Raw genomic sequence first — 112,424 nt, 5'->3', positions numbered from 1 at the left:
CAGGGTCCTCTGTCCTTAGACTCTCCTTCTCGGCCAGGAAAAACTACAAAAAAAACCTCTTTGGGAAAAAAGCGTAGAAACCTGGAGGAGTTCCAGTGAAGGAGAGATCCGACTCTCACAGACGGACAGACGGACACGAGGAGACTGGAGCTGGACCCACTCTTCAGGCAGAAGAGGGACCGTCTGAGTCGAGCTGGACCCACTCTTCAGGCAGAAGAGGGACCGTCTGAGTCGAGCTGGACCCACTCTTCAGGCAGATGAGGGACTGATATTTGTTAAACCACTGGGCAATTTTCTTTCTATGCAACCCATGTTCTGAGCACAGAAACATTCAAATATTTCTCCATTTGTCCTCATTGAGACTCATAGTTATGATACACCCTAAATCCAAAAATGGATCTAGTGTCACAGAAGATGCGTTCCCTCAGAGAGTCTAAAGATGGGCCCAATGTCCGAAGCAGACGCTGCAGTTCAGCACTGCCCTGAGGCTGACGAAAGACGTTTTTCTATTAATGCCTACTCGGCTCTGCTCTTCTCTACTCTCCTCTCCTCGCTCTGTGCTCGTGGCCCCACTCTGCTCTGTAAAACTGGACCTGGAATCAGCGCAAATGATTTGTGACTCAAAAGGATGTTTGCTGGACAAACACCAAAACAACTGCTACAAACACTGCAATAACGTAACAATAAAACATCAGCGAGACGGAATTATGGACACAGAGGAAGGATACAAACATGGAGAATAGCAAACGGGACAAATAAACTTTATAATAATTCATCTTTCATGAAGCTTAGTAAATGAAGCCTAGCTCACTCTTTATACTTTATATTTTATTACGTATGCCGTTCAGTATTCATTGTTCAATGTTTTTTCGTTTGTATTGCACTGAATCATCAGGACAAGTTCCTATGTCTGTGAATTTTGTTCATCGACAAATGGCAATAAACCTAGCGCTAGCTCTAGCACACATTTGGTTTACTATAAAGTGTGCAGTCTTTTTCTTCAGGATTGTCTAGTCTTTGCTCTCAACTCTCAATTTACCTGTCATGACTGTGGAGCAAAATAAAAAATTAGGAGCTGAAATGACAGTTTTGGAAATACAAGGTGCAAGTCTCCGGGAGTGATGGGTTCACTTCAGAGTGTTTTAAAGCTTTAAAAGAAACACCTATTGCATCTGCTTTTATCAACATTCAACTGGGCAATTAAAAAAGCTCAGATTCCTCTGAGCTAGAGTCATCATATCTTAATATCTAGGGTAAGGGAAGGATCGACTACAGTAACTACATTAAATCAAAGTGGACATCAAAGTGCAAAACTGGGTGGTTTTAAACAGCTGTCAGCGTTTAGACTCACTGACAGATATATTGGTATATTGTTGATGAAATCTCCATGGAACAATAACGGTCGATATCATTATTTTAAATGTATGTAAACTGTAAACCAAAGACGTTTAGTGTCTGGTGCAACCAATAACACCTTTTGTCAGAAGGTCCCGCCCGGTGGGCAGGTCCTACTCAGAGTAGGATAAATATCTGAGTTCCTGGTCTTGATTCGCAGATTGAGAATGACTCTTGGATGAGAGTCGAAACGTTTTGTTTTTCCTTAAAAACAGAGTCCAGATGACTAGAACTGAATCTTTTTCTACAATCAATTATGTTCTTTAACAATATCCCAGTGCCCCAGCTCCACACAAGGCTTATTTCCAGGAGGGGTTTCAAACATAGATTTTTTATTTCATGTATGTCCAATATTAGCCTTTTAAAAACTATTTATTTCACTGAGGAACAAGAATTGGGGAAATACAGTCTAATTCTCTAATTATGTAAAACATAATTCTCTAATTATGTAAAACATAAATGCTAAGTGAATATACATTGGCAGCCAGTGAATATATATCAGCACCCAGATCAGAGCACTGAGGTGTACAAAATAAAACCTAAATGCCAGATTAATGTTGACTAGGACTGTCTAGGTCCGACTGAACCAAAGTCCTCTGATGACCATTCCCCGGTCAATCATTAACAATACTTTATTGCATTATGTTACTGTTTATGGCGGTTTATGCACCTGCTAACATAATGGATATGAAATCTAATAATAATACTGCCCTAGTAAAACATGGAGTGAACCAGGCAATAGGTCCCTCAATCCCCACCCCCACCCCCCACCGCTGTGTGTGCATGCGCTGTCTTTCTAGTACAAACAGACTGTATAGTGTATACACTCAGGGAAAGATCAGAGATGGCAGTTCTTGTAGACAGTTACATGCTTCCAATGATATTGGTGAGTACTTTCATCCTGGCTCTAACTCATCTCACATACAAACTGCTCGGCGACTATGTGTCCAAGTATATTGCTATGAAGCCAATTCCGGAGCCTGGGTCAGCATTTCCCATCATTGGAAACGCACACCAGCTGAAAACCAATCCACGAGGTAAGACAATGTTTAATACATGTAATAGCTCAGGAGAGGACGTTTATGTTTATGTGAATCATTAGTACAAATACTCATTATTACTTCTCTCCTCATTGCTGCTCATTATCATGACATATTGTTTGCAGAGTTTTTTAACCAGATTGCCGAGCTCACAAAGGAGTTCTATGAATTACCACTGTTAAAACTCTGGATCGGCCCTGTCCCATTTGTCATCTTGTACCATCAGGAAAACGTTGAGGTAGGAGTGCAGAATAAACGTCCAGGTTTGCGTCACAAGTGGGGGAAATGAGGCTCCAGAGCAGCAGAACTGGTGTTTAACAGCCACAAAACACAAGAAATGATTGAACAGTATCTACTTGAGAAAAACACTATATTCATACATTTTAACAGTAGTATTTAGATATCGTACCAGTGTGAAATCATGGTTATGTGCAGTAATGTAAGTCTGTCTACTTTATGGTGATTGTTTTTCTTTTTTTACAGTAAAAAAAAAAAAATGCAGCCTTAGCAGCCGTCAAACAGATAGTTGCTACTGTATTCCTATATATATATATATATATATATATATATATATATATATATATATATATATATATATATATACATATATATACATATATATATATGTATATATGTTACCATTCAGGGTGTTTATTGTAACCACCAGCACATGAACTCTATTCACCTTGTTTACTCATTGACATTCCAAACTCAGTTGAACTCCAACCCTTGGTTACACTCCCCGTTTCTCATTCTCTGCACAACGTAGAGCAGCAACCACTCCATTTTATGATTTTTACATGATGCCTATTGCATGAGTTCTCTGTTTATCTGTCATGTTATGTAACCACATTTCCCCCTCATGACTGCATTTGTTTCCCCACAGTCCATTTTGAACAACAGCGTCAACATTGACAAGGCCGACTCGTATAGATTCTTGCACCCGTGGCTTGGCACTGGTCTGCTCACAAGGTACAAGCTCTGGATCAAGCTAGAAACACAAGCCTTTTTGCAAGCCAAAAGGCATTACTGTGTACTGGAAAAGTCCTAACCCTGCAATCTGGAAAGCAGTGTACTCTCTGGCAGTAGGGTCAAGCGGGACCTGCCAGTATCCATTACAGAGGTCCAAGGTGGTGATATATTTTGCTTTGCCAAATCTTTCCAAGAGCTCATCAATACGAGGCATAAGACACGAGTCAAAACATGAAATACTATTGAGCTTTCTCATGTCCGAACGGAATCGCAGCCGTCTTGGGCACTAAAACAATTGGGTTAGACCACTCACTTTTCGATGGCTCTTTGACCCCCATCTCTAGCACTGCTTGTACCGCTTGCTTCAGTGGTTCCACCAGCCGCTCTGGAATCCTGTAGGGCCTCAAATGCACAGGTTTATTTTATTTGAGCACAATCTTTTGAGTGATGAGATCAGTTCTACCCGGTCTTTATTGGAATAGTGAAGACAATTAATGCTTTACCTCTGCCACCTGAATTTGTTGCTCTGGGCTCAAGTGCAGTGGGAACTCTTGAGGGTTACCTCCTTCCCTCTGGCATGTCAGCTCAGCCTCTGCCTCAGTTTCTGGGATGTTTCTGATGAACAGAATTTGCGAGCTTTGAAACTCTTGCTCTTTCTCCAAATACAGCTTTAGCAGATTTACATGAAGAATCTGCTTCTTCTTCTGTTTATCAGGACAAAAAAAAATCTCATACGTTACAGGTCCTATATTCCTAGCCACAGTGTATGGCCCCTGCCACTTAGCAAGCAGTTTGTTTGGTCCTGTAGGAAGCAATATCAACACTTTCTGTCCAGGTTGCAAGTCTCTCTCTCTGGCATGTTTATCGTACCATACCTTTTGCTTACTCTGACTCTCCTTCATGTGCTTCTTTGCCATCTCTCTGAAGTTCTCCAACTTGTCTCTCATCTGAAGGATGTAGGAAATTATGTTGTGTGTTGTTGCCTCTCCAGCCACCCAGTTCTCCTTAAGCATGTTAAGGGGTCCAGGGACCTGCCTACCATAAAGGAGAAAACTCAAAAGGAGAAAAAACAGTTGAGGCCTGTGGCACTTCTCGGTAAGCAAACAACAGGAAAGGCAACCATTTATCCCAATATTTACCTGTCTCATGACTGAACTTCCTCAACATTTGTTTAAAAGGACCATTGAATCTTTCAACCAAACCATTGGTTTCAGGATGGTAGGGAGTGGTTCTTATACCTTTAACTCCAAGCTCGGTATACAGGGTTTTCATCAGGTGAGACATGAAGTTTGTGCCCTGGTTCGTCAAGATCTCTTTCGGAATCCTGACTCTGGAAAACAACTCAACCAAGCACCGAACCGCATGTTTCACCTGGATAGAACGGAGAGGATAAACATCAGAATATCTGGTTGCATAATCACAGATTACAAGAGCATACTTGCATCCTGAGCTACTCTTTGGTAATGGACCAATAATGTCCATGGCTATCCTCTCGTAGGGAACACTCATAATGAGTAATGGTTGTAAATAACCCCTGTCAGACTTTCGGGCTGGAGCAACAAGTTGGCAAGCATCACACATTTTACAGTATTCTTGTACACATGTACAGACCTGGCCAATAGAATCGTTGACTGACTCTGTCAAAGGTCTTTGCCTGTCCTAGATGTCCTGCCCATGGAATAGTGTGTCCTAAATGGAGAATGAGCTTCCGGTACACTGTAGGAATAATTGACCTAGGTGTTGCTGATTCAGTGAGATACAACAGGTAATCTTTTAGCATAAATGGATCTCCAGTAACTCCTGACACAGAGTTCTTACCTTCCACTGGCACACCATCAACCTCAAAGACGTTCTCAAACAGTGACCTCAAGATTGGATCATTTCTTTGATGCTCTGAAATTGTCAGGAATCTGCCAATTGTTATCAATCACTGGGCACTCAAGATCATCAGATGGTCTGCATTGGGAGTTTGACACTAACAGTCACCTTGTTCTTATCCTGTCTATGCTGACGTCAATTTTTCTTTACCTTGCCTCCATCCTGGACTAACTCGTCATCAAGATCAGGTAAAGACTCTAAACCTCTGGTGTTGGATCTGGTAATTACCATACATGTACAATATTTTGATGGTTTTTGGATAACATGATCTAGAATAGGCAAATCATCCCCTAAAATGACATCATAAGCTAGATTCTCCAGTACCCCAACATTTAGCATGAGAACTTGGCCCTCAATCTCAAGAGTCACATTAGCAGTAGGATAATCCTGACTGTCACCATGAACACAAGTGATATTCACAACCTTCTCATAACTGGGCAAAGTATTGCTGATCAAACTAGCTTCGACTAGTGTTTGTTTGCTACCTGTGTCGGCCAATCCTTTCACAATTTACCATTAACAGTTACATTGGTTGTATGTCCACGTCTACACTGAAGCTTATCAGGAACGGTTTCCTGTTCTGCTCTAGGTACCGAACACATTTCCACAGCTTTGGTTTTGCGTAAAGGGCACATGGAAGCCTTATGTCCAGGTTGTTCGCAATAAAAACAAATACATTCACCCTTTGGTCTAAACATTACCGCCTTTCTCCCAGCCCCAATGTCAACATCACCCAAGTCTGCTGGATTAGATTGTCTGTGTCCCTCATAATTGGGCTTCATCATAGACATCTTTTTCCTGGCAGGGTCCTGGTGTGCTGCCATGTATCGCTCTGCCAACCCTGCTGCTTCCTCTCCAGTCCTAGGATAGTGCCCTTTTACCGAGGTGCGGACCTCAGGCTGAAGAACTCCCAGATACTGTTCCAAAACGATGACCTCCCTGATCTGGTCCTTACTGCGGTTGTCTGGACGGATCCACCTCTTGCACAGCCCCTTCAGTCGATTATAACTAACCCGGACAGTCTCCTTTGCTGGAACAATGGTGTTGTGAAACCTCTGACGATACGTTTCTTCTGTAACATTGTATTTGATTAGCACTGCTGCTTTAATAGCTTCATAGGACTCTGCCTGCTCTTCATCCATTCATGCCAGCACATGCTTCAAGGGCCCTTCCAGTCAGCAAAGTTACTACTCGGGCAGCCCAATCTTCATGCCTCCATCATCAGGTTTTAGCTATACTCTCAAACCTCACAAAGAAACTTTCTGCATCCTCACAATCACATATTCTGGGTTCTGATACCCTGGAGATTGAAGCTTGATTAATTGCATTGGGAAGCTGAAGTGATTGAGTATAGGGCTGATAAACCTGACTCTGAGTCTCCTGCCTTAATGGAAGGTCTGCAGGCATGAAGGTGATATTGTATATTGGTTGGACTCTAGAACGAGCAGGTGTTGGCAGAGGATAATTTTGACTTAATTGTCCTTCCAACATCCAGTCTTGTTCAGTCTTTGTGTGCATCTGGTCCTTCAACTCATTAATCTGTTCCATCAACATTTCTTCTGTATGCTTAGAATGTTGCATGAAGTCTCCAATTTCTTTTACAAAACCAGATCAGCAAGTGGAGCTCTTGGTGTACTCACTGTTTCTGTCTTAGGACGAACCACCGGTTCTCTGTCTGTTGGTTCAGCTCCTCTCATCACCTGGCAGCTGTCTGGTGGGTCTTGCAAGGAGGCAGCAGCCCCATCTTGTGGTGACTCGAGCTCCATGCTCCTCTCATCACCTTGACTTTCATCGCTCTCTTGTTGAGCAGGGTTTTGCCGTGTTGCACGGCCTCTTCCACGTCCCACACGTTTCATCACAATAGTTTCTTTTTCTCTCTCACCAAGGCGTACTATCCCACCGCTGCCACCAAATGCCATAATGTGGGACGCAGCCGGAAAAACGTTCCAAAAACCAGGTTACGTTTTTGTGCTTAGTTCAGTATTTTTTAACCAAGCTACATACACAGGAGACAAAAGTCAGGTCACTAGTCCCCTGGAAAAAAAACTTTAATAGAAATTAAGACTCTCCTCCTAGCCTACAATGCAAAGTCCACCAGCCAGACATGCTGGGAATCCAAGCCTTATGTAGCAGGCTGCCTGATTACTGACCAACAGGCAGGCTCTGCAATCACTGCCACCTCAACTCAGGGGGGCTTCGTCAGCTCACCTGAAACAAAGAGTCAACAAAGAGTCAACACTGAGGGAGAGAATGCCAAGAACTGAACATTTCAGAAAGAGAGGAATGAACCCCTTCCTCTCCATCCAAACACCAACACCGATAAACAAACAAACGACAGCATGACATTAGACTTCATGACTCATATACAAAATATAATATGATTAAACAAAGTATACACACTCAAAAAAGGACTTCTACTTCAAAAGAAGGCGAACTAGATTTATGTTATTTTTACTTGAATAAATAATAGCAGGAATAATTTTAACAAGGAAGGGATGAGTTTACTTTATCTATGTTCCTTCTTAATAACATTCACTTACTTCATTACTAACTTCATTACTAAAATACTACTCTAGTAAAAGTACTTTGTAACCACTTACTTTAGGTGTGATTAACAAATATCAACAGGTTCCACACTTCTACACAATATTTATTGACATACACATTGGGATAATAAACATATTATTTGTTCACGCATTATCATGTGTAATATCTAGTCTTGTCAGAGGAGGGCACTATAGGATAGCATTTGGTCAGTGCCTCAGTCATTGAAGACCTCCCGTGACAGATTTTGATGATGGTTCAACAGTATTTGCTTCCATCCCCACAGCACTGGTACAAAGTGGCGGCAGCGGAGGAAGATGCTGACCCCCACCTTCCACTTCCACATCCTGACCGACTTCCTGGAGGTGATGAACGAGCAGGCTGAGATACTGGTGGAGAAGCTGCAGGAGAAGGCGGGCAAGGGAGTGTTTAACTGCTTCGCCCACGTCACCCTGTGCGCCCTGGACATCATCTGTGGTCAGCGACACACTTCTGCCACATATACTGTTCATTGTGTACAAAGCATGGTGCTGTATTAGCTTTGTTTTTGTACTGCAATTTATCTAAACACAAAAACATGTTTGATGTCATAGAAACGGCCATGGGAAAGAAAATCTATGCCCAGAGCAATTCTGAGTCTGAGTATGTCAAGTGTGTATACAAGTATGTACATAGTTTGACAGAATAAATGTTAGACATAATAGTATTAATATTTGTATAAGTTATCACTCCTTTCTTCCTCAGAATGAGTGATATCATCAGCCGGAGACAGAGGATGCCGTGGTTCTGGCCGGACTTTTTGTACTATTCTATAGGAGACGGGAAAGAGCATGACAAGATGCTCAAGGTTCTGCATTCATTTACATACAAAGTGAGATGTCACAAGCACACGCTCACATCAATAGAGAGAAATAAGAGATTAAAATGGTATGATCGCATTTGAGTAAATATAGCCATGTCAAAATATACAAAATATTCATGAACATGTCATGAATGTCAATTTATACATGTGTAAATAATATTTATCATTTGGAAGATCACTATCCCATAATGATCCATTATGCTAAGTAAACCAAAACCTTAAACCCACTGATACATATCATATTTGTGATATTAGCAAATTATTGTGGTGTTTCTTTATTATAAATGTCAGAGGTGTGGAAAGTGTGAGACAAAACAACCTAAACTAAAACTGAATCTTGACTAAATCTAACATCATAACAGAATAACAAATAGTGATTTGAATACTTAGACACTCTACAAACTAACATGTAACTTCCACCACTGGTCACAAGGTAATACATGAGAGAGCTGAGAACATTTGCCACATTGACTCAGACAGTGAGTCAGACAAAAAGAAGAGGAGGGCCTTCCTGGACATGCTCCTCAAGACCACAGATGATGAGGGCAACAGCATGAGCCACCAGGACATCCAGGAGGAGGTGGACACCTTCATGTTTGAGGTGGGAGTGGCTACAGAGTGCTATAAACAATCACAACTCAATTATTCGTCTAATATGTAACATTACCGCTCTGGAACACAGCTCTAATCTTCACCTCTTTCCTCAGGGTCATGACACCACGGCTGCTGCCATGAACTGGGCTCTACACCTGGTGGGCTCGCACCCCGAGGTGCAGCGCAGAGTGCACCAGGAGCTGGACCAGGTGTTTGGTAAGAGCAGCGTGGCCACTCATACACATGGCTTATTTCTCCACCAGCACAATTTAAGACCCTGCTTTGTTTAAACATGTGGCAGACCACGGCAGAAAGGTCCAGAACAAATAGAAATCAATTCAGTGTGTTGTGGATGTAGAGCAGGTTTCCATAAGGAACGTCCCAATCCGATGCTGGTATTGGCATCTGTCCTTGATTTAGGCATATTGAGTATCAGGATTGGATTTAGTGAATAGATCGAACGGTTACACGGAATACTAATGCCACCGTTAAAACACAGAGCAGCTGAAACACTGCTGAGGAGGCTCTACGCAGCAAACATGATTCATGACACGAGATAGTGTTCTACCTCTGTGATGTCTTCACTCAACAGTCAAATGAAAAGTTCAACCACATCTGGCAGTGGCGCAGGGCTTAATATGCAAACTTGTCTTTTCACAGGCCTCAAACAAATAATATTGAGAAACAATACAGCCTTAAACAGAAGGCTGAAACGTCACACAATGTCTCTGTTACAGTGAGAGTTTAAAACACAACTCATTTTAAACTGGTGGTAATCAAAACATACAAAATAAGATTGTATCAGATTGGAGATCGGTATGGGAAATTATTGTAAATATTGGTAATTGTATTGAATCTGGAGCCCAAACAAAAACATGTATTATGACACTTGTAGTTTCCATGACGTCATGTAACAACAAAGGGCAGATCTATTACAGAGCTGCTTTTGTTCATCTTTTCAAACAAATGTCAGTCACTTTAAGAACTACAATACATTATCTTAAAAAGCATACATTAAAACATGATCAATATAATACATGAACCCTTGAACTTACAACATTTAAAGTAACAGAGCCTTAGAAAAGTATGAAGTAAGGGGCAGACACTTTAGAGTGTTTATATGTTGTAAAGAGAATCGCACAGATGATTTATCCTCAGGGTGTGTTTCAGGTCAATGTTATAAACACAAGATACAGAGATAAAAAGGAGAAATGTCACTATGCAGTACAGAGATGGTATACTACTACTCCCAGTAGTAGCAAAAATATTCTACATGCACTTTAGTACTTAAATAACTACTTCTGAGACTTTCATTCATTCTTTGACTTTTTTTTAAGTTTGATTTCTTTGGACAAACATATTAAAAGTACAATCCTTACGATACTGCAGTACAACAAAGTATTGCCTTCATGGGTATTTGTGTGGTGTGTTCAGGGACATCAGAGAGGCCCATCAACACAGAGGACCTGAAGAAGCTGCGCTACCTTGAGTGTGTGATCAAAGAAGGGCTGCGGCTCTACCCTTCAGTCCCATTCTTTGCACGGAACATCTGCCAGGACACCACCATCAGTGAGCACCACCGGGGGGCACATTGTCCCTTCTACACTGTTCACTGCACAATAAATGGAGCGTTGAAATCCAATGATCGTATTCACAGGGGGCTTCAAGGTGGTCAAAGGCTCGACTGCAATCATCGTGACATACGCTCTACATCGCGACCCGAGGTACTTCCCTGAGCCTGAGGAGTTCAGACCTGAGCGTTTCCTGCCCGAGAACACCGCCGGTCGACCTACCTACGCCTACGTCCCCTTCTCTGCCGGACTACGCAACTGCATTGGTAATTCTGACGCTCGACCTTCTTACGTCTTGATGAGACACTTTTTATTTGATTGCTTCCAGGCCAGCGTTTTGCCATGATGGAGGAGAAGGTCGTATTGGCGTCCGTCTTGCGGCGCTTCACCGTGGAGGCGTGTCAGGAACGCGAGGACCTGCACCCAGTCGGAGAACTCATCCTACGTCCAGAGAAGGGCATCTTGATCAAGTTGGAGAAGAGGACTCCAGGGGCCTCCGTACAATAACTGTATTTTTGCTTTAATTCCTTATTCAGTATTTGTAGCTGTTTTGATTTCACGTGGATTTAAAGCTGTGTTTGTCACCTTATTGAAGTCACAAACACAAGCAGAAAACAAATAGAGCAGAGACAATCACCTCGAAAAACAAATAACCTAACGATATTTGTTCTGATATTTGTTAAACCACTGGGCAATTTTCTTTCTATGCAACCCATGTTCTGAGCACAGAAACATTCAAATATTTCTCCATTTGTCCTCATTGAGACTCATAGTTATGATACACCCTAAATCCAAAAATGGATCTAGTGTCACAGAAGATGCGTTCCCTCAGAGAGTCTAAAGATGGGCCCAATGTCCGAAGCAGACGCTGCAGTTCAGCACTGCCCTGAGGCTGACGAAAGACGTTTTTCTATTAATGCCTACTCGGCTCTGCTCTTCTCTACTCTCCTCTCCTCGCTCTGTGCTCGTGGCCCCACTCTGCTCTGTAAAACTGGACCTGGAATCAGCGCAAATGATTTGTGACTCAAAAGGATGTTTGCTGGACAAACACCAAAACAACTGCTACAAACACTGCAATAACGTAACGATAAAACATCAGACGAAATTATGGACACAAACATGGAGAATAGCAAATGGGACGAATAAACTTTAGAATTCATATCTCATGAAGCTCAGCAAATGAAGCCCAGTTCACAAAACATTGCTGAAAATCCAGTTTGAAGCGTTCTTTACAAAAATAAAACACTGAGCAAATGTAAATCCTCACCAGAGCCAGTGAAGCTGTAGCAGATTATAGCTACTGGAAACTCACTGTGCAGTTTATTGTCAACTTTCTGTGCATTAAAAGCATTTATCTGCCCTACTACCCTGCAGTTTGGAAGTGCTTCTAAACCATTTTCTTTGTCGTCTCGAAGCGAATCGCTTTACTCTGGACAGGAAAGGTGCGCTAGCTTTAGGACAACTTTGTTTGCAGTCTTTTTTCTTCAGGATTGTCTAGTCTTTGCTCCCGGGAACTTTCAATTTACCTGTCATGACTGAAGAGCACTATAAAAAAAGTTTTGGAAATACAAGGTGCAAGTCTCTGGGAGTGATGTGTTCACTTCAGAGTGTTTTAAAGCTTTAAAAGAAACACCTATTGCATCTGCTTTTATCAACATTCAACTGGGCAATTAAAAAAGCTCAGATTCCTCTGGAGTCATCATATCTTAATATCTAAAGAAGGGAACGATCGACTTGACTGTGCCTCATGTAGACCTCAATCCTGAATGTGGACTACTGTAGATATGCTGTACCTCAATTTAAGAATGAAATAGAACCTCTTACTACATTTAATTTGACTAAATTCAATTCACAACAATCAAACAGGATCAAACAATAAATCCAAGACAACATTAGGCGATCTTTACACATAGTAAATCATAAACAAAAGCAGCAAAACAAAGCTATGATAACAAGTTTAGTTAGTCAGCCATATTTATTTAAAGTGTTCAATGGACTAAATTAATCTAACCTTTGTCTCCTTTTTTGTTTTCTTTATACTTGGAACCCTTGGCCCAGTATATTAGACAATCAAAAACAATCAATGGCATTACAATAGATGGGATGGAACTTAAAATTGCCGGCTACACGGATAATGTTCTATTATTTTTGACCAAACTAGAAACTACCATACCTAAATTGACACCCATTTACTTCATAATATATTGGTCCAACGCCAACTAGATATACCAAACATATGAATTCTCTCTTACTCGTTTACTATCCTTGACCCTAAGAATTACCTACCCTTTAAATAGTAAGCTCTCGATAAAGATTTGTCGTCATTTTTACAGAAAAAGCTATACCCTTCTTTTTGCCACAATAAAGACCTTGGAAAATTGAAGTCTATGTATAGAATGAGATTCCATTGAATATTCTGCCCTGATTTCTCTGGCTATTCCAGACTCTCTCAATTTCCATCCCCAATTGATTTTATTTGCTGGGCGGGCTAAAACAATCTCAAGATTTATATGGCATAGAAAAAAAACGAAAAAAAAAACCCCTTGTATTCGATTCAGAACAAAAAATAAAAAGGTGTTTGGGGTTTACCTTTCTTAAAAAAATACTTTATTTCAGCTCAAATCTGAACATTGCTCTACTGGTGACCCAGAATATGAAGCTCAATGGAAAAAATATTCAGTGTAACGCAGCGCCAGAGGTCCCTGCACAGGCCTTAGAGGGAGATGACAAACGGTTGAAATCTGTGCTTACTACATGGAAAGAGCTAATCAAAACATAAAAACATACAAACTAAAAAAATATGTGTTATACCAAACAGCAATGACCTAGTTTATTTGTATTTGTTTTTTTAGCAGATTCCATTAAGTAATGCTTTGACTTAGAGAAACAGGTCTTTTATAGGTGTTTACAAATAATACTGAATTCCTCTGACTAAATCATTATTAATGCATATACATCATAACTTTCAAGGGTAATAATATCTGAACGATATATTGACTATGCTATGGCCATTCTCAAATACATTAGAAAGTGTTGAGGTCCTGTAACGACAGCTTAGTCCTAACCAGAGGCGGAGCCAGACATTCTAAACATCCGGGGCATAGCCCAAAAAGAAAGGGAGGGGTTCATTCTGGCCAATATGATGTGGTTTTAGTGCAGTTACAGACAGTAACACTCCAAAGGCAAAGACAGCCTTTTTGCCTTCTGAGAGACTCCAAAAAAACGTTGAACAGAACAGCAGAAGTGACATTTAGTTATTCAAGAAGTTGTACATCTTGGTCAGTGACAAAACAAATATGAAAAACATGCCCCTGACAGGGCTCGAACTCACAACACTAATGTCCACAGACTGATGCTCTGCTGTCTAAGGCTCGTCAGCCTGGAAAACAGAAGTTGGTCTCACCTATAGCAGACACCTGCCTCATGAGCTGTTTGTCCTGTAGTTTCTCTGCTTTAGCTTTGTAGATGAATCAAACCTGAGCCACTGCTGCACCGACAACCAAATTAATCCATGGTTTGGACGATCATGTGCTGTTGTTGTCTATTCTACGTTAGATAAACTTTGTTTTTCAGCACATGTTCTGAATGTCTCTTTTTTCCAGTCGATCTGCTCTTGTGTCCTTCACTTTTTGCAAAACCTCAGTTAAATGATATGGAAAAGGCCAAATTGGTCATTGCATGACGTGCTGTAAACACCGCCCACTTTCTACGCTCCCGCCCACTTTCTACATGCAGCCAATCATACATCAGTTCAACAAAACTAACCAATGAAACGGGTAAAGACGCTCTACCTGTTGCGCTAACCACTTAGTGACATTATGCATTTTCAAATCCGGGGCTTCTGGACAAAGATCCGGGGCTCAAGCCCCAAAGCCAGGGCCTGGCTCCGCCCATGGTCCTAACCTCTGTCATGGTTGCTGGGTAATGGGGGATCCAGGCTTAACACGCTTCAGTGTTCAGATTGTAATCCCTAATAGTCCAACTTTGATTGAAATCTTGATTATATAAACAGTTCAAGTAGATGCTCCCAGATCAAATAAAGCATATGAAAAGGTGAAAAATGGATGGATGGCACAAGTGAAGAATACTGGAGAAAAGTAGAGGATCGCCCACTCAGTTCCACAGAAGTGGTAAAACCCAGCCCCCTGACACCTGTGCATTAATATAGACTTTTCTCCACACTGCACCCTGGTGGCTACATTAAATATAGGTCACATACTTTCCAAATGTAACCCCCAGTGTGACCCAAATGAACCCCCAATCAATAGTGACAAAATGGCTCCTACAGGTCATAAGCATGTGCATAAACATTGGACTGCACTGCTTACTGTTGTCAGCATTGGCGTCCCACTTGACTTCAGAACTGTGCACTGTATCTTGGCCTCAGAACTCCTGCCAATGAATGGATACCTTTGGAGCGTACTCTTGGCAGCAGTGGTCAATCCCAGAGGCCATCCCCAAAAACTTGAGCTGAGCCGACGATCAAGGAACAGAAATTATAATGGACATTCGCAAAACAAAAAAATAATTATTACCACATGACCATTTTGATAGACTGCATATTTAGGACTATTTAAATGTGTGTATGTTTTCTCTCTGTGGCTCAATGCTGTTCTATGTTTGGTTTGAAAAGTGAAAAAAAATAAAATAAATAATAACATTTTTTTTTACTGTTCAGTACATTTTTATTTATATGTTAAAACTGTTCCCCAACAAGTTATTCCTGAGAGAGTATATTTTGTTAATAGTGAGGTTTGTCTTCTACACGTTTACACAGCCACAAGGCATTCGCAAGAAATTCACAATCAATTACATTCATTTGCGAGGTGTAACGTTTTAACTTCGCACAGCAAACCTAACCAAGCAAGAATGACTTTGAGGATAGGTCACTCGAGCCCATCATTCATTCCTGCAGCTCAAAAATAATGAATGGGGAGTTTTAATGTATTCCGCATCCCCACAAAGACTCTTCCCCAGTGCGCCGCGTACAGTTATGCAGATGATCGTGTGCCGTGAGGATTGTGCGTGCGCGAGGATGTGGAGATCACTGACCCCAATAATCCTCTTTCCACCAGCATACACATCTCTTTTCCTGGGTGGAGTGGAGCTGTTGTCAAGGCAACTGGCACAAGTGGGCAGGGCGTTGGCAGATAAAAGCGAGTGGTCTTGTTCCTCAGTGGAACTCGGGGATGAGCAGCGGCGCAGCAGAGACATTAGCCCTGACACTTCTCGCCGGGCTTCAAGTTAAAGGCCTTAATACAGTGATTACAGTAGGGCCACGATAACCACGCTTCTTTGCCATCGGTTGTTGTAAATGTTAATGTTACGTTCCATAAAATGTTGAGTTAAACCTACATTGTACCCTTGAGATCTTTGTAAAAGGGCCAGAACAACTTCCAAGTCTTAAATGCAAACACACGTTCACAGTCATTTGTGTTCCCTGGTCAATGTTAAACTAACTAGCAACTCTATCACTATGTAACGAGCCATTATAGCACAGGCTAATATACTGTATGTGACATAAATGGGCTAATGTCTTCTTCAAACCTACGCCATTATTCTTCATCTGGCCTTTCCCTCCTCCGCACGAACCTCTTCTCTCCCACAATACCCTTTCCTTCCCCTATTCCTGGCCAGCTCCCCCTCAAAACTCTGCACTGCACACGGCATGTGTTACTCGAGCTACACGCCACAACTCTCTTGCAGTCATGTGTTTTTCATCCATAACATTTAAAGAATACGTATTATGCCAAATTGACATTTTTGAGCTTTTAATCACGTTCTAACTTTGTTCCTTTATCAAAAACATTCCTTTATAACAGATTCAGGGGATTTCTGCCATCAAATCACGATCATTGTGGGCTAAGACCAGGACGTCTGAGGCCACCTTAAACTCTGTGTAATTGATGCTCATTTGTCTTGTGTTAGTTCCATTGACCACTTAAAGGTGGAATGGACGATTTTTTTCAGCAATTTTTTTTATCATATTTCCTTGTGGCGTGGATAAATCATTTGTTCTGCCACGTATCAATCATAAAACGCACCTATCGCTCACCTGCAGCCGCGTGCGGTTCCTGCCCACGTTTCCGCGTGCCTAAGCGCATGGATCTATCATAATATAGTTCCCTCAGTGTACGGGGCAAAATGAAGACGGAGAAAGACAGTTCGAGCTGACGCAGAAGTGGACAGAAATCTACAGGAGACGAGCGATGTGATGCGATCCGTTGCGCTAATAAACAAACGTGTGTGTTGTATCAGTCCACACGGGGGAGTGGCATGCGCACTTCCGCCTGCGTTCTCAAATCGCCAAAAAATCGTCCATACTGCCTTTAAAATGAGAAACATAAAACAGTGGTGTTTGTTTTCTTTTGATTATGCAAGATTGATATTTTTTTTTGCTGATACTATACGTCACACAATTCTCTTTAGTCCTAAGACTATGGTGGTAGCAGAGTTGGAGGGGTTCAACAATATTTAGTGGAAAACAATTGCACGCAAAGTGAAAAAAACGAACATGTAAGGGTGAGTTTTGAATCCCAGTCTCCTGCGGGAGCAAACGCCTATCTTTTATCATTTCATTACACAAACTAGCGCTCTTTGCTTTTAAAATACTACCTGTGCCCTGTAATTCGAACTAATGTCTAATAATTAGAAATGTGAACAGAGTGTTAGCTACAAATGCTTGTTGAAACTTGGCACTGCTGTTTCGGAACAACCCGCAAACGTCCCTGATTCTCACAGGTTTATTCAGTGTGGTTTGAGCTCAGATCCATGTGTTTGAGGCTGTGTGGTCCTCAGAGCATGTGCAGAGCTCTAAAAGATGCTGCTGTCCGCTCTGGTTCTAAAAGCTCATGTTAGAGGGCGGAGCATGAACGAGCCTCTGAACACGCCCACAGACTGAGCAGCTGCAGGAGAAGAAGAACCAAGCTTCCTGCAGTAATGCCCAGCTGCCTGTAGAGGCACCATCATTTCCAGCTAAGCTTCAGCAGCAGAAGTGAGGTCGAAAACAAGCGTATTTGGATTATTCCGGACCAATGTAAATTATAGATTTTATTGGTGAATCACTGCTTGCCTTGATTGCCCTGACCGCACTCCACACCATGCATTTTGTGTAATATGTGTAAAAGCTTTGGATTATGATTTGAAGATAAAAACAATCATATCATAATTGCAATTGCTAATACATTCATAAAATGTGTATTGTGAGTCCCTGTAATCAATAATACATGACTACAGTGCTCATCTTTAGCAGATCATTCCAAGGGATTTGCGTTTTGTCTTTTCCTATGACGTGCTTCCTCTTAAAAAACAACATTGAGGCATAAACCTTCATACAAACCTGCCATTAGACGTCATGCTTGGCAAAAAGCACAAACAACAAGGCACAATATCCCCCGCAGATCCAGCCCTGCTTCTTACTCGTCACCGTGGGTTGGCACTGTGTTCTCTGCGCTGCTTCACCACTGGAATAACTGATTCTTAAAGCCTTCAATTATCCAACAGATAAGAGCTTGCCTGCTTGGGATGATGATCATCATTATGCTCAGATGGGTTTTCTATCATGCGCTGCAAGAGGAAAGGGATCCTCATTCACCATGACAATTATTGTTACCAAAACATCCAAACAGCTCCACAGACAGTTATCTATGTTCCACAATATTCCCGCCCCCACGATTTCTATAATAATTAAGGCTGTGTAATATTTGTGCTTGATTATGCACATATACAACTACTCATCAATGATAGCTAACTGTATTCCAGTACAGTTACTCTTTCTTTTGGTGGTAATCAGTATTGAATTACTTTCCTGAAATCAAAAGAATACAATCACACAATTTAAAGAAGAAAACAGTGCTCAAGGTTAATGATTTAATGCATTCAACTGAAAGTTTAATAACACATACTTTGCATTAAATGACACACATTACCTGGTGTAGAATTGTGTTTCATTCTCCCCTCCGTCTGTCAAACCACGATAACTGTTATTTTCTCGATCTGTGAAGTGGCTCTGAGAATCTTCTCTGCTGGTTTTAAGTCCGTAATTCATCACCAGACTCCTTTTGTGAACATCTGCAGCCTCTGGCAGTGTTTTGTGAAGTGAAGGATGAAATACCAACAAACTTTCAGATCCATGTTATCTGAGGATAAGAACAGCGTACAGCACAGACTGTAAACCTTAATCCAGTCTTTATTCTGACAGAACAGACTGTAAACTTTAAATCCAGTCTTTATTCAGACAGCACAGACTGTAAACTTTAATCCAGTCTTTATTCTGACAGAACAGACTGTAAACTTTAAATCCAGTCTTTATTCAGACAGCACAGACTGTAAACTTTAATCCAGTCTTTATTCTGACAGAACAGACTGTAAACTTTAATCCAGTCTTTATTCTGACAGAACAGACTGTAAACCTTAATCCAGTCTTTATTCTGACAGAACAGACTGTAAACTTTAATCCAGTCTTTATTCAGACAGCACAGACTGTAAACTTTAATCCAGTCTTTATTCTGACAGAACAGACTGTAAACTTTAAATCCAGTCTTTATTCAGACAGCACAGACTGTAAACTTTAATCCAGTCTTTATTCTGACAGAACAGACTGTAAACTTTAAATCCAGTCTTTATTCAGACAGCACAGACTGTAAACTTTAATCCAGTTTTTATTCTGACAGAACAGACTGTAAACCTTAATCCAGTCTTTATTCTGACAGAACAGACTGTAAACTTTAATCCAGTCTTTATTCTGACAGAACAGACTGTAAACTTTAATCCAGTCTTTATTCTGACAGAACAGACTGTAAACTTTAATCCAGTCTTTATTCTGACAGAACAGACTGTAAACTTTAATCCAGTCTTTATTCTGAATATTATTATTATTGGCACCACTACTTTCCACCTTCTACAATCATCCAAAAGTGCCTCTGGAGATGTTTGTGAGAAATAAACTTCATAATAAAACCATGTATGTACAGCATTTACTGATATTGACAATTAAAATGATATATCAATATGTCATATTGATAAAACTGTGTGGGCTAATTGACTCATGCCAATGTAATAAACAACTCAATTATGCAACAGTATTTTTGAAACGCATTTATGACCATTTCTCTATAAATTACTGTCTGTCTCTCTCGCTAATTTCATAGATTATTTATTTATTTATTATTACAATGACCAACACACATCTAAATAAAGATTTTGAATCGTTAAGAGCTGATGGTTAAATTATTCCCCAAATGAAATCCTAGATCATTGCAGAAATACATTTGTAACTGTATTAATGTGAGGCTTAACTCACTACAGTCTGTTTAGTGTCAGAATCACACGTTTCTGCTCAATCTAAAGCTTTGTCAATCCAGTCAAACGCTCAGGGTTTCTTTGAGCAAAACAAATCCATAAAGTACGATCACACGCAATGAGAATGGGAGTTTGGTGGTGCATGCTGGGACAGTGTGATGACATATGCAGGAGCTCTATAAGAAGAAGAAACAATGAAGAATCACAGTCAATAAAACAAGTTTCTTAAGCTTGACTTTACTTTATTTACCTTTACTTGATTCATCTTGCTGAATTCACAACTTCACCATCGGAATGATTTAAATTGCTAGTCCAATAATGCGCTTCATAACCTTTATTTACACACATATCGCGGGTATAGCACATGGATGTATTCTATTATAGCAGGCTTAACCACCCTCCACACATGTTCTCCTTAAGCCCCGCGCACGTGCCGAGATTTCCACCGAACTGACTCAAAACGTGAATGATTCTTGCAAATAATAATGAATGGGAAAGTGAACCCGAGCTAAGCCATGAATGAGAGAGAGAGAGAGAGAGAGAGAGAGGGGGGAGAAAGTAGGACGCGCTCCGGAGCTTATCATGCAATTCCCGCTCACCGCCGGCACGGGGCCGTGTTTCTCCCCGTAAATAAAAACGCGCTCCTGCCCGGGCCGCGCGGTCACACGCCGGGGAACGGGGTTTGGGGAAGTTGTCGCGCACACGCAGAAGAACACGCGCGCGTCTGGAGGAGGAGAAGAGGGGGAAAGTGAATGGCACAGCGGAGCGGGGGCGACACCGAGCAGCAGCAGCAGCAGCAGCAGCAGCACCGGGCATCGACGCGGCGGCGGTGCGGGCGGAGCGAGCGAAACACGCGCGCACCGGGGACGAGGAGGACGACGCGCGGCGAGAGGATGAGAGCCGTGGGGGGCAGCAGCGTCTCTCCGCCGGCGTCGACGTCCCACCCGAGGCTCCGCTGATCTATTTCTTGAAAAGTTCCGGGCGGTGGTGTACAATGGTTATAAATGGGTCTCACCTGAACAGCTCCGCGACTCCGCCAGACGCCGCCGACGCCGTCCTCAACCGGCCGCCTTGGGTTATCACAACTTTGGGCTGCTTTCTCATATTCACCATAGTTGTGGACATCCTGGGCAACCTGCTCGTCATCTTCTCCGTGTATCGCAACAAGAAGCTGAGGAACGCAGGTGAGCGCGAAAGATAAAACCTCGTCAGGGAAAACAAAACAAAACAAAAAACGCCAAAACTAGCGCGAAGTTTGTTAAAAGATGTGTTTTTTTACTCACAGCGGTTGGTTACGCTTGAAGAAATGGCTTTATCGGTGTTGTAGATGCGTTTTTAGACCTTTTTCTGCTCTAGCTCGACGCTCACTTTCCCGCGTCTGGAGGTTGTCAAAAGCGCGCGTGCCACTGTACTGTAAAAAAAACACGCACCAAAAAACAATAACATCAAAGGGAGTGCTAAAACCGCGCGAAAGGATATCATTGAGCTTATTTCTTCATTTGCACGTTTAATCTCTAGTTTTTCTCACACTCTGCTCGACGAGTGGACTTTACCCGCGTAAGTAGCGCTTGTAAACGGGTTTAAATCGACCTCGGCGGACTGGCCATAGCCTACTTTCCAAGCGGATATAATTTCCCTGACCCACAGCAAGTGCACGGGCAGCGAGGCTCATGGAGGAGGGAAAGCTGGAGCCAGGAGAGAGAGAACCACTATAGCAGTTATTGACGGGGAAAGCCCTCGCTCGGCTCTACTTATCCTAATGCTTCCCAGGCTTTTCCGCGATCCGCGCTACCCTCGCCGGGAGCTTAAATGCAGTCATCGTAATCACAACATATTACATTATTATTGCCAATTCAGTGATGGACGTTTGGATGACATGGGAGTTATGTGTGCGGTCTTTTTATTTATTATTATTGTTCCATCGAGCACTTCAGTGAATTGACAGTAGGTGAAAAAGTGCACTCCGGAGTATGACACGGTTTGATTAGTAATGAGATTGTGAAACGCGTGCGCCGTAAGTATAACGATGAAGATGGCGGATGAAGAACACCGGTTGAACTCAGGATGGTCAATGTCAAAAAATGTAAAAAGAAAACAAAAAACAACTTCAAATTCGATGACTTATTAGACTTTATTAGAATCAAAGAAGACGTCTTTCAAACTTTCCTGAACCAAAACAAACACGTTGACACTAATTGTTGCCATTCAACGCAAAAAAAAAAAGTTAACTCAAGTGTGAATTCAGCTGAAAGTTTACTGACAAAGGAGTAACAGTTGACCTCTCGCTTAAAAAGACTCCGCTGCATGAAAGAAAGCGTATCATTGACGATTAGAAGTCACTTAATCTTGATCGCGATTAGAATGCGAGTTATTCCTGCAGCAGAAGCAATCTTGATACCAACTCGTCTTCTCCGTGCCTGCACAAAGTTGCTGGACATGTTTTTAGATGCAGTCAAGTCGAATATGAAGTCAAACTGTTGTGTCGACACTAACAATTAGGAATTGTGTAAAATTATCGGGCATCGTTCATTGTCAAAAAGGAAATGATTATGTATATAGCCTAGTCAATATTTTTGTTTTAATGGTAAAGTTTGGAATTGGCTGTCGACATCGGTTGTTCGTGGATGTTTTAACGCTACAAAATGTATCCAGCTCACGTTCAGTGTGTTTATTTGCGCTGCAGGCAAGACAAATAACTTGTGTGCAAAGCATTTCCTGACGTCCAAAAAGATTATTCGCTTAAAGTAAATGAATTGTCTTTTATCGTCGTTGTCGTAAATGAGAATTGGTTCTCAATCACAAATAAAGGTTACATTACCACATCTAATTAAAAAAAAGTAATTATTCTTGTGCAAAAGTGTGATTGAATGGCAGAAGCTTTTTTGTTAGCAATTATAAGTACAACTCTTTAGGGCTATTACTACATTCCTTGATGTCCCTGATCCTTTCTTTGTCCCATGAGTGATCAGAATGGTTCGAGGTTATGCTGCGTTTATACCAAATGCAAGTCGGATGCGGTTTCGGGTTGAGTGCGCTTGTCACGCTGACCCCGAAGTGCGGGTCTGCGGAAAGAAGCGGCAAGGGAGTCCATTTTTCTCTGACACCGCAGCGATCTGGAGCGGTTTCCGGTTATTAGACGAGTACATCGCCGCGTTGTCGCATGAACCTGAGCTGGTTCTACTCAAACAGCATTGAGGCGTGAAAGCACACTCGCAGTGCGTTTAGAATAGTGGTCGTGCAATGAATACGTGATGAAATTAACTTGAACTTGCATCTTTTGAGTAAAAGCATAGACATTATCATAAACATCATAGGCATTATCTTAGACATCATAGGCATTATCATAGACATTATCATAAACATTACCATAAACATTATCATAAACATTATCATAGACATTATCATAAACATTATCATAAACATCATAGGCATTATCATAAACATGATCATAGGCATTATCATATACATTATCATAAACATTATCATATACATTATCATAAACATTATCATAGACATTATCATATACATCATAAGCATTATCATAGACATTATCATAGACATTATCATAAACATCATAAGCATTATCATAGACATTATCATAGACATTATCATAAACATCATAAGCATTATCATAGACATTATCATAGACATTATCATAAACATCATAAGCATTATCATAGACATTATCATAGACATTATCATAGACATTATCATAGACATTATCATAGACATTGTCATAAACATCATAAGCATTATCATAGACATTATCATAGACATTATCATAGACATTATCATATACATTATCATAAACATTATCATATACATTATCATAAACATTATCATAGACATTATCATATACATCATAAGCATTATCATAGACATTATCATAGACATTATCATAAACATCATAAGCATTATCATAGACATTATCATAGACATTATCATAAACATCATAAGCATTATCATAGACATTATCATAGACATTATCATAAACATCATAAGCATTATCATAAACATTATCATAGACATTATCATATACATCATAAGCATTATCATAGACATTATCATAGACATTATCATAAACATCATAAGCATTATCATAGACATTATCATAGACATTATCATAAACATCATAAGCATTATCATAGACATTATCATAGACATTATCATAAACATCATAAGCATTATCATAGACATTATCATAGACATTATCATAAACATCATAAGCATTATCATAGACATTATCATAGACATTATCATAGACATTATCATAAACATTATCATAGACATACAGGGATTTCTTTCCTTTTTCCTAGTCCACATCTGAGAGAAAATGGGGCGACATGACTGGCCAAGTTGGACAATTTTTTTTCAAAATGCATGATTTGATGGAAAATAGACTTTAAAACCCCTGCGACGAGCTGGCCCCTGTCCAGAGTGTGCCCCGCCTAAGGCCCAAAGTCACTGGGATAGGCTCCAGTCACCCGCGACCCCTAACAGGAACAAGAAGTAGAAAATTAATAATTAGTAGACTTTAAAAACACACGATAAAGCTCTTTATGTCATTCAATTCCTTCAGTGGAATAGATCCGAACAAGACAAGAGGCGAGATAAATTAAGGAAATCTTTGAAGTTGTTCCATTAATTACGACTAATTACATGGAAGCAGGTCAGAAAACAGCGTAGAATTCATCTAGTGTGTATTTAACATATACTCAAGGCTGCATTGTTTGGATATGCTTGAGAAGTGCTTAATGGGAGTTCTGTCGGACCACGCCACGCTATTTCTAACAAGCCTATTTCCATTATCCGAGCCGGTTTGAGGATCAATACTTGTGACGTTTCGACTCGGATCCATGACTTTTGGACACTTCTTTCCATTCAAGCGCCGAAGCGGTACGTGCGTAACTCGAAGCTGTTTCAATAAACCCAATGAAAGATTGTAAATTGGCAGACGTATTGATTGACATCGTTCGTATTTGGTCGGAATGCGATGCCCTTTGGTCGGTTTGTTTTAGCAGACTTGCTGAGTGGGAATTTGACACGTGTTTAAAAGTTGAAATTTTGCTCGGAATCCGTAGACGGTTAACGATTCAGGAGTGTATTTCAGCAAGAACATTTGGATTGTCGGCTAGATCGGGTGACTATAATAACACGACTCGCAGTTGTTTCGGCATCCCAAAGGTACAAAGTTGTATCGCTGGAATCATTTCTCAATAAAAAAAGAGTGCCAGGCTTGATGATGAAACATATTGCGATGTTATTTTGTACAACGTATAAGCCAGTGCAATAACATGAAGCAGGTTGTGAAGCGTGCACCACATGGTCGGCGGTCAGAGCAGCAAGTCAATGTAATTACACTTTATAACATTGAATTGATGTCTTCGGTCACAGTGGCATTTTATGAAGATTGACCGGGTCAGATTAAAAGTACATTATGTACGTAACATGAAATAATATTGTTGGTTTGCTTCTTTGTATTGATAATCTTTGTCAAATATGTAGAATGGACAAAAGAAGATGTAGAATGGACGAAAGAATGTAGGTCTTGTATCAAGGCAACTACAGGGGAATTTATAGTTTCAAACTTCTCCAGTTGTTTACTCACATAAATGTAAGAAAAAATAGTATTACAAGTTTTTCATCATGTGAGGTTTTCATATAGACATAAGGCATTTCATGTGTAAAAATTGACAAAATGGAATCTATCTTCTGAATCTATTTATTTCAATCTGACAAATTGACAAAGACAGGTTTACATTTCTCGGTTTATTTTGTTGACATTAGATACAAAAAATGTACAGAGGAGATTTTGGAAATCTAAACTCGATACGACTGAAAATGTCTAAATTTGCCTAATTTTTGGACGTAGAATTAGATATCAACAAATCCTTCAGAGCTTTTCGTCAAAATCACGTTTAGTACAAGTTTTGAACGTTTGGTGTGTATAGGTGCTACTTTAAGGGCAGATTTTTATGCGTTTGAATTGGATTACATGAACTATTTAAAACAATGAAAAATGAAAATAATAATAACCTCTTAATAATTATATGTGGAATATTTTGATCTTATCACAGTCTCTTGGAAAAAAAATATATATATCGATACCTCTGGGAATTTACACTATCCTGTGATTAGTTAAAAACACCTGTCACTCAGACAAAGGGCTGAATAAGACTACAAGTGGGTGTGGCAAGAGTAGAGGTCTGAACCTTTTGGTCATCCTCAGTACATCGTTTAACCGTTTCGTCCAACTTTTTGCAGTACCGTCCTACAGAGGCGGAGCCAGACATTCTAAACATCCGGGGCTTAGCCCAAAAAGAAAGGGAGGGGTTCATTCTGGCCAATATGATGTGGTTTTAGTGCAGTTACAGACAGTAACACTCCAAAGGCAAATACAGCCTTTTGCCTTCTGAGAGAGCTCCTCCCTCCAAAAAACGTTGAACAGAACAGCACAGGTGACATTTAGTTATTCAAGAAATTGTACATCTTGGTGTTCTTTAAAACAATCAGTGACAAAACAAATATGAAAAACATGCCCCTGACAGGGCTCGAACTCACAGCACTAATGTCCACAGACTGATGCTCTGCTGTCAAGGCTCGTCAGCCTGGAAAATTGAGGCCAATCTTACCTTTACCAAACACCTTCCTCAGTGAGCTGTTTGTCCTGTAGTTTCTCTGCTTTAGTTTTGTAGATAAGATAATCCTTTAACGTCCACACAAGGGGAAATTTCGTTGTTACAACGCAGTAGAACAGGAGGAAAGGACAGATTATAGGAAGTTTAAAAAAACAAACACTCTTAATAGAACTCTTGGGAAATAAAATAAAATAGATAAATAAAAAAAAAGATAAAGATAAAAATAAGATAATAATAATAAAATAATGATAATAGAATAAAATAAATAAAACCTGAGCCACTGCTACACCGACAACCACAATGAATCCATGGTTTGAACGATCATGTGCTGTTGTTGTTTATATTTATTTCTACGTTAGATAAACTTTGTTTTTCAGCACATGTTCTGAATGTCTCTTTTTTCCAGTCGATCTGCTCTTGTGTCCTTCACTTTTTGCAAAACCTCAGTTAAATGATAGAAAAGGCCAAATTGGTCAGATTGCATGACGTACTGTAAACACCGCCCACTTTCTACGCTCCCGCCCACTTTCTACATGCAGCCAATCATACATCAGTTCAACAAAACTAACCAATGAAACGGGTAATGAGCATTGAAGCCACTGCTGCGGTCCCATGCGTCTCAACCCAACGCTCTACCTGTTACGCTAACCACTTAGTGATGTCATAGTGCAACGTTAAAAGATCCGGGGCTCAAGCCCCAAAGCCAGGGCCTGGCTCCACCCATGCCGTCCTATTACAGTCTCTTGGAAAATTAAAAAATATATCGATACCTCTGGGAGTTTACACTAACCTGTGATTGGTTAAAAACACCTGTCACTCAGTCAAGGGGCTGAATAAGACTACAAGTGGGTGGGGCAAGAGTAGAGGTCTGAATGTGGGAACCTTTTGGTCATCCTCAGTACATCGTTCAACAGTTTTGTCCATCTGTTTGCCCTCTGCTGGCGCATGGAATGGCCAATGAGCTCGCAAGCGTGAAGCTCCGCGCCACATGATGAGCGGTCGGGGGCTTGGCGGGGCCGCTGTGAAATCAGCCCCGGAGCCAATAAATCATCTCCAGTGTATCTGTTGGTTTGGAGATAAAAACCTTCGCCGAATTAACTCAGAAGAAGCGCGGGGATGGCCGTACCCGGTTAATTCAGACCCGCTCGCACTGATACGATTTGGACGGGCGGCCCTCGTCGCTCTCATCACGCACGGGGACAAGGAAGTGATTGGAAATGCCCGAAAAGTGGTTAACATTGAATTTTAAGTGCGGCAGCGGAGTGGGAAATGGGAGTTTGTTAAGTCGGCGATGGGTGTCAGCAGTCTTCATTGGCAAAGGCTGATCTGGCGCCGGCCCCCCCTCCCCCACTCATCATGGGCTGTCAGCTTCACTTGAAGAGCGTTCTTTGTCACAGGGATGTCCCCGTCCACTGTTTAGGCATAAATCATACTCTGGGCCTGTGCTATTCTTCTTAAACTACTTTATACTTAAACTTGGAATGAGAGCTGTCGGTGTAATCCCTCATTCGTCCAGGCGTGTTCCATAGTAGAAAAAGCTTCAGTTGTTACAACTGAAGCTTTTTCTACTATGGAATGAGAGAGTTTTACATTTATTTGAAAAATGTGGTGCAATCTGCATAAGTCTGTTTACATGTCTCAGCACGTAATTTTAACTTAAAGGAGACATATTATGTACTTAGTTTGAGTATTGAACTACAACATAGCACATACTCCTTTTATATTCTTCGTTAATATTGATCTAAAACAGCTTGATAATAGAAACAGGTCCATTGACAAAAGTGCACAACTGATCAGACTCATTTTGATCATTACGATGCATTTCAACAACTTTTTGGTTGTCATGTTTGAACTGCTTCAATCCACAGCTTTGCCTGCTCAGATATCAGTGCTTTAAAACAGGGCCGCTGGTAGCCATTTGGGTGCCCAAAGCAGAAGTGTTCTGTGGTGCCCCGAGGCCCCCAGCCCCCTTCAAACATGTTAAAAATATGTTGGGGTTTGACAACTTAAAGGTGACTATTTCTGAAGCATTTCCGCTTATCCGGGACCGGATCACCGGGGCAGCAGTGTAAAATATATATATTTATTTATTATGAGGGCCCTAAATGTTCCTGCTCCGCCCCTCCTCTTCTCCTGCTCCGCCCCTGCCCTTCTCCTTCTTCTGCTCTTCTACAGAACAGAATGAGGCTTTAAGAAACCACAACAGGCTGCAAACTATTGAATCTTTCTGTTGCAATTATAAAAACATGATTTAGACATTAAATGTCTTGTGAGAAGTTGAACTGCTTTGGCTTTGCTTGGTGCACCAGCTCGACACACATCATGTTTCATTCGCTCTTTTTACAGTTTGATTAAATTGAATATGAAGCCAGAGAGAGAGAGAGCACAAGTTACTCAAGTGCCAGAGTTAGATTTCCAGCGATAAAGAACTAAAGACAAAGCAGGCCTACTATAGGCTCCATGTTTATTTTAATGTGTAGCTTCTGCCCAATAAGCTATTGCCTTTCCACCCAAACTGCCTGGTGAAGCTGGTGGGGCCCCTTGGAGCACCTGATGCCCTACGCACTGCCCGATATGTGTGTAATGAAGTGGCGGCACTGTTTTATAACTTTTACTTGTTTTTCATTCATTTATTGTTTTTAAAGGCAGTGCGTCTGTTTAATACAGAACTACCGTATTTTCCGGAGTACAAGTCGCACCAGCCAAAAAATGCATAATAGAGAAGAAAAAAACATATATAAATTGCACTGGAGTATGAAATGCGGTTACAAGTGTGAAAATAACAAACAATATCACATATAAGTCGCTCCGGAGTATAAGTATAAGTATATATGTATAAATGTAAGTAAAAGTCGCACCCCGGCCAAAGCTACGCGACTTATAGTCCGGAAAATACGGTAGTTAATTTGACACTGTTTGTAGCTGTATTCTTCTCTCTCTCACGTAATTATTCAACGCAATGAGTTTATAAGCACTTGTCGCATTTTTCCGAGGCCAGTTGTCATGGCAAAGCTCACAACAACTAGCATGCTAAAAGTACACGTCCTGGTTTTCGGAGAAAATTTGTTGTTTTTTGCTCAGCTTCAAAAAAATCGGATACAGCCTCAAATAGTAGGTCAAAGTTATCATTGTTGCCACTTTGCCGTCTCTCCAAACCAAGCATTTATATGTCAGGCGAAAAGTACCAGGACCCCAGGAGTGGTCAGGTCCGCTATGTCGGAAAAGAGAGTGCACTTTGAAGGGCGATGACGGTAGCTCACCTCCTGCAGAAGCGACATGATAAGAGCGAGCGGGAGGATCTGACACATGCAAGAAGTCCCGCCTCTCCAGTCCTGGCCCCGCTCCAAGCACAGTGCTATTCCCCCATTGTCAGTGCTGCTGGTATAATGAACATTTTATAGCATTAGCGCAGATTAAGTGGCATTTGCGCGTGTCTTCAATTAAAGCGGATATTTTAGGTTTTCTAAGTATCGTGCAGCTTTGTCGTTCGAAGCGGAAATTGGCTCGGAAGCGCTAATAGCAAACATGAATGTGGAAAGAAAACAAACAGCGAGGGTTTTTCACAGTAATTGTTGATTTAACTGCTTCCTGTTTTAATTGTAATCGAGGAAAGCCCGGATAAAGACTGGTTTTGTGAGAAACTGTTATCTTCCTGGGCTTTTATTAAGTGGCTTATGAAAGTCCTGTATGGGGAATTGGAATAGACGAAGACTTCAGATACCAAAGTCAAACTCTGCATGCAGCAAAAAGTGATTTCCAACGAATAACTCGATTTTGATGGGCCGTAATCGTGGTTTGACTCATCGTTTCGCTTGAGTTGATTGTACTACAAAGACTTAGTGGCGGGAGTTAAGGCAAAAACAAAACATGGCTAAACACAGTAGCTGCCAGCATTCGATTTGTTTTGCGCTCTATAGTGATGGGAATGTCTTGAAACGATCGTATAAAAAAATCCCCTGAACGTGGTGATAAAGAGATGGTCCGGCTTGGAGTTGCATAATAACGATAAGGATAAGGCCAAACAAGAATTTATTCATTTTTTTGTATCCATTCATTTATGTAATTCAATATCATGCAACATATTAGATGCTCGTGTTGGGCGATGCTGACAAAAATGAGTAGACAGCCATCATCAGACAGCCGGAGCAGCCAATCAGCGCTCAGGGGAGGGCACAGAGCAGAGGGCGCGCTGCTGAACTACAGCGGCCGCCGCCCAAAAAGTCGTGCGGCCCAAAAGTCGTGCGGCCCACCTGGAAACGTCCCGACTCTCCCGATTAGCCAAGCGCGCCTTTGCTTCCGCCGTGGACAAAGAGTCGAATTGCAAGATGGCAACATTAGCCTCAAATTATCTTTGCAAACACAGACGAAAATTAGAACGCTACGTCCCCCAGTGTGAGGCCTTTGATTTAAAAATACACTAGCAAAACTTTTAGACCCCGGCAGGCGAGACGACGGCTTTGTTTTTTTTTCTTCTGAAGTCCATTAAACCTCAGCAGCAGCAGCAGCAGGGTTTGTTTGGTGCCTGAATAATGAATCGGCAGCCGCTGTATCTCGAGGCTGTGTCGGGTGATGCCAGTCAGGACCCCCGCTGCGGCCCTTTCGGCTCCCCCCCGACTAAACTCTCGCCCACTGCGACTAATGGTGTGCTGTTCCGAGCCTTATCTTCCCCCGACTCGCCTCTGCTCACCCAGCGCGCTCTGTGCTGCTGCCAGGTGGGCGCCGTCTGCATCTCGGCATGGCGAAAGGCAAAGCTGTGTGTGTGTGTGTGTGTGTTTGTGCGTCTGTGTGTGTGTCAACCGTCTTAGTTAGGCGTTTGCGGGGCAGATGTGAGCGGCGCCGTTTGGGAACTGTTTGCCCCAGTTTACTTTACAAAATCCAAATCAGTGATGTTGCTTCGAAGCCAAGATCACTAAAGACAATACCTGGATGGGAATGTAACTGTTAACTACTAGCAATTAGCTATAAAATATGTTTTTAAGACATATAATACACATATAAGACCATTTAGCCCTGGTTTAAAGCCGCAGTATCTACATTTCAAACTTTTTAAATCAGGCCTAACCGCGTACAAGCTCTCACAGACCCTTTGGCCCGTCGCTAGTATTCATACGCTTGATTTTCATGGCCACCAGCACCAATTTAGAACAGCTTCCTCTGAAGGGTGGACCACTCATGCACAGCCATCAGCTCTCAGCGACGCACACAGATCTTTTTCTTTTATGTTGATAAAATGATGAGTTGATTTTGATGACAGTGCTGCTTTTACACTACACTTCATGCACAGATTTGTTTTAACCAAATTACAATTTTCCAAACTATTCGCACCTTTTTCATAGTTTTGGCTGGGATGCGACTTATACTTATATTTATACTTATATACTTATACTCCGGTGCAACTTTAGATATTATTTGTTATTTTCACTCTTGCAACCGCATTTCATACTCCTGTGTGACTTATATATGTTTTTGTCTTCTCTATTATGCATTTTTTGGCTGGTGCGACTTATACTCCACACGTTTCCTACCCTGCAACTCTGGACTGGACGTGAAAACAAAGAGTATAATCCCTTTCCTTATGGCTTTTTATATTAAGGACGCACCAATAGCAACACTTGTATCTCATGTTGTATTTCATCCTGACCAGTTTTCTCCATCGGTTCCAGCTAGGGATGCAGACCTAAACCCACGTTCAGGTTCAAGTCCGGATTCGACTCCAGAGGTTTAGGTTCAGGTCGGGACCTAATGAGTCCGGACCTGAACCATGCCATATTTACATAATGTTACAACAGCGTAACACAAGCTACTTGGCTAAATTAAGTTGAAGACACTTGAACAAGGACGACTATCAAACACAAGGCTTAACTGCAGATTGAAATAAACTCAACTTGTCTGCTTTATTCACTGTTTTTAACAGAAGTTACAACTTACAAATCACAAGCTAAGACTCAACTCAACAACAAGAGCATGTTGAGTATTGTTGACAGGGTCAGTCGGGGTCAAGGGTCAAAGCAGCTGTTTCATCTGATACAATGTTTTGCCTTTAGACACATTTCCACTCTTTAATGTTCAGATCCATTGGCATCAAAAGTCAGGTAAAAACCTTCAAACAGACAAAACACCAGTGTAAATAATTAAGTCACAGTGTAAAATAACAGAGTTACAAAAACTAGCATGAAAGTCAACTTGAATAACTATAAAGCATCAACTTGAATATGAAAATATTTTACACAACACATCAAAATAATACATCATATTAGCAGCATTAAACACCAGACCATATTTAACAACTGTAGAATACAAATACAAAATACTATTACAAAATATAAACTCCAATTAATGAATGCAGCAATTAAGCAATATTACTTTGACTTTACTTTGTATTTACTTAATGCCAAATACATCACACCACAACATAACACTTAAGTTATTTCATTCATATTGACACCAGACCAAAGACCCAGACAAGAGCCCACGCTGACCCCGCCCCTTTAACACGCTGACCCCGCCCCTTTAACATGCGGCCACGCCCGCAGTATATTAACCATCACAACATCGCACAAAGGCCACAGCTTAAAACAGTTTAAATAAAGCCAGCAATCTTACCGGCTTCAATGTTCACATGTGGATACACGGTTCCGCGCAGCTCGACACGTACGAGGCGCTCCTGTCTCACACGTACGAGGCGCTCCTGTCTCACACGTACGAGGCGCTCCTGTCTCTCACACGTACGAGGCGCTCCCGTCTCACACGTACGAGGCGCTCCTGTCTCACACGTACGAGGCGCTCCTGTCTCACACGTACGAGGCGCTCCTGTCTCACACGTACGAGGCGCTCTTGTCTCACACGTACGAGGCGCTCCTGTCTCACACGTACGAGGCGCTCCTGTCTCACACGTACGAGGCGCTCCTGTCTCACACGTACGAGGCGCTCCTGTCTCACACGTACGAGGCGCTCCCGTCTCACACGTACGAGGCGCTCCTGTCTCACACGTACGAGGCGCTCCTGTCTCACACGTACGAGGCGCTCCTGTCTCACACGTACGAGGCGCTCCTGTCTCACACGTACGAGGCGCTCCTGTCTCACACGTACGAGGCGCTCCTGTCTCACACGTACGAGGCGCTCCTGTCTCACACGTACGAGGCGCTCCTGTCTCACACGTACGAGGCGCTCCTGTCTCACACACGTACGAGGCGCTCCTGTCTCACACGTACGAGGCGCTCCCGTCTCACATGTACGAGGCGCTCCTGTCTCACACGTACGAGGCGCTCCTGTCTCACACGTACGAGGCGCTCCTGTCTCACACGTACGAGGCGCTCCTGTCTCACACGTACGAGGCGCTCCTGTCTCACACGTACGAGGCGCTCCTGTCTCACACACGTACGAGGCGCTCCTGTCTCACACGTACGAGGCGCTCCCATCTCACATGTACGAGGCGCTCCTGTCTCACACGTACGAGGCGCTCCTGTCTCACACGTACGAGGCGCTCCTGTCTCACACACGTACGAGGCGCTCCTGTCTCACACGTACGAGGCGCTCCTGTCTCACACGTACGAGGCGCTCCCGTCTCACACGTACGAGGCGCTCCTGTCTCACACGTACGAGGCGCTCCCGTCTCACATGTACGAGGCGCTCCCGTCTCACACGTACGAGGCACTCCTGTCTCACACACGTACGAGGCGCTCCTGTCTCACACGTACGAGGCGCTCCCGTCTCACATGTACGAGGCGCTCCTGTCTCACACGTACGAGGCGCTCCTGTCTCACACGTACGAGGCGCTCCTGTCTCACTCGTACGAGGCGCTCCTGTCTCACACACGTACGAGGCGCTCCTGTCTCACACGTACGAGGCGCTCCCGTCTCACATGTACGAGGCGCTCCTGTCTCACACGTACGAGGCGCTCCTGTCTCACACGTACGAGGCGCTCCTGTCTCACACGTACGAGGCGCTCCTGTCTCACACATGTACGAGGCGCTCCTGTCTCACACGTACGAGGCGCTCCTGTCTCACACGTACGAGGCGCTCCTGTCTCACACGTACGAGGCGCTCCTGTCTCTCACACGTACGAGGCGCTCCTGTCTCACACGTACGAAGCGCTCCTGTCTCACACACGTACGAGGCGCTCCTGTCTCACACGTACGAGGCGCTCCCGTCTCACATGTACGAGGCGCTCCTGTCTCACACGTACGAGGCGCTCCTGTCTCACACGTACGAGGCGCTCCTGTCTCACACGTACGAGGCGCTCCTGTCTCACACGTACGAGGCGCTCCTGTCTCACACATGTACGAGGCGCTCCTGTCTCACACGTACGAGGCGCTCCTGTCTCACACGTACGAGGCGCTCCTGTCTCACACGTACGAGGTGCTCCTGTCTCTCACACGTACGAGGCGCTCCTGTCTCACACACGTACGAGGCGCTCCTGTCTCACACACGTACGAGGCGCTCCTGTCTCACACGTACGAGGCGCTCCTGTCTCTCACACGTACGAGGCGCTCCTGTCTCACACACTTACGAGGCGCTCCTGTCTCACACGTACGAGGCGCTCCTGTCTCACACATACGAGGCGCTCCTGTCTGACACGTACGAGGCGCTCCTGTCTCACATGTACGAGGCGCTCCTGTCTCACATGTACGAGGCGCTCCTGTCTGACACGTACGAGGCGCTCCTGTCTCTCACACGTACGAGGCGCTCCTGTCTCTCACACGTACGAGGCGCTCCTGTCTCTCACATGTACGAGGCGCTCCTGTCTCTCACATGTACGAGGCGCTCCTGTCTCACACGTAAGAGGCGCTCCTGTCTCACACGTACGAGGCGCTCCTGTCTCACACGTACGAGGCGCTCCTGTCTCTCACACGTACGAGGCGCTCCTGTCTCTCACACGTACGAGGCGCTCCTGTCTCACACGTACGAGGCGCTCCTGTCTCACACACGTACGAGGCGCTCCTGTCTCACACGTACGAGGCGCTCCTGTCTCACACGTACGAGGCGCTCCTGTCTCACACGTACGAGGCGCTCCCGTCTCACATGTACGAGGCGCTCCTGTCTCACACGTACGAGGCGCTCCTGTCTCACACGTACGAGGCGCTCCTGTCTCACACGTACGAGGCGCTCCTGTCTCACACGTACGAGGCGCTCCTGTCTCACACGTACGAGGCGCTCCTGTCTCACACAAGTACGAGGCGCTCCTGTCTCACACGTACGAGGCGCTCCCGTCTCACATGTACGAGGCGCTCCTGTCTCACACGTACGAGGCGCTCCTGTCTCACACGTACGAGGCGCTCCTGTCTCACACGTACGAGGCGCTCCTGTCTCACACATGTACGAGGCGCTCCTGTCTCACACGTACGAGGCGCTCCTGTCTCACACGTACGAGGCGCTCCTGTCTCACACGTACGAGGCGCTCCTGTCTCTCACACGTACGAGGCGCTCCTGTCTCACACGTACGCGGCGCTCCTGTCTCACACACGTACGAGGCGCTCCTGTCTCACACGTACGAGGCGCTCCCGTCTCACACGTACGAGGCGCTCCTGTCTCACACGTACGAGGCGCTCCTGTCTCACACGTACGAGGCGCTCCTGTCTCACACGTACGAGGCGCTCCTGTCTCACACGTACGAGGCGCTCCTGTCTCACACATGTACGAGGCGCTCCTGTCTCACACGTACGAGGCGCTCCTGTCTCACACGTACGAGGCGCTCCTGTCTCACACGTACGAGGCGCTCCTGTCTCTCACACGTACGAGGCGCTCCTGTCTCACACGTACGAGGCGCTCCTGTCTCACACACGTACGAGGCGCTCCTGTCTCACACGTACGAGGCGCTCCTGTCTCTCACACGTACGAGGCGCTCCTGTCTCACACACTTACGAGGCGCTCCTGTCTCACACGTACGAGGCGCTCCTGTCTCACACATGTACGAGGCGCTCCTGTCTCACACGTACGAGGCGCTCCTGTCTCACACGTACGAGGCGCTCCTGTCTCACACGTACGAGGCGCTCCTGTCACTCACACGTACGAGGCGCTCCTGTCTCACACACGTACGAGGCGCTCCTGTCTCACACGTACGAGGCGCTCCTGTCTCACACGTACGAGGCGCTCCTGTCTCACACATGTACGAGGCGCTCCTGTCTCACACGTACGAGGCGCTCCTGTCTCACACACGTACGAGTCGCTCCTGTCTCACAAGTACGAGGCGCTCCTGTCTCACACGTACGAGGCGCTCCTGTCTCACACGTACGAGGCGCTCCTGTCTCACACGTACGAGGCGCTCCTGTCTCACACGTACGAGGCGCTCCTGTCTCACACGTACGAGGCGCTCCTGTCTGACACGTACGAGGCGCTCCTGTCTCACATGTACGAGGCGCTCCTGTCTGACACGTACGAGGCGCTCCTGTCTCTCACACGTACGAGGCGCTCCTGTCTCTCACATGTACGAGGCGCTCCTGTCTCTCACATGTACGAGGCGCTCCTGTCTCACACGTAAGAGGCGCTCCTTTCTCACACGTACGAGGCGCTCCTGTCTCACACGTACGAGGCGCTCCTGTCTCTCACACGTACGAGGCGCTCCTGTCTCTCACACGTACGAGGCGCTCCTGTCTCACACGTACGAGGCGCTCCTGTCTCACACGTACGAGGCGCTCCTGTCTCACACACGTACGAGGCGCTCCTGTCTCACACGTACGAGGCGCTCCTGTCTCACACGTACGAGGCGCTCCTGTCTCACACGTACGAGGCGCTCCTGTCTCACACACGTACGAGGCGCTCCTGTCTCACACGTACGAGGCGCTCCTGTCTCTCACACGTACGAGGCGCTCCCGTCTCACACGTACGAGGCGCTCCTGTCTCACACGTACGAGGCGCTCCTGTCTCTCACACGTACGAGGCGCTCCTGCCTCACACGTACGAGGCGCTCCTGTCTCACACGTACGAGGCGCTCCTGTCTCACACGTACGAGGCGCTCCCGTCTCTCACACGTACGAGGCGCTCCTGTCTCTCACACGTACGATGCACTCCTGTCTCTCACACGTACGAGGCGCTCCTGTCTCACACGTACGAGGCGCTCCTGTCTCACACGTACGAGGCGCTCCTGTCTCACATGTACGAGGCGCTCCTGTCTCACACATGTACGAGGCGCTCCTGTCTCACACGTACGAGGCGCTCCTGTCTCTCACACGTACGAGGCGCTCCTGTCTCTCACATGTACGAGGCGCTCCTGTCTCTCACACGTACGATGCACTCCTGTCTCTCACACGTACGAGGCGCTCCTGTCTCTCACACGTACGAGGCGCTCCTGTCTCTCACACGTACGAGGCGCTCCTGTCTCACACGTACGAGGCGCTCCTGTCTCACACGTACGAGGCGCTCCTGTCTCACACGTACGAGGCGCTCCTGTCTCACACGTACGAGGCGCTCCTGTCTCTCACAGGTACGAGGCGCTCCTGTCTCACACGTACGAGGCGCTCCTGTCTCACACGTACGAGGCGCTCCCGTCTCACACGTACGAGGCGCTCCCGTCTCACACGTACGAGGCGCTCCTGTCTCTCACACGTACGAGGCGCTCCTGTCTCACGTACGAGGCGCTCCTGTCTCACACGTACGAGGCGCTCCCGTCTCTCACACGTACGAGGCGCTCCCGTCTCACACGTACGAGGCGCTCCCGTCTCACACGTACGAGGCGCTCCTGTCTCTCACACGTACGAGGCGCTCCTGTCTCTCACACGTACGAGGCGCTCCCGTCTCACACGTACGAGGCGCTCCCGTCTCACACGTACGAGGCGCTCCTGTCTCTCACACGAACGAGGCGCTCCTGTCTCTCGCATCTTTAAACTCATTTCGCGGGCTTCAACTTATGCCCTCCTGTCCAGAAGACGCGTGCGTCACTAATTAGGTTCCGTGTGCTCCATTGACAGCGGTGCATGGCAGTGTTTACGTCTTTTCCAGGGCAAATTTCGCAATCAATGGAAGGTTTAAGATGGTCTAGATTCTAGAACAAAAAGGATATAATACGTGAGTGCTATATTTTTTTATGAGTCCAGAACCGAATCACCGGGGTTTCGGTTTTTTTGGACCTGAATCAAAACGTTTTTACAAGTCCAGATCCGGTCCATCGTAGCGGTACGCATCCCTAGTTACAGCGTATCCATTGTCCTTGTTATTATCACGCTATATTCCCACATAACTGAACGTTTCGACCTCCAGCACGACCCGGCACTAATATGCTTGTCCCTGGAGCTGTGACCTCGAGATCCCTTCAGACTATGGAATGTAAGAATAACATGTTCCTGACAGTTTCCTTTCATATGAAGTTCACTTCAGGCCCTCGGTAGCTATCGATACCGCGGCAAAAGAGGCTCATCGTTGACGTCGAAGGAAAATACGCCGCCCGACATCCGATTTCTCGACTAATAAAACAAACATCCAGCCAGAACGACGATGGGAATATTGGTTTAAAATGTGACGCTGGAGGAAAGGAAAACATCAGGTATAATAGTGTGACGACGTAGCTTATTTGTACAAAGCTTATGGCGGCGTCGTGCTCTGTGGCGTGCAATTTTTCTTCAACGTGTAAATTCAGCGGCATTGTTCCGGCGGGACGGTGGTTTACGCACAGCACGAACTTTTCTATGTTGTTGCGGCGTCTGGTTTGTGTTTTCCTTCACGTGAAATCGATGCTAAGGCTTTCTTCCCGACTTGATGTTCTACAGTCACCCGAAGCAGAACAGACGCAGACTTAAGTGGATAAGGATCTCCAGTCCCCCCACTACGTTCGCTTAAGTTCGCATCATGGATTAGCAAATGTCTCGCTTCTCAGGCGGGACATGAAAAAGGAATTGGCCGGGAGCGTGCCCGGGGGGGCTCCTCCGCACCTGATAATGTAGCGTCCGCATTAAACCGCCGGCGTCCACCTGGTGGTGAAGGAGATTTAGTTTAATTAATCACAGCAGATTCACTTTTGAGGATTTTCAGGACCTGCTTGACTCTCGTGAGGATTTCAAATACAATTAAAGCCGCAAGCGGCATCCAACGGCCCTCACGGGCCGCCGGCCTTCCGACTCTGTGCTTTCGACTTGATAAAGATGGCGCCCTTATTGTGTGTGAATTAGAAAAGAACTTGACAGACGGGGACACATTGGACATGGCCAATCCAGTGCAAATCAACACAAGTGTCAGTCAAATTTGCTGCGCCGCCGCACAGAGACCGCAGCACTCTGAATATAAATATGGATAACTTTTGATGCCCCTCTTGTGTAGATGATATTTCCCAAAGTAAAGCTTGATCGGACTATTGCCCACGGAGGAGTTTGTTAAAGTGTGAAGCGTAAATGTGAACATTTCAAAGATTTGGCGTTTTTCCCATTTGTGACAGTATATTTGCAGCTGCACGGCACAGAGACCGTACCACTTAAAATCAAAATATGACTAATTTTTGATGCCCCGCTTGTGTAGATGATATTCCCCAAATATGAGTTTGATCGGACAATCGCCCTAGGAGGAGTTCATTAAAGTGTGAAGCGTAAAAATGTGGTGATTTGAGCGATTCTACGATTTTCCCATAAGGATAACATGGGATGTTTCTGTCATCGCTACGGTTACGCCGTACAAAATATGACGTTGTCTCTCATACTTTTATGATCAGGATTGCAAATTAGAATTCTGTTCAAAATATCATGTCATTTGGAAAAACTCTATTGTTTATAGGCCACTCTGAAGGCCAAATAGTCAGAATTCTGGGAAACGTTTGCGGCTCCGTCGCACAGAGACCGTAAAAGCTATCCTTAAAATTTGGATAACTTTAGATGCCCCACTTGTCTAGAGGACGTACACCGATTTTGAGGTCGGTGGGCAAAACGCACTAGGAGGAGTTTGTTAAAGTGTGAAACAGAAAAATGTGGATATTCGAGAGATTTAGCGGTTTTCCCATAGGGATAACATGGGAGGTTTATGTCATCGCTACGACTACGCCGTAAAAATTAAGGCATTTGTCTGATTTGCTTTTTTGATCGGGACGCCAAAATAGAATTTTGGGTAAAGTTTAGAAAAATTTGGTAAAACTAATTTTTGACCTTCAATGTTAATTTAAAGGTCACTCTGTAGGGGGCGCTATCGCGCCCATTTCAATTTTGTCATCATAAACTGGTCCAAACTAGAAAGTTGAACAACTGATTCAAATTTGGTCCTACTCGGACTTGTTTTGATCAAATGGGAACAATTTTTAGATCTGCAATATCCCAAAATAAGTTGTCCAACTTTGCGGCTGCGCCGCACACAGACCATAAGAGGTATACCAAAAAATTGGATAACTTTAGATGCCCCACTTGTCCAGAGGACGTACGCCGATTTGCAGGTTGGTGGGCAAAACGCCCCAGGAGGAGTTTGTCAAAGTTTGACGTGAACAAAATGGCTAACACAGCGTGTTTTCATTTTCAAAGGAAGATGGCGGCCATAGGGTAAGTCTGGGGGCGTGGCCACAATAATATTAGTTTTTTGTCCTCACAAGAGGAATGCGTGTTCCGAATTTCGTAGCTTTACGACAAAGTTGACCTCGGGGCGTCTCCCATAGGCGCAATGTATTTTGACTTTTGTCGGTGGCGCTGTCGCGCCATTTTTTTAGAAAAAAAAAAATTGCCCAGAAAAAACTAAATTTTTCGCCGATTCTGAATTTTGGGCAAAGTTTGGTGAGTTTTTGAGCATGTTCAGGGGGTCAAATTAGAGTTCAAAGCGATGAAGAACAAGAAAAATAATAATAAATATAGCCGCAAGCGGCAATGATCGGCCCTCGCCACGCCGCCGCCACACCGCCGCCACGCCGCAAGAGGAGGGGGCGCTAACGCGCCCCAATTGTCCTTTTATTACGCCTACTGCTGAATCTGTGACGCTGTCACATCTTCTCCCCTTTGTTTTACCATCAAAAAGCTATTTTATTTTGAATTCTTGGCAAAATGTGCGGCTTTGCCGCACAGACACCGTGACTCTTTGAATGAAAATGTGGATAACTTTTGATGGTCCACCCCTGAAGATGAGTCCCACCAAATTTCAGGTTAATAGGGCTGACGCCCTGGGAGGAGTTTGTGAAAGTCTAAAGTGTAAACATGTTCTGGCGATTTCCCCATTGGAATAACATGAAAGGTTTCGGTCATCGTTGGGCAACGCCATAACAATTATGACATGGGTCTCATTGACTTTTTTGATGGGGATGCTAAAATTGAGTTGTGTGTCAAATTTCATATAATTTCGCAAAACTAAACATTTAACCTCAATATAAAATCTGTAGGGGGCGCTGTGGCGCCAAATGAATTTATTTCACTTCAAGTAGGTTTAGGGCAAAGAGTTTAACAACTGATTCTAATTTGACGCAATTCGGACTTTATCTGCGCAAACGGCAGAAATTTTAAATATGGGAGATTTCTGAAATTCTAGCTACAGTTTGCGGCTTCGCCGCACAGAGACCGTGAGAGGTATCAATGTAATTTGGCTAACTTTTGATGTCCCACTCCTCAGTAGCATTTTCACCAAATTTCAGCTTTTTAGGGCCAACGCCCTGGGAGGAGTTCGTAAAAGTACGACGTTTGGAAAAACTCCGAAGTCATGTTTAGCCATTTTTGAAGCAATATGGCCGACATTTGGTTGGGCGGACGGCGTTGCCGTAATAATATTTTTTACTTCTCTTGTCACCATCTACCTCTGCGCCAAATTTCATGATTCTACGATCAGATTTTTTTTGGGTCATTTCCCATCTCTCAATGCATTTTTGGTACATTTGGGGGCGCTGACGCGCCAATTTTTTTTATTTTAGAAAAGGGAAATAGCCAGAATGTAGAGAGGCACGATTTTTAGAGGTGTGAACATTTTTGTGACTTTTCGTCAATGTTCACTGGGTGAAAAATAGGGGGGTTGGTCCCGAGAAGAAGAAGAAGAAAGAAAGAATAATATTCCGATGCGAAAACAATGTTTCCCATTTTTCAAATATCATAAACTATACATTTTCGGAAAGCGCTCGCGCTTTCCTACCTCATGGTGTGGGTCCCTGGTCACTGACGGGTACTTTCGTTAATTTTGAGTGGGCTCCGCCCACTTTGTGTTTTTGGCCCTCTATACAGTAATAATGTTCAATTTTTGCATTACATGCTTATATGCACAGAACATGCAAGAGATGGGGAACGTATTCGTGAGCTACTTAGCGCAAATGAGTGCTTTATATGGGGATGACGACCGCTTCGCGGTCGTCATCTCAATGTAAAGTGCTCGTTTAGTGCGCACTTTTGCACGGGCTTCGCCCGTTTACAACGGTAATGTTCCATTTTCCTACTACTAATTAGTATGCACGGGGCGTGCATGAGTGAAGGAGTGCGTTAGTGAGTGTTTGGAAGTGGGCGAGCGCTTCGCGCTCGATTTCGTGCGCACTACGTGCGCACTTTCGCAGCCGTGCTTTGCACGGCCTTACGAGATTAATAGGCCTCTCGCCAGCTTGTGGCGCTCGGGCCTAATTAAAGCCGCAAGCGGCATCCAACGGCCCTCGCGGGCCGCCGGCCTTCCGACTCTGCGCTTTCGACTTGATAAAGATGGCGCCCTTATTGTGTGTTGAATAAAAAAAGAACTTGACAGACGGCGACACATTGGACATGGCCAATCCAGTGCAAATGAACACAAATGTCGGTCAAATGTGCTGCGCCGCCGCACAGAGACCGTAGCACTTAGAATAAAAATATGGATAACTTTTGATGCCCCGCTTGTGTAGATGATTTTCCACAAATATGAGCTTGATCGAGCTATTGCCCTTAGAGGAGTTTGTTAAAGTGTGAAGCGTAAATGTGAACATTTCAGAGATTTCGCTGTTTTCCCATTTCTGACATATATTTGCGGGTCCGCCACACAGAGACCGTAGCACTTAGAATCAAAATATGGATAAGTTTTGATGCCCCGCTTGTGTAGATGATTTTCCCCAAATATGAGCTTGATCGGACAATCGCCCTAGGAGGAGTTCCTTAAAGTGTGAAGCGTAAAAATGTGGTGATTTGAGCGATTCTGCAATTTTCCCATAAGGATAACATGGGATGTTTCTGTCATCGCTACGGTTACGCCGTACAAAATATGACTTTGGCTCTCATACTTTTATGATCAGGATGGCAAATTAGAATTTTGTTCAAAATATCATGTCATTTGGAAAAACTCTATTGTTTATAGGCCACTCTGAAGGCCAAATAGTCAGAATTCTGAGAAACGTTTGCGGCTCCGTCGCACAGAAACCGTAAAAGCTATCCTTAAAATTTGGATAACTTTAGATGCACCACTTGTCTAGAGGACGTACACCGATTTTGAGGTCGGTGGGCAAAACGCACTAGGAGGATTTTGTTAAAGTGTAAAACATAAAAATGTGGATATTCGAGAGATTTAGCGGTTTTCCCATAGGGATAACATGGGAGGTTTATGTCATCGCTACGACTACGCCGTAAAAATTAAGGCATTTGTCTGATTGGCTTTTTTGATCGCGACGCCAAAATAGAATTTTGGGTAAAGTTTAGAAAATTTTGGTAAAACTAATTTTTGACCTTCAATGTTAATTTAAAGGTCACTCTGTAGGGGGCGCTATCGCGCCCATTTCAATTTTGTCATCATAAACTGGTCCAAACTAGAAAGTTGAACAACTGATTCAAATTTGGTCCTAATCGGACTTGTTTTGATCAAATGGGAACAATTTTTAGATCTGCAATATCCCAAAATAAGTTGTCCAACTTTGCGGCTGCGCCGCACACAGACCGTAAAAGGAATCTCAAAAAATTGGATAACTTTAGATGCCCCACTTGTCCAGAGGACGTCCGCCGATTTTGAAGTCGGTGGGCAAAACGCCCTAGGAGGAGTTCGTCAAAGTTTGACGTGAACAAAATGGCTAACACAGCGTGTTTTCATTTTCAAAGGAAGATGGCGGGCATAGGGTAATTCTGGGGGCGTGGCCACAATAATATTTGTTTTTTGTCCTCACGAGAGGAATGCGTGTTCCGAATTTCGTAGCTCTACGACAAAGTTGACCTCGGGGCGTCTCCCATAGGCGCAACGTATTTTGACTTTTGTCGGTGGCGCTGTCGCGCCATTTTTTAACGAAAAAAAAAATGGCCCAGAAAAAACAAAATTTTTCGACGATTTTGAATTTTGGGTAAAGTTTGGTGAGTTTTTGAGCATGTTCAGGGGGTCAAATTAGAGTTCAAAGCGCTGAAGAAGAACAAGAAAAATTAAAGCCGCAAGCGGCATCCAACGGCCCTCGCGGGCCGCCGGCCTTCCGACTCTGCGCTTTCGACTTGATAAAGATGGCGCCCTTATTGTGTGTTGAATAAAAAAAGAACTTGACAGACGGCGACACATTGGACATGGCCAATCCAGTGCAAATGAACACAAATGTCGGTCAAATGTGCTGCGCCGCCGCACAGAGACCGTAGCACTTAGAATAAAAATATGGATAACTTTTGATGCCCCGCTTGTGTAGATGATTTTCCACAAATATGAGCTTGATCGAGCTATTGCCCTTAGAGGAGTTTGTTAAAGTGTGAAGCGTAAATGTGAACATTTCAGAGATTTCGCTGTTTTCCCATTTCTGACATATATTTGCGGGTCCGCCACACAGAGACCGTAGCACTTAGAATCAAAATATGGATAAGTTTTGATGCCCCGCTTGTGTAGATGATTTTCCCCAAATATGAGCTTGATCGGACAATCGCCCTAGGAGGAGTTCCTTAAAGTGTGAAGCGTAAAAATGTGGTGATTTGAGCGATTCTGCAATTTTCCCATAAGGATAACATGGGATGTTTCTGTCATCGCTACGGTTACGCCGTACAAAATATGACTTTGGCTCTCATACTTTTATGATCAGGATGGCAAATTAGAATTTTGTTCAAAATATCATGTCATTTGGAAAAACTCTATTGTTTATAGGCCACTCTGAAGGCCAAATAGTCAGAATTCTGGGAAACGTTTGCGGCTCCGTCGCACAGAAACCGTAAAAGCTATCCTTAAAATTTGGATAACTTTAGATGCACCACTTGTCTAGAGGACGTACACCGATTTTGAGGTCGGTGGGCAAAACGCACTAGGAGGACTTTGTTAAAGTGTAAAACATAAAAATGTGGATATTCGAGAGATTTAGCGGTTTTCCCATAGGGATAACATGGGAGGTTTATGTCATCGCTACGACTACGCCGTAAAAATTAAGGCATTTGTCTGATTGGCTTTTTTGATCGCGACGCCAAAATAGAATTTTGGGTAAAGTTTAGAAAATTTTGGTAAAACTAATTTTTGACCTTCAATGTTAATTTAAAGGTCACTCTGTAGGGGGCGCTATCGCGCCCATTTCAATTTTGTCATCATAAACTGGTCCAAACTAGAAAGTTGAACAACTGATTCAAATTTGGTCCTAATCGGACTTGTTTTGATCAAATGGGAACAATTTTTAGATCTGCAATATCCCAAAATAAGTTGTCCAACTTTGCGGCTGCGCCGCACACAGACCGTAAAAGGAATCTCAAAAAATTGGATAACTTTAGATGCCCCACTTGTCCAGAGGACGTCCGCCGATTTTGAAGTCGGTGGGCAAAACGCCCTAGGAGGAGTTCGTCAAAGTTTGACGTGAACAAAATGGCTAACACAGCGTGTTTTCATTTTCAAAGGAAGATGGCGGGCATAGGGTAATTCTGGGGGCGTGGCCACAATAATATTTGTTTTTTGTCCTCACGAGAGGAATGCGTGTTCCGAATTTCGTAGCTCTACGACAAAGTTGACCTCGGGGCGTCTCCCATAGGCGCAACGTATTTTGACTTTTGTCGGTGGCGCTGTCGCGCCATTTTTTAACAAAAAAAAAAATGGCCCAGAAAAAACAAAATTTTTCGACGATTTTGAATTTTGGGTAAAGTTTGGTGAGTTTTTGAGCATGTTCAGGGGGTCAAATTAGAGTTCAAAGCGCTGAAGAAGAACAAGAAAAAATATAGCCGCAAGCGGCAATGATCGGCCCTCGCCACGCCGCCGCCACACCGCCGCCACGCCGCAAGAGGAGGGGGCGCTAACGCGCCCCAATTGTCCTTTTATTACGCCTACTGCTGAATCTGAATCTTCTCCCCTTTGTTTTACCATCAAAAAGCTATTTTATTTTGAATTCTTGGCAGACACCGTGACTCTTTGAATGAAAATGTGGATAACTTTTGATGGTCCACACCTGAAGATGAGTCTCACCAAATTTCAGGTTAATAGGGCTGACGCCCTGGGAGGAGTTTGTGAAAGTCTAAAGTGTAAACATGTTCTGGCGATTTCCCCATTGGAATAACATGGAAGGTTTCGGTCATCGTTATGGCAACGTCATAACAATTATGACATGGGTCTCATTGACTTTTTTGATGGGGATGCTAAAATTGAGTTGTGAATCAAATTTCATATAATTTCGCAAAACTAAACATTTAACCTCCATATAAAATCTGTAGGGGGCGCTGTGGCGCCAAATGAATTTATTTCACTTCAAGTAGGTTTAGGGCAAAGAGTTTAACAACTGATTCTAATTTGATGCAATTCGGACTTTATCTGCGCAAACGGCAGAAATTTTAAATATGGGAGATTTCTGAAATTTTAGTTACAGTTTGCGGCTTCGCCGCACAGAGACCGTGAGAGGTATCAATGTAATTTGGATAACTTTTGATGTCCCACTCCTCAGTAGCATTTTCACCAAATTTCAGCTTTTTAGGGCCAACGCCCTGGGAGGAGTTCGTAAAAGTACGACGTTTGGAAAAACTCCGAAGTCATGTTTAGCCATTTTTGAAGCAATATGGCCGACATTTGGTTCGGGGGACGGCGTTGCCGTAATAATATTTTTTACTTCTCTTGTCACCATCTACCTCTGCGCCAAATTTCATGATTCTACGATCAGATTTTTTTTGGGTCATTTCCCATCTCTCAATGCATTTTTGGTACATTTGGTGGCGCTGACGCGCCAATTTTTTTTATTTTAGAAAAGGGAAATAGCCAGAATGTAGAGAGGCACGATTTTTAGAGGTGTGAACATTTTTGTGACTTTTCGTCAATGTTCACTGGGTGAAAAATAGGGGGGTTGGTCCCGAGAAGAAGAAAGAAAGAAAGAAAGAATAATATTCCGATGCGAAAACAATGTTTCCCATTTTTCAAATATCATAAACTATACATTTTCGGAAAGCGCTCGCGCTTTCCTACCTCATGGTGTGGGTCCCTGGTCACTGACGGGTACTTTCGTTAATTTTGAGTGGGCTCCGCCCACTTTGTGTTTTTGGCCCTCTAAACAGTAATAATGTTCAATTTTTGCATTACATGTTTATATGCACGGAACATGCAAGAGATGGGGAACGTATTCGTGAGCTACTTAGCTTCGCGGTCGTCATCTCAATGTAAAGTGCTCGTTTAGTGCGCACTTTTGCACGGGCTTCGCCCGTTTACAACGGTAATGTTCCATTTTCCTACTACTAATTAGTATGCACGGGGCGTGCATGAGTGAAGGAGTGCGTTAGTGAGTGTTTGGAAGTGGGCGAGCGCTTCGCGCTCGATTTCGTGCGCACTTTCGCAGCCGTGCTTCGCACGGCCTTACGAGATTAATAGGCCTCTCGCCAGCTTGTGGCGCTCGGGCCTAATAATAATAATATTTTTAGCAAAAACAATATAGCCGTTTCCACTATAACAACAAATTATACATCGTTTGAAAGCTCTAAGCCTTCCCGATGCCGTCATGGGGTGGAATCATCATTACGAGCGCTTACGCGCTCGTCACTCCCTATTCCGTCGGGATGCCCCGCCCACTCCCCATAGACTTCCATTGATTTGAGCAGATACAAGCATGACCCATGCCTGCGGCATGGATTTTCGCGTACGGGACGATGCCAGGAGGGTTTTTGGAGGAATGCAGCGCTTCGCGCTGCTGTTGTCAACAATGAGTGAATGGGCTACGCCCATTCACTCATTGTTGACTTTTTCTGTCATAGCAGGAGTAAGTATGCATGATCCATGCCTTCGGCATGGGCTAGTTCACTGTACTTGCCAGGGGCGACGGGGTACCAAACATGCGGGCGCAGCCCGCATGTTTGGTCAGACATTTGCAACGCTGCCGAAGGCAGCGTTGCGGGAGCAATAGGCCCTCCGCCCTGCTGGGGCTCGGGCCTAAATATCAGGTCACGCAGCAGGAAATGTTCTGTGGAAGAAGCCGGCGCTGGCAATGTGTTCAAACTTGTCCTGCCAGTGGAGAGTTTGCCCACTCAAGTGTGATACTAGAGATGAAGGTGAGAACCAGAGGCCAGGAGCAGTCTCTTTAAATGTGACTTTGTTTTATTTATTTGTATTAATTTATTTGTATTAATTTTTGTTTTTTTTATTTACATTTATTTGTATTTATTTATTTTAAATATATATATATATACATATATATGTTTTTTGTGTTTTTTCTTTCTTTCTTTCTATTTCTTTGTATTTATTTCTTTGTATTTTTAATTTAAATATTTATGTTTTTTAGTGTTTTTATTAATTTATTTGTATTTAAGTATTTTATATTTATTTGTATTCATTTATTTGTATTAATATATATTTTTTATTTATATATATATTTATTTATTTTTAATTTATACATTTATGTTTTTGGTGTTTTTTCTTTCTTTCTATTCATTTATTTATGTTTATTATATTGATTTAACCTTTATTTACCTTATTATTATTATTATTATTATTATTATTATTCTTTTTAATTTATTTAATTTTTCCTACTTTGCAAACTGTTGAAAAATGAACTTTGTTATTAGTATTTCACACGTAATTGGACCTTTTGGAAAACACATTTTTATAAACCGCACCTCTGTTTCCAATAATGTTTTTAGGTGTCGGGAGCGGCGGGAGTGAACAGGGAAACACATAATAAACAAACTAAGCCCCTCGGCAACATGAATGCTGTTCTATTAGAGCCGTGCGATCACATGTGTCAACGCAATTTGACCAGAACCGAGTCTTGTGACGGTTTATATGGAATTAAAAACTGTGCCAGTTTTTTAGTTTTTTTTCTCTGACACGACAATCCACGGAAAATTCAAACTGACAGCTCTGTAAACAATTGGATTAATAAGTGTGAATGGGTCAAAACACTTCGGGTATGTTTCTGATGAAGGAAGTTGTATAAAATGGTTAAAAGCTCAAAAAAGATCAAATAAATATAAATATTTTGCATAATATTGGGATTTTAAAGTACCTCTGACGGGTTGGACTACTCCTTGAATTAAAATGCGGTTAAGATAAATATATTTAGAATTTTGGAAAAAATTAAATATATATATATATATATATATATATATATATATATATATATATATATATATATATCACAGTATAGCACTTTTTTTTAGGTTCATAATTTCACTTCCTGTTTGTAATTGATGACATCACACTAGGAAATTACCCAGCAAACACTGGGTCAAAACTCATCGAATGTCACAGTTTTTTTCATTTGAAAACTAAAAATATCTGAGAGCGACTTTATTTTGTTGGATTAATGTTTAGAGAGTAAAAAAAGTAGTTTCTTTTGTGTAAATTCTGCATAAACTTTGACTGGAATGAGGTGTGATGTCACTTCCTGTCATTTTCTACAGATTTTTCAACGTTTTCTCCACAAATACCTGCTCGATTGGTGTAAAACTATAAATGTATACGTTCAACAGGTACAAATACACCAAATAAAGTCAAAATGAGAAAATAATAAAACCTGTCATAGGCACTTTAAAGCGAGAAGACAACACGCTGTCTCTTTTCCGGATTTAAATGGTCTTTAAGTTAAATGAATACACAACTTTTAGTGATCAAAATGAAGTGTAATTTGTGAAATGAACGGCTACGCTTCTGCTTGTTTTGCGTCATCGTGGGCAGGAACTATTTGACTCAAGTTAATGTTTGAAGGATTAACTGCTCACTGAAGTACTTTTATTATGATGACCTAAGCGATTATCAGGTCAATCCATTCATTCAGGTCACAATACCAATAACCGTAACACTTAACCCAACATTTAATATTGTGACATGCCTACAATCACTTCCTCAGTCCTCTAATTCCTAATACAATAATAAGACACAGACAGAACTACACAAAATCCATACATTTTAGAAGGTTTATATGTTTGAAGAGATCAACAATCCCGGGTTAGCAAGTGTTAAAATCCATAAAAAGACCCACGAACCTAGACTCTTCGTTGAATACAGCACGTTTTCTTTTCAGTCTCACCACGTGCCCGCATTATTTTTAACGCAGCACAAACACATCTAAATAAACACACTGCCCCTGTTAAATTTACCCTGACAACATGTGCGTTTCCTCGACTGGAGCTTGTCACGGCGGCTGCAGCTTGCACCCGCTGCAGCTCGTTCTTTCTGCTCGTCCGGAGCTTACTCACGTCACACTCACTCTGGATTTCCCTCCGCTTTTCGCTTAATTTTGACCTTCCGGGCGTCATGTTCCGTGACACCCTGTCCGTTTGCATCACTCTGATCCGGCACCCCCACCACGCTCCCGGGACGCCATGTTGCCAGTGCACATACCTGTGGAGGGCTTCTGCCAATAGCGATCAAGCTACTCAACCAAGAAGACAACACGCTAATGCCCTGTCAGATTGCTTCACTGACATATGAGGGGATTGGCGGTTTATACTTTTTAATTAAGGACACATATTGGCCTTTAAACATGTTTTTCAGTACGTTTGCTAATGTTTTAGAACTTAAAATAAAGTATGTTTTGAAAGGGAACATTTCAGTCCCGGATGTAAAACTGCTAAAATGAAACAGTGGATGGATACCTCTTCTCTGCTATTTTACTTTATGTTTTCTTGCCCCATAATTCCTCTGTTGCAGGTTTGTTGTGGCGATGATGAAAGAGTACGCGCATTAGCTTTGCATTTAGAGCTGGGTTTCAATTCAAATTTCAAGAATCGATTCGATTCCGATTTTTATGTTTCAAAATCGATTTTTTCCGATTTCTCAGATCCCAGCCGATTCGCTCCTATTTCGATCTGATTTCCGATTCGATCCGATTTCGATTTGATCCGGGGGTTAATGTTATTAAAAATGAAAAATGTATTTGAACCATTTCCTTCACTTCATGACTGTGTAGAGAAGCAACATATTAAAACTAGTATTATATCAATATTAAACAGCAAATCTTACAAGTATTGATAGTTACTGATGGAAGACTGATGAAAAGGTTAAGGGTCAATCTACCTTCAAGAAAGATAATCCAGGAGTCCTGAATTATCTTTCTTGAAGGTAGAATGAAGTTCACTGAGGGAAATTTAGAAAATAATTATAATTAAAAAGAAAAAAAAATATATATATATATATTTATTTATTTTTTAAATAAAAAAAAAATCGATCTTTGGACGTACAAATCGATAATCGGTCATTAATATGCGAATCGATTAAAAATCGGAAAATCGATATTTCAACCCAGCTCTATTTGCATTGCCTCAAAGACGATCATTTAAAAGACTTGACAGAGTCCTGGTGCCGTCCTTGTTTAGTCCTGGTTCAGTCCTGGTTTAGTCTTGGTTCAGTCCTGGTTCAGTCTTGGTTCAGTCCTGGTTCAGTCCTGGTTCAGTCTTGGTTCAGTCCTGGTTCAGTCCTGGTTTAGTCTTGGTTCAGTCCTGGTTTAGTCTTGGTTCAGTCCTGGTTCAGTCTTGGTTCAGTCCTGGTTCAGTCCTGGTTCAGTCTTGGTTCAGTCCTGGTTCAGTCCTGGTTTAGTCTTGGTTCAGTCCTGGTTTAGTCTTGGTTCAGTCTTGGTTCAGTCCTGGTTCAGTCTTGGTTCAGTTCTGGTTCAGTCCTGGTTCAGTCCTGGTTCAGTCCTGGTTCAGTCCTGGTTTAGTCTTGGTTCAGTCCTGGTTTAGTCCTGGTTCAGTCCTGGTTTAGTCTTGGTTCAGTCCTGGTTTAGTCTTGGTTCAGTCTTGGTTCAGTCCTGGTTCAGTCTTGGTTCAGTTCTGGTTCAGTCCTGATTTAGTCTTGGTTCAGTCCTGGTTTAGTCTTGGTTCAGTCCTGGTTTAGTCCTGGTTCAGTCCTGGTTTAGTCTTGGTTCAGTCCTGGTTTAGTCTTGGTTCAGTCCTGGTTCAGTCCTGTTTTAGTCCTGGTTCAGTCCTGGTTTAGTCTTGGTTCAGTCCTGGTTTAGTCTTGGTTCAGTCCTGGTTCAGTCCTGGTTTAGTCCTGGTTCAGTCCTGGTTTAGTCTTGGTTCAGTCCTGGTTCAGTCTTGGTTCAGTTCTGGTTCAGTCCTAGATTCAAACCAGCTTCGTTTTGATCGTTTTCAGGGTTCAATTTCTCCCACAAAGAGTGCACCAGCGGCCCCGCCCCTCTGCGTGACATTACATACATAAAAAACATAGAAACATAAGAACGCTGAAGAAGACCTAACTTTAAAAGATAAAAGTGCAGTTAAAACATGCCACACCTTGAGCTGATTGATGACTGAATCATGACTATTTTCTATTTAAAAGCAATGGTTTTAAATGTTTAAAACGGCTCAGCACAGTAGGAATGAGAAAAGGCAAAAAAGTGTGAGTGAATTGTACTCCAAAAATCACATTTGAATCCCGCACATGCGCCGTCGCAGTGGGCGGAACCTTTAACAAAACAGTTCAAAATCTCAATGTACAATGAAGAAAAAAATGTGTTTGGCCAGTTAACAACAAAAATAATCCTTTGTTGCGGCCCAAATAATGATTTACTTTAACTTTATTATCTTTGGTTCGTCATAGTCACGACCCATCAAGCGTTACAATAAATAAATATTCAATAAAGTCAAAGGTTTGCTTCATTTAAAAGATAAAACGAGATACTGATCAGTGCTTATTTAATACTGACTTACTTTTGTTCCTCCTCAAGATACTTGGTAAGTGATAAGTGGTTGACAATAGGTTCCACAGTTCACCCAGGACATTTACATCGATCATTATTGTATATTTTTTTACTTTAACCCAAGTTACGGCGCTCACTACTCGCAAATCACAACACATCCTACACTGTGGCCGTAAGTACCGTCCTACTCGCTACTGTACCTCCCCCTCCCTCCTCTTGACACGCTTTCCCCCCGCGCTATTTTTAATCATTTACAATATTATACAGCGCGGAGCTGTTTCCGCTTGACGGGAGCCGGGGATGACGCACGCGTGGGGGGGCGCTTAGGGCAGTGAGATCAAGTAAAACCTAATGCTCAGCTGAGGGGAACTACTCAACACATGCACGCACACTGTCGCGCAACCGTACCGCGAGGGCCGGCGGCGCGCTGGACTCACAGGTTACTACTGTCGGCTGTGGAGGAAGAGGTGGAGGAAGAAGTGGAAGAGGTGGAGGAAGAAGTGGAGGAGGTGGAGGTGGAGGAGGTGGAGGAAGAGGAAGGTGGAACTAGAACTGTCACGATAGCACAGTTTGAAGGAAAACATCGCAACTAACGATCACGGGATGTCAAGGTTTTTATGTTAAATGGATAATCGTGATTATTCAAGTCACAATATGATCGTGAGAAGCAAAAAAATAATGATGAATAACAATCGTGACAATTTTAGAGGAATTAGAGATTTTTTAGAAGTCTTTTTAGGTCGAAATATAGAACCTAAATGTAAACAACTTTTTTATCTGGCTGTTTTTTGTCAGATTTAACTTTATTTATGTGCACAAACTTGAGGAACATTAACACAGGAATGAAAGAAAATGAAAGATTCCACTTCATTTTCATTTGTTTGGTCACAGTCTCCACAATTGTGAATAATAATTAGTTAAATCATGATGTTGCACTAAAATGTGATATTGTGACATCCCTGGTTGAAACATAGAAAAGCCAGATAAACCCTTTTCTAAATCGAGTCGGTGTAATCCCTCATTCCTCCAGGATTCAGTTGTAATCATCTGGACACTGGTTTAACGTTTAAAACACCCGGACAAGGCAAGAGTACGCAGGTATTTATCCAGGTTTAAAACACCCAGACAAGGCAAGAGTACGCAGGTATTTATCCATGTTTAAAACACCCAGACAAGGCAAGAGTACGCAGGTATTTATCCATGTTTAAAACACCCAGACAAGGCAAGAGTACGCAGGTATTTATCCATGTTTAAAACACCCAGACAAGGCAAGAGTACGCAGGTATTTATGCAGGTTTAAAACCCAGAGACAGGGCAAGAGTACGCAGGTATTTATCCATGTTTAAAACACCCAGACAAGGCAAGAGTATGCAGGTATTTATCCATGTTTAAAACACCCAGACAAGGCAAGAGTACGCAGGTATTTATGCAGGTTTAAAACCCAGAGACAAGGCAAGAGTATGCAGGTATTTATGCAGGTTTAAAACCCCGAGACAAGGCAAGAGTACGCAGGTATTTATCCATGTTTAAAACACCCAGACAAGGCAAGAGTACGCAGGTATTTATGCAGGTTTAAAACCCAGAGACAAGGCAAGAGTATGCAGGTATTTATGCAGGTTTAAAACCCCGAGACAAGGCAAGAGTACGCAGGTATTTATGCTGGCTTAAAACCCCGAGACAAGGCAAGAGTACGCAGGTATTTATGCTGGCTTAAAACCCCGAGACAAGGCAAGAGTACGCAGGTATTTATGCAGGTTTAAAACCCCGAGACAAGGCAAGAGTACGCAGGTATTTATCCACATTTAAAACACCGGACAAGGCAAGAGTACGCAGGTATTTGTCCATGTTTAAAACACCGCACAAGGCAAGAGTACGCAGGTATTTATGCAGGTTTAAAACACCCGGACAAGGCAAGAGTACGCAGGTATTTATCCACAAGGCAAGAGTACGCAGGTATTTGTGCAGGTTTAAAACACCCAGACAAGGTAAGAGTAAGCAGGTATTTGAAAGTGCCCTTGGCTGCAGCTAACAGCAATCATTGCGTTTCAAGTCCAGCGCTGGAGAAGCTCTCTGGTCCAACGCCGCGGCCTCCTGCTGGGAGAACGTCACATTGCATGACTGTAAGAGCTGCACTGATAAAAACAAGATGATGACGGCTCCTGGTGATTCCTGCTCTGATGTGGCTTTTACACAGAACTGGCAACAAGGGAAGGTTTTTTAGAAATACCACATATGCTATTCTGGTGGAGTCACACAACTTTTTGGATATTTATTTTTGCATGTCAGAGGGATAAAGAGTTAATTTTCCTGGTAATTTTTATTATTTATTTTTGTTTGCTTAAAGCTTGGATTTGACCTCAATATTTCCAGGCAAGTTGTCAATGCGAAAATGACTCAAGCTCATTTGAAGTATCAATACTAAAATAAATCATAAACAGAACAAATGCTGATCTTTCCAGAACAGTTTAGAATGAGCTTGAGTTATATTAGCACTAGAACAACACAAAGTATTTAAAAGTCCTTTGTTTTCAACCTTGACCTAAATAAGAGCATTTTTAAATCCTCATTGTGGTATTGAAATTGGCATCGAGCATACAAAGTACAATTTCCTTAGTACCGAAATCCAGTTAGGAATGTTTGACAAACGACAAAACCAACGGCGACGGACGGGAATACATTTGCAGCTTCTACAAACCTGTCGGGACAGTCTACAAAAGTAAATTATTCCGCTGTTTTCTTTATTTGGACTGAGCAGAGTAATTGGCAAAGGCGAAATCCATACGGTCTCTCCTCAAAGCACACGTTTAATTGGCCGAATTGCTGAAACTTTCAGACAATGCATCAACTGGCATAAATGAAGGGTGTCCGAACATATCAGCTTAGCGGCGGTTGAATCCCACAATAGACAAGGACTGGACTGACAATTTGTCTTTCAAACTAATCTTGGATGAGCCCCAAAGCCAAAAGACGGTTGTTGAAAGCAGGTTACATGTACATTAAGCTTCAAACTGAGGCTAGGATTGGCCGAGGTTTGCTGATTCAGGACGTGATTGACAGGATGATTGGAAAGGCAGTTCTCCCTCAGCTCCTGGCCTTTGAAAGACAGAGTAAGTGATATTTATGCGGGCGCTGGGGTGTATTTTTTGAAAGGAATAAAAGTCACCTGCTCGTCTCAATGAAGATGTCATTGCGTTTCCTGGAATGTCACGCAGTATGGCATTAAACTTGTCTAGCTTGCTGGGCGACGACCTCGTACTGATCGATCTCTGTTTGAGTCTTTTCGACAACTAAATAAGTAATGATTTCACGCACATACAGACTTTTAATCAGCACCGTTTAACACACACACAAAGAAAATACATAATTGACTGTAGACGTCTCGATTTAAAATCAAACGACAACCGTATCGTTGACGATCAGACGTGACTGCGTTTCAATCTTTCGATCTTTCGCCTAATTTCCATCATTGCGTTTTTTTTCAGTGCTGGGTCCGCGGAACGTCAGCTGATTGCGAAGCTTCTTTTCATGTTTTAAAAGGAACATTTGTTTGGTCCCAGTAAATATTAATCGTAAAAGCAGCTCTGTTAGACCACGCTATCTAATTTCAGAGTGTTTTTTTACTCTTGAAAAGTTTTGATTTACATTTTAGTCTAAAGTTAACCATAACCACAGTCATTTTTCCAATATACAAACCAATTTAGAGTATGAAGAACCCACTGGCAAGAACAAGAACAAGCCAATGATGGGTTAATCTTTCAATTCTAGACATGGCTGAGGGCGGAAACGGCGGAACAAGATCTTACATTCATGCATCGATATCAGTCGAACAATGATCACTTTGCCCGATGATTTCCTTATCCTGGCTGCGAGCTGCTTTGATTCATCTTCAGTGTGCAAGAACAAAAACATTCAGCTGATAGAAGCCACAGTATCGCCGGGATAAGCACAAAAACAAGCCCCTAGCAGCGTGCAGAATAAATTACAGTTCGATTTGCCACTGAGGAGGTACATTTAACATGACCTAGCATGCTGGTTTCTTTAATTAGTGGCGCGTGTTGGTGTGATAATTGCTTATCACAGTATGTTGTTCATTAAGAGCCCACAATTTTGCTCCTTGTGATCGTGGACTAGATTAGGCTTCTTTTTGCACTTTTTGTTTGGATGATGTGTAAAAAACATCAGTGAAGAAGGCAAATGTTGCAGTGGGAAGTTTGATCAGAAGATTTGAATGAAAGAAAAGCAGTGTGCAAGGCTAGCTGAGCACATGATCTTCTCTCTCGTCCTGGGGCTCATGGGGAAGAATGATTTCTTGTGATTTGGTTCTGATGCTGGATACTGATTGGGATTGTGTGATGGACAATATACACCAGAAGTAGCACCTGCGTTTTAACCCAACAATGATTGACTGAACAACAGTGAGTCAAGAGCAAGGATGATCACTCGGACACTCTGAGTGGTGAGCCGCATGACTTAAGATGTCATTTGAAAACTGGACAACTCACGTTGTCCATATCTGAATAAAGATATTATTCAGGGTTATTTTTATTCAGAAATGATTGGCCCTGTGACGTTTTGCCGTGTAAAATTACAACCTGCTCAGACAGATTGAAAATGACTTGGATGGAAGTCTTGATTTCTTGAAAAAAGTGTCCAGCTGACAACCTTCGATACCTTTTCTACCATGTTTCAGTCCTGGACAAATGAGGGATTACATCGACGGTCGGTAACACTTAATTGCGGAAATTACCGTAAGATTTCAACATTTATCTCGTCAACGCCATTAAGGCAAACTGAGGATCGTAAAGGGACCCATCTCCAGATCTAGAGCTGGACTACCTTAGCTGGAGGATTTTGTCAGTTTTGAATGTTTAAAGCTGAGAGGAGAACATGCAAACTCCACACAGAAATGCCCATCTTGGCTCTTTTTTGTTTCCTTTACTGGTTTGCGACCTTGAGAAAGCTTTTCTTGCAATGCTGTTTTTGTTTATTTGTCCAACACAGCGTTAGAGGAATGCTATTTTACAAAGTATGAGAAGTTATTTTCAAGAAGCAAAACATCATACCATCCCCTGTGTTGTGAAGTTATCCTTGCAGTCTGTAAATGAATGGACGCATGGTGCGAGACAGAGCACTCAGGAGCGATTATTGTCCAAATGATGTGTACTTTGTCACACTCTGATACACATTAGCGCAGCGCTGGGCTTCCTTGGGCCCATTCCAAAAACAACAGGGGATTATGTGTTAGGAAGCTGTCGGAACACCTACTCTAGCCCTAAGAGGATGAGAGTGAACTGACATGGCGTGGTATGCGGAGCTAAGCAGGGATAACGAGAGAAAGTTTATGGAAAATTGCGCCGGGTTTTGTATATGCATTGATAACACTGCCTTTGGAACACTTTGTAAAAGCCACTTTCCAACTCTTATGTCCTGTTATGTGGGTAACGGATGATGATGCAGTGAAGTGCGTGCCTTTGGAGTGGAATCATCTATTTCAGGTTAAAGTAAAGATCACCAAATAAGGAATACTAACAAAATGAAATGAGCTGAGATATAAAATCATTTGTGTAAGCATACAGACATATTTCTAGCCTAATTGCTAGAGACGAGTCTTTGTTTGTAGCTAAGGCTCTGTCCACGTGTATAATGATTAGACGTTGGTTAGAAATACAGGCAGTATTTTAACGGCATAGCGCGCTAATTTGTGTTTCCTCCATTCAGCGGTTAAACAGGTACGTACAGGAGTTTAGCTAGCTAGTTTAGTTTCAGTAGGACAGGCGAAACTCACCCTTGTCCATCCGTAAAAGTCACCGCACGCAACTGATATATATATTTTTTTATCACAAAGCCAAAAAAATCTGTCGATATATCGCCCATCCCTAACTTCAACGATAAGGCACTTCTCCGCTTCCCTGCTTTCTGATATCGTGGTCAAGCACGTTTCTGTGTGTTGGACTTAGACTAACCTCTGTCTTTGGACTCATTTTGCAGTTTTTTGTTGGGTTAATTTGACGACAGGCGTAACACGAGCTCGCGCCAGAGTTTTAAGCATGGCAATGAAGGCAAACTATTCCAGAAACTACTCCTTTACTTGCCGCTTTTTAACACGCATGAACTCTTTATCCTGTCCTTCTCCTCTACTCAAAACAAAGTATGGACATGGCAAAATGTACGATCCCACGTCAGCCGTCAGCTTCAGCGTCTGAGGATCTGCAGTACGAGCAAACAGGAGTCGATAGAAACGACAAGAGAAACCAAAATAACACAGCTCCATGTTTGTTTTTTGTGGCTGACCTATGAATACTCCTGTTCCCTGGGACCACTCCCATGCTCCTCTCATTATCATCCCTTCCCATCGGACAATTATTGACGCTAATTATTCACTCGGTCCCACAGGAATCCTTGGCAAAACAATTTTATACAAATGCTGTATTTGAAATGAGCTCAGTCTCACAGTCTCAAAGTCTATGATATTTTAGTTTTTTTTGTATTTTTGGGGTATATTTTCATGTTGAGTATGGGAATGTTGCAGCTCTATCATCTAAATTTGGTAGAAAACTAGTTTGTCTGCTAGACCATAGTCATTTACAATTATTAACAACCACAACAAAAGAGTGAGGTCCTCGCCTTGGATTACAATTGTCTTCAAAATGACATTACGTTAGAACTACACACTTTTGGAGTACACACAAATGTCATATTAACCGCTCTGCTCCTACATTATTATTCCTATTCCATTGTCCATTGTCATAGAAAATCAAAATATTCCATCCTTTGAACGGGGAAAGGTCATCGCGAAAGCCTTCTAATCTCAAAAGAATTGTTCGCCCCGAGGTCAAGAGCGTTGACGTAACCATGGGAACTTAACATCATTACCGCCGAGAGGGTGGAAAATGCCCCTCGTGTCGAAGTGTGGCCGATGCAGAATGCGAGATGCCCGCACGGATGTCTCGGACAATTCAATCTGGCCGCACAACGTCTGCTGCGGACACGAGTAATTGATTGCACGTTCATCTTCTGTGTCCATTAGTTCCACATGGGCGGCGTTCTCCCGTCCAAATCGCCGCTCGAATGAATCCCGCATTTACATCCAGAGGTTCTCACGGAAGGGCTCATGTCGCCGGTTCACGCCTTTGTTTGGAACGGCCGAATGGTGTCGTTATTGCGTTGCGGGTAAATCGCTCGTGTTCGCGTTAGTGTTTGTCTGTCAGGTGCTTGAGTCGGATGACAATGACAGCTTGTCTCAAACTGTACCTGTCAGACAGTTCGCTCCTGTGCAGAAGAGTGTCGGCCTCGGCATAATGAGAAAAACAGAGAAAAGAATGGTGTGACATCTTGGGAGTGAAAATACTACAGAAAGACTGTCCTGTGGTGTTATGGTACTTTTCGTATCTGGTTATTGGGGATTTGAAGGACACGTGCGATGCAAAAATGACTTTCTGAGCTTTCAAATGCATACCTGGAGTTGTATTGAGATGAATCCTAATTAGTAAGTCCTCTCCCCTCAGAAAACAGCCTCAGAAAACACCCAGTTTCAAATTTCCCAGTTTAGTGACATCATAGAGAGTGCCGCTGAAGGAAAACTTGACTGAGAGGAAGTAATGTGTGCTTTTCAAAACATGAGATGCCTACGTAAAAGGTATGTTTAAATACAGATAATTCCTAATATGTGTCTTTGTTTGTTAGTTGTTTGGTGTGTGGCCTTGATCAATTACTGTTATTCTAAACTAAAACATACTCCAATTCTATGGCTGGTAATTCTTCAGTAAGGTACAGAGTCTCTGCAAAGTGGTCCCCTTCTGTATTTACAGCTGGGTCTGGTGCAGTTGACAATATACAAGAGCAATAAAGTGGAGTTTAATCATTTGAGTAGATGAAATAGCTCTGTGACTTCACTACTGCACCAGCGACACACACTACTAGAGTGGCTGATAGTATTGCACTATGTTTAAAAAGTCAGATTCTGTTCAGAGCTTTTACATTTGAGAAGAGACTGCAAGACGAAATAAAAACATGTTATTAGAGGTCTAAACACTACAACTACAAGATTGTTGTATAAAAAAGACATGATACTTTTCTTGCAGAGGATGTTCTATTATCTAAATAACTGCAATTTTTGTGAGATGATAACTGAGTCAACTCAAAATGCAATTTAGATTGTCATTGATTGGCCCCTGTACATACCGTGCCAGCGGGGGGAATTCTCACACACAAACCTAACCCAATCACACGGCGGGACTTAGAACCAATCACAGAGCAGAATTGTGGAAATACAGACAATTTAGTTTTTCTAAAAACGTGCACACGATGGCACTTTGTACATTTGCGGATGAGAAAGACGACTGTGCTTTTCTGAACACCGGATTTAACACAATTTAGTTTTTTCTGCTTCTTCTGCTGTTGTGACGCTTCAACCCATCAGAGTAATGTATTTATAATAATTTAATTGTTTTAACGTACCGTCGGCTTTCGGAGTGGGCCGTCCCAGATTGATCCAGAGACACGGATCAGTGTGAGCCAGGTACCTGTGCACGTGAAATCAGCAAAATGATGTGCTGTCTGGAGTTTGTTGTTTACTGTTGCCGCGGTTATGCCTGAACAGCTCAGATGAAAACAACATTTATATTTCAGTCTAATTCATCTTTGTTGACCATCAAAGCTGCACACCATTCATTCCTCTCCCTTGCCGACTCTTTTGAACACAAACCCAGTGACGTCCTTCATCTATGGAACCGCAAATATCTCTCCAAACTTTATCATGTTTATTATAGTTCAAAGTAAAGTACAGACTTTTTCAAAACATCACATTCGCTAACCAAGGCCAGCTGTTATTCTGTCCTTTAAAGCTGACAGTCTGTGTGGCGTCTGCTGATACGGACCGCCGCAGACCCACGTGTCCGAAAAGGCTGGCGCGCTCGCTGGCGGCTGATTGATGCGTGTCTCCGAGCGCCGCACGCTTCTGTTTGGAGGCTGCGTTCACGTTTGTCAAAGAGAAACCATTTTTCCACACGATGTCTACGTCGTTAATGCTGATATTCGTTCAGTATCATGTGACCTTTGATGACATAACGTTCAAGAAGAGAGCGGCAGTAAGTAAAACATGATCAAAGCAATGGTCCTTTTGGAGATATTTAAAACTACATTATTGAATACCATAGTTTCCGGACTATAAGTAGCACCTTTTTTCATAGTTATGGCCGAGGTGCGACTGTATTTGTTATTTTCACTCTGGCAACTGCATTTCACAGGTTGATTATTTTCACACTGGCCACCACAAGAGGGCGCTCTAGGCTCTAAGCGACGCAGAAGAAGAATCTGCACTTCCTCTTCCTCTGGAGTTTGTGGAGTTGTTTAGAAGTGACACAGAGGAAGAAGAATTCAATGGATTTAGTGATTTGGGGTAAAACTGATGCTTTGGTAAACTTGTTAGCATGTTCTTTATGCTATAGTTATCTGAATAACTGTTCATATGTTACGTTAACATACCAGACACTTACCACAGTTCTGTCTGTGCCTCATGTAGCTGAAAGTGTTAGCGTTAGCATACGTACACCTATTCACCATGTTCTATAATCTGCTATTATTATTTATGTCCCCAAAAATGCGACTTATACTCCAGTGCGGTTTATATACGTTTTTTTCTTCTCTATTGTGGATTTTTTTGGCTGGTGCGACTTATACTCCGGAAAATACTGTATAAAGTCCATAAAATAGAAATAAGTGAAAAGGTGATTCTTCTTCACTTTGCGTTTAAGTTTATAATGAATAACACACTGGAAAAATATACAGGGAAAGAAACACAAACCCATGTACAGTATTCATATTGAAGATGGCGCAGTAATGTGAGGATAACGTTCTCATATGCGTGGTTTTCAATGTTGGTTTATTTATTTACGGTTGTTTCTTTATTTGCATGAAACGCCAACCTACTATGTGAAAACAAACTCGGAATTATTTTTTCATGCCATCCAAACTATTTGACAAAGTACTGTGGAAGGATTGTCCAAGCTATTCAACTTTAGGAGACTTAACCGCGTGGGAAACAGCAGATTGCGTTTTAAAATCAGATATTGCCGTTTCCAAAATTCTATAATCTGACAGTTAGCACTATGATCACCGGTAAAACTGATTCACCCCGACAATCCCGTTTGTGAATCACGCCATTATGTCTAATTAGACTCATGAACACTTTCCAAACGGTTAAACGACTGTGATGAGAAAACGGCGGTGATGCACAACAGGTAGCGCCCTTTGGTACGTGGATTAGTGAAAGAATCCGACAATTGCGTCGCGTGCGGTCAGCGCGAGCTCAGCCGCCGCGCCGCGCCCGCGTCTCGGACGTCTTGAAACTAAACGAAATGGCGAGATGAGCCGCGAACCGCGGCGAATCGGATGCGCCTCATTTGATCAAAGCTCATAAGCGTTTGGCATGCGCGTCTGAAAACAGTCCAACGTTGACATCTAAAAGGGGGAAAAAAACAGTGAAAGAATGCCAGCTATGAAATAAGGAGATTATATTGAGCTCTTTTGGGCTAAATGGGGTCAGAGAGGATGAGAGGATGATGGGAATGTCTGCAGAACAAACTAATCATATATAATAAAGTTCAACGCATGCTCTGGCTGAAAATGACCTCCTTTTTCCATGGGAACGTTGAGAATATAACCAAATATACAATGCGTGGCTGGATTCATGTGATTACATAAGACATTACCCTGAATCTGTGTCGGTGCATGACTCCGACTGGACTAATGAACAAGGGTGATGTTAGTAAGAAGTCGATGTTTCGGAGGTGTTCTTGAAAGCTGGTGGTAAGTCCGAGACATATTCCAGGGCTTATCATAAACGTTTCTATACTCTGCCTTATTAGAGCTTTCCAAACCGTCCTAGACACTTAATCTGTCATGTCGTGGAGCGTAAATGGAGGTAGTGTGCAAAAGAGTTCTGCTGTTTGTGTATTTGATATATATCTTGGCTCACGCTACATTGATACCGTAAATGTGAATTCTGCACGTTCATATATCTGGACTCGCTGAAAACCGTTGCGGGGGAAAAGGCAGGAACGCCACGACGGACGCTTGAATCCGATCGGTCGAAACAGCGGCGAACATTTGAGTTCAATCCGGTTTTGAGAAAAGCGCGGACGTCTTTCGCTCCGCAAACGCACGAACTGCAGATATGTGCACGTTTGAAAGACAAAATACATCCTCCCATAGAATAGGCTGGCCACACCCACCGCCACGTTTGTTTTGGTTGGTTTTGGGGGGCTTGACCTGTGGCTTCCTCCCACACCACAATGCTGCGCTGTGATTGGTCTGAACACTGGCGGTGTGGATCCAAATGGATTCTGGACGACTTCGGGAACGCACAGATATCGCAAGAATTCAGATTTTTATTCAATACGGCTGCGGGGAAAAAACTAGGAACCATATTAGCTTTCTTACCGTATTGTGTTAAATACCGGAACCAAAAAAATAAACTATGCTGTTTTTTTCATTCATTTTGGATGTTTTATTGCACTAAAAAACATAGACATATTTAAATATCCTTCCTTTGCCCTCCTCCTCCTCCTTGTTTCTATGGGAATGCTCTTCTTTTGGCTCTATTATTCCACAGCATGGAACAAAACGTATATAACTCCATGGAGAACGGTTTTAACTTCCTTTTTCCATGGATTCCCTCATGGATTCCCTTTCAGAAAGATATGCGGTGTTGCTTTCATGATCATTTCACTCGAAGCCTAAATCAGGACCAGATCAGTCAGGCTCAAGGACTCCACTTTGGATCAAACAGAAGAGTGAAGTGGTTTAAATGGAGCTTAAGATGGTTATCTGCATGGTTGAAAGTAATTAACCTCTAATCTACTTAGCATGGTTTAAAAAAGCCAATCTGGAAAATACTAACTCATGAACTAGTCAAATGTGGGTAGATTTCTGTTCAAGCCGATTAAACTTTTGCTCAATATTAACTTTGGCAGTGTGGATTGTTATGCAAACGAATCTACCGTTTAGTTCAAAATGCTTGAATATCCTCAGTGAAAGTGGATCCCAGCCCTTCAGCCGTCGCCGTGGTGATCAGTAGAGCAAGTCGTACAGCTGCTTGTGACACATTTTCGCAGTACGTTCTCGGTGGCGGCTGGCGGGACCGCGGCGGGGGGGTAAAAATGACCCTCTCCCACTGCTGAATAATTGAATTGAGAGCTGTGTTCACCGGCTGCAAACTGCATTAGTCTTGTCTGCCGCTCGTCACAGGCAGCACGTGCAACGCCGATGGTCGATGGGAGGCGTCTACACAACGAGGAGCGGCGCACTGATAAACAGAGGGAGTAGCACATTCCAAGTACCTCCAGTGCAAAGTCGTGTACACCTGATGGAGGAATAATCACTCAGCTGTGAGACGGAGGGGGCGGGGCATAACGTCAGGACAAAATAATTATGCAAAATGGATGTTTCAGAAATATGCGAAAATTAAATAATGAGTTTGATCGAGAGGAAATAATGTATTTATTGTTAAAGCTGAACAATATAAAAAATGTCTTGTCTATGTAATATATTTGTATTTAGAAACATGTTGGGGGTATGTAGCTATGCAGAGTCACAGTCTATGTGTATGATAATAACTATAGCCATTATAATCTGCAAAAAGCAAATATGTACATTAAACAAGGTTTTAAGGTTTTATTTGTGGATTTTTGTTGTTACTTTTATGGTCCATTCACAGATACGTTTTTGCAAATTGAGATATTGTAATTGGGATAATAACAAATATAACACCATTACTAAAAATAATGATTTACTGTTTCCTCTACACACCCTTACTTTATTTTCTGTAATGTGTTTGGTGTGATAACATTTTAGAAAACCAAACAGACAGTATATTAAAACATACAAATAGTGTTGCTTGAACACCAGAATAATCAAGTGTAATGACTGTAAATGCAGTTGAAGTGAAAGTGTGGACATTGCCTGAGGAAATGGAGTAACAGTTCATCTGTGTGCAGTGATAAGATCTAACTTCCACATCTACTGTCAAATACATTAATGGCTCGCTATAAATAAATCCATCTGCAGGCAGAAATATTTACTGAGTTTCTTGCATATTGAAACCCAGCGCAACTCGCAGAAACTCATCTCTTCTCCATTACAATGTCTGTGGAGGTGGAGGTCCAATAATGCAATTTTTAGTTCATGAAGCCCCTCCACCCTCCTCCACACACCTTCACCCGACTCATTTAGATCATTTCAGAGCTCAAATGTTCTTGTTGCTGCTCTATCAGCTGTTGTTTTAAGCTTTCTTCAGATTGCTTCACTTCACAGTGCACCAGCAGATGGAGCTGTCCTGTGCTGGCATTTTGTATGAACATTTCACAAGGGTTTTACCAGTTCTAAATAATATTGTAAATTACTGCAAATTTTGAAGATGTTTATGAACTAGTAAACGTTTTTGAGTCGGTGTGAGGGTTTAACCAGCTGTTAAACTTATAAAATATCCTTTTTTAAACTTGTATTCATGTTATAACGTTCCCTCATCAAAACAATACACAGAGTTATATTTTCATTCCTTCATGCGTCTTTTAATGCTGTTCATGAGGTTCCCTCCTCTGAGCCTCGGAAATGACTTAAATCAATTTTCTCAGAATGATCTCGCTGCATGAAGAAATCCTGCACAGTTTTTGAGTCTCATTGCCAGACAAAGGGTTTCTAACAAATTGCATTCATTACAAACAGTGCTTATATTAGCATGTGGATCAAGTCACATAGTTAGCTAGCTTTAGTTCCTTCACACTGCTGCCAGTAGATGGCGTGCTGACACCAAATTGCTGGGGAGCACATCTGACGGAGGCTGGCGGGTGTTTTTCAGTCCATAGGCTTAGGGTCTGAAGAAGTCCTTCTGTTCAACAGCAGCTGTGATTTAGAAAGCACTTTGTGTGAAAACGAATTGAGCTTTTGTAGGAAATGTTCTGACAAAGATGAAAACAGAATCCACAACAAAGGTATAGTTCACCGTCCTCTTAACAAAAGACCTTATGCAGTATTCTCATTCCAGTCAAAGTTTACGCAGAATTTACACAAATGTGACATTAGATTTGTTAGGTTTGTTCCCAGTGTTTGCTTTTTTTAAATCATTTTGAGCAATTTGTTTAATACATAAAACTATAAAACTGCATTTTAGTTCAATGAGTCGTCCAACCTGTCATAGGCATTTTAACTAATCAGTACCAAGAACTAAGTCCCTATAATATAATTTTGTCACAGGCGTTCACACAGTGACAGTGGCTGAAAGTGGCTCTAAATTTAATTTAAATGTTTTAACTGACATTTTTTCCCTTCATCCTTCTCTTAGAACACAGTGGACATTAAACTGTGATGCACAAACATCTAAAACAAACATTCAAAAGTTAGTTCGCAGCAGTATGCACTTGTCCGAGCGGGTTTCACACCGCTGACCTTTGCTTTGGCGGACAGTCGGCGCTAACTCTATTGTCACCAAGTCCAAAAATACCAACTACAACCATGAGGGGTCAGCAGAGGCTAAAATCACTTCTGATGGATGCATTTCCGCCACCTAACCACAAGCTGTTCAAGCCAAACCCAGTAAAGCAGATGTGCAATAATTAATGTCGTATGCATGATTAATGTTCTGCACGTTTTAATTTGTGGCATTCCGGGTCGTCCCGCTGCCGAGCCGGGAGTGGCGCGACCCGGGCAACCTTGAAGTCTGATGAGGGCGCTCCGTTCGTAATGAGGGCTCGTCATTGAGGGCTCGTCATTAAGGACTGGCTTTCAGGGATTTGGAACGGCACCGATGGGATTCTCCAATCTTCTGACGGGATCAAGCTGCCTGCTAATTGCAAATGGGAGTCCGAGGCCGAGCCGTAAATTGTGTCTCTGCGAGCGTGGCCCCGGTCAAACGCGCCGAGTCAAGTTCGTTTACCGCGGCTGAACAAAAGGTTGAACTGATTAGGTTGTTTTAGCGAGTAATGTCAATATTTGGAGGGCTGTAATACGTGTCGGGCTCGACCGAACGATATGGAACGATGCCATTGCCAATATTTTGTGCCAAATTAGTTAGTTTGGCAGTTGACTGGTCATCATGCGAGTTGTTACTGGAGTTGGTATCGTTGGCGCATACAATATTGGAGATGCCTTTGTACCTACCGACTAAATACAGTATTACGACAGGGAACATACGTCAAACATATATTTATAGTACAAGACATCTTAACACAGTCCTAAGTATGAAGTCTGGTATATTTGTCCAAATTTGTCTGTCAAAGTCCGTCAAATTTGTCCAGTTCCCAATTGTGCGTCAAAGTCCTTTTCTTCCATTTTACGACCGTAGATCATTACCAACATCACATGATCTCTCTCTGGGTGGAGTCTGCATGTTCTCCCCGTGTTACCGTGGGTTCTCTCCGGGTTCTCCGGCTCCTCCCACCGTCCAAAGACATGCTTGTGTTAGGCAGAATTGGTAACTCTAAAATTGGCCCTAGTGATTGAATGTGAGAGTGAATGGTTATCTGTGTGTCTCTGTGTTGGCCCTGCGACGAGTTGGCCACTGTCCAGGGTGTACCCCGCCTAATGCCCAAAGTCACCGGGATAGGCTTCAGTCACCCGTGACCCGTGAATGAATGAATATGCGATGCGGTACCAGAAAAAAGCAACAACATTTCTTCAAAATGATCTCATGTATTAGTTAAGATAAGAGATAAGATAAGATATTCCTTTATTGTCCCACATGGGGAAATTTCATTGGTGCAACGCAGGTAGATACAGAGGTAGATACAGAAGAACAGATCACTTATAGGAAGTCTGAAAAACACTCTCAGTTGAAGATCTCCTATAAATAAATAAAAACACCCATAGACAAATAAATAAATAAATACATAAATACCATTGCATGTGATCACGACAGTAATTGCACATGAATATGTGTCACGACGGCACATAGATTGCACATGAATTTCACAGTAATTGCACATGAATTGCACATGAATTCCAACAGCAATTGCACATATGACAGAATTGCACATGGTTAGGTCAGTATTGCGAGTGTTCAGTACTAACAGTGTTTGTTATAAAGTCTGACAGCAGCAGGAAGGAAAGTCCTGTGAAACCTTTCCTTCACACAGCGAGGGTGGATCAGTCTCTCACTGAAGCTGGGGGTGACACTCAAGGTCCAGTTGTATTGTTATAAGCCTTTGAACAACCTCTCGAGTACTTTTACTTTGGTGTTTTATATATTTTAGATCTTAGAACCCAATTTCACGGCAGAAATGCTCAATTCTGGCAATGATTTATTGAATTAAAAACATAGGAGGGCTTTTTTTTACCTCCGACATAACAATTTTGGGAAATTTGAAACAGAGTGTTTTCTGAGAAGGCGAGGACCTCGTAAACAGGATTGATGAAAGCAAAGTACGACTCCAGGCATGGTTTCGAAGAGGAAACAATATCATAATGTGATGAAAAGCTCTATTTTGCATCATATCTGACCTTTAGGCATTTTCCCGTCCGAAGCCGGTTTCAATCCCAGAGAGAGAAGGAGCAGAAGGCGGAGCGTATGATGCGTTTGGCTGTGATTCCTTCTTTTTGGCTAACCTGCTGAACCGGGATCCTCCATGTGACCATCAGCGGACAGTGGCCCCGTTCATTTGCACAACTAGCTCTGTGTTTCCGAGCCGTGCTTATGCTCTTACGTAACCAACAAACGCCACTTTTGTTGTTGTTGTTGTTTTTGTTTTCCGGCCGATTCTCACGTTGTCTCGAGGAAGTGAAGCAACACGCAGCGAGGGGATACGCTTTGTGACTCCATTCCGAGGATGACATCGGGGTGTCGGTGGTGTTCGCAGTCATTAAAGGGACATTAAAACTGCAGCGAGGAGGCAGGCGAACGAGGAGGCAGGCCAGCAAGGAGGCAGGCCACCGAGGAGGCAGGCCAGCGAGGAGGCAGGCCAGCGAGGAGGCAGGCCAGCGAGGAGGCAGGCCAGCGAGGAGGCAGGCCAGCGAGGAGACAGGCCAGCGAGGAGGCAGGCCAGCGAGGAGGCAGGCCAGCGAGGAGGCAGGCCAGCTGTGTTTGAAATTCATTTTTGCTTGTTTTTTCCTTTTCTGACATCGGCGCCTCCGTCTGTGAGGACAATGGCCGAACACAGTCGAGACGCCGGCGCATTCAAAGCCGCCGGCGCGCGTCCCGGGCCAAACCGCAGAGGCGCCTGTCGCCATCTGGGTCAAACCATGGGTCGCCCTCCAAGCTCGGCACCCGTGGCACCTGTGACTCACCCGCAATCACACGCTGTAGGCCTTTGTGTCCAGACAAAGCTGTTCTCTGCCGTTTTTGTCCCATTTTTCAAGGCTGACGGGTCAACGGAAATGTGAAAACTCAATTTCGATAGTGAGGAAAAAGCGTGATACTTTATACCGTTTTAAATCAGTGTTAGATAGTATTTTCTGTCAGCATGTGGTCAAGAGCATTCTAAAACGGATCAGGAAAAGTTTAAATCTGGCCTTTTTATGTGATATTTATATATGTTTTCTTTGTATCGATACTTGTTCCAATGAGTATCTTGTTTCAATACTAGTTTTCGATACAACCTTAGTGTCTATGGAATATAAAGGAATACGCACTGCAATGACTTGAAATCTCAGTCTTGATTTGTGAGAAGTTTTATTTCGTTGTTATGTCAGGATTATTCTTTTAATTGCTTTGACAGGCTCAGATCAGTTTGCTCAAGCATCATTGTTATTTATTTTAATTCCAGTCCAATTACCCGCACCTCTGCGATATAATTTTGCTTTATTGTGTAAGAAAAAATAATGTAATTAAGAAGAAAAAAGAAGAAAAAATCCACGTACATTATGGCATTTTTGCAGAAGTTAAATTGAGAGTTGCAGCATTTACATAAACGTCTTTGACACTTGAATGTATTGAATCAATGACATTTGTTTATTCATTTTATTGATAGTGCATAGATAGTGGTGTTGCTAGTGTAGACTTGACTCTCGAGACTGATTTTGATAACACTTTTTTGCACTGTATTTTTATTTATTTTCGGTCAGTCCATGGATTTCAGAATGATGGAGGGAAAAAGGACAATTGCTAAAGCGATTAATAATTTTAAACTAAATGTTATCTGTATCTTTTAATTGGAAAAAAGTCCTCAAATTGTTGGCTATAACAGGGAGTCAAAACCCACGTGTAGATTGTAATATTCAACACAAAATAATAGTTTGTGCTTCATTTTATTGTTGTTAAAAGTATAAAAAATCAGAAACTAATCGATACTGAAAACTAGCATCATCACTCTACACTAATTTGAACAAATATTGATACTCAAACAAAGAATAAACGTATGACGGATGAAATTTCCCCATGTGTGGACAATAAAGGATTATCTTATCTTATCTTAAATGTGATCATTCCTGAACAGTTTTAGAAGGATCTTGAGCTTTATCAGAACTGAAAGTACGGCTATTTTATGTTAAAAATTTAAAACCGCTGTGGTATTGACATCGTTATCGAATATCGAGCCTGTTCCAAAATATCGAAATTCAGTTTGAAATGTCCTTACTTTCTTTATATCACCGTGTGTGCTTAGTAGGGCTGAACAATTTGGAGAAATAATCGAATTGCAATTTTTTCCCCCCAATATTGCGATTGCGATTTAATGTTTAAAAAAAATAAAATATTGTATCCTCTTTTACTTAATGAATGACTTAAATAAGACCAACACAATATTAGATACATTTAGTGTAAAATATTCTTTCCCACATTACATTTTTTTATTCATGCTGTCAGAATGACAGACGCGAATGACAGAACCTTCCTCTGCCGGCGCTAGCGCTAGCTGCCGGCGCTCCCTGAATGTACGTAGCGAGACCCCTGCACACACATTCTAATCGCGTACGTTGCGATTAGCAAATCGTGTTTGATCGCGATTTAATTGCCCTAGTGCTTAGATTCGCTCAAGATAATTTTAAAACTTGTCAAAAAAGGTCCTGTTAGTGTTAATGAGTCTTTTTAAAAATTACTATCTTGTTGATTAATAGCTGATTTCTTTTGACCTAGTACGTGGCAGATTATGTTAACAGCCCGATTTGAACAGCCGCAGAGAAAATGCAGTCTTCCTCGTTAAACATATGCCGGATTTATTTTAAGCAGTGCGTCCTGGTGAATTCACAGTCGGTCGTGGCTGTCGTTTCCGTGAAGCGAGAAACACCGGTGCGCGAGGGCAACGTGACACCCGGGCCCACCGCGGGACCACAGGCACGCCCCACCGCACTGCCCTCCGACAGGCGTCACGTGACACCCGGGACCACCGCGGGACCACCGGCACGCCCCACCGCACTGCCCTCCGACAGGCGTCACGTGACACCCGGGCCCACTGCGGGACCACCGGCACGCCCCACCGCACTGCCCTCCGACAGGCGTCATGTGACACACGGGCCCAATGCGGGACCACAGGCACGCCCCACCGCACTGCCCTCTGACGGAAGTCACGTGACACCCGGGCCCACTGCGGGACCACCGGCACGCCCCACCGCACTGCCCTCTGACGGGCGTCACGTGACACCCGGGCCCACTGCGGGACCACCGGCACGCCCCACCGCACTGCCCTCTGACGGGCGTCACGTGACACCCGGGCCCACTGCGGGACCACCGGCACGCCCCACCGCACTGCCCTCTGACGGGCATCACGTGACACCCGGGCCCACTGCGGGACCACCGGCACGCCCCACCGCACTGCCCTCTGACGTGCGTCATGTGACACACGGGCCCAATGCGGGACCACCGGCACGCCCCACCGCACTGCCCTCCGACAGGCGCCGCGCCACAACACAAACATCCACGCCGACACTCGCTGTACGCATGACTCATACGATACACACTGTACTGTACTATGTTTGCATAGTTCCCTCAGTAGTCACGAGCCACTGCACTCGGAAGACAGTCGTATATTCAGAGACATTTTGCACCTGTAACAATAGAAATATTTCAATAACTTCGATTCGACACATTTATAGCTTAAAGTGCCTATGACGGGTTTTTACGATTGTCTAATTTTGACTTTATTCTGTGTATTTATACCTGTTGTACATATAAATTATAGTTTTGCACCAATCGAGCAGGTATTTGTGGAGAAAAAATGACAGGAAGTGACATCGCAGTTTATGCAGAATTTACACAAAGAAAGAACTTTTTTGACTCTCTAAACATTAATTCAACAAAATAAAGTCACTCTCATGTATTTTCATTTATGAAATTAAAAGAAATTGTGACATTAAATGAGTTTTGGCCCAGTGGTTGCTGGGTAATTTCCTACTGTGATGTCATCAATTACAAACAGGAAGTGAAATTATAAACCTAAAAAATGTGCTATTCTGTGATCACATTTTTAAAATCATTTTTAGTAAAATTCTAAATATATTTATCTTAACTGTGGTTTAGTTCAATGAGTCGTCCGGCCTGTAGGGGGCGCTGTAAACGGGACATATTATGCAAAGTCAACTTTAATGAGCTTTACACCTTGTCATAATTCCTCATCATTTTTACTCACAGTGTTGTTTGTATTGCTTCTGTGCGTTTGAGTCATCCTTTTTTTGGGTTAGGTGTTTTCACCTACCCCCTATCCCCGCCCACATCCCTGTACTTTTTGAAAAACCCAGATTTTTTGAAAAATTCCGACTCTCATTGACTCCTGTATTTACAAAAAGTCAGATAGTCACTTTTCTAAATTAAAAAGATAAACATACACTGGGAGAATAATTAGAACATTTATGTAGTTACAGAATACTGAATACCGGCATTCAAATTATAACGTATTCCGTAACTTAGACTAATCAGAGCACTGTATTCAGAACTCATTGAATACGTTCACGATTAGAAAACCCAACATCAATTTAAAACAGCATTTTTTGTTTCACCATGTGTTTAGCATTTACAGTATTTATACAATAAGAAAATCACAAAACAGAGAAGGAAAAATCACACATGCGCTCACGATAAGAGCTGTGTTTTACATTTTTCTCACTAATTCTGAGCATTTCAAAGCATAAATTCTATGATCAACTATCACAACGTATTCCTCTGATTTTTAGAAATGTGTTTCAGGCACACAGTATTTATTTGCCTCCCAACACAGCATGCGAGTGACATCCTGCAGCTTGTTATGAAATGTCACTATGAAGAGGCGGGGCTTATCACTTCTGCACTTTTATAGATCTGTTCTTCTGTATCTACCTCTGTATCTACCTGCGTTGCACCAATGAAATTTCCCCATGTGGGACAATAAAGGAATATCTTATCTTATCTTATCTTATATAAACAGGAAGTCAACAGACCTGTTTCTATCACTGAGACATTCCAGATCACCATTGCCGTTAATGTAAAATGATGATTTACTTATATTACAGTTTAATTCCGAGTTACTGGGAAAATAGCACAATTATACCTCTCCTTTAAAAAAAACGTGAATGAAATAACACCCGCCTATACCTATGAAATTGACCTTTGTGACAGGCATCCTCCCTGGACGACAGTGGGGAGTGGGAACACGTTGAAATGTCAAATTAACAGCATGGGTATTGTCAACAGGGCACTTATAGACGAGAGCTGGAATCATCACAGCAGTGGTGGTGTATGGATGAACTTTGTACGACGAAAACAAATACAGAGCGATAGGGGGCGATGGCGAGCTGCGTTTACCTGCATGCGGCGTATATTTAGAGCAAAAAGAAGACAAAAAGAAGAAACGTGCATGGATTAAACCTGCTCATAAAGGCCACAGGAGAGCGCTGTATTCACTGGAGGTAAGTCACTGTAGCGCTGATGAAGAAGGAAAAGGAGGAGCTATTTCTTTAGTTTAAGAGTCGTCACGGGGAAACGGCGCCGAGCACGGTCCGGCTGCTCTGATTGGCTCCAGTGAAGTTGTTTGGAGCCACACGATTTGAGGTTTGCGAGCCCCACAGACTGAGGAGTGCCACCACAAATGATCTCTTATCCAAATCGCTTAAAGTTCAAGTCTGAGTCCATTATTACCCCCAGATTTCTAACTTGATTTGTAGGTTTTAGAGCGAGACTCTGGAGGTGACGCTAACACTTTCTCTTTGTTTCTGTTGCCAAAAACGATTATTTCAGTCTTGTCTGAGTTCAGCTGGAGAAAGTTGTTTTGCCTCCACAAACTGATCTGTTGGATGCAGTGACAGAGTGAATCTACTGGTCCATACTCACCTGTCGACAGTGAAACATAGATCTGACTCGTCTGCATAATTGTGATAGGACACATTTTCACTGCGTATCAACTGACCTAACAACAGCATGTAGAGGTTGAACAGAAGGGGTCCCAGGACTGACCCTTGAGGTACACCACAGGTCAAGGGCATTCGGTCTGAAACACAAGTACTTCCTGTCTTCCAGATAGGACTTTAACCAGTTTTTGGCAGTGCCAGTGATGCCCACCCAGTCCTCTAGTCTCTAGTCTCCGTAAAAGGAGCCCAGCACTTAGATCTAACAGAATGAAATAACTCAATGAACAGGAAACGAAAAACAAACAAACAAAAGAGCTTCCAAGATTCTAAATAATTCAATGAGGAATTAACAAATCGTGAAAGAAATACACAATATGAATGTAACAGCAGCAGCAATAAAGATCTAGCTCAAGTTCTGCGTTCTGACCTGTATTTATCTTAACAAATACTGGTCAGAACTTTTAATTGCAATAAAACCAGTCTGCGGTGGTGAGATGACTATTTACTTTCCCTCTACCAACAGGGGCTTGTGTTCTGGCAGGATTACTTGGACTGAATTCGTGTTTGTTTACAAGAGAGTCGGTGAGATTTCCTGAGTCAGGGTTAGAGCGAGAGCCGGGATTGGGAGGGACTCGGCTCGTGTGTGTGATGTGGGATTGTCGACAAACCAAACATTACGCAAGCGCCGCCGCTCAATCATAGTCTTTGTGTCTCGCTAAAGCCTTTGTGAGTGCGAGGCTGAAGTGCCGATCTCTGCTCAAAGGTCTTCTGCAGTACGTGCTTTTGCCCACAACGTTTTGAGCGAATTACCGAATGGAAAAGAGGCCAGTACGAAACAAATAATTGCAGTCAAAATGTGTTGGCGGTGGAGTGGTTTAAGGTGTTGCACACATGTGGTTATTGCAGTTTTCCCGCCTCGATCGATTGCTGAATGTCTCTCTTCCCACTCTCTTCTCAATTCATGTTACGGCTATGCAATAAAGCCTTTGGGAAAAAAATTAAAACAATCTTAAAATGGACATATAATGTAAAATCATCTTATATGAGCTTTTAAACTTGTCATAATTGCATTTCCTCATCGTTATTGCACTGAAATTTGTATTTTGGTTTCATTCCTGCTCATGTTTGAGTGCTCGGAAAATCCCTGTTCTCACCTACACCCTATCGCCGCCCACATCCCTGCACTAAGTGTGATTATTTGAACGATTGAGACACCGACTGATACGTGTAAAATTCTAAAATTTCACGTAGCCATAAAAAAAAAAACTTTAAAAAAGATTGAAGATGAAGTTACAGCGAAATGCCACTATGAAGAGGCGGGGCTTATCAGTATCGCAGTTTTGAACAGGAAGTGAACAAAGACAAAAATGTAAAATGACGATCTATGTATGTTACAGTTTAATATCAAATACGCTGTGTACTTCTACTTGAGTACTCTACCCTGCGATGCCAAAATACCATATACCGTATTTTCTGGACTATAAGTCGCACCAGCCAAAAAATGCATAATAGAGAAGAAAAAAACATATAAGTCGAACTGGGGTATGAAATGCGGTTGCAAGTGTGAAAATAACAAATAATATCACATATAAGTCGCTCCGGAATATAAGTATATAAGTATAAATATAGGTATAAGTTGAAAAAAAAACTTAAACTTACAAAAATACAGTACTTTTAGTTCTAAAAGACATTAAGTGCCTTCCATTCTCACACTGACAAACGGGCTGATTTTACGTGCATGTTTTCCGCCGCCGCTGCTTCATGACACATAGGAATTGTGTAATCAGATTGACAACATGACAAGGGACAAGCCGAGTCTTTGGGCTGTGTGCGGGAGACGTGACGGGGGCTGTCAGCCCGTGTCGGGGCCCCCGGCTGGAGGGCCCGGCTCATCCGACGTGACTCATCTCGTGCGCTCCGCTCTCTCTCACGCGACACGCGATGCTCAAAATTGTCGCTAAAAAAGGAGGAAACAATAGGTCGGGTGCACGGGGGCATCACAACGGTCGAGAATATTTTAATCACACCGAACTGGAGGACAGGTCAGAATTTTATGACGGAATTTGGACGTTGGAATTTAAATGTCAGATTTGCTTTTGATTTGGTTTATGGGTCTTGTCTCTGCAGTTACTGGTCCTATAAGCATGAAACAATGAGTGCGACATTTGTGGATCCCATAGATTTAAATTGTGAATGTTAAATAATGATCAAACATATTTCTGCCTCATTCATTATGATGGCCTTTTGGTTGTTTTAAGCTGCTGCTGCTATCGCTTTGAAAATATGCTGTTATAAATTTTTAAACTGAACAAAAACAATCAGTAATGTCGAGCCCTAAAAATAGAATTGCTAAAACAAATAATTTTATTAAAAAAATATGTACAATCAACCATTTTTGTCCCATGTTGTCTTAAATACATCAGGAGCTTCAGCCAAAGTCCCTGTTTGTGTCCATGGGACTCAGAGAGACTTGTGTGGACATAAATTACTGTGATAATCATAGTCTGACATGGATAAACAACTCTTCTCCTCTGCTGCTTTTTTACTGTAGCATTTAGCCCAAAGCTACCGTTAGTACTCGTGTATATTTATACAAACATCAAGTGAATGTGAATTCTAGAACGTGAACGCAACCTATAACGCAATTTTTTTAATGGATTATATAATACAAAGGTCACGGCGTTGTAGGCCAGACACGTTTATTTGTAGAGCACATTTCGTACACAAGGCAATTCAAAGTGCTTCACACAACAGGAAAAATGCTTTAAAATCACAAAGACATGACAGAAATCACCAAACAGTTTAAGACATAAAAGAGAAGAGTGCAAATATAATCCTTTCAGTCACGTGCACAGCTAAACAAAACTGTTTTTAGCTTAGATTTGAACATTGTCTACAAGAGTAGAACCTTCAGGAAGACTGTTCCAGATATTAGCTGCATAAAACTGAATAGTCCTGACTCTGGCACCAGCAGGAGGCCGGTCTATGTTTAGTCCTGAGTCTGGCACCAGCAGGAGGCCGGTCCATGTTTAGTCCTGACTCTGGCACCAGCAGGAGGCCGGTCCATGTTTAGTCCTGACTCTGGCACCAGCAGGAGGCCGGTCCATGTTTAGTCCTGACTCTGGGCACCAGCAGGAGGCCGGTCCATGTTTATTCCTGACTCTGGGCACCCGCAGGAGGCCGGTCCCTGAGGTCCTCAGAGTCTGAAATAGTTCATATGGCTCTAACATGTCTGAGATGTACTTTGGTGCTAGGTCATGGAGAGACTTGTACACAAGCAGAGCTGCTTTAAAGTCTATTCTCTGAGCCACTTCAAGTCTGAGTCCATTATTACCCCCAGATTTCTAACTTGGTTTGTAGGTTTAAGAGCGAGACTCTGGAGGTGACACTAACACTTTCTCTTTGTTTCTGTGGCCAAAAACGATGATTTCAGTCTTGTCTGATTTATTTCCTCATCAAAAACATAAGCGTAAATGTAATTTGTTTAAGTGACGTGTTTAATCCTGCATATCCCGTCACTATTTCGGTCAGAACTGACTTGCGTTTTCATCTGTTCAGAAAGACAACCTCACCAAACTAGATTACACAAATATGCATCGTAAATGAAACAAACACAGCCCCTGGTATGTGTTTGCTGAAGGAACATTTAGTAAACACGGCGTGCAGTTTCCTGATGGCGCGTGCCTGGTCTGCTAGTCTTCAGTGTAACAGGGTTAGGCTTCAAGTGGAGCCGAAGTGTCGTTAAAATTCTCACTTCGGATGCGTCCCACTGCTTAAACCCCGCGGGGTATTAAAGGCTGCGCTATCCAAAGACGAAGCTTGTTAATCTTTCCTTAAATAAAGACGGTTAGAAATGTGTGGCTGTCGGCAAATTCCAGTTTGTTAGCAGAAGCAAAGGTGGGAAAAAGTGGTAGCGAAAGGCAAAGAAAGCTATTCAGCAGCTACTTTATTGTCGAAGGCGCTTTTGGCTAATGGAATGTTTATAAAGCGCTTCCACAATAGCAGGCTGAGAAATAGAAAGTTAGGGGCCCCCAAGCAATTTCAGGGGCCCACAAGCGCGCGCGGCATCGTGGCGTCATAAGAACAAGATAAATGTGTTGTTTTAAACCTGTTTATTAGCATTTAAAACAATTTAAAGTACTTTCATCTGTTATTTGATATGAAGAGCACAAATACTGAATCATATAAACCAGATATCATGATCTTTAAAACTGTTTAATTCAATATAATAATAATGTTTCTTAGATGCAAAATAAATACTGTTTACAGCATTTGACACAAGGAGATCTTGTGGAATATATGAAATCACGTCCTACAAAATAAACTACTAACCTATATACATTGCCCCAAAAATTAGACCGGGCATTTCCGAGGACACGTGAATGCAACAGGAACTCAGCGGCCAATCAGATGCCCGCTTTCATCGATATTACATCACGGAGACCGCTCGGCCAATGAGAAGCGAGAAGACGTGCGAAGTGGGCATGTCTGTCAAAACGAAACTTAAGCGATGAAAATGCCCCGAATATGGCCAAATTACTAGTTAAATCTTGATTTTTTTCGAGGAGGGGCACGGCGGGCCCCCTCCTATTTCAAACCGCGGGCACGGCGGGCCCCCTCCTATTTCAAACCGCGGGCCTGCCGGAGATTCAACTGCTTGCGGGCCCCGGGCCACCGTCTATTTCGCAGCCTGAATAGGCTCGACATCGACTCTTTATCCGCCTACTTTGCTTTGCGTGTGCGTTAAACAGGGCTATTATCCTCACAAAATGATATTCCCACGGAAAGGAAGTTGTCGAAATGGAAGAAAACCGATTGTACCGCACGATTTTTAAAGCTTGGGTTAAGATTTCAGTCAAATTTAGCGGTAAGATTTGCCAACGGTTTTATCTCAGGGCTGGACAGTCACTAGCAACTCACAGCAAGAAGGCCCTGGCGTCTTTGATGGTCGTACAAACTTGTTTAAGAATATTTAAGCCATAGTTCTAAGTTCTGCTTCCCCGTTCTCAGTCATTGTTGGTGTGTTAGGTTCTGCATAGCCTCCACCGTCAGCATTGATGCGTCTCGAAGGGTCGGCGTTTGCAATTTCCTGCAATCTTTTTGTTTGTCCGCCTCACTTCGCAACTGTGAGGGAAGTTATGCAGAATTATATCATGGTTTTCCAAATGTCCAACTGTCCCAAAAGAAAAGGACAATATATCGTGGTGATAAGACAGGGCCAGACCTAGTCCTCACCAAGCCAAGAATCTTCAAACATTAAAGAGCAGGGGTTGAGGCAAAAGTGTTTTTTTATATTCCATTGTGATTTTTGTATGTTCCATTAGTGGTTCCAAAGTTCTCTTCACTAGTTAATATGGTTTGACGTAAACATTTCTTGTTTTGCTTGCTCACAAAGCTTTCAGTAAAGGCTAATCAATATGTGAGACAATTCTTTTAACACGGTCACTCATCCGTGTTGATTGGTCTTCCATGCCTCATCACACAAACCCTCTGTGAAACAAAGGCAGTACAAGGTTCCATACGTAGGATTGTTCTGCTCTGTATCAGGTAAAGGTACGAGACAGAAATAATCTCAAGGAACGTATCATTCACGCCATTACAAGCATATTCCTGTTGTGCTAATGAAAGTTCATCAACAGTGGAAACACATATTGATTTGTGTTTTTGAAACAATTGTGATCATGTTGAGCATATTGTAATCATGTAGAGCACATTATATTAACAATAACCCCAACACCATCATCTTCTCCTTCCACTCTCGCTCGGATGTAAAACGATGAAAGAAAGAAATAAACTCTCGAGGAAATTTCTTTTAAAGGACACATATTATGCTAAATTTCCTTTGGGAACTTTTAATCATGTTCTAACATCGTTCCTTCATCAAAAACACACCTGGAGTTGTATTTAGCTTCTTTCACGACTCTTTTATGAATCCTGGTTAGAAAGTCCTCTCCCCCTCGAGCGTCAAAAGCAGAACATTCCGAATTTCTCAGTTTTGTTACGTCAAACGTCGCGCTCCGAGATCAGCATTCACGTTCAACACACCTGCCCCTGGATTAGCATGCCGGAGGAAAGCTAGCATTTGTTTATCTCACCTATGTAATTCTCCCTGCAGCCCTTAGATGGAACCCAAAGGTGATTCCACGTGCGGGAAATGCCTTTTTTTTTTTAACATGAGATGCCAAAGGTATCAAAATAAAGGTTTCAAAGTAAAGGTACTTAAAGTAAAGGTGTCAAAGTAAAGCTACTCAAAGTAAATGTATCGAAGTAAAGTTGTCAAAGTAAAGGTTTCAAAGAAAGAAGGCCAGCTGGAAGAAAGTCTGAGGAATAAAGTCTGGCGGTAATGTAACAGTTGGATACCAACCGCCATAAAGCAGTACCACAACAACAAAGTAAAGGTACTCAAAGTAAAGATGTCAAAGTAAATCTGTCAAAGTAAAGGTACTCAATGTAAAGGTGTCAAAGTAAATCTGTCAAAGTAAAGGTGTCAAAGTAAAGGTTTCAAAGTAAAGGTACTCCATAGTAAAGTTGTCAAAGTAAAGGTTTCAAAGTAAAGGTACTCAAAGTAAAGGTACTCATAGTAAAGTTGTCAAAGTAAAGGTTTCAAAGTAAAGGTACTCAAAGTAAAGGTACTCATAGTAAAGGTGTCAAAGTAATGGTTTCAAAGTAATGGAAGAAGAACTTGTAAAGAATACGACAAAGTCTGAAGAATAAAGTCTGGCGGTAATGCAACACTTGGATGCCAACCGCCATTAAACAACAACAACAAAGTACTCAAAGTAAAGCTACTCAAAGTAAAGGTACTCAAAGTAAAGGTAATCAAAGTAAAGGTACTCAAAGTAAAGGTGTCAAAGTAAAGGTACTCAAAGTAAAAGTTCTCAAAGTAAAGGTACTCAAAGTAAAGGTAATCAAAGTAAAGGTAATCAAAGTAAAGGTACTCAAAGTAAAGGTGTCAAAGTAAAGGTACTCAAAGTAAAAGTTCTCAAAGTAAAGGTACTCAAAGTAAAGGTAATCAAAGTAAAGGTAATCAAAGTAAAGGTACTCAAAGTAAAGGTGTCAAAGTAAAGGTACTCAAAGTAAAGGTACTCAAAGTAAAGGTGTCAAAGTAAAGGTACTCAAAGTAAAGGTAATCAAAGTAAAGGTACTCAAAGTAAAAGTTCTCAAAGTAAAGGTATTCAAAGTAAAGGTGCTCAAAGTAAAAGTACTCAAAGTAAAGGTAATCAAAGTAAAGGTACTCAAAGTAAAAGTTCTCAAAGTAAAGGTACTCAAAGTAAAGGTGTCAAAGTAAAGGTACTCAAAGTAAAGGTAATCAAAGTAAAGGTACTCAAAGTAAAAGTTCTCAAAGTAAAGGTACTCAAAGTAAAGGTATTCAAAGTAAAGGTACTCAAAGTAAAAGTTCTCAAAGTAAAGGTACTCAAAGTAAAGGTATTCAAAGTAAAGGTGCTCAAAGTAAAGGTACTCAAGCGCATGTTTAAAGGCCAATGACAAAACAAAACAAATTTGCCCTTTGACATGTATGGGTTTAGTTGGCTTACTTTACTTATTTCTAGTACAGGTTAGTAGGGATTTGGATTCTATTGTGCAGCATCAACATTGGAGAAAAAAATTCAATCTGAACTGAACTGAACTGGACATTTTGTTGATCGCAAAGGACTTCAATAATTGCAGTATTTGCGAGTTGTGACCTCCTCTTATTACCACAATCACAGTACATCCGGATGACGCGGTACCAAACCGCCATGTCAAATATGTACAATAATCCCTTAACCCGACTTGGGTCAACGCACACAAAAACAAAACCCCGCCGATGCCTCTTTTGTGTGCAGCAGAGTTCGCCGTCGCCGTGAGCGCAGCGCCGTGACATGGGAACACTCCCGCGGCGTCATTGTGCCCACTCCAATCAGCCGCCGCGTCGATGATCCTCAAGAAGTGAAAGACGGCGGCGCGTTCGTCCCCCTCTGTTCGCTGCCGGGTTCATGCCTCCGTTGCTAAAAGGCCACTCTGGGTCGTTGTGAAAATCCCTTGTCTTTCCCCCCCCCCTGTTTTTTCCGCCGCGCCAAGCACCGGAATATGCAAGCTCTTGTAAACCCCGAGTGCTTACTATGAAAGAATGCGGGATGAACGCACCTGCCGCCGGGATCTTCGAGCATCCGCAACAATTTCGACAATACGCACAAGCTATTGACGTTTGGTGTTTGTGCTTTTCGTTGTGATTCGTGCTACAGTTGCAGAAAGGCTCATTGTGGAACTTGATGCTAGATGCTCTTTTAAACCTTTTTTTTAAATGTAGTGCAAGCATGGCAGCTGCGTAGTGAGTGCTCCTGCCACTTCGCCTGTATTTTTTCCAATTAATGACTTTTTGCTAGAATTGAGATACAGTTGTTTCAAACCGCCGACGCTCGACGCTTTAATTGAGAGGTACAAACGATTCTCTGTCGGTAAAAGCATGTAGTTTGGAGAAGAGATTGTACTTTGGAGGAATACACCAAGCTAACTTTGGTGTTAAGTGGCACTAACTAAATGTCTCTCTTGTTAGCGTATTTATCAAATATCTAATTGTGTAATTGTCTGGATAATAAGTATCCTGTAGCTCAGAGGTTTTCAGATGTTTGGATCTAAACCAGGTCTATAATAGGACTATTCCAGGTCTACACGGGCCTAATATTGGACTAGATCATAGCTACAGTAATTCCTACCAAAAATGTACCAAATGGAACTAAAATGTCGATAAAATTGGCTTTAAATCAAGGGAGTGTCTACAGAGCCGCGGCGCACGGCCATTTTATTTTGTGCCCCGGCTCCTGAAACTACTGCGCTATTTGACCGTGCAGGGTTAAGGTTAGGGTTAAGGTTAAGGTTAAGGTTAAAGTTAGGGTCAGGGTCAGGGTTAAGGTTAGCCATGAAGCTATATGGCAGTGCCGCGGGTTCCTGAAACTGCTGGGCCATTTGACCGCGCCGCAGCTCTGCAGCCACGGCCTTAAATCAAACAAATATCAGAATGGCTGCGCTCCCTTGAAGAACCTTTCGACCTCTACAAACATGTTGTGAAATTAAATTCTTGAAGTTGGGTTTCTTGTGCCTCCAATAACCTAAAACATGACCAACTAACTAACAATAGGCAATAATATAATCCTCCTCACCATAAACACACATATTATGTATTGTTTGTATTGTTATTGTCCTTTAAACATGCTCTTGAGTTATAATCATGTGTACTTTGAAAACCCCGGGAAGCTAATTGGGATTCAAATAAATAAACAATAAACCAAACAGGATTTTCTAAAACAAAAGTCAGCTTTGCCTGCGTGTTCAATACTGTGGGACAAATCATCACTTTTGAAAACATTTAGAGGACACTCTTCTCCACTGTGAAATCTGAGTGGGTTTGTTAGTTAGCTATTTGTGCTGACAGCCTCTGCATATTTGAAAAGAGTGACTACGAGCTGACTACGGCCTGAGCGAATGCCCGAACCGCCAGGTCAGTCCGGGTCACACTATCCGTCCTTCTCCTCGGTCCGTCCCCGAGCATTGGATCCTCTAAACCCGCGATTACGTGCTCGATTTTTCGACAATGCATTTTGAAGGGCATGTTGTTCCAGTAAAGCCCTTGTCAGAGTTTGTTTTACGGATTCCCGCAATAACACAGCGTTTGCAATCCTAAGCCGCGCTGCCCGATGTGCCTACACGTAAAACGATTATTGTCAAATCGGCATTCATGTTCTTTCTGCTTTTCCCCAGCATTTTATGAACATACGTTTTTGTTTTTTTATCCCAAAAGTTTTATTGGACAGGAGAACTGTAGCGTGGAATGGGGGGAGAGAGGGGAGAGATAGTAGGCGAAGTCGTGACTCCACCAACGAGCACTGTTCAGAATATTTCAAAAAGCGACCAGCTATAACACTGATATTGTCTGTTTTAAAGGAGATGTATAATGTTTTTTATTCCGGTACCTAATATTGAACTGTATCATAAGTAGATCATCATTTTAGATTTTTTCCATTGCAAAGCATAATATCGATCTAAAACGGCTTCGTATTCGAACCAGGTCCGTTGACTTCCTGTTCAAAACTGCAGAACCGATAAGCCCCGCCTCTTCGTTGTGACATTTCACCGGATTGTCATGTACGTGGCTACTTTACTGACTATTTTAGAACCCAACATGTACTACTCAGAGTCTTTCAAATAATCACAACTAAGTACAGTAATGTGGGCGGGTTTAGGGGGAAGGTGAAAACAGGAATTTTTCGAGCACTGGACTGTCAGGTGCAGATTAATACAGGATTACTCAAACGAGTAGCAATCAATCAAAATACAACTTTGGGTAAACTAAGGGTGCGGAAACAATGGTAAAAGCTTGTGTTGATTTTTGCACAATATGTCCCCTTTAATATGATCAAAACAAAACTCTGTACACTTAAACATACTTAGCATTTCCATACTTCAGGAGCCATGTCCATGTTTTTAGTGCGTTTTGTGAGTGCTAATTTGAAGAAAACATCATTATAAAACCACACAGACCATGGAATATCACACACTTAACATTAAACATGAAATAAATGTGAACTTCTCTGGCAGTATTTCTACTCGGAACTAGCACTGAGCGAGCTTGTTCCCAGCGTGTTTTCGTCGCCGGAGATTAAAGGTGCCGCGGGGCCCCGTCATCCACGCCTGTCGCGGCTCCATTCGCAAACACAATATGCGTAAATGCTTGACCCGGGGACATAATCACTGCTTAATGTCATTTCCCGTCCCGCCACTCTCTCGCCCCGCTGCATTTTATTAGTGCTAATGCCGCACTCGGAGCTGGCAAATCTCCAATAACGAGCACGTGGCGGCTTCTCGGGGGTCGAAATGGAGTTCCTAATCTGGATCAGGATCGAGACCAGTAAATAGACTTATCGCTTCCTACTGTATTTGGAGGGTAAGCTATTTAAAGGTGCACTATGGAACTTGTGCGTCTGCCATTAGCTTGTCTCCGTGTCACCTTCGAGGCCTCATTGTGCGAGTTCGAGAGCCGAGTCGTCAGCACGTCCAACATCGTGACCGGGAGAGTCCTTGGCGCGCAACTACTTCTTGTTCGAACGCAGCTAGCATGTTTTGGGACAGTTCGGCCGCTAATTCGTAGCACGTGGCGCTCAAATGCGTAAGACTTTTTCCACGTGAATATCCTCGTAGAAATCAAGACTTATCTTTCACCTCGGAATCACAGTTTTTCTTCTTAAATCTGTGTTTTTCCTCTCAATCCTCTGTTATTTTATTATTATTTTTCTCACCGTAGGTCGCCATGATTGCGTTGGCGCGGATGGACTATGGGCTTCTCTGATTGGTTCATTTGCATGTCAGTCACGGCCGTCAGAAATGATGACGTCAGAATCAGGTGGAATTCTTTGTGTTACAGACATGCAGCCAATCAGAGAATAGAGCTTTGTAAAATAAAGTTAAGAAACGTTATGGAATTAATGATGCTTTATGCTCAAACAAAGAGCATCATTTAGGTCTGAGTGAAAAGTATTTTATTACTTAAGTAAAAGTACAGATACAGAACATGAGCAAAAAAAAATATTCCGCAAAAGTGTAAATATAACATACAAAATGGTGTAAAAGTATTGAAGTAACTATTACTTTTTACTCTTAAAACACATTGATTAAAAGTATTTCACACTGATTTTTGGAACTGTTAAAGTGTTATATTTTATGAATAAATTTCTTTCTATTTGATGTATAAATGTTTGTTCAAAGCCAGGACTTGAACTCAAAACCCTCCGACAGGATGTCACCATGAACGTGTCCTCGAACCAGACAAAAAGTACTCTCTACTTTTCAGTCCAGTTCGAAAATGTAGTGGAGTAGAAAGTATAGATACCTGCTCTTAAATACAGTGAAGTAAAAGTAAAAGGAATATAAAATGTACTTAAGTAAACAACATAGGCTTATGATAGGGAAAGGGCCGGGTTGGCCTTGTGGTTTCGGAACAATGGGCGGGAGTTCAATCTGCGGAACGTTCTGGCGATCCAGTCACAGGGTTTGTGTCAGGCTGTGGTTGCTTACTTATGTAGCACAGGGCTGGGTAAACGTTTATAGAGGTGGGGGGTGTTGGAGACTGAGCCGAGGATGAGGAGCAAGAGGATGTTCTAACGCGCTTGGACTTCATGGGCCTAGAAACGCCAAAGTGATGGAAGAAGGACTTCTAAAGGATAAAACGACAAAGACGTCCCATGACCTCATGGGCTTTGTATAACAACAAAGACGTCCCATGACCTCATGGGCTTTGTACTTCCAAAGCACCGAACGTCAAAGAGGGCGAGGAAGGTGAAGAAGAGTCTCCCTGGAATAAAGCCGGTTGGTCTCTGACACAACAACTATTCTAGTCACAAAAACACATCATGACCTCATGGGCTTTGTAACGCCAAAGCGATGGGAGGAGTACTTTTACGGACTACGACAGAGTCTGAGGACTACGAAACGTCTGAGGAATAAAGTCTGGCGGTAATGCAACACTCGGATGCCAACCGCCATAAAACAACAACAACAACAACAACAACAACAACATACATCTAGTACAGTACATTTACTTTTGTATTCTTCTACCTTCCACCACTGCAGTTGGATTCAACAAGCATCAAGTCAACATAAGTCACTAAAAAAGATAGCCACGCCCAGGATATCTTACAAAAATCTATACATTTTCCTACAGTAAACTTTTTTAACCACAAAATAATACGATCAGTGAGTGTCATCGCCGCCCGAGGTTTGTCCCCAAGCCCAGATCTAATCATTTCCTCCGCACTCTTTCAACAGTGTCCCGCTGTGACAGGCAGGTGGCGCTCTCACCCTCAGGAGCCGTCTAATGAAGCGCCTTCAGTCACAAACTCTGCATATCTTGTCGTGCGGAGTTTCTAAGGTCAAACCTGAAGGTGCCAATAAGGGCTCTTTACCGGGGCCCCTGGGTGTCTATTCTAATGTATGCTAATGTGCACAGTCACCCCAGGAATATGAATGCATTCGACTGTCCAAAAGAGACGTTCAATCTTCACACTTCGGATAAGTTTATCATCACGGACACGGTGGAAAGAAGGTTCAACAGTGCAACAAAATATGTGCTTAAGGATGTGTCTTTAAGGATCATTATTTATGATTTTGCAAAAGTTTGTGGTGGAAGGTTCGGGATGTGCCCTGAAATGTCCCACAGTATGGCATTAAACTTCGCTATCTCCATGGAGACAAGCAGACGACACCACCAGGCCAGGTTACAGGTCAATTCTTTGAGAGTTGGATATTGACTGTTAGAGTCATTTTAACTGTATTTTGACAGTTGTTATGTGGACTATACAGACTCTAAAACTCATGCAAAAAGACCTTTTATCACAAAGACTGTGGCGTTATTAAATACAAATATCAGTGATGCATTTTGCTCATAAATATTTTCTTTTTAGAAGTCTTCAGTTACTATATGTCAACTATTTGGTGAGAAATACATCAATTGTATCTTGAATGTGTGTTGAATGTTTATTTTTTAGAATTTTTTTCATGATAAGCACTTTGATACGCATACATTATTTGATTTGTTGTTTGATTGCTTGGTACAAATTATCGCTTGACTCGTCGACTATTAAAGCCATCATTTGTTGCAACCCTGTCATTTAATACACGCAAGATAAGTACATTTACGTATGATTCATTTTTAGGCTCGACTCTTGACTTTAATGGGTGATGACAGTAGCGACCAACAGTAATACCATCAACTGAAGTGCTCTAAAACACTCGAGTGACTCTTCCGCCCTTTTTAACATATTCTAGGGAGAAAGCGTGGAGAATGTGAGCGGAAAAAGGGAGCTGACGAGGGGCTTTAACTCCCAGACTGAATGAGCATGTGAGGGCTAAAGATTCGGGCAAAGGAAATAGACGGGCTGCACTTATGCTAAGCCCCGTATCGAATCACAGCGCTCCCATCTTGGAGGAACCGCTGGAGGACGGGAGCGACAGGAGCGACAGGAGCGACGGTCCCCGCGCAACCCGGGCCAAATCCAGACGGAACAGCTCGAGATGGACTGGAGAAAACGCCCAGATTCAGCCAGGAATCTTTTGAGGAACGAGGGGACTAAGTTGTGGGATAAAGTCACAAGAAAATATTCAAATTATTACATATTTTGCAGGTGAAATTCCTGTCAAAACTACAGTGCGTGTTCAGTAGTTCACTCAAGGTCAAATCAAGGTCAAAGTGCCACCAATAACAACAGATCCGACACAGAAACGGGAAGGATCTTAGTTTAATGCAAGAATAAGCTGCGCAGTATTTAGTATATATAATGGTATATACCGTATATATAAGGGCTTGATTGTATGAAAAATAAAAATTTTATTCAGTTTTGATTCACCTTGATGCGATCGATAATGGATAATCAAAGAATATCGGTAACATCAACCGTAACTGATCACTCATTAGCTCATTTGGTAAGGTTTTTTGTCGTTTTATACTTTTCTTTGTGTATCTTTGGCTAAAACGAATGATTTTTTTTTCACCAGAACAGCGTTTTTTGTAAATGTAGCTCTTTGGGTTAAAATCAGACTGCTCTGCGCAAACCTAGATTCTGTGCTAGTATTGCAGTGTTGTGACGTCAAAACTACCCTAAATGTGAGGCGCTTTGTTGTCGGGCGAGTGATCCATGTGGAAAAGCACTAACCGCAACCAAACCAACTGTTCCTGACCAGAATCTTAACCTCAAACTTACAAACGCTAAAAGAACGCCAAGCTCTACGTCCGGAATAAAATGCAGAACTTTAGGGAGTCCCACCCTTTGCCCCCTGAAAGCTGTGAAACGTCTACAGAAATCTTCAGGGTGTATTGCAATTAAAGATGCATTATGTAACTTTGCTGGCGAATGGTCCACCTCCTGCTTGTTTCCATGAAGATGCGATTGCTTTCCCTGGAGTATTTACCGGTATGGCAAAAACACTCGCATTTAATCGATTATAGCCTTGGAAAGCCAGCATTCTTACAGTGCGCGGGGGGAGGGGCCTTCTCCACAGATCGGACCTGTAACCTGGCCTGGCGGTGTCTCTTGTCTTGTCTCTGTGGAGATAGACACGTTTAATGCATTGGAGATGGTGTTTTATGGTAGAAAATGGTCAAAGTTTGCCATCTGGACGCTGTTTTGGAAATCAAGACGTTTTCATCTTAAAGTCATCTTTTATCTGATTGTAATGCCCTACTACGGAACATTCCAGCCATACAATGACATCTCTATGTTACTAAAAATTACATGGCGCACCTTTAACTCCCACAAAAGTCGGACTATAGAGCGCTCCTGATTATAAGCAACGGAATTTACAAAGAAAAGTACCAGATATTTAGACAGAAATATGAAGAAAGTTTTATTTAAATTATGATTGACTTAATGCTTTTCCCAAACATTGCCTGTAACACGTCAGAAAAACTGTTACTTTTAAAGAAATAAAATACATCTTAACCTACCAGAAGAATCATTGATCGCCATCATCATCTTCCTCTTCCTCCCGAGAACTAAAAGCACCGAAGTCTTTTTCAGAGTCAGAATTGAACAGTCTCAGGATGGCTTCGTTGCTCACTTTCTCAGTCCCTTTGTTACGTTCAGCAGTATACTTTCTCCTCTTCATCGCGTAACAGTCCAGCCTTTCGAAACCCGCCGCTGCTTCACACGTTCGGGATCCGCTGGAGCAAACATCCAGCAAACGGGGCCGGTTTTGGCAAATGATTTCTCGCCTTTAGTCATCCAAGCTTCAATTCACAAGCACAGTTCATGCTAATGTCAAATAGCTGCAAATATTGCGTCAAGCCCCCAGGAATCACAGCTGGAACCGGGTGAGTCTTCTTGATGTTTCACAGGCCCTCAATCTGTCCAAAACCAGCTTTTTTTTCCCCTTCCCGGTCGCTCGCCGTCAGCCATTCCTTCATTACGCTTTCCATCATCCACCCTTTCGCCTTTAATTCGCCAACGATTCCTTTATCTTTTGGGTTTATCTTTTGGCGCAGTCATCAAACTCACCACTGGGGGAGCATTGGTCCAGATGCTGTGAAGCGCGTTCACTCGTGGCCAGAGGCAAGTCGAACGTCAAAGGTACTTCATATACAAATGTACTTCAGCCATATTTATGATGTCGTCTGGTCCGATGGAATCTTTGTTTTGAGCGAACATGCGGAAGTTTGTACGTTTTTCCTCAAAGTTGGGAGGGGTTTGTCCCGAGTGGCGGTGATGGACAGGCCTTTTCGCCTCGTAAATCTGAGACGCCGCGATTGTCCACAGCTGGAATCTTCGATCTTCTTTTCGTCAGCGATAGTTTGTGGAAACAGCTTCAAGACTGATTTCAAGTTCAGTCCTTTCTTCTTTTGACCTTGAGTCGGTTGTTCCGCCTCACTATCGATTCCTGATGGTCGAGCTCATGCGCAACAGCTCTATTTCCGTCTTCGTCTTCCAGATTGACAGCCTTTAACTCAAAAGCTGCATTACATTCATTTCTTTGTGTGTTTTCCATGACAAGAGCGCCCCCCGGAGGCCGTAAATCAGCCGCATCGTTATACAGGTCGCCGGATTCAAAGTCGATTTTTTTAGATTTATTTTCCTCATTTGAACATGGAAAAAAATCAGGGTCAATTGTTATTTTTGTGATAGTCCCTTTTTTCCATTTATTTACTCATTCGTTTCGTTATTAAAGTTAGTAATTAGTTCATCGTTGTATGTTGCACCGAATCGCCGAAGTAAGTTCCCATGTTCATTGGCAATTGCAATACACCTTTAATGATTCCGATTCCAAAAATATATCCAGCACGTGTCCGTAGAATAACTTTGCATACGAAAATTGCAAATCTATCTTTACCCGATGAGGAAAGAGCAGACATGTGCCTGCACGGTCCGCCGGCGTCCGCGGTTAACTCCTGCATTAAAAATACACCGCACACGGCTGTAGTACAACAGATTGGCCCGTGCCGGTGCTGGACCTAAATCCTCAAAGTGTTTGCGGATGTCAGAAATGGAAAAAAGGGGGGTATAGGGCCGTATCTCTCCTGCAGCCAAATGAAAAAACCCAGAGCCACACGTCAATCACGGGACTACAGTGAGAGTCCAGCTGCCCCGGGCCCGCTTGCAACCTCGCCAAGGTCAGGCGGCAACACAACTGCAATACTGTGTACTTTAGGACTACGAGTGTCACTAAGGCACGTTCTTAAAGAATATTGAGCCCACGAAAGAATAGAAGTATAGCGAAACTGTTCATTGTTATTTAGGTTTATAAATATAATGTTGTGGCCCTTGTTGTCTTTTAAAAGGCTGTAAAAAGAGCAGATTAAAGGTGACATAGTTGACTTTTTTTTAGGTACTTCGTATTTGACTAAAACATAGCAGATTAACATTTTGTTCATTGTAAACCTCAAAATCGATCTAAAACAGGTTGGAAATAGAAACCCTTCCATTGACTTCCTGTTTAAAACCGCAGAACTGCTAAGCCCCGCCTCTTCGTCGTGACTTTTCACTGTAACGAGCAGCAGATTGTTATTTACATGTTTTGACTTTTTGAAAAGGGCCCAGAACCCTACAGGTGTCAAATGTCACAACTAAGAGCAGTGGTGTGGGCGGGGATAGGGGGTAGGTGAAAACGGGAATTTTCTGCGCATTCGAGCGACAGTTGCAGGACAATACAGGATTATTCAAATACGCAGGAATCAATCAAAATATACTTTTGAGTCAACTAATGATGAGGAGCCACTGTTGTAACGAGGTATAACGTGTTAAAGTTAATTTTACACAATATGTCTCCTTTAAAACTAAAACATGAATATTTGAACCTTCAGCCATAACAATTACATTTCCGATGAACTGTCATGATATCGTCTGAATAAGACCATTTTACCAACTCCAACTGCAAAAAAGAGCAATCAGAAACAATAAAACAATAGCTCGTGCTCAGATAATCAGCTGCAGAGAGAAAGCACGACTAAACCTGGACTTTAAAAACTAGATCAGACCCAAGCTGGCTCTGCCGGTCTTGGTCGCCGCCATGTTGGGGCCGGATAACTTCCGTTTCGGTCGTCGCCATATTGGAATTCTGACTTCTGTGAGCCAGCTGGGGTCTGATCTAATGCCAACCCTTTAAAAACAAGGAGGAAATAGTTGGATCACCATATAAATAAGGTAAATATCTACCAATGGGTTATTCATAAATTGACCAAACCATACACGATTTACATTAAAAGAAAAGTGTCAATACATAAAAAAAATACATTTAAGATGAATTAAGAAGTTCTGCAGTCATCTCTTTTGCAACCTATTGTGCATTCAAGCATTCATTTCCTTTTCCTTTCCTTTGCACGCGTCGTTTAATCCATACGAAGCGCACGCGGATCAATACTTTTATATAAAGAACGTGAGCATGAACGTGAAAGTGAATTGTCTTTTGTGAACGACCCGCTCCTGACGCTGCACTTGCATTCTCGCTGCTTTGGCATCTTCACACGTATCGTTCAGGCGCTGGCAGCTTCCATTCCTCGCAACCGTTCCTTATGCTCTGGACTAGAACACGACAACTGTGCGAGCTAAACGCTATTTACATTTAACTTTTCGATCTATTATCATACTTATCGGCCCCAAACGATCAAATACTGCCACGTAACGTTAACCCGCCAGGATCCCTTCTCGTCGCTAAGCAAACATGGAGCTGCGGACTCTAACTTAAGCTCTGTAGAAGCCCGGGATCTGGCGGCGACAGCTGGTGCGCCACATTCCCCGTAGAGGGCGCCTGAATGACACTAACCGTTTTGTAATGAATGGGCCACGTGCGACGATGAAAGACGGACCCCTTAACGGAAGGTTTTCTGTTCAAACAGGTGTTCAATTTACTATTAAAACAAAGAGTAAGACTGAAAAACAATAGTTGTTATCTTTGTGAGTTCTGGGGCAGGTTCTGGGGGAACTGCGAGCAGCAAAGGTTCTATTGCGTTCTATGTGCGCGCGACTTCCTTTTATTTAACTTTCATTTACCTCAGTATAAGTATATTGAGATATACCGTATTTTCCGGAGAATAAGTCGCACCAGCCAAAAATGCATAATAGTATGAAATGCAGTTGCAAGTGTGAAAATAACAAATAATATCACATATAAGTCACTCCGGAGTATATGTAGAAATATAAGTATAAGTCACACCCCTGCCAAAACTAAAGAAAATACGGTACATTTAAGAGTAAAGTGCATCGCTAGCAAACAGAAACGGCACAAGATCAGAGACAAACACCAGAAAACGACAACACACATCTGTCTCGGCGTAGTACAAGTACAAAGTACAAGTTTCCATTTTGTAGATATCAAAACAAATGTCAGTCCAGTTTTTTAGAGTTGAGTTTTATTTCTGTCCTTGTCATCCATTCCTAATGCTGGAGCCAAAAGTGCATTTCACGTGTATCCATCAGTCGTTTCCATTGTTTCCATGTCCTAGACGCATATTTTATGAATCAAAGTAAATGTTTGTGTACCTCAGTAATCTCAGTGCAGTGTTTCTGAACACTATGGCAGTCCAAAAGCACATGATAGTTGATGTTTTTCCAATATTTATATATACGTTCCTACCTCAACCTTGCCTCGGGGCAGTGGAGGTTTGCTGCCCTTTGGTGAAATTGGTCAACAAACCCAAAGAGTAAAAGTGAGTGATTGGTGGTGACCAGACAGACTGTTGGCACTGATTGAACTCCATGTTTTTGTCAATCCGCCCCAGGGCAGCTGTGGCTACGAGGACTGAATGAATAATGCTATGTAGCTCACTTTGAGGAAAAATCTCATCTAACGTCACGTTATTTAATTTGAAAAAATGAGCGATTTTATTTTGTTGAATTCATGTTTAAAGAGGAAAGTTGTTTATTTGTATAATTTATGCATAAACCTTGTCTGGAATGAGTGATGTCTGGTGTGATGTCACTTCCTGTCTTTTTCTACAGATTTTTCAACGTTTTCTCCACAAATACCTGCTTGATTGGTGTAAAACTATAATTTATATTTACAACATGTACAATTACACAGAATAAAGTGAAAATTAGGAAATCTTAAAAACCTGTCAGAGGCACGTAAAGTTAAATTAGATCATTTTGTACTTTTTATTTTTAATTGGATTTGACGATTACTTCAAGATACAACTGCATAGAATTGAACACAGGTTTTTATGCACAATGAATACAAAACCTGCCACACGCGAACCATCACGCGAAATACCATCCGACCCGCGGCGGCGCCGGTCGTCAGGTGAGAGTGACAGCTCCGCGGGCACGGGTCCCCGGCAGCTCTGCCTGATACCGCCGCAACACCAAATGCCAATGCCGAAATTGGACTGCCTCTCGCCGCGGGGCCGATGGGAGCGATAGAGAACTCGCTTAGCCCCGTCTGACACACGAGGAACGCGTCCTGTCATAGCGATAGCACCCGTTGACACGGGTGGGGCACGGATCCGGGCGTTCGATCGGGATACGCCGCCGCACCGTAGAGCTCTGATCCCCGTGACAGCCGGCCGGAGAGCGGTTAGGCGAGATGACGGCGAGGTGCAAAAGGTGCAACTGTGGCGTTCAATTCACAATAGCGGCGTGTGAGAAAGAAGATGGCGTTCAGCGGCTTTTCGTGCGCTGTGGTGGTACACTTAGCATCATATCCAGGTTTAGTTTACCATAGTTCAACCTTTAGCCATACGGTCGATTGCACAAACACAACACACAAATATGAATGTATGAAGTGAGTATGAAATATATACTTTTACGTTTATTTTACCTTCTCTCCATTGGAAAAAGATGTAGTTTTGCTCAGGGCAGATATTTGCTTGCATCTCCCGCGGCAACGATGCTATCCTCTAATAAACTCCATGGCGATTTAGGAAAGTCTGAGTCGTAAGTCTGATGTCCGACCCCAGTCTCGACTACCCTCTGAATGTATTCGTGTTACGAGGAGGAATAAAAACACTAAAGCTTACCATATTTACCGGACTATAAGTCGCACCTTTTTTCATAGAAAAAATATGGTAATAATGCGTCGGCCATTTTGTCTATTAATGTAACATTTTTGGAAGCTCGATCCAAGCTCCGAATAATAATAGCACAGTTACATTGACCTTTTATCCATAAATCTCTAAGGAAACTAGTATATTTTTGTGTCTGTGTCGTAAAACAAAAAGGACTACATAAACTGTATGCTCACTTGGCAACGACACTCGAGCAACACTTGGCGCCTGAATCCTTTTTCACTTCATAAATCATGCACAGCTCATAATTTTGCTCACCCCGGCACGGAAAATAATCAGCTTCATCTTTTGTTATTGATCACATTGTGGAAAGTCTCTTGGCGTCGTTAGCGCGCCGGCGGCAGCTTCAGACGAGCGTGCGATTGGACATGTGCGGCGGAGCTGTGTTTCCACGTGGAGGAGGAGCTGTGTTTGCACGTGGAGGCGGAGCAGTGTTTGCACGTGGAGGCGGAGCTGTGTTTCCACGTGGAGGCGGAGCTGTGTTTGCACGTGGAGGCGGAGCAGTGTTTGCACGTGGAGGCGGAGCTGTGTTTCCACGTGGAGGCGGAGCTGTGTTTGCACGTGGAGGCGGAGCAGTGTTTGCACGTGGAGGCGGAGCAGTGTTTGCACGTGGAGGCGGAGCTGTGTTTGCACGTGGAGGCGGAGCTATGTTTGCACGTGGAGGCGGAGCTGTGTTTCCACGTGGAGGCGGAGCTGTGTTTGCACGTGGAGGCGGAGCTGTGTTTGCACGTGGAGGCGGAGCTGTGTTTGCACGTGGAGGCGGAGCTGTGGCGAGCTCTACCTCAGCTGCACCTCCAGGACTCTCATTATGGACGGGCCAGTCAGCGCCGAGGTGTAACGCGGCACAGCGAACGGCATAGCAACCATAGCAACCACAAGCCAGACGTAAATGTTGAACTTACTATAGTATTATATATGTGTTTAAAAGATGTGTGTGTGTGTGTGTGTGTGTGTGTTTTCTTTTTCAAAACATTTCTTCTTTCATAAGGTCTGGACGATATGAAGAGAACTGTGATCCATGTAACGGTCGATGAATGTCCGTGTCTATGCCTCTATGTTAACCCTGTGACGAGCTGGCCCATGTCCAGAGTGTACCCTAAGTCACCGGGATGGACTCCAGTCACCCACGACCCCGAACAGGAACAAGCGGTTAAAAATGGATGAATGAATAGCAATTATTCTCTCAAATGTGAACGCTTGATGATCTTGGCATGGCTGGAGCATGCAAAGGTATCTAAAGCCTCTAACGTTCAAGGTATCTAAAGCCTCTAATGTTTAAGGTATCTAAAGCCTCTAACGTTTAAGGTATCTAAAGCCTCTAATGTTTAAGGTATCTAAAGCCTCTAATGTTTAAGGTATCTAAAGCCTCTAACGTTTAAGGTATCTAAAGCCTCTAACGTTTAAGGTATCTAAAGCCTCTAACGTTTAAGGTATCTAAAGCCTCTAACGTTTAAGGTATCTAAAGCCTCTAACGTTTAAGGTATCTAAAGCCTCTAACGTTTAAGGTATCTAAAGCCTCTAACGTTTAAGGTATCTAAAGCCTCTAACGTTTAAGGTATCTAAAGCCTCTAACGTTTAAGGTATCTAAAGCCTCTAACGTTTAAGGTATCTAAAGCCTCTAATGTTTAAGGTATCTAAAGCCTCTAACGTTTAAGGTATCTAAAGCCTCTAATGTTTAAGGTATCTAAAGCCTCTAATGTTTAAGGTATCTAAAGCCTCTAACGTTTAAGGTATCTAAAGCCTCTAACGTTTAAGGTATCTAAAGCCTCTAACGTTTAAGGTATCTAAAGCCTCTAACGTTTAAGGTATCTAAAGCCTCTAACGTTTAAGGTATCTAAAGCCTCTAACGTTTAAGGTATCTAAAGCCTCTAACGTTTAAGGTATCTAAAGCCTCTAACGTTTAAGGTATCTAAAGCCTCTAACGTTTAAGGTATCTAAAGCCTCTAACGTTTAAGGTATCTAAAGCCTCTAACGTTCAAGGTATCTAAAGCCTCTAACGTTTAAGGTATCTAAAGCCTCTAACGTTTAAGGTATCTAAAGCCTCTAACGTTCAAGGTATCTAAAGCCTCTAACGTTCAAGGTATCTAAAGCCTCTAATGTTTAAGGTATCTAAAGCCTCTAACGTTTAAGGTATCTAAAGCCTCTAATGTTTAAGGTATCTAAAGCCGCTAACGTTTAAGGTATCTAAAGCCTCTAACGTTTAAGGTATCTAAAGCCTCTAACGTTTAAGGTATCTAAAGCCTCTAACGTTCAAGGTATCTAAAGCTTCTAATGTTTAAGGTATCTAAAGCCTCTAACGTTTAAGGTATCTAAAGCCTCTAACGTTCAAGGTATCTAAAGCCTCTAATGTTTAAGGTATCTAAAGCCTCTAATGTTTAAGGTATCTAAAGCCGCTAACGTTTAAGGTATCTAAAGCCTCTAACGTTTAAGGTATCTAAAGCCTCTAACGTTTAAGGTATCTAAAGCCTCTAACGTTTAAGGTATATAAAGCCTCAAAGAACGTTTTTCTGGCTGCGTTTGGATGAGCGTCTGTGGAAACAAGCATTATGGATTTGATGTAAAAGGTAAATGCAGTAAGACGTTTCAGTACAAAGTCAGAAAGCCGCATTTCTTCATAAGTAGTAAAACACATGTCTGCTGATCTGCAATGCAAAAAGCTTTTAGCAACAAATTCGATCCCGTTAGTCTCTTTGACACCTCTCAATCTCCACTCTTTTCTCCTCATATTAAATATTAAAGTAGAACAAGGGCGTAGCATGAAGCACCTTGGAAGGGCCTCAATGTCCTTCACCAAAGCACAAATATAATCTATTGGATCAGACTGAAAAGACTCGCTCGCCCTTGTGGTACAACCTCCAAATCAGATTTGTCTGGCACTCGCTCTGTATGAACCCTCCCCGGCAATTACAATTAAAGCCGTTTCACGATTCATTAGCATAGTCAATATTAAATGGAAGTCCAGCGAATTGTCGAGGGACGCTTCCGGATACGTTCATGCAAATTCAGAGCTGCATAAATTGAATGTTACATTACACACGGCGTCGCGCTGAGACACATGTTGGCGGCCATTGTCTGGGTGATTTCATTTTTCAATCAGGATAATTTTAATTATTGCTGATTGTAAGCTTGTGTTTGCATTGTTCCCTAAAGGTGCACTACGTAAATTGATTCTGCCATATTCTTTTCTCATGGAGATGTTGCCAGGAAGGTTCTACAGTATGTCATTACACTTATATTACACTTATATACTTTCAATTACAGATGTTTGAGTTGCTACTAAAGTACTTGTGGCGTCACCTGCTTGTTTCATGGAGATAGATAAGGTTAATGTCGTACTGTGGAACAATATGTTGGAAAAAGGCGTGGCAAGGCAAGTTTATTTGCTGAGCACATTTTATACACAAGGTAATTGAAAGTGCTTCACACAAAAGGAAAAATGCATTAAAATCACAAAGAAATTACTGACCACACACATAGCATTCCAGACACTCTTTCCCATATTTATTTGACATTGCCAGCATGACAAGTGTCTCCGGGATGGACACATCACTTTTAGATTGATTCTTTCCCATATTAACGCGCTATCTGCAAAAAAACTACCTTAAGTTATTAATTCTAACTAATCCCCAAATAAGAAAGCATTACTATGTGAACAAAAATACAAATATGTTGCTCATAACAGCAGTAGTACAGTGGTCTGGTTATATCTTCCATAAATGAAAATGAATAATAGATTTTTGGGCTCATTGTTTGTCATCTTTTTTTGCAATAGAAAAGAACTTTTCCCTCTATCTACAAGTTTTGGTCTTAAAAATATGTAGTTTATGACTGTTGAGGTGGACCATGCCTCAACCTCCGACTCCTCCTCCTGCACCCACACCTCTAATTACCCAAAAGCAACATTTATACAGGCCTATCCGAGCGTCTAAAGGAAGAGGGCTTTCTGAATCGGCTGATCACCTGAGACGGAGCCCCATTCCTGAACATTACCCAGACAACTCTAATCAATCCATCATCGATCCATCATCATTGTCATCATCACTATTATCAATACATATTCCCTTGTGTTCCCTTGTTGTGGCGTGGTCTTGGCAGGTGAAGAGGTATGGCAGGTCCATTTTGACGGCGCTGAAGTCGACTGGATAACGTTGATAAAATTGTGTTTGTAACTCAACGGTTGCTTTGGGCTAGTGTCCCAGAGCGCCCCCTGCCTTTAGAATCTCAGCCGGCAAGAAGTTAGCAAAACAGGCACCAACTAGACACCCTTGAACTCGCCCTTGTGGTTTGAGGACCTCTAGCAAAGGTCTACGTACGACCATAAACCTCTCTGTACTCACCCCTCACCGTCACCTGTCTCTTCTCCGTCCGCAGGGAACATCTTCGTGGTGAGCTTGGCGGTGGCGGATCTGGTCGTGGCCATCTACCCGTACCCGCTGGTGCTGTCGTCCATCTTCCACAATGGCTGGAGCCTGGGCTACATGCACTGCCAGATCAGCGGCTTCCTCATGGGCGTCAGCGTCATCGGCTCCATCTTCAACATCACCGGCATCGCCATCAACCGCTACTGCTACATCTGCCACAGCCTCAAGTACGACAAGCTCTACAGCGACAAGAACTCCATATGCTACGTGCTGCTGATATGGGCGCTGACAGTGGTCGCCATCGTGCCCAACCTTTTCGTGGGCTCCCTGCAGTACGACCCGAGGGTTTACTCTTGCACTTTCGAGCAGTCGGCGAGCTCGGCCTACACCATCGCCGTGGTCTTCTTCCACTTCATCCTGCCCATCATGATTGTCACGTACTGCTACCTGCGCATTTGGATACTAGTCATTCAGGTGCGGCGGCGGGTGAAGCCGGACAATCGGCCCAAGCTGACGCCGCACGACGTCCGGAACTTTGTCACCATGTTCGTCGTGTTCGTGCTGTTCGCCGTCTGCTGGGCGCCGCTCAACTTCATAGGCCTGGCGGTGGCGATCAAGCCCGAGGTGGTCGTGCCGCTCATCCCCGAGTGGCTGTTCGTCTCGAGCTACTTCATGGCCTACTTCAACAGCTGCCTTAACGCCATAGTGTACGGTGTGCTGAACCAGAACTTCCGGCGCGAGTACAAGCGCATCGTGGTGTCGGTGTGCACGGCCAGAATCTTCTTCCAGGACAGCTCCAACGACGCGGGGGAGCGGCTGAAGAGCAAGCCGTCGCCCATGATGACGAACAATAACCAGGTCAAAGTGGACTCGCTGTGAGCGGCCATCGGGATAACTGTGACCCAGAACCAAACAAATACCAAAAATATGGACTCGATGGTTTCTTTTGTTGTCCGCAAAACTGTTACAAGGTGCTATCTGACCTCAGAACAAAAAAGAGATATATATATATATATATATATATATATAAGTATTATCATTGTTTATCGAGCACTTGCTTTGAATTTGCAGTACCGTAGTACAGTAAATATATGACGTCCGTTTTGTTTTGTTTACAGATTGGTATACACATTATCAGATGTCCTGTAGATACATATTGAAGTATATCGGGTTATCGCAGCGGAAGTCACGGTTGGGTTTGAGGACGGTGTTGTACGTGGCAGTTTTAAATCGAATCAATGTGGACAAATTTACCAAAGGAGAGCAGCTATTGAGACACTCGTACTTAGATGTAATTCTTTTGTTAACAAACTCGTCCCTGGTTCTGGAAGAAAAAGTCACACTTATTGAGGGCTTTCAGTCACATTATTCATAGGCCAATACTATATAACGCAAATGGGGGGCAGCTAAGATTAATATTGACAACATGCTGGTTTTTGTTCTATTACAGTGAGTTCTTAGGACTGGAATTTACCTTTTTATTATCAATATTGCCCAAAATCTGAGTATGACAACCACTAGAACCTGGAAACCGACCAATCACAGAGTTCGGCAGAAAGTGATGGAGTAATTCAGGAACACATTAGATGACTTTTTTTTTTTTTTTAGAAAACTTGACAAATTGCAAAATGTATTTGTATCATTGATGTTTTATATACGGTCTATGTATTTATACGTAACTTGTTTTATGGTCACGTTTGAATTATTGATATGTTGTTATATTTTTGAGTACTGCTGAGTTTAAAGTGCCTCTGGCAGGATTTTACAATGTTCACGTTTTAACTTTATTTGGTGTATTTGTACCTGTTGTACATTTAAAATTATAGTTTTACACCAATGGAGCAAGTATTAGTGTAGAAAAGGTTAAAAAAAATCTGTCGAAAAATTACAGGAAGTGACATCACACCTCATTCCAGTCAAAGTTTATGCAGAATTTACACAAAGAAACAACTTTTTTGACATTCTAAGCATTAATTCAACAAAATAAAGTCGCTCTCATATATTTTTGTCTCAAATTTAAAAAAAAAAAGTGACATTAGATGATTTTTTGACCAATGTTTGCTGGGTCATTTCCATGTGATGTCATCAATTACACCCAGGAAGTGAAATCATAAACCTGAAAAATTTGCTATTCTGTGATAAAATTTGTATAATTTTTTGAAAAATGTTAAATACATTTATGTTATACTGCATTTTATTTCAACAAGTCATCCGACCTGTAGGGGGCACTTTAAACTCACTTTTCCCCTGCATTAGATCCAGTGAGATCAACAAAATATCTGCCAAATACAACCAACTGGAAAAAAAAACGCAACTACCAAGTATACATTTTGCGACCCCAAAAACTTGTATTTTATTTTCTGAACAATATGTCCCGAGAAGAGACTTTTATAAATAAATGTAAGCACGTTATTGACCATCTTCGTGACACTGTAACAACTGAGTGGAACCAATGTGGGTTGATGCCGTCGTATTATGATTATTATGAGACCTTGAGAAACTGTCCCTTTCATTAAATGGAGTGTATACACTATTTTAGTAGACGAATCTCACTGCTTCGCCGCCCCGTGAGCTCATTTACTATATGCATGGATATCAGGAAATTCTTCATATGCAAAATAAAAAAATCTGATATTAATGGAGGATATATATAGACATTGTGTTCCATTTATTCTACTTTGGGAAAACATGCTTCTTTCTGGTGTTGTTTCTTGCAGAACCGTGTTTAACTGAAGTAATGAAAATAAACATTCTTGTAGAAAACATACATTAAACTGGTGATGACCCAATACGCATACACGTTTAGGTTTGATAGAGCACGACTGAGCAAGGAAAATGGGTTTTTACTCATATTTTACTCATATAAACGTTTAAAAAAGGCTTAACATTAGGTTTGTTTTACTCCAGTGACACGGAAAACACAGACGCTCATTGGCCTGCGATGTTTTTCAGTCTTTATGATATATCTTTCCTTTCTTTAATCCTCTGAAGTAGCCCAAGGCCCATGTGTGTGTCTCTGATTGGCTAATCCACCTGTCAATCAAGGCTGTCTGGTCTGTGTGGCGTTAAAAAAAAGTGTGACGAAGACTGCGAGTCCCCAGTTTGAGTCGGTGCCCATTTTCCGACCCATTTACACAGTTAATCAGTTAAAAAAAAGGTAGTTGTGGTGTTTAGTGGCTCTTTAGGTTAAATATTAGCCCAACGTCTGCGAGAACACAGCATTTAACTGCTGATAAATCCGAGCTCGAGTGATGTCAGTGACTGCGATTAAAGACGCCCCTGAATGTGTGCGTGTCGGACAGATTTGACCAACATTTATCACAGAAATTCATTTTTACTGGAGTTTTTCTGACTGTTGTGGTCAGAAAAACGTGACCCGGAGAAAGCAGCCAGTGTCCAAATCGCCCAGAGATTGAGTGGACTGTGCGGTCAGCTAAAAAGTGCCGGACCGTGGAGTGAACGAGGGGTCAGGGACGAGCGCTGCTGACATTCAGACGCAGCCAACAGCTTTAGTTTTTATTTCTAAGTCCTAAAACTCCTAAGGACCAGTGTGCTCACACTTAGAAACCACAATTAGTCTCTGCGTTTGACGATTGTAAAAAGGGTTGCCATGGAAACCTGCTGCACGCACAACACTTTGAAACGTTTTACTTCTGGAAGGGTCACTTTTTTTGACCTTTGAACTGAATAATTTGATGTGATTCTTCTGTTATAGCAATGTGTTGAAGACCATTTACAATGCGGGATATTCTGTTCTAAATTGTACATTTCTACGGCAACAGTCCAAATATTTCATCATTCTGAACCCGTAGATAGTTGAATAGCCACTAATTAGCAAAGCCGTTACCATTTAGTAGGCAATTTGTGTGATCCCTAAGCTGAAGTGTGACCCACATTCCTTCATTTTTTTTTTAACCTTATTGAAAACTGTTTTTGAACGGAGTCAGACCTGATATTATTATCTTTTCCTGTGTAAAAATGTAAAAAAAACTTAAACTATAACCCATAAAATCAACTAAATCAACTGTTCATATGTTACATTAACATACCAGACACTTACCACAGTTCTGTCTGTGCCTCATGTAGCTGAAGGTGTTAGCGTTAGCATACGTACACCTATTCACCATGTTCTCTCATCTGTTATTATTTTAAACAGAATTTAAAGATGAAACGTCTGTTCTTGTTCCTGGATTTTATCAAATACATTTCCCCCAAAAATGCGACTCATACTCCAGAGCCACTTATAGATGTTTTTTTTTTTCCTCTATTATGCATTTTTTGGCTGGTGCGACTTATGGTCCGGAAAATACGGTATTCAGGGAGTTGTTATGAAGTAAAAATCCAGGCAAAAAGCACGTTTTAGGCTTATTTTCAGAACAAACTGAGCCGGACTCTTGTGCTTGACTGAAGATAAGTGGGTTATAGCTTTCTTTTTATGTCTTTTATGCCCAGGAGCTTGATCTTTTATCAGATGGTGAACAAAAAAAAGCATACACGGAAAAAGAGTTATTTCAAGAGGTTAAAAAGGCGTAGTAATTTCCAAGGTGCCACAGCGACCGGAGCTGGTACGACATGTGCAGGACGAGGATGGCACAGATGGGCGCGCGGGGGGGCAATGCGGGGGGGGGGGGGGGGGGGGGGGGGGGGGGGGAAATCCCGAGAGGCCGCGGCGCTGAAGGGAAAAGCCGACAAGCAAATGGGGAAAAAAAACAAAAAACATCTGGGATTTCCTGACAGTGGTAATCTGAGGGTAAAGATGCTTAAAGCCAAAGTCAGGTGTTACCACGGAGATTGTATTTGAGATTAAGCCATTGGGATGAAGGCCTTTCTCTCCATTGCAGTTCTTGAAAGAGATGGAGTGAATGGAACAGCTCCAGATGTAGTTTTCAAGAGGGAACCTTCATGGTAAGTTGCAAAAGAAAATAAATTCACGTTTTTTAAAGAGCAGAAGATTTACCATCATTTAGGGTTGTTAAAAAGTTGATGTTCGGATGCAAAATTACATAAAAACTAGTATTTAAAATGCAGATTATTGTATTCAAGGTGCACAAAACATAAATAAATGTGCTGGAATATGACTTAAAAACAAAAGACAACATTTGAACAAGTAGGGACACTGTAAAAAATTAAAGAAAGGAATCACATGAAACAGGACAGTGCTGAATAGTTTTTAGGTCTCTTATACCCTTTGAAATGATATATTTTGAATTTTTTTGAAATTATAAATTTTCAGTTAATCATGGCTACTGATACAGAAAAAATGGCAGCACTTTATAATAACTACACTTTTGACATAATAATATTTAGTGACATTTACAGGGAACAAAACATTTCTTTTCATCGTGTAATTTGTAAAGGTGACCATAACAATACAACTCTGGTTTTCAAATGGTTGAATTCATTTTATTTGTAGGACATTTGTGAAAATAACAAATAATATCACACATAAGTCGCTCCAAAGTATATAAGTATAAGTCCCAACCCGGCCAAAACTATGAAAAACTTATAGTCCAGAAAATACGATAAGTAATGTACTGTTATCGACAACTATTTGGTGTATATTCTGTTCTGTCGAAATTGTAGTACTATTAAAACGCTCGTCCACCATCAAATACATGGAGAGAAGCACTCAAATAAAGTTTGTATTTGAACTCCAGCTGAGAGTTGAGTTTCCAGTGCAGACGTCCACTGTCTGTTAAGGCTCGGTGCATGAAGAGAGCCCAAATGGAGAGCCAGGTTCAACAGCTTTATTGGACTAAAAGCGACTGAACAGAGGGAAGTGTGACCCGTGGAAATGAAGCGAGTGGCAGGACGGACTGGCGCACTGTGACAATTAGCGGGGAAATGATGACGGCGGCGCTGAGGCGAAAGTGAAGAAGAAACGGTTCGTGGAAAAGGTCCAAAGTGACAGGAAAGTAGAGCCTGATGAAGTGTGACGGCCATTTACGGCAGCGAAGGTCCGATCAGGAAATGGCCAAAACACCATGATCTGATTTCTTATGTGCGTGTTTGTGAGGAAAATACAGAACAAATATTATGGTGCAGTATAAAGATTTGTCAGATAGTATTTAGAGAAAAACAATTCCTCTCGTTTTAACATAAATAAGATCATGAAACCTTGAACCTTATGCCATGTTGAATAATCGCCAACTTGAAAAGCCATCGTCGCTCCATCGTCGCTCCGTCGTCGCTCCATCGTCGCTCCGTCGTCGCTCCATCGTCGCTCCATCGTCGCTCCATCGTCGCGCCATCGTCGCTCCATCGTCGAACCATCGTCGCTCCATCGTCGCGCCATCGTCGCGCCATCGTCGCTCCATCGTCGCTCCATCGTCGCTCCATCGTCGCTCCATCGTCGCGCCATCGTCGCTCTATCTTCGCGCCATCGTCGCGCCATCGTCGCGCCATCGTCGCTCCATCGTCGCCCCATCGTCGAGCCATCGTCGCTCCATCGTCGCTCCATCGTCGCTCCATCGTCGAGCCATCGTCGCTCCATCGTCGCTCCATCGTCGAGCCATCGTCGCTCCATCGTCGCTCCTTCGTCGCTCCATCGTCGCTCTATCGTCCTTCCATCGTCGAGCCATCGTCGCTCCATCGTCGTCGTATAGGTATACATTCTTTTTTCTTGGAGCGGCTTTTATTCAGGAAATTACAGTAATAGCTAGCTTCCTTCCGGCATGCTAATGTAGCCGCGCAGTAAAAACAGCACAGAAGAGCGATGTCATTGGAAGAACATGACATCACACATCAGGGACATTCCGTGGTCGGGGTCGATGGCGGTGAGGTCTGACCCGGACGCTGCCCCCACCATGTACTTCTGCTGCTTCGGGAGAAGAACCTTCATCAGAAGAACATTCCTGATAAAGACAGCGATGCGTTTGGACTTGAAACGTACTGTAAATAACTCATGCAAACTTAAACGTAGCAGAAGCAGATTACTATAAGTGACTTTCCTCTGTTCCTCGTGACGCCGTGGGCCACTTTCACCTCTCTGCAGCACATTACAGACATGATGAATTCACTATTAGGGTTTCGACATTATATTCCCGCACACGGCTCTTATAAAAAGTAAAGTGGCTGCCTTGCTCCGCTCGTGTGTGAAATGGCTCCTCTTAGGGCCTAAATCACGGCGCGAGCACTGACCTCTTATCTGCAGCGGCCCCGAGCGCACATATAAAACTGTATAATGAACAGAGGTGTGGGTCAGGGAACGTTGGCCTTTCTGGTGATTTTGAAGCTATTCGCTGCATTTTCATGAGCTCAAACGCCTCGCCGCCGTTCTAGAACCACCAACAAACAGTCACGCAAAGGGTTGTCCGGGAGATGCACCTGTTTATCGTAGTAAACTGGGGTAAAGTCGAGTGTGAACGCATACATTACATACATTTGTGTTCATTCTGCTGCAAATGGCTCACGGATGTGATGTGTTGCCAGTGTTAGCGGCGGCAAACAGTGATATTTGTGTTTTTATGATAATTGAATGTTATAGTTTATTCATTTTAGATTTTGTATTCTCTTGCTAAGCCATTATTCATCCCCGCGGGGCATGTGCGTGCGGAGGATCTTGGTCCAGAGCGCAGAACGATAGTCCTCCAGCTTGCATATTGTTCATGTAATAGGTTTAACTGGAGGGACGTGCACACATGGTCCCACATAAATACAGCTTATACAGATGACTTCACACAATTATGACTTTTAGCTGCGAAAATGCGTTAAGAGTCAGTGGTGAGGGAGGAAGATGTTTGTGTGTGTCCTAAACTACTGTCGGTTTTCATTTGGTCGCATAAAGTTTGAGAGAAAGGACGAAAAAAGGCAAAGAAACTGATTGTATTTGTTGTGTTGCTCATAGTTCTGCCACTGTTGATTAATGTGCAATGTCCTGTTAAAGGAACAGGACAGTGGTGCTGGGGTGGTGCTGGGTGGTGCTGGGTGGTGCTGAGGTGATGCTGGGGTGGTGCTGGGGTGATGCTGGGGTGGTGCTGGGTGGTGCTGGGTGGTGCTGAGGTGATGCTGGGGTGGTGCTGGGGTGGTGCTGGGGTGGTGCTGAGGTGATGCTGGGGTGGTGCTGGGGTGATGCTGGGGTGATGCTGGGGTGATGCTGGGGTGGTGCTGGGGTGATGCTGTTGGGGTGGTGCTGGGGTGGTGCTGGGGTGATGCTGGGGTGATGCTGGGGTGATGCTGGGGTGATGCTGGGGTGATGCTGGGGTGGTGCTGGGGTGATGCTGTTGGGTTGGTGCTGGGGTGGTGCTGGGGTGGTGCTGGGATGATGCTGGGGTGGTGCTGGGGTGGTGCTGAGGTGATGCTGGGGTGGTGCTGGGGTGGTGCTGGGATGATGCTGGGGTGGTGCTGGGGTGGTGCTGGGGTGGTGCTGAGGTGATGCTGGGGTGGTGCTGGGGTGGTGCTGGGGTGGTGCTGAGGTGATGCTGGGGTGGTGCTGGGTGGTGCTGGGGTGATGCTGGGGTGATGCTGTTGGGTTGATGCTGGGGTGGTGCTGGGGTGATGCTGTTGGGTTGATGCTGGGGTGGTGCTGGAGTGGTGCTGGGGTGGTGCTGGGGTGATGCTGTTGGGTTGATGCTGGGGTGGTGCTGGGGTGATGCTGTTGGGTTGATGCTGGGGTGGTGCTGGGGTGATGCTGTTGGGTTGATGCTGGGGTGGTGCTGGGGTGGTGCTGGGGTGATGCTGGGGTGGTGCTGGGGTGGAGCTGCGTGAGCTGACCAGAGAGCAGAGGCTTGTGAGGGCAGACTCGTACCCTCAGCCTGTCCTTACATCCATCCATCCATTTTCTACCGCTTGTTCCCTTTCAGGGTCGCGGGTGACTGGAGCCTATCCCAGTGACTCCGGGCCTTAGGCGGGGTACATCCTGGACAGTGGCCAACTTGTCCTCACACTTGAATATTAATTGTCAGTACTTTTTTTCAGCACAATCGGCCGGAAAGCATATTTTGTCAAAGTAGCCCAGCAGTTTCAGGAGCCGCGGCACAAAAAAACCCATGCAGTTTCGGCCGCGCGCCGCGGCTCTGTAGACACTCCCAAGTAATAAATAGATTAAATTCCACATACCGTATTCTGCATTATTTGTGTTGTAATTAGCCTTTAAACATGCTCCTGTACCTTTTGTTTGGCATCTCATCCTCTTAGAACTTCAGAATAATGGCTATTTACATACAATAGACGTCAAGTTCCATCAAACGCACTCTTTATACTGCGATCTGGAAGAACACGACTAGAGCCACGTGACCGCTTTCCAATACAAGCGTGTAATAGTCCGTAACACAATGTTGCGGCAGATCGAGTCTGGCTATGATTTATGGGTTTAGAAACTGCACGGGCGATGGAAGAATCCACAAAGCCGCTGTGGAAACGTGAAACGGTGTGATATCCGAGGCTCAGAGCGAGACGACCTCGCGAACAGGATTCACGAAACGATAACGAAGCAAAGAACATCTCAATTTAGTCATACTTGTTTCATCCATGTGCGGTTAAGAAATGCTGAGAGCAGAAGCCTCTAGTTATCGAGGGTTAAAAATGCTCTGTTCCACCTCTCTATGTCACACCATCGCTTCTCTTCTGTTTTGGCAGGAGGAAAAAGGGACTCAAAATAAACTTTAGAGTCGGTCACAGTGACTTGCAAGCATATTTCCTGTTTGTAATAATATGCAGTTTTATAAGCGCGTAACATCCTATCTTAAAATCTTAAATAGATAAAAAAAAGATTGCGAAAAAGATGCGTTTACTTATTTTTTAATCACAGTTTGTCGTGTGAAGTTATTTGGCATTTGCGTATACTCTCATGTTTCAAGTCACAATCACACTTATTCAGTTGCATAATCAACAACAATTAACAATACCTACAACTAGCTGCTAATTTTCACACTCGGAAGTCATTAATTTGACGTCAATTCGTATGTATTCCACCCATAATGTCTTCGTCTGCATAACCTCATTCTGCTGCCAGTTAGACACTTACTTTACACTTTACAATAGCTAAATTCCCTTGTGAAATTCGCATATTGCAGTGTTCTGTGGCGACTTACTGGTTTTTAAAAGGCGGTCGAACGCGATAACGCTCTTCTCGGTCCGGTGCCAGTTCATAAATTGGGAGCAGCAGCGACAGACGCACGAGGAGCGTCCAGGGGCCTCGCTTCATTACGACTGCTCACAGAACAAGAGCCAGCGTTTTTACTGTATCGAACCTGCCAACGCAGCGGCGCCCGTATGCTCCAAATGAATTGACTTTACCGGCAGTTATTAGTGGAATGGAATGTAAGAAAGAGTGCATAAATTACTTACCGTTAGATATTTTAGAACATGTAAAATAAAATCATCGCCTTGTTTTCTGCGTATTGTCTTAGCTTTAGAGAAGATTGACCTGTTTGAACACTAAATAGACAGTTAAAACCAGGAAGTGCTGTAAATGCATCTTTAATGTCCTTATTGCTTTGTTAATATTATTATTACAGATACTTTAAGGGTTCAGTTAAATGTAAATGTTCATACAGAGGGGTTTGTTGATTCAAATCAGATCTATTGTATTTGATCCATTTTATTCTATTGTGATTTGATTATTTTTTTAAATCCCATTTTCTTCTAATTCATATACCCTAAATGACAACTTGTGTGTGGATAAGCTACATCTAAAATACTATCAATACTCTTTACACTTTAAACATTATTATTTTTAATTAAATATGAACTGCAGTAAATACAATGTTTCTTTTGCCTTTATCTAAAAATAAATGTGATGAAACTTTCTGAACAAACTCTGTTGAACTTAAATGAGCTGTGAACTGAGGCTACACGTGACAAATTACATTTTTAACAGTTTATGGCCATTTAAATTGAGAAAATATAGTCAAGCTAACAACTAGCATGGTTCCTGCATGGCCTCCTCAAAAATGTGTCACTTAAAACGTAAAAGCTCATGGTAAAATCAAGCTCTGTTTTAAAGTGTAGCAGGGGTGCCTCAGGAATCTGTCCTTGGACCGGGACTCTTCTGCCTGCTTGTGTCGACAGTAAAGAAATCAGTTATATTAAGTTTTCACTATAAAACCAAAAGAAAATACAATGACTAGACAATCAGGCTGTGTAAATGGATGTATAACCTTGATTATTAAAGACAGTAGATTTCTTAAAGATCAGTAAAGAACTCTTAATAGTTCAGGGTGT

At 42.8% G+C, this 112,424-nt stretch overlaps 2 protein-coding genes across 2 annotated transcripts; both read left to right on the top strand.

Moving 5' to 3' along the window:
- The first annotated feature begins 2,195 nt into the window (after positions 1-2,195).
- On the top strand, positions 2,196-11,482 carry LOC140377969 (cytochrome P450 4V2-like). The gene is made up of 11 exons (XM_072463597.1): positions 2,196-2,432; positions 2,561-2,673; positions 3,322-3,407; positions 8,116-8,306; positions 8,423-8,492; positions 8,574-8,700; positions 9,125-9,292; positions 9,399-9,501; positions 10,720-10,854; positions 10,943-11,122; positions 11,185-11,482. Exons 1-11 carry the CDS (start codon positions 2,240-2,242, stop codon positions 11,361-11,363), a joined length of 1,545 nt encoding a protein of 514 aa, XP_072319698.1. The 5' UTR covers positions 2,196-2,239; the 3' UTR covers positions 11,364-11,482.
- A 9,661-nt stretch (positions 11,483-21,143) lies between these two features.
- Positions 21,144-102,248, top strand: mtnr1aa (melatonin receptor 1A a). Its single transcript, XM_072463448.1, has 2 exons — positions 21,144-21,340; positions 101,272-102,248. The coding sequence occupies exons 1-2, from the start codon at positions 21,151-21,153 to the stop codon at positions 102,138-102,140; spliced, it is 1,059 nt and encodes a 352-aa protein (XP_072319549.1). The 5' UTR covers positions 21,144-21,150; the 3' UTR covers positions 102,141-102,248.
- Positions 102,249-112,424: the final 10,176 nt, after the last annotated feature.

The sequence above is a fragment of the Eucyclogobius newberryi genome, unplaced genomic scaffold (genome assembly GCF_026437365.1).
Source record: "Eucyclogobius newberryi isolate DKJ021-1_F unplaced genomic scaffold, fEucNew1.0.hap1 SCAF_4, whole genome shotgun sequence".
NCBI lineage: Eukaryota > Metazoa > Chordata > Actinopteri > Gobiiformes > Gobiidae > Eucyclogobius > Eucyclogobius newberryi.
Note: the sequence above shows the minus strand (reverse complement) of the source record. Positions and strands in the feature narration are given on the sequence as shown.

What these genes read in the sequence shown, in the direction of transcription:
- mtnr1aa (XM_072463448.1), top strand. Translation starts at nt 21,151, where the DNA reads ATGGTTATAAATGGGTCTCACCTGAACAGCTCCGCGACTCCGCCAGAC. An exon ending in CAAGAAGCTGAGGAACGCAG is followed by an intron (nt 21,341 to 101,271) that starts GTGAGCGCGAAA and finishes CTCCGTCCGCAG; the next exon opens with GGAACATCTTCGTGGTGAGC.
- LOC140377969 (XM_072463597.1), top strand. Translation starts at nt 2,240, where the DNA reads ATGGCAGTTCTTGTAGACAGTTACATGCTTCCAATGATATTGGTGAGT. An exon ending in TATGTCAAGTGTGTATACAA is followed by an intron (nt 8,493 to 8,573) that starts GTATGTACATAG and finishes TTTCTTCCTCAG; the next exon opens with AATGAGTGATATCATCAGCC. An exon ending in CGGACTACGCAACTGCATTG is followed by an intron (nt 11,123 to 11,184) that starts GTAATTCTGACG and finishes GATTGCTTCCAG; the next exon opens with GCCAGCGTTTTGCCATGATG.